This window comes from Pollachius pollachius (genome assembly GCF_949987615.1).
Source record: "Pollachius pollachius genome assembly, chromosome: 13".
Classification (NCBI taxonomy): Eukaryota; Metazoa; Chordata; class Actinopteri; order Gadiformes; family Gadidae; genus Pollachius; species Pollachius pollachius.
Window position 1 is genome coordinate 22,092,555 of NC_136946.1, and position 144,179 is coordinate 22,236,733.

At 44.4% G+C, this 144,179-nt stretch overlaps 6 protein-coding genes across 6 annotated transcripts in view; 1 reads left to right on the top strand and 5 right to left on the bottom strand.

The window, feature by feature from the left end:
• Positions 1 to 11,111, bottom strand: part of LOC307085287 (zinc finger protein 385D-like) — a gene marked incomplete at both ends in the record, with an annotated part of 31,974 nt that extends 20,863 nt beyond the window's left edge. Inside the window, one exon of the mRNA XM_079750008.1 lies at positions 11,001 to 11,111. Coding sequence (XP_079606134.1) covers positions 11,001 to 11,111 — 111 coding nt within the window. The remainder of the gene's footprint in view (positions 1 to 11,000) is intronic.
• Positions 11,112 to 20,939: 9,828 nt separating this feature from the next.
• LOC307085291 (ras-related protein Rab-25-like) lies at positions 20,940 to 25,410 on the bottom strand. The gene is made up of 5 exons (XM_079750012.1): positions 25,141 to 25,410; positions 24,383 to 24,578; positions 21,965 to 22,158; positions 21,586 to 21,666; positions 20,940 to 21,486 (listed from the first exon to the last, which is right to left on the bottom strand). Exons 1-5 carry the CDS (start codon positions 25,175 to 25,177, stop codon positions 21,371 to 21,373), a joined length of 624 nt encoding a protein of 207 aa, XP_079606138.1. The 5' UTR covers positions 25,178 to 25,410; the 3' UTR covers positions 20,940 to 21,370.
• Positions 25,411 to 28,253: 2,843 nt separating this feature from the next.
• ubqln4 (ubiquilin 4) lies at positions 28,254 to 36,810 on the bottom strand. Its single transcript, XM_079750007.1, has 11 exons — positions 36,628 to 36,810; positions 35,421 to 35,572; positions 35,030 to 35,199; positions 34,394 to 34,656; positions 34,149 to 34,307; positions 33,727 to 33,949; positions 33,391 to 33,530; positions 32,828 to 32,911; positions 32,538 to 32,653; positions 32,069 to 32,318; positions 28,254 to 28,934 (listed from the first exon to the last, which is right to left on the bottom strand). The coding sequence occupies exons 1-11, from the start codon at positions 36,769 to 36,771 to the stop codon at positions 28,782 to 28,784; spliced, it is 1,854 nt and encodes a 617-aa protein (XP_079606133.1). The 5' UTR covers positions 36,772 to 36,810; the 3' UTR covers positions 28,254 to 28,781.
• A 2,370-nt stretch (positions 36,811 to 39,180) lies between these two features.
• On the top strand, positions 39,181 to 40,723 carry LOC307085292 (lens fiber membrane intrinsic protein-like; the record flags this gene model as incomplete). Its single annotated transcript, XM_079750013.1, has 4 exons — positions 39,181 to 39,355; positions 39,757 to 39,906; positions 40,174 to 40,308; positions 40,662 to 40,723. The coding sequence occupies 4 exons, from the start codon at positions 39,181 to 39,183 to the stop codon at positions 40,721 to 40,723; spliced, it is 522 nt and encodes a 173-aa protein (XP_079606139.1).
• Positions 40,724 to 42,594: 1,871 nt separating this feature from the next.
• tinagl1 (tubulointerstitial nephritis antigen-like 1) lies at positions 42,595 to 82,631 on the bottom strand. Its single transcript, XM_079750006.1, has 12 exons — positions 82,412 to 82,631; positions 68,820 to 69,133; positions 65,639 to 65,705; positions 62,054 to 62,146; positions 61,859 to 61,973; positions 60,022 to 60,148; positions 59,533 to 59,683; positions 59,080 to 59,266; positions 52,191 to 52,236; positions 50,571 to 50,694; positions 46,091 to 46,136; positions 42,595 to 45,790 (listed from the first exon to the last, which is right to left on the bottom strand). The coding sequence occupies exons 2-12, from the start codon at positions 69,124 to 69,126 to the stop codon at positions 45,629 to 45,631; spliced, it is 1,425 nt and encodes a 474-aa protein (XP_079606132.1). The 5' UTR covers positions 69,127 to 69,133; positions 82,412 to 82,631; the 3' UTR covers positions 42,595 to 45,628.
• Positions 82,632 to 90,100: 7,469 nt separating this feature from the next.
• LOC307085282 (uncharacterized protein) lies at positions 90,101 to 112,151 on the bottom strand. The gene is made up of 9 exons (XM_079750004.1): positions 112,030 to 112,151; positions 110,852 to 111,001; positions 110,621 to 110,692; positions 103,510 to 103,560; positions 103,126 to 103,268; positions 93,809 to 93,909; positions 93,567 to 93,724; positions 92,217 to 92,522; positions 90,101 to 91,829 (listed from the first exon to the last, which is right to left on the bottom strand). Exons 1-9 carry the CDS (start codon positions 112,118 to 112,120, stop codon positions 91,249 to 91,251), a joined length of 1,653 nt encoding a protein of 550 aa, XP_079606130.1. The 5' UTR covers positions 112,121 to 112,151; the 3' UTR covers positions 90,101 to 91,248.
• Between the last annotated feature and the right edge of the window lie 32,028 nt (positions 112,152 to 144,179).

The following is a 144,179-nucleotide window of genomic DNA, read 5'->3' on the forward strand; positions in this document are numbered from 1 at the left end:
TGCGCTGCTGCATACCGAGCTCTTCGCCAGCCAGTTATCTGAAATTAGATTCACAATGAACAGTAACAGCATAAAGAGAGAGTGTGTGTGTGTGTGTGTGTGTGTCTGATGAGTCTAAGTAAGTGTATTCTAGTCTCTTGTTTGCTTGATCATTACTCTACTCTGCAGAGAGATGTACTGTATAGGTCCTTTAGCTATCTCTACTCCTCTGGAGTTTCTAAACCACAATACCGGGTTACGGGGAGAAGTTCCTTATAGCATTATATGAGGGACTGCAAGATATACTGGTAGAGCCAGGGCTATATAAGACACAGACCCTCCACCCCCCACCAGACCAACTTATTCAAGATGCATTTCATTTTTTTTTTTATAAAGAAAATCCTTTTATTTGAAATCATGATAATTAAAACAGTCACGTGAGGATCAGAATAAATCCAGTCTTTGTGGCCCTCCCCCTGGTCTCTTCTTTCACCTCTCCTCCAGTGGACCTCTCTCTCTAGCTCTCCCCGCCAGTCACATACAAAATGTCACACACATGCACACACACACACACACACACCGTCAGGCATCCCGTGTCACCCTCACAACTTCCAATCGCACATTCAAGCACGCCGAGATCGTCCATCTGGTTCTCTCTGAACTCAAAGCATGCCTCAATTCTCTCTCTCTCTCTCTCTCTCTCTCTCTCTCTCTCTCTCTCTCTCTCTCTCTCTCTCTCCTTCTCCAACCCTCTCCCTCCCTCTCGCTCTCTCAACCCTCCCCTCCCTCTCGCTCTTTCAACCCCTTCCCTCCACTGACGGATCAATCTCACCTCCAAACAACCTCAAGGACCAACTGACTTATCTATCTCTCCTTCACTGACTCTGAGCCAATACCACCTGTGGCAAGGTCAAAGGGCCCTGTAAACGCCAATACGCAAATAATTGAGAACTTATAATAAATATTTAGTTCAAATTCATAAAAAAACTGCTAACATTAATTTCACGTTAATTCATAATGTTTAAAACTGTTAAAATGCATAATTTAGAGATGTAAAAAGGGAAAATAAGTAATATGCTTTGTTTTCAGATTTTAACGTTATGACTTCAATGTGTTGGTATTACGGTAATGGATGTAACGTAATTCAGTTTGGAGTCTGACGTTGATGGAAGCTACACAGTTTTTTGCCCGTGCGTTAGACGTACGTAAGACCGTGGATTTTGATGAATTTTGTTTATAACTTTTTGAAGTAAACCATTTAAAACGAAGGAACATTGTCTCGCCTTTTCGCTGTTAGGTGAAAAGACACTGTTAGGTGACTCCAACAAGTGGTACAGAGGACGAACATTGAGATGGTGTGCCAGTACATTTTGTCGAAAAACGTGCTTAACTGATCAATAAGCCAGAAGCCAGGCAGTCTGGGGACTGCAGCTTTCCGCTCAGGTGAAAAAAAAAGAGCGCTCACCTGATGAAGTTGATTCAACAAACTTTTGTATTCTCTAAAAGTCTAAAAGTATTCTCCAAGAAAAGGTCATGTGATCTGTTCATATTATCCTCGTGCGTCACAATAGCTACGGGCTAGTACAAATACTAGAAGGTGGGAACGTGAAACAAGAAGAACCCAGAGTTTCGCTTCCTGAGCCAGTTAATCCAGGTTCTAATGCTCAACCGCAAATTCTGCAATCCCAAGTACCAAAGGTGGCTGACGAACAAGATCATGGTAATGCTCAAGCTAACAGAAGTGAAAAAATACTAAAAGTCAAAATCAGAACGTTATCACTGAGCTACTGGTAAAACAACAAAGGCAATCCCAGCTACCAACAAAGGACATTCATGTCTTCAAGGGTGATGCACTGCACTATAAATCTTTCATCAGGGCATTCGAGCACTCAATTGAACAAAAGACAGACAATGCTAAGGACAAATTGTACTTTTTGGAACAATTTACAGCCGGTGAACCCCAGGAGCTAGTTCGCAGCTGTGCACACATACCAGCTAGCAAAGGCTACTCTAAAGCAAAGAAACTGCTTTAAGAGCACTATGGAGTTGAGCTACAGGTCGCCAGCTCGTAAATTGATAAAGCACTAAAATGGCCGTAGATGAAGTCTGATGACGGAAAATAATTAAATACTTTTGCTATGTTCTTGGTTGGGTGTCGCAACACTATGGAGGACATAGAAGTATCTGGAAGTAACAGACGACCCTGCCAACTATGCCAGTGGTATCAAAACAACTCTTCAAAATGAAAGAACGCTGGGGCGCTGAAGCTTACAACATCAAAGAGCGAGGAGGCGGAAAAGCAAAGTTTGCTGATATGATGAAATGCATAGACCGCCAATTTAAAATAATGTTAGATCCCATCTTCGGTAATATACCAGATAGCCACCCAACCACAATTAGAAAGGTTGAACAAAAAGTAAGGCATACTATTAAGAGAGAAGTCTGTGGAGGCAGCTACGCTACCAACGTTTCCACTGAAGAAAAAATGGCCTCAAGGAACATGTGTGATGCCAAACTCAGGATCGCATTTGAGAAGCCATGTTTTTACTGCAAGCAGTCTCACACTCTAGCTTCATGCAATAAAATAAAGATCAGCCTCACAAAGAAAGCGTGGAATTCCTGGAGTCTAATGGCTTGTGTCTTGGCTGCATAACTCCCGGCAATCTCAGCAAGTTCTGCACAAAAAGGATAGAGTGCAAAGAATGTGCGTCAAGGCTTCCAGACATTCTGCACATAGAAAAAAAGAGAAGTTTCTGTTTACCTGCTTCTTTTCTTACCTGAGAAGAATGAAGGTGCTACCGGAACTGAGCTATCATGTGCTCAAGTTTCTGTCACGCAAGAGTCTTGTGGCCTAACAGGGGCTGGAAAAGCGGAATCTGTGCTGTCAATTGTACCAGTGAAGATTAAATCAAAGAAGAGTGGCGAGTATGTTGAAACTTACACCTTCATGGAATCGGGAAGCACAGCAACGTTCTGCACGGGAGACCAGCCAAATAATCTGCACACAACCAACAAAAATACTTCTCAGAACCATGGGTCAAGACAAACCTGGAGAACAAAAGCTCATAAGCAGCTGCGTGATATTTGATCTGGAAGTGTGCGGACTGGAAGACACAGAGAATATTGAGCTACCAAAGATGGAAAAGAAAACATACCCAGGCAATCACATATTCAACAGGTAGCCTTAGCTCAGCGGAGTGCGTTTGCCAGAACTGGAAGCAGATGTAGGCCTACTTATCCAAAGGCTATGGAGCCATGACAGTCAATAACAGTCAACATGGAGGCCCCTATGCCGTTAAGACTGCCATTGGATGGGTAGTGAATGGGCAAATGAGAAAGGAACTGGAGGATACAGAGAACAAACCCCTTCGATGCTCTGTGAACAGGATCTCATTGAATGAAGTTAAGAAGTTACTTGTTCAACAGTACATTGCTGATTTCCAAGAGTGCAACTATGATGACAAGGAAGAGTTGTAGCAAGAAGATAAATATTTCATGCAGTCTGTGCAGAAAATGGCAACTCTGGAGAATGGGCATTACAGCATTGGATTGCCGCTCAGGAATGAGAAGCTCCAAATGCCTAATGACCATTAGCAGTGCATAGTTTGCACAGAAAACTCAAGAAGAATCCTGTGTTCTTTGAAGAGTAAAAAGCCTTCATGGACAATATCATAAGCAAAGGCTACGCTGTCCAGGTCCCGGCACACCAGCTGAACCTTGATGAAAACAGTGTTCTACATACTGCACCACGGGGTGTATCACCCTAAGAAAAAATAAATATGAGTGGTCTTCGACTGCAAAGCCTTGTTTCAAGGCCGGTCTTTGAATGCTGAATTACTTCAGGGATCCGATCTGACCAACAAGTTGGTTGGTGTCCTTCTAAGATTTTGTGAGGCGCCAATAGCCATGATGGCAGATATCGAGTCAATGTTTTATGAAGTCAGGTGCCAGAAGAAGCCGGAGAAATTGTTTAAAGAGTGTAGCTACAGAAGAAGATGCCGTAACATTGGCAAGTGTCCTCCACACCTTGTGAGCATACTGTGGGATACAGACATGGATGCTTTTACTTACATCATGAAGATGCAAGACAAGCCGATGACAAGGATAGGTATTTTATCCATCACCAACTCTGTCTACAACCCCCTTGGCTTCTTACGCCGGTCGTTCTGCCGGCCAAACTTCTGCTAAAAGAGCTTTGTAAGGAGCAGCATGTTTGGTATGAGAACATTGGCAATAAACATGCTGAAGATTGGAAAAGATGGAAAGAAGATGTTACTCACCTTACTGACTTCGATGTGAGCAGATGTTTAAAACCTCAAGACTTCGGATGCACTGCCACAGCACGGTTATATCATTTCTCTGATGCCTCAAAGTATGCAAACGGCACTGTGACTTATCTGCTGCTAGAGAACAAGCCAGGCAGGGAACATTGTTTGTTCCCGATGGGGAAACCAGTGGCCCCACTCAAGCAGATCACAATTCCCCTGCTTGAGCTGACAGCGGCAGTCCTGGCGGGGTAGATAGACAAGATTTAAAGGAGACATATTATGGTGTTTTCCCAACAAGTAAACATAGTATTTGAGTTCCAGAAAACATGTTTTTGTAGCTGTTTGCTGGAAATAGCTTTTAGGAAAAAAAAATATCGTCTACCGCTATTCCCCTCTGCTTCAGTCCCTTCAGAATGCGCTGTTTCTGTTGTCTGTAGCTTTAATGCAAATGAGCTGCTGCCCATTGACCAATGAGCTGTCAGACTGAACCACAGCATGGAGGAGAAGGGATTGTTGCCGTTTGCTGACTCCTGGAGCTCTATATCTATATAATATAATATAACATGAAAATAATATTATATATGGGTATTTATAAAATATATCTAATATCACGGCCAAAAGCTATGTGCGCCTCGGATGATATTATGAATCATAAAGAATGCGTCTGACGTCTCTGGTACTTCCACAACAAGTAAAGACTCGTAGTGGGGGTTATCTCGGCCATGGTTGAGAAGAATTGGGGGGAAGGAACTTTGGCCTTGACTCTCTGAAGTCCATGAACCGCGACATAAGAAAGAAAGGGATTGTACTCCGGGAGCTGAGCTGCCGGACTGCCTCCGAGCTCCCCGCTCCGGAGCTGCCGGACAGCAGTCCAGCCACCGTCGGAGCCGTCCGGCCGCAGTCCGGCGGTGTACTCCGGGAGCTGAACTGGCACCGAAGCTAGGTGGCAGCTCCGGCGGACTAGCAGCTCCGGCTGGGGGAACTCGGCGTACTCCCGGAGCTTAGCTGCAGGGCTTGCGCCGAGTTCCCCCCGCCGGAGCTGCTCGTCCACTGGTCCAAAAAATCTTAGCGATGCTCTGATTGGAGGGGAGTGGGGAAGTGGGAGGTAATATTCTAATGCCCGAAACTGACTCACTCGTTTGGTAGCTGGAGGCAGGCTGCTTCCAGAAAAGCCTATCTCACTCAAAAAATCATGTACAGACTTTTTTCAAAGTTTGTATGCATGTGGGAGCACCATATACCCACAACAACACCCCAAATCCCAGGAAAAGTGCTGTTTTCATAATATGTCCCCTTTAACTTCAAGAGCTTCAAGATCCCCTTTAACCGTCTACCTTCTGGAAAGACATCACTACCTTACTCAGGTATATCGACAATGAAACAGCTAATTTCAAAACTTTTGTTGTGTACAGAGTTACGCTGATTCGTGAACAGTGTTTGTAATAACGCCGTTTAAAAGAACGGCGTTAGGTAATGCCGTTATTTTTTCAGTAACGGGGTAATCTAATTAATTACTGTTTCCGTTGTTACAACGCCGTTACCGTTACTGTACGTTAAATGCGGTGCGTTACTATGTATTGATTGAATGAATTGAGTAATCTGAACGCACCCCTGGCTCCAAACACAAACTGCTAGTGAGGACGTGGATTAACAACGAGATAAGCGATAATGATTGGCTAAGGCAGAGTCATGTTTCATGGTAGCCAATCGGAGCCAGTGTTTTTACACACAAGCCAGGACACGTGCGCCACACACACACACAGACATGCACACGCACACACCAAACAGATTCGATGAAACAGCAGAAATGGTGAGTCCGGAGCAATCCGATGAAAAGTTGGCATTCTCTGCAGTATTCGGCAGATGTTCTGCCTTTGCTTGGTTGCCTTTGCAACCAAGCAAATTAAAATTCAGTTGGAAGTATATCAGGGCCTTTATATCAGGCAGTTCAACCATTTAACACATTAAGGCCAAGGGAGAACTGCTCAGAAAAATCCAAATTCTTTGACATATAGCAAATTTATTTTTTTACAGTAACGCAAATTGATACTTTCCCTAATTACTTTTATTGTAGAGTAATTCAGTTACTAACTCCGTTACTTTTTGGAACAAGTAGTGAGTAACTATAACTAATTACTTTTTTAAAGTAACGTTCCCAACACTGTTCGTGAAGCCCACCAAACCGTCTGGCTGGAACTACGTCGGAACAGCAGAAAATCCTGCAGATGAAGCCAACAAGTTACTGAAGGCCAAAAGGTTTGATGCAAGAAGGAACATGGATTAATGTACCAAACATCCTGCTGCAAAGTGAACATGATTGTCCCAAACAACCTGTGCAAAGGAAGAAAAGCCTTCAAGACGACCCGGATGTCAAGAACACAGTAACAGTCAACATAGTCATAGTCGAAGATAACGTGGAGCCAATGAACAGGCAAGCCAACTCCAACCCATCCATAAAGCTACCTGGGTGTCTGCTGACCACACCAGAGAAAATCAGATAGACCACATCTGCGTAAGCCAGAAGTTTAGACACTCTCTGCTGGATCTAAGAAGTGGAGCAGACGCAGGATCTGACCACCACCTCTTCACAGCAAAGATCAAGCTGAAGTTAAAATGCATGAAGCACAGGGAAGGACGGGTCTAATTCAACACACAGCAATTTCAGGATGTATATATGTCTCCTCGGATTTTGAAAATAAAAAGCCATTTAATTTTAAGCACTGAATATTTATGCATTGAAGTAACGTATCTGAATTTTTTTACCACTGCATTTAAATGCAGGCACGTGCCGTCCATATGGGCAGGTGGGGCAGCGAACTACTTGCAAAAGCATGCTCCCAAAAAATAGTTCCTCAGTAAATCATGGCTTCAAGTCTTTTTTCAATAATGTGAATTTCAAGTGAACTATCTATAGTTTCTGTAGGCTTTCCGACTATTTTGGTCTGTTGACATCAAATCTTGGATGATGGTGGCGATTCTAGTTGAGTTTAACGTGTCATGCAATGTGGGGCAGGACAACTCAGCGATCGTGCTCCTCCGCATGTTAATCGCATAACCCAGATGCAGATATGGCGAGTGGTGTTGTACCTGTGATTAACAGTGTTGAGTTTCTGTTAAAAAAAACATCTGAGAGGTTAAAATTGCTTAATTAAACATACAACATAACTTTCTTCCGAGCATGGTATGAAAATAAATAATGGCTATGTGGTTGCTCAAAGAGAAACGCTGTATGTAATAATGTATAATATAATATTATATATGTATATAATGTATACATATTACAAAAACAATTGTGGTGTGGTAAAACGCCAGCAGTTTCTGCCCCACTGAAATTTAGGGTCACCACACGCTATTTTTGAAATGTGAACAAATTCAAAATTGAATATTCAACCTTAAAAAATTAGGTATGCAAAATTCTGATGCCAAAAAAATCAACTTACAGTGTAATTCCAGCAAAAATTTAACCCAGGGTCTTTTTCGGCATGAAAACCCATAAAATAAGCCCTTCAGACACTTTTTTTCGTTGATAATAGAATATAGAGCTTGCCCAAAGTTGCCCGGAGCAATGTAAAACCCCAAATGGTTTCCATGTTATTGGCTAGGGGCACAGCGAACGCTTCAAATCATAATTTTTTTAACCACTAATATATCAAAATAGCTTCAAACTTCTGCAGTAGCATGATTTGGGTCGCTACACATAAAATCAAGCATCAACAACTTAGTTAGCGTTCCGGGACCCTGAATGACATCAAGCGTCTGACCCCCAATCATTTCATGCTGCTGAACTCACACACACCATGATTCCGGGCATTTTCAGCAAAAACGACACTGACACAAAAGAACGCTTGAAGCAAGCCCAATATCTAGCGGACTTGTTCTGGACCAGATGGACCCGCGAGTATCTCCCACTCCTCCAAGAATGACAGAAGTGGTCGAGACCATGAAATAACTTGTTAGTGGACAGTTCTTCACCTCGAAACTCCTGGCTCATGAGGAGAGTGGTTGAAACCTTACCGGACTCCAGCAGAACAGTTCCAAGAGTGGAGATAAAGACCAAGACCAGTATCTTGGAAAGACTAGACTAGTTAGAAGAAGCAGTGTCAGGAGAAAAGGTTTGAGAAAAAAAAAGAAGAATCACAAGAAACCAGTTTAAGTCGGACATTTTGACCATGCGTTAGACGTGCATAAGACCGTGGATTTTGATTTGTATTTTGTTTTGAACTTTTTGAAGTAAACCTTTTACCTCAACAAAGGAATGTTGTCTCGTCTTTTGTCCATTGATGAACATTGAGACGGAGTTTCACTACAGGCCCTTTTCCCCTCCTCATCTTCCCCATGTCCCCTTCCTCATTTCCTTCCTCCCTTCCTTCCTACCTACTCATTCAGTCTACGGCCTCCTTCTGAATCTTCTCATGATGTCTTTAGCTCTTTGATCTGTGACAGCCTTTGTGTCGAGAATGGATATCACCTCTTGGTTTAGACACCAGCCTTTTTCTCATATGTGGAGAAGATCAAAAGAAATACGATTATTGGACGAACAACAATGTGTGCGGTTGTGCATGGTATGTATGACATGTTTGCGTAAAGTGTGTGCCTGTCTCATCTCTGTTTTTGTGTGTTTTTTGTGTTTAAGTGCATGTGCTTATGTGTGATATGTGTGCATGCACACGCATGACTAGAATAATGACTGAAGACTGAAGATGTGTGGGAGAGTGTCTACAAGCATTTGTCAGCCGCTTTAAAAGCTTGGTATGTGTGTGTGTGTGTTTGTGTTTGTGATGTTTTCACACGCATGTCGGAGGAACAAAATGAAAATGAGCTGAACTACAGATGAAATCCTCCTTGACACTCTCCAAATAACAGTTTGCTTGCATCCTATGCACACACACACACACACGTGACCAAACTATTTATCTATTTTTTTGAGCCCGCACACACACAGACACAGACAAACAAACACACCAGCACAAACAAGCACATACATTCAACACATGCATTAGTATCCATGGCGATACATATGGGGATGCATATCAGGGTAAGAGCATTAATGGATCAAATGCACACTTATAGCATCGTCATTCGTACACAAATCATTGCTCACTAACGCAGGAACGCCTACGCATTTGAAAAAATAGGAATTTCAAGAGAGCTCAGAGTTAACATGTGTCCGTGCCCACTTACTTACCGCCCGCATCTTCGCTTTATCAGCACCGCTATGCATATTTCCTACTGAGGAGGATTCCCATCGCAAAAATATATTTTATAGAGACTTGTTTTCATTCCCACCATGATGATGATAATGATGATGATGAAGAAGGAAACTCTTTTGGGTGAAAAGACATGTCACCAGGCAGCATAGGTTGTCAAATACGGTCAAATACTAATAAAATATATCTGTGTTTACTGCAAAGGTGTCATAAGAAGATTAAGGTGAGAGGAGAGATAGAGGAAAGGAGGGAGGAGAGGAGGAATGTGTGGTGATGGGGAGCACTGAGACGTAGACATGCACACACACACACACACACACACACACACACAGAGACACATAGTAGAAAGAAAGTCAAGCGTGGAGCATGATTTTTTTCTCTTTTTTTAAGATAGTTTATTAGGTGAGACAGGAAAATGTGAGTTAGACAAAGAGAAAGAGAGAGAGTGTGTGTGGGGAGGAGGGGCTGAAGGGCTTCAGTCAGTTTTCTTCTCCTTCTGGGTTCTTGGGGTGTGACGAGTGAAAAAGGACTGAAAGGTTTTTTGGTAGAAAAGTGGGAAAACTGCAAACAAATGCAGCTGTACTCATTGGCGGTGCTCAGAATAGCCATAGTGTTACTCTGATACTGATACTGAGTATGGAGATACACAAACACACACTCTATAGTTAATTCTGTAATTAGAATTATTAACCATTTAAAAATGAAGAGTGCATTAATGGTCTAGTAATCCTTTACTAATGGTGTTCATGTTTATGTTGTTAATGTTAAATAAGGTAATGGTGTTCAGGTTTACATATGGTGTTCATGTTAAATAAGGAAATGGTGTTTAGGTTTACATATGGTGTTCATGTTAAATAAGGTAATGGTGTTCATGTCAACAGAGGTTTTCATTCATACATTATAACAATAATGCTAAATGTTAATGCTTTATACTGCATTAACTAATATTAATGAATGGTTACTAGACCATTAGTTGGCTGTTAATCAACTTGTAGGTAATTTTTGATGAGCTGATTGCTATTGTTCAATTAATCTAATGTGTTAAGACATTATTTAAATGTGTTGCCTATTTTTTTGCCCAAATACTTTTCATCATTATATTGTTTTTGTGTGATTGTGGTGATTGTGTGTTGTTGTATTAATAACTGCAGGCTACCTGATTCAAAGATTTATGCCAATACACTGCGGCCCCTGACTGGACATCCCCACGGAAACGATGACACATACGTCCTTCACACACGTTGACGACAGGCAAACAAAAACTTTGTTTGCAAAGTTGGCAAACAAAAACTTTGTTTGCCTGTACCCAGAACGCTGCTAAAATAAAAATGTTAGGTTCCCACTGTGATAAAGACACTGTGATTGGCAGCGAGGAGGAGGGAGGGCTGCAGAACCTGGACACAAGCCCCTGTTTCACACAAGCCACACAGGAATAGGAACAAACAGTAGACTTACAGACTCTGCTTCCCCTGAACAAAGCGCTCTGTCTTACTGGTTTGGGGGGAGGGTGATTACCATGGCGATGGCGCCTGGGGATGTCACTCACCTTGCCGAACACAGGCGGGAGCCGCAGGGGGAGGTGATACTTGAGGTCAGGCGAGGGCGGCGACACACCCGGCACGGCACGGGCCAGTGGCGGGAGACTGGCGTGGGACATGTTACCTTGAGAGAGAGTGGTCAGTCAGTGGGTGAGTGGGTGAGTCAGTGGGTGGGTGGGTCAGTCAGTGGGTGAGTCAGTGAGTGGGTCAGTGGGTGAGTGAGTCAGTGAGTCAGTGGGTGAGTCAGTGGGTAAGTAAGTGAGTCAGTGGGTGAGTGAGTGAGTGAGTCAGTGGGTGAGTGAGTGAGTCAGTGGGTGAGTGAGTGAGTCAGTGGGTGAGTGAGTGAGTCAGTGGGTGTGTGAGTGGGTGGGTGAGTGGGTCAGTGGGTGGGTGAGTGGGTCAGTGGGTGAGTGGGTGAGTGAGTGAGTCAGTGAGTGAGTCAGTGAGTGAGTCAGTGAGTGAGTGAGTGAGTGAGTGAGTGGGTCAGTGGGTCAGTGAGTGAGTGAGTGAGTCAGTGGGTGAGTGAGTGAGTGAGTGAGTGAGTGAGTGAGTCAGTGAGTGAGTCAGTGAGTGAGTGAGTGAGTGAGTGAGTGAGTGAGTGGGTCAGTGGGTCAGTGAGTGAGTGAGTGAGTCAGTGGGTGAGTGAGTGAGTGAGTGAGTGAGTGAGTCAGTGGGTGAGTGGGTGAGTGAGTGAGTCAGTGAGTGAGTGAGTGAGTGGGTGAGTGAGTGAGTGAGTGAGTGAGTGAGTGAGTCAGTGGGTGAGTGGGTGAGTGAGTGAGTCAGTGAGTGAGTCAGTGAGTGAGTGAGTGAGTGAGTGAGTGAGTGAGTGAGTCAGTGGGTGAGTGAGTGAGTGAGTGAGTGAGTGAGTCAGTGGGTGAGTGAGTGAGTGAGTGAGTGAGTGAGTGAGTGAGTGAGTCAGTGGGTGAGTGAGTGAGTGAGTGAGTCAGTGGGTGAGTGAGTGAGTGAGTGAGTGAGTGAGTCAGTGGGTGAGTGGGTGAGTCAGTGGGTGAGTGAGTGGGTGGGTGAGTGGGTGAGTGAGTGAGACAGTGAGTGAGTCAGTGAGTGAGTGAGTGAGTGAGTGAGTGAGTGAGTGAGTGAGTGAGTGAGTCAGTGGGTGAGTGAGTGAGTCAGTGGGTGAGTGAGTGGGTGGGTGAGTGGGTGAGTCAGTGGGTGAGTGAGTGAGTGAGTGAGTGAGTGAGTGAGTGAGTGAGTGAGTGAGTCAGTGGGTGAGTGAGTGAGTGAGTCAGTGGGTGAGTGAGTGAGTCAGTGGGTGAGTGAGTGGGTGGGTGAGTGGGTGAGTGAGTGAGACAGTGGGTGAGTGGGTGAGTGGGTGAGTCATTGGGTGGGTGAGTGGGTGAGTCAGTGGCTGAGTGAGTGAGAGAGAGAGAGAGAGAGACAGAGAGAGAGAGAGAGAGAGAGAGACAGAGAGAGAGAGAGAGAGAGAGAGAGAGAGAGAGAGAACAGAGAGAGAAAGAGAGAGAGAGAGAGAGAGAGAGAGTTAAGTGGATACAGAATATAGCATAATGGATTCACAAATACATTCTATACTGCATAATTTGAGTTTAACATTCAAAATAAAACCACACAGTTTGTCAACACATTGCCAGGAAAGAAGAAATGAATCATGTTCACAGCTGTTTTAGTCTATAAATAGTAATGTATTTGTTCAGAGTATATGCCTACTGGTTTGCATGGAAATGTCAACATTTAGCATGAGATGATGATGATGATGATGATGATACTAATACCGGCTTATACTATTATCAATGGTATAGATGTGGAGACAGTAAGCTAGTATAGGTACTTAGGAAAGTCCTGGATCATAAAATGACTTTGATGCCAACACTGCCTCTGTCTGCATAAAGGACAATCCAGAGACTGTTTTTCTTGAGGAAGTTGAGGGGTTTTAACGTTGACAGATCGCTTTTGAAAATACTTTATTCATCTTTTACTGAGTCAATTTTTACTTTTGCAATGATTTGTTGGTTTGTCAACCTCAGCATGGTGAACATAAGTTGCTAAAGGGGACATATTATGGCGTTTCCACAACAAGTAAACATAGTATTTGAGTTCCAGAAAACATGTTTTTGAAGCTGTTTGCTGGAAATAGCTTTTAGGAAAAAAATCGTGCCTACCGCAATTGCCCTCTGTTTCAGTCCCTTCAGAATGAGCTGTTTCTTGTGTCTGTAGCTTTAATGCAAATGAGCTGCTGCCCATTGACCAATGAGCTGTCAGACTGAACCACAACATGGGGGAGAAGGGATTGTTGCCGTTTGCGGACTCCTGGAGCTCTATACCTATATAATATAATATAATATAATATAATATAATATAATATAATATAATAAATGGGTATTTATATAATATTATATCTAATATCAAGGCCAAAATTTATGTGCGCCTTGGATGATATTATGAATTATAAAGACTGCTTCTGACGTCTCTGGCACTTCAACAAGTAAAGACTTGTAGTGGGGGATATCTCGGCCATGGCTGAGAAGAATTGGGAGAAGGGAACTTTGGCCTTGACTCTCTGAAGTCCATGAACCGCAACACATGAACCGTGTACTCCGGCGGTGTACTCCGGGAGCTGAAAAGTCCGGCGAACATTTCAGCTCCCGGAGGACACAAACTTTTTTCAAAGTTTGTGTGCGTGTTGAAGCACCAGAGACCCAAAACAACACCCCAAATCCCAGGAAAAGTGTTGTTTTCATAATATGTCCCCTTTAAACTTTGCCAAAAGACTATTTGCAACAACTTCAATAATCATGGCCATGTTTATCAAGTTAGAGCCACTCAGAGGGCAAGGCCATTCTTGCTGACCCTCAACACCCTCTTCATGCAGTTTCGACTCCTGCCATCAGGGAGGAAGGACACTTTCAAAAGGACTTCAAATCAGATAGACACCTGAGATAATTAGTTCCTTTAGCTGTTGGGTTTTTAAACAAGCTGTAGGTCGAGCTGCTATTTCCCACACAATGTCAGCATGACTTCTACTGTATGTTATATGTATTTATGTTTTTTATTTATTTGATGTTTTGCATTAGCTGTGTTGACTACTTGGCTGTTTGCAAACCAAATTGCCCCTTGGGGACAATAAAGACTACTACTACTACTATGAGGGAGTCAAATGATCAGAATAGATGACATATTCAAAATAATACCGTATAACAACCCAACTCAAGTGCCATCAAGCTCCTCAACCGAAGTTGGAGAACTTTGGGGTCATGTCTGGTTTTTGTCTCCCAACATGATCCCAATGAATGAGAATTAGCGCTCCAGATACTATGATGAGACATGAGCGTCCGAAGACGACTTATCACGACACGTAGCCCACGCACACACACACACACACACACACACACACACACACACACACACACACACACACACACACACACACACACACACACACACACACACACATTCAACACGCGCATAATCAACGTTCGTGCGTGGGCAATCAGAATATGTATAAGTGGTTGGTAATTAGTGCTGATTGTGCTGCGTGGCGTTTTTCCAACTGTGATAACAAAACAAAACATCCGCGCATTTCTTGCCGTTTGATCCCAGTCTATTTATTTTTGATGAAAGACACGTTTAGGATGTCCTTTATATTACTTTATATTATATCCCCAACTCATACGGTCACCAGGCAGCCTACGGTTCTTGACTTGCTCAGGAGGACTGTTTCAAAATAAAATACGAAATAGTGCCACACCAGTTGTTTATGTGCAATGTTCATTCGACAATAATTCCCAGTAAGAATTTGAAATGTTACTACCTGACTATCAGCGAAACAAAGTGCTTACATTCAATACCTAAAATGGCTTAATGAATTGGCCTATATGAGCGCATTACTGCTCGGTACTGACAGACTGTATAACCGTATAAATATACAGTATATGCAGACCGTAACCAGTCAGTCACCATCAGTCTCTGGAGTCCCACAGTTCGTGACTGACTGCACGTCGTTTTTAACAGCAACAAGTGTTTCACACAGGGAGCAGAACTCGGATTAATCACAATATGTTGGCATTTTGTCTTCATTTAACCAGAAAGAGCAGAATTGAATGTACATACCAAAGAACATCGTAGCTCCTTTTTGTTCAGTGAGCAATACTCGAGTGTGTGATAGTAGAAATCTCTCCCATCTCTCAGCAGGGATGCGTCTCCTTCTCTTTCGCGCTGCCGCACCACAATGCTGCTGCTTGTCGGGATCTGAATCCCCTTCAGCACCACTCCTCTCCCTCCCCAACACCACCCCCTCCCCACCTCATCATCAACTCAGCCCTCCAACACCCCCCCACCTCTCTTCCTCCCTCCACCTTATCGTCCACTCAGCCCTCATCTCGCAGCGATCCTGCGCAACACTGAGAACAGTTGATATCGGAGACAATCGGATCAATCACATCAACCCCATTGCTCTTATAATTAACCAAGGCATCAAACGTAAAAAGGTAACATCTGTTTATTTCTGTGTGCACGAGCCTGCGCGCGCGCGTGTGTCTGTGTGTGTGTGTGAGTGTTTACACGTTTTACACGTAAGTTTACATGAGAATTCGTTGGAAGGTTTGAAGCTCAATACAGGCAACTGTTGACCAAAATATACCAAATATATGGGGCATAGGCCTACGATATCCAGGTCCAATTCTAAAAGAAGGATGTGTTGTTTTCAGCCAATCCACTAACAAGCCATTGATCCGTTCAGAAAGCCAGTGAGGCTGTCAAACGGTTAACTCTGCTTTTATTTTGAAGGAAAGGTCAACACATCCTGAGCGACATTCACTCACACCATTTGCCGATCCCGAGATGAACCTCGGTTACTTAGCTGAACGTGAATTGCCCCCTAAAAAGTTACAATCTCTCTGTACCTGGCCCAAGTGATCCTGGGAGGAGGAGACGGGGAGAGCTTTATGACGTCCACAAGGCCTGCGGCCTTTCGCTCATGTTTCTTACACTGACTTAGAGGTTGTTAACCAGTTACTACAGTTAGTCAAAGCCTGCTTTATTACTTTATTACTTTATTACTGCACCCACAATTTCAATGTTTTTAATATGTATTTTTTTTTAGCTACATTGAAACATGCTAACTAAACTAATTATGAGTAAGATTTAAGAATAGGCAAATAGCCTAACGTTACTGTGCGCGTTTTGCAGCAGCATTTATGAATCTGATATAGAAATGAAAGATACTGAATAATTTGAGTTAAAACAACAACAGTTCTAGAATATGACCATGGTGCAGACTAGTTTACGACCATATAGGCGTCTTTTAGCGCGGATTGAAATCCTTATTAAAGCCTGCAGGGTTATGCGATAAACATTGATAGGGACGTGATCGCTGAACTGCCCTGCCCAAACATTGCATGACAATAAACTAAAATCACCAATATCAACAAAAATGATTGTCAACAGACCAAAAATAGTTGGAAAGCCTGAAAAAACTAAAGATAGTTAATGTGACAATGACGTTATTAAAAAATAGACTTGGAGCAATGATTTACTGAGGAAAAAATATTTGGGAGCTTTCTTTTGCAAGTAGTTCGCTGCCCCACCTTCCCATATTGACGGCACGCGCCTGCTCAATTGTTTGAATTCATGTTATCATCTTATAAGCACATGTGGTTTATTGTGTCCGTTTTAAATCAGTTTAATTAATAAGGTGACGAGTTGATTTTAATCACAAGTATGATGATCACGAGTATGATGTTGCTCTACATATGATATTACTGTAATGTTTAAGTTGTAACTTCTTTACACTGTAATGCAATAAGAACTTTATCTTTTAAACCCTGTCCCTCTTGACCTCTCGTATTTTGTAAAAGTATTTAAGCGTTGGTTTTTATCCACAACAGTACAAGAAGATGAAATACCAAAACAACGTCTACCATATCCATCTTGTCTGAAGGAGTGATCTCTTTCTGGTCCAGACTGCAGCAGGAGTCAGCTGGGATCATCTATCGCCCAGGTGGAGTGTCTGTAGGAGCGCCTGAGATCCAGACTACAAACTACACCTTGACCAACACCATGTTTACAACCTCTGGGCAGTGGAGGGCTTAGTAGGGGGTAGTCTGGGAGTGACATAAAATAAAATCTACGAGGGGGGGGATGTATGCCTCGAAAAAAGATACATGGCACATATAGAAACCCTTACAGACCTAAACTATTGAAACCACCCACACCAACACTTCCATTATACATATATATATATCTATATATATATATATATATATATATGGACCTCCTTCGGAAAATTATATATTTTTTTAAATCGATGAAAGACAACGGCTGTTTGCATCATGTTTCATGCTAATATTGACTCATGCGCAAACACTACAGTTCCCATGGCAACGTGGTATTTAATGCTATGTTAAGTGGACTGGAGCTGAGGCTCTGAGTTTGTTGAAGGCAACCTGTAAAATTGGGGGTCAGAAACTGTTGTCCTGACCCCAGATGGATCCAATAGAAGAGCCAAACACAACAAGTAGTGTTATGATATTAGAGGCTTTTAAGGAGTTAATTGCCCAAGCTGTATGGGAAGATAACACACACACACATACAGGGTGTACTAACAGCCCTCCCACATGCACATACACGTTCACCTTTACACAAAAATACTCATTCACAAACATAAACGTTTTTACACTGCAGAATATGCCCTTCTTATGCTACCTTTTTCCGGCATGGTCTGAGGTGATAAACCGGCTTGATCTTGCACCCCAATTTACCCTCTCGGACCCTACGTTGTCTCTACAACAGAGACAACGCAGCGATATCAACATGAGTAGTTCTAATTGAAGAGACGTTGAGATCCGCAAGCTGCTGACCATTATGGGAGAGAAGGTTATGCAGTTGCATTTAACGAAGATGGTGCGATCTACGAGAAAGACGAGGAACTTTCCTTATGTCGGGATAAAAAAACATGTGGTCAGCAAAATAAAGAATATGTTGGTGTTTTTGACCTTGTAAATAGTTAATCGCCTTTGTAGCCTACACTCAGATGTATACGCATTCTTGCACGTGGGTGGCTTGAATAATAAAAAATAAAAACATTCAGAGTATGTAAATTATTCTAAAGAGGTCTACTCTCCGGGCGTAGCCCCGCCTACTCCAATGAACAAAGTAAGCCGGCTCTGTGACGAAGGGGGATTTTACCCTCTCGGTTTTACACAGACAAGACAGTGAAATTGCAGGTCATGCCAAGCCTCGGCTTGGCAGTGTAGAAATGCCTATAGATACACACAGACAAATACATCAAATCACACACACTCACAGAGATACAAACACAGACACACATACAAATATATTCAAACACAGACAAAAACACACAAACAGACTCCTAAATATAGACAAACTACAGTACACGCTCAAGTACAAACACACAAAAACAAGTCAACAAAAAGGTCAAACACTCCCCCAAACCTCCCCTGTTTGAGGATGACCCCTGAAAGAGTACAAGCATGGCTGAACTCCACACTCCCAACAGCTCCTCACCATCCCAACATCTCCCATCTCACCATCTCCTCATCATCACACCATCTCCTCATCATCTCACCATCTCCTCATCATCTCATTATCTCCTCATCATCTCACCATCTCCTCATCATCTCACCATCTCCTCATCATCTCACCATCTCCTCATCATCTCACCATCTCCTCATCATCTCACCATCTCCTCATCATCTCACCATCTCCTCATCATCTCACCATCTCCTCATCATCTCACCATCTCCTCATCATCTCACCATCTCCTCATCATCTCACCATCTCCTCATCATCTCACCATCTCCTCATCATCTCACTATCTCCTCACCCTCTCCCATCTCACTATCTCCTCACCCTCTCCCATCTCACTATCTCCTCACCCTCTACCATCTCACTATCTCCTCACCCTCTCCCATCTCACTATCTCCACACCCTCTCCCATCTCACTATCTCCTCACCCTCTCCCATCTCACTATCTCCTCACCCTCTACCATCTCACCATCCACCATCTCACCATCTTCTCAGCAGAAGCCCCCTCTCAGCTCTCTGCCAGGCATTTTGGAACTCAGGAACAATAGCAGACCACACAACCCCAAAGCACATTTTGTTGGTTGCCATAGCAACATAACCACCCGTAGTAGGCATCCATTTAATTTTTTTTTTTTTTGTGCACTGACAATTGGCATTTTTAATGCCCCCATCTAATCACAGAGGAGAAAGAGTGGCTCGCCCGGTAACTCAGATGTGTTCATGTTCATGTAGGCAGCAATACCCCCATAGTCACAAATACAACCTCACAAAAAACACAACTTCATTTAGGCTTCAACCTCACCTACCAACAAATGACCAACCCAGTCCCAATGGAGTTGGTGTGTATCTGTTGAACTGTGCACCTACGTGTGTGTGTGTGTGTGTGTGTGTGCGGCCATGCTTGGTGTGTGCGTGTGTGTGTGTGTGCATTATCAGTGTAGAGAGGCTCTAGTAAGACTCTTCAGTGCATGCCACAGAGTTCTGAGAAGCCATACAAAACACTAAACGTGACAAATGCATGGAGAGAGAACTGTGTCGTTGTTGCTTAGCTACATTACACTGCCTTTGATGGTGTGTGTGTGTGTGTGCGTGTGCGTGTGTGTGTGCATGTGTACTTGTGTGAGTAGTCAAATTCATTGGAGAGTTGTTTGCAGGCACGCACCAGTCCAGGTGTTGCCTGTTCTCCTCTTGTTCCCAATGTGGTTGGTGACACATGGCACATGGCTAAATACAACATAAGCTCACTTCCACAGAGCGGGATAGAGAAAGAGAGCGATGGAGATAGAAAGAGAGCGGGAGATGGAAAAGAGAGAGAGAAAGAGAGATTGGATTAGAGGGAACTCTGTGTTTGCGGGTGAACCAGAATGTCAAAAGTGAGGACGAGCTCAAAAGATGTATAGAAGATGTTCAAATATCAAAAGATGTTCAAATATCACAGAAACCAATTCAACATTTAGTGATTAATTCATTGTCATACTAATTGCTGGTATTCATCGTACCTAGGCCACATAGGCCCCAAACACAGACACACACACGCAAATACACACTCACTCACCCATACACACATACACACACCTAGATGGACACAGAGACACACACACCTACTGCACATGTGTGAGCCAGACACTGTATCTGTCAGAAAGATGTCGGAAAGGAGTGACATCTGAGATTTAACATTCTCAGACGAGCTGCACGGCGCCATCCATTTAAAACTATCGTCTACAGATCTTCTTTCTGCCCTTGCTGCCGCCATAACACAATGAGGCCCACGAATGAGCCATTGCTTTGCAGTCTCTCATAAATCTTCAAAGGAAGGAGATTTTGGAGACACGTGAACATATTGACGCTTGTCTAACAACAGCACGGCGCGAAGGAATTCAAGAGCATGAAAGCCACCACTAATAAAGATGTCTGCCTGAAAACATTTGTTATTGTGGTACATTTATCCTATATATGAAAACTAAAGACGTTAATAAACGTTAGTCAGCTAACATAGCTAACACCTTATTGGCTACCTACACCTTGCTCTAGTATTTGCTGTTCTCTAAAATGTGTCGCCTGTAGGTTACCTCTGTGACATTTATTCATTTAGTTGGGTGGGGATCGCTCACTTTGTCAAAATAGTGTACGTATAGTGTATGTATTAATTAGTGTTTTCCTGGAGAGTGATTGGCTTTCCAAATGCAGCTTGACATAAGAACTCTTTTTTGATGTAAACCCCGACCCCCTCCTCCTCTGTGTGCTGGGCTCTATAGGTTAATGAAGGTCGTTTAAGGTGTTGGTACGTGTGCGATTCTTTCCAAGACTACACTGACACCTACAGGCCACGGTCAACACTGCAAGGCCCACATTATATCAATCCCACCTCAAATGACTCCATTACTCCAGTGTAGATTCCTGTCGGTATTAGAGATGCACAGAGACCAAAGAAAAAAGAAAATGCTTTTTTTATAAGGTTAAATTTATCCTACTGGATTCAAAACATAAATGTGAATAAAATAACGGAGAGAAAATATTGCGGTGGCATCTTTTAGCATTTACAACCATTCTTTGCAATGGTAAGCACCAGCTTACCACCTCCGTTTAACATTTAGGTCATCCATCCATATATTAAATACATATTCATTTCTGCACTTTAGAGCAACCACATCTTTATCTTTGGGTCCAAATTGTACCGACTATCAGTTTATTTGTGGCAAGCAGTCGGTTGACCTTGACAGCTGAACACGATGATGATAGTGATGATGATGGTGATGATGATGATGATGATGATGATGATGATGATGATGATGATGAGGATGAGGATGAGGATGATGATGATGATGATGACATGTCTGTCACCAGAGACCCTGGGGGTCTTTCAAAGGTTCTTACAGCAGGTTCTCCCCTCATCCTTGGGCTCGATGGGGTTGGACAGGGTCACTGCGGAGATGGAGCCTCGCGTCACCTCTTTGCTGGCCACCTTCTTATGGATAGCTGGAGGGAAACACAGGAATCAGTAGAGGATCCTACACACACACACACCTTTGGCCTTGTAAAATAGGGCTTATAGCTTTTTGCAGGTACAGAGCATACCTTTGAGGACCTCATTGAAAGCAGCCTCGACATTGGTGGAGTCTAAGGCCGACGTCTCCATGAACATGAGCTCTTTCTTGTCTGGTAAAAGAAGATCGGATTAAATATCGCAGTTAACTTACTACGCAAAGCAAAGGATATCTTAGAAACACAGCTCACTGGACGCATGTCGTTTTCACCCCTGTGTTGATCCTCTATTTGCTATACTATACTTCCTAAACAATAACATTTGATAACATGCACACATACATCGGAATAAAACAACAACACAACAGCTCTGCAGAATATTGGAGAGCGCCACTAAAATGCATGTGTATACAATCGGCCTGATAACTATTCAATGAAAAATCAATGAGAGAGATTGACCAGGAGGTCGGACCTGCAAAGTCTTGGGCCTCCTCGGTGGGCACGGTGCGCACGCTATCCAGGTCGCTCTTGTTGCCCACCAGCATGACCACGATGTGGGGGTCCGCGTGGTCGTACAGCTCCTTCAGCCAGCGCTCTGCGCTCTCATAGGTCAGGTGCTTGCTGATGTCATAGACCAGCAGTGCTCCGACGGCCCCCCGGTAATATCTGGCGTAACAGAACAGAAGAAACCGGGGTTACACTTCACCTTACGATGTGCTGTGGGGACGTCATTCCACAAGCAAGACCATTGGGATCAGCAATGTTCTTCATATGTAAAAACATCATTGAACAGCATTCCAAGAGTAACAAACTAACCTCTGCGTGGTCACATGCTATGCCACAACATTATTAATATTAATCACATGCTTTCACAGGTTGTTACCTTAATGCTGTGTAATTACAATGTAATAAGTGTTACCAAAACCACGTCAGCAGCCTGATAATTATGACCTACGTTAACAACATGTGTTTTTCTGTATATGGTGTGTGTGTGTGTGTGTGTGTGTGTGTGTGTGTGTGTGTGTGTGTGTGTTTATATGGGGTGTGTTTGTGTGTGTATCTGAATGTGTATGTATGTGTGTGCGTGCGTGCGTGCTTGCGTGTGTATATACAATATGTACTAAATAAAATATTATCAATTACTTTCTGCCCAAATAAACCTGCTAAATTAACTTTCATAATTTATATTACTTTACAATAATTAGGTCAAAGTTCTAAGTTGCAAACACGATTATTATATGTAAGAATCGTGGAATTTTTGGATTAGAAGATTAATTTAAATTAGGATTTGCTAGAAATGTCTACAAGGTTTTAACACAGTGAACCTTAAGATAAATAGAGCAAGTACATCATTCTTTTCCCAAAACTGTATACATGAGGTACCTCAGGAGTTTGGTCCATTTAAATAGCTTTAACCACTTCCAAACGTGGGAAACTAATGGCTGGGAACTGGAAATAACAAATATAGTCAATTAGGTAAACGTGAACTGCTCCTAGATTAAAATTAGTCCCTTCACACTGGTGGAATCTGAAAGTGAAAGGACACATTTAAATAAGGTCCTACGAATATGTAGAGCAATTGGTAATCTGTAAAAAAAATCTATTCGAACAAGATATTCTAAAATAACCCCTCAAGAGTTCTCCTGATATCAGGGGCCCTCTTCATGAGGCCCCTTCAAGGCAAAACCACGCAAGGGATAGACCAATAGGAAAGGTTAAAATCGGCCAAAGCATTTATGACTGCAGTTCGGTTATCCCGCCAGCAGGTGCCAAATAAAAATGGTATTACGGTGTTGGCACTGAATGGTGTTACCTTTCAGTGGCAGTTTCATTTCTGAAACATATTGAACGGTCTAGTTGATGTACATCTGCAGTTTCTTTAATTTAAAATGATGCAACAGTCATTACGCGCAATTAAACATAACTCTATTCTTGTTAATACCAAAGCTAGGTCTTTGTGAAACGTTAAAGGGCCCCTATTTTATGGCCAGTTGTCATGAAAAAATACCAATGTTGTTCCCTTTTAGTCATATAGGCTTTGTTTTCTATTCCGTGTATTGTCTTGCCACCCTGCTTTTCCTCAGTGTCGTCTAAATGTTTACCTTTGTGCTTGGGTCAGCCACCCCACCTTCCTCAGTGGCATCAAAATGTTAACCCTTTTGCTTGGATAACCACCCTACCTTCCTCAGAGTCAATCGAAATGTTAACCTTCCTACTTGGGTAAACCGGTCACAAGGGAGAAGGCATCCCCTTATGCACTCTTCTGCTTGATGAGAACACAGGCAACTCTGTTTCTTGGGTAAACAGTACCTGATTTGATTATTGACATCTACAAAGTGGGGAGGATGGGAAACTGTATAAATAGCTCTGTCACACTGTATTCTGGACTCACTCTGCTAGAGAGGAGTCTAATGTATGCATGCATTAAACCTAGGTTAAGTGTTTACAACTATTGAGTGCTTTTTGCATTTAGAAATCTCATCTGTTCTAGACGCAATATCTCTTGAAGGAAATTGCCATGACAACGTCCTTGATGGAGGCGCTGAACGAGCCGGTACAGAACGAGGTGACTAAACCTCACCAGGGGTTGGCCAGAGGTGAGTCAATGGGTCTGGATCGTTGGGTCAAGGATATCTTCATTGATGATTAATATTAAATTAAAATAAACGCATATATTTTTAAATCTATGTAATTGAAATCTACAGCGATCACTCATCGAGTTGACAGTTGCAGTAACAGACCGCAGTCACTGTCACGCAAAGTGACCACCTAGGTCTTATTTTGAGCCAGGAAAAACCCTGTATATATCTGTATGGGATTTGTATGGGATTTGCGTGTTTGTGTGTGTGTGTGTGTGTGTGTGTGTGCGTGTGCGTGCGTGTGTACCCACGCGGAGGTGATGGCCCGGTAGCGCTCCAGGCCGGCCGTGTCCCAGATCTGGGCCTTGATGGTGTTGGTGTCCAGCTGAACCGTCCGTGTGCTGAACTCTACCCCGATGGTGGTCCGGCTGTCGTGGTTGAACTCGTTCTTGGTGAAGCGAGACAGCATGTTGCTCTTGCCCACGCCGGACTCACCTATCAGAACCACTGGAGGACAAGAGGAGATTCTGACACTCGAGACGGACCTGTCGGGGCGTGCTGTGGCAAGAAGCAGCCATCCAGCCAGCCAAATCCTCTTAAGTTGTCTATTAACCTGAGAGGGTTTGGCTGTCCTGCCCGGTGTTTGACTTGATGACATCACACAGCTGCAGTATTGCTTCACACGGCCACTCCATTGAACTTCTGATGGAATGTAAGGATCGAACCGAGTTCAACCGAGTCAAGTACTATGAAGTACTGAAGCCAGGAAAAAACTAATCTTTCACAACAATTACACTTCCCCCTATCGACTTGCAACACATCTAGAACTTAAATACTGCATAATCTGGTCAGAAGCCAAATAGTAAATACGTCGTTACTTCCTCCTTTCCAATCCCCTCCCTGTACGCAACCCTTGGCATTTTTTCAGAAATCTCAACAGATCCTTTTGGCTACGACAACGACAATGGAATGTCTTTAGGTCAAAAGCTGGCTCTGTTCTCTTTCAAAAATAACTTGAAACAAAAATAGAAGAGGAAATGATCCATTTAGAATGAAAGATATCACTCACCTTTGAAGACAAAGTTGTAGGAATCATCGGAACCCATGCTGTGTTCAGTGTCTGCAAGGAGTCACCTTACGGTCAATAAGCCCAGCAAACACCATCAGATCCCCAGTGCAGAAGGGAGAAGGGACAGTGTCAGGAGAGAGCAAGCGCAGAACAAAGCCCATATATCGCCAACATACAGTACACAAAGCTCTTTTTCCACTCTCTCGCCTAGAGAACCGAGTGCAGTGGATTCATGAAAATGTAGTAAGGAAGTGAAGGAGGAAAGAAACAGGTTCAGCCTGACCCTCCCTCCTTCCTCCCACCTCCTTCCTTCATTTGCGGATAGGGGCAGTGCCGGAGTGAACAGCGACCAGCCACGGCCGAGCCATGGACAAGAGTTCCTGTTGCATGACAACCAACCAGCGATCAGGTGACAACATGGGGAAGGGAGAGAAGGAGGATGGGTGTAAAACAGGTGTAACAGGTAGAACCACTCACAAACAGACAGACAGGCTCCACCCCACCCTGTTATCCAGCTCTACCGCTCTCCATTTGTCCCACTGAATGACACCCAACACTAGGCGAGGAGAACAAAGAGCACCCATTTGAATGTCACCGGGGGAGCACAGAGGCTAGCAGGGAGCGGTTCAATGCCAATCCCTCTCACAGGCACGTGCCAACCGTGATAGTGTCAATGAGGATCTTTCTGCATTATAACAGAGCGCAATGCTTTATGTTGTCAATGTAAAGAAAAACACTAATGATCACGTCTTCCACCAAGAAGGGTGGGAGTTATACTGGGATATTCAGAGGAGTTTCCAATTTGTCACTTTGTGTGAAAACAGCTTGAAAACCCAGAAGCCTTCAGACAATACAGCACGAGGCAAGGGTGTAGCAATCATTATGGAGGTGTGAGTGTAAATCAATGTAAGCCAACTATGTATACATTTTTTTATCTACCACTTTATAGAACACAATATGAATATGTGATCTACATTCTGACTGTACGCATGCATGTTCATATTCATTTAAAAAATGTGATTTTGGCAACGTTTTCACAAAACTAAATTGTGGGGGCACTTTTTAAAGTGGCGATCCACTGTGCAATACACAATAAAATGATTTAATTTATAGTTTTTGTATTGTTTTTCAAGTTAGCACTGATCTTTTCTTTTACATGTTTGGTCGTAATAGCACTAACACCATTAGGTCTTAATTCTGAGGCTAAAAAAATAGGAATTTAAAAAAATAGCCCCAGATTGAGTCATCTTCATTTAGTATGAGCGTGAAATGTGTGTGTGTGAGAGAGAGGAGGTAATATTCTAATAAAATTGTAAAGTGCAAAGTTTTTCTCTCTGGAATATAAACAGTATTCGATGTAACCTTTGAACATTTTCAAAATGTGCGAGAGTTTCTTACAATGTGAGCCTGGGAACCAGTCATTTAAATCAAGAAGGATCAATCCAAAGACCTACACCTCTGTCACCTTCTCTGGGAGAGTGACATGAAAACTGCAGTAGATGAGGCTCAGGATAAAGATTATAATCCACCATACAGGGTGATTCAATTTGTAATTCACATGTTGTATACAATATGACAAAGAACAAGAAATACTTATTTAAAATGATTGTATATATACTTGAAATTTAAAGTTACATTTAGAAGACCCCTCATTGCGAATTGCCCTCATAACATCTACACTCAATTTTTTTCACCCTATCTCCAAGCAACACACCCCTAAGATGAAGGAATTCAAGTCTCATATAAGGATCTGCAAAGGAAATTAGTTAGAACATGAAATAGACTAGATCAAAAAATAGTGTTGCAAATATGCATCATATACGCTCTAGTTCTGGTGCCAGAAGGTAAAACGTTGCAATACACTGATTTCAAACCCTGCCCAGGATCATTGAGTGTTAATGGTTCAAAGCTTTATTGCAATATTCCAGGAATGAACAGCAATTTTCACGATGATTGAGCCAAATAGGAGCAAACAATGAATCACAATTCTCTAAAGACCCTTGAGCTCAGCCACGGCTGCAGCCATTTAAATGGATCAACTCATCCATGACATGTAGACAGACTTGAACCACCAACAATTACAGTTAAAACAATTAGACGGGGAACCAACTTCTAGAAATATATTATAGTATGCCAAAAAAAAAAGACATATCGTCACTGTCCATTAAATTACACTGCGCCAAAAAGTTTTTTTTTTAGCAAGATTTTTTTTATTATTCTTTTTTAGTACAGTACTGTTAAAAGTTAGTTCCAACATGTTGAATTGGGAGATGTATTTGTATCAGCTGAGGTCAACAGACAAAGCAAAGCTATAGAAGCAGTTGCCAAGGTTACCACAACTACAATGCTGAGATTTCCAAAAGCAAAAAAAAAAAACTAGAAGTTCAATTTACATGACTATATTTCCACCATAATAAAATAATAAGACTTTCCATTATGTCTTTAATCATTTTGATCTCAGATTTATTTATTTTGTTTTAGGTTTGAGACTTGCAATAATTATCTATTGGTACTATCTCCACCTCAAATCATTTTAAATTGGTATGGATAAAATAGAAGGAAAACTGATCTTCCTGGTGTTCCTCTTCAAACGGTTCTCAATAATTCTGGTGAAAAATAAATGACTTCTTTCTGCGTGAAAGCCATTATAGATATTTGGCCGAAAATTCGTGTTTCCGACCAATCCTGGATAATTGGTCGTGCTCAATTGATGTCAGTTAAGAATGCCTTTGAGGGAAGGGAGGGGTAGGGAACGACGAAGGCACAGAGGTAGTGCTTTAAAGGTGGAGAACAGCCATGACCCATGGCTAGAGGGTGGGCAAGCCGTTCTGGAATGACCAATCATAAAATTGAAGTGTGGGAGGTGCACGTCATTAAGAAGCGCTTTATAATTTATTGTGATTTTATATATAACCCGATGGCCTGTTCGTGCAGAAGTTTAAAATAAAGGTGAGTGAGAGTGGGGGGAATAGAGGGGCGGTGTTAAAGATTTTAATGAACAAAACAAAAAAAGGACAATCTCTTGCTTGTTCTTTCGAGACTGTCTAAAAAACGGGAGCTCCACAATATTAAAAAGCGATAACTCAAGATTATGTATATATGTAAATGTGTAGAGCTGAGGACAAAGCCACAATATGTCACTCTGGATTCAAGCTCTATTCTAGGCATGTTTGTCTGCAAACAAGACTCCCCCTGACTACAACCACCCTCGGCCTCACTGAGACAATGGTGGGGAAAAAAAAAAAATTAAATTAAATAACTGGTCGTGATTCGCATTGCTGATGCAACATAACACCCCCCTCAGGTAAGGAAATGGTCAAGTCCGCCACTGCAGCAGTGCACTGCATCAGATCCCTGTGGATGGCACCAACAGGATCGGGGAAGGGGGGAAAAGAAAAAAACAGGAGAAAGAGGAAAAAGAAGGGTGGGGAAAGAATCTGAGACGCAACATGTCCGTGTTTCTTCTGCAAAGGTTGAAACCTCTTCACTGGTATTTCTCTTGGTTCTGCCAGACTTCTGTCAGGGTCTTCACGAAGATGTATGGATGACAGCGAGTGAGTGTGTGGTTTGTTGGTTGGTTGGTTGTGTGGGTGGGACGTGTGCATGTGTGTGAGTATGCACGCTTGTCTGCATGTGTGTCTTTACGAGGGCTGTGAGCCCAGCAGTCTCTCGATGGCCGCGTTGATGTCGCCCCCGGTGGCGATGAGGGCCTGCAGGTTGGCCTCTCGGTTGATGAAGCCCATGGCGCTCAGCTGGTCCAGCTGGGACTGGAACCGGACTTCAGGTGTCTGGGTCTGCGGGGGGGTGGGGGAGGGAATCTTATCAGACATCTGGACAATTGGGGGATTGAATTTTGTAGCTCAGCCCATAGATGAATAAAATCAGTGTTGTAACGTACAGCTGTGTGTTTTGCTTGCTTCTTATGGTACTCAAGTCTATTTTGGATGCAAAAATCTTTGGCGTTATTTCACTTCCATCCCGACACACTTGTGTGCTTTGGGTTGACGGACCCTACCATTCATACTGTCTACATAAGCTTGAATTAGCTGCTAATAGCCTACCAACATCACACCTGGTAAAATAGGGGTGCATACATCTTTTTTATATGTGAAATATACTTACCAAATCAAATATCATATACAGGCTCAAGAAAGTCATGGCGTGACAGTAATGATGTAAGAGACAGTAATTATAACAAGTGGACAAATGCTTCACGAGGAGATTTATCTCATGTAAGATCAAACATGAGAACAAGATTAATAACACATAATCTCAACCTCTATTTAGAAAGGTTCTGGGGTCTCATGTATAATACAGTGGGATCCATACTAAAAGTGTACTTGAATCACAGTCCACCTGGAAATTGCACACATGTATCAGTGTCAACAGCCCCTCTAAACACCCAAATTCAACAGTGAAGGGTCAATGCAAAGCACTTGATGAACGTTGATAAAAATGAGCCTGCAGATCAATGGTACGTTAGGAGGAATCCTGGCCACAAATGTGCAAATGGGTAACGTGGATCTCAGAGAGCACAAGATTTGTGTTGGCTTAGGCTATATCTTTTCAAATTGAAAAAGTGCTTAGGGAATATTGTGGTTTACTACAAGCACTTGTACAAATGTATTTAGTATAGTTTATTCTTTAATCCAGTTCTCCTGTGATGTGATGGTTAAATTTAGCCTTTGGATCTGACGTGCCTGTTTCAACTTGTTTCCTTAACCTGGCCACCGTAATGGACAACTGGAGAATGTATTTTCATTTTAATGTATTCGATTTTTTTCAAACCAAAAATAGATTGACCATGTATTGTCCACTTGGAGTTTTCAGAGACGGATACAGCCCAAGATGTGACAAACAAAAAGTCCACTTTAGTGTTTAAGCATTAAAATGCAGTCCGCTGAATAACCACTCATTGTTTGGTTTGAAGCCACAGGGCAGTTTCCTTCAACGTGGTGCAGCAGGTGCTGCTAGGATTGGTCGGCTCCAGATAAGATAGACGTGATACGTCAATGAGGACACATGTCCAAAGTGCAGCACAAGACCAAGTGCCCCTTTCTCTTTGGCCGGAACTGAATAAATAGGTCACCATTTGACATTGACGGTGTTTAGCAGAGGCTTTTATCCAAAGCCACTTACAGCGGTTCATACACACAGTGACAGCGGAGTCTACTGTGCAGGGCGACAGCCAGCTCGTCAGCAGCAGTTAGGGTGAGGTGCATTGTTCAGGGACACCTCGACACTAGGCTGGGAGGAGCCGGGGATCGAACTAGCAACCTGCCCACCACTTCCATTTTTTCATCCTTGTAATTTCCACCATTTATTTGTGGTCATTGTTTTTGTTTCTAATTACTGGTCAGGAGTGAGTATCAGTTCATATAACACCATTATATCTTTAAAGGTCCCATCGCATGCTACTTTCTGGATGTTTTTATATAGGTGTTAGTGGGCCCCTAATACAGTACTTGAAGACGTTCAACAAATTCAGCCTTGGTGCAGAATTACAGCCACCACGAGCCAGTCCCACAATGAGCCCTCCCCAAACGAGCCGTTCTTAAGAGGCGGGTCAAGGAGGAGGGTGGGGGTGTGGCCCTGAGCAGCATGCGGCCACGGTGCCATTCGCTAGTGTTTACAGTGGATGTATTGCCATGGCTCGGATTCATAATATCATCCGGAGGCGCACACAGCTTTTGGCCGTGTTCTGTAAATATTCTAGAACAATCCGGGTGCACCGGCAGGAGTCCTGAAGCACTATATCTAAATAATATAATATATAGATATCTATATAATATAATATATATTATCATGGCCAAAAGCATTGTTCGCCACCGGATGATATTGTGAAACTCAAACGACTGCGTCGGGTTCTCCGACGTCTCTGGTTCTTCCACGTTAATCTGAAGTACTGACTGAGTGGCGACATGGAGAAGGAGAACGGGATTGTTGCCGTTTGCGGACTCCCGGTACCTCCAATATGAGACTCATAGTGGGGGTTATCTCGGCTGCGGTGGAGCACCACCGCCGACATGGAGGAGAAAGGGACGTTGCGATTTTGGGCCGCGATCGTCTCCCGCCTGAGCCCCGCTGCCGGGCAGCAGAGAACCACCGCCAGGCAACAATCCCTTTCTCCTCCATGTCGCGGTTCAACCTGGACTTCAGAGAGTCAAAGCCAAAGTTCCTTTAACCCCCAATTCTTTCTCAACCATGGCCGAGATGCCACTACGAGTCTCGTTGTGGAAGTACCGGAGACGTCAGAGAACCCGACGCAGTCTAGTCTTTTCACCAAATGGGAGCTTTACGCAAACCTTACCTTATGTTGCGTGTTATGCGCCATAACACCCACAGCAGAACGGTTATCCAAATAACAAAGAAGTGTACAACACTTGCGTTACTGTGTGTGTATATTCACACACACACACGTGGCGCTCATGCGGCCAAAGCTCATCGTCTCATTGGTGGGCCAAATTCTCTGAAAGGGGAGGTAACTTTGCACGACATATTGGAATATTATATTATAACGACATACAAATTCGAAATCGGAGCATCTGAGCTTTCTTTTTTCAAAGGCGAAGCCGGATACCTAGTGCTCGTTTCACACCTAACGCCATTTCTAGCCACTGGAGGACCATAAGCAGGCTAGGGGAACTCATTAATGTTAGAAAACCTCATAAAGTGACATTTTCATGCCATGGGACCTTCAACGTTAACAAAAACGTGTAGCGTGCTATGTAGCTTACCAAAGAATCAATGTTAGTCGAAGGTCTGAAACAGCGCCATAGAGACAGACATACTTTTAGGAGTAAGAAATATGTGCATTCTATTAGGTATATGCAGTGTGTGAGTAGATGAACATTTTTCAAATCAACCATTATTTTTCACCGTACTCTTAAAGTCTCAAAATCGGTGTTTGCATGCGTTTGGTACGTACCGTTGCAGTGCCTCCTCCTCCTCCCAGTCCTCCTCCCAGTCCTCCACCGAGTCCTCCTCCCAGTCCTCCAGCTAATCCTCCCAGTCCTCCTCCTCCCATTCCACCCGCACCTCCGGCAAACATCTGGAGCATCTGCTGCATCAGCTGCTGCTGGGCGGGGTTTGTTCCCGCGCTGGGGGAGGGGGCGGGGCTCTCCGGCACCACACCCCCAGCGGCGGGGGGCATCCCGGGGATTCCACCCGGGACCAGACTTCATGGGAGAAAAACGCAATTAAAGGCTGCAAAAGAATGAACCCGAGCAGGTGTACGATAGCGAGTGCGAGAGTGTGTGTACGGCTGTTTGGGCTCATCGAGATGGGGTGTGTGTGTGTGTGTGTGTGTGTGTGTGTGTGTGTGTGTGTGTGTGTGTGTGTGTGTGTGTGTGTGTGTGTGTGTGTGTGTGTGTGTGTGTGTGTGTGTGTGTGTGTACCTAGGCATAAGTCCCGGTGCTTCCGACTGCAGTGTCTGCAGGCCCTGCTGGATCTGCATGAGGGCCTGCATGGCCCGCGGGTTGGTCATTACCGAGAGCGCCTCTGGGTTCTGCATCTGTCGTCATACACAATGGATCCATCAACAGCCAATCACTATCCAATCCCCCGTTGGCCCACCTGCAAAGACCCTTTGCAACCCATCCTTAAAGCCATCGCAAGCAGTTGTCCATCCATGCACTTGATGCATTGCGTCAATCCGTGTGGGTGTCGCTGCAGTTGTGGATTTTACCTGTTGCAGGAAGACGGGCATATGGGACCTGAACTGTTCCTGCAGTTGCGGATTTCCGGCAAATAAGGGGTTGTTCATCAACACCTGCAAAACAAGTGGCGTTAAGTCATCTTAAAAATCTGTAGTAGAATATACCCAACACATCATTACGTCCTTGGCCATAATAACAATATCTATACACCTTTAGCACCAGTGGCTTACAATCCCATGAGCACATAGATATAGCATGAGAGTTCAGATTCATATTCCCGCCATAGAGCGGTTATTCTGTGCCGAGCACCAATGTCTAAAGAGAGAAGAGTCAGAACCGTTCTCTCCTGATAATTGTTCCTTCAAATCAGATTTGATTTGCTGTCATTTAAGGCGGGCTTATAGAAAAGCTGTGCACGTGTGCTTGCTAATGAGCTGCCACACAGCCAGCCGGTTCAATCCCTCATTAAAACTCAATACAACCTGTGAATAAAGTCCAACATAATCAGAGTCTAATGTGATCCACGATCAGAATATCAATGAGCGGCCCGCTTCCTAGATGCACTCTCTAAAGATGCGTTGTGTGTTCGAACCTGGGACGCCAACTCAGGGTTCTGAGACAGCGACTGCATCATGCTGCGCATGTAGGGCGCAGACAGCATGTTCTGCATCAGCTGCGGGTTCTCGGAGATCTGCTGCATCAAGCTCTGCATACCGGGGCTGTTGAACATGCCTAGAAGACCAAGAGATGAAATGAGATGTGTGACGTTTTGGGGGTCGGGGGGGTGATAAGATATCTTGCTCAAGGTTGCCAACAGGTAGTCTGCGGACAGTGAGGTCAATGATGGGAGTCAAACACCCCTAACCACTAGAACTCCTGTAAAAACAGACTCAAAGAGAAGTGTGATGTACGTGTCTCGTCTCCTTACCGTTCCCCAGACTGCCTGCGTTGACGCCCAGGGGGTTGGTGACGCTGGGAGCGGTCCCAGGGGTGGAGCCTGGGGCGCCTGCCGGGCCCCCGGCACTCTCGGCAGGGTTGGTGGCGCTGGGAGGCCCCCAGGGGTTGGGGAGGGGCTCCCGGTTCTCTGTCCGTGACGGCTGGATGCCAGAGTCGTTGGTCCCCCCCAGGGCTGAGAAGGGGTTGCTGCCAAACTGCGTGGACAGGGATCGTTTTTACTGCATTCGGTCACATAGAATCCAATTTAGCCTTAATGTGACTAAAGTGAGGCTTAGCGTAAAATCATAGGAAACTACAAAAATAAAATGAAGGAAAAAAAGAAAGGTTTCTAATTAAAATTGTGACCATCCATTCCTAATGGATGCTGAACAGGTGAAGGTGTGGTCGGCCCACCTGTTCTCTGGCGGCGCTGAACATTGGCTCCTGGATGTCGGTGTACATGCGGCGGAGGGCATTGTACCCCCCGGGGATGCTCTCCAGGTTGCTTAGCGCCCTGTCCTGGTTACGCATCATCTCCTGCATCATGGCTGGGTTCCTCGCTAGCTCCATGGTCTGAGGAATAAAGAGCGCGAGTTCAGCCCCGATCCTACACTTCCTGAGATACACCTGAGAGGACGTTTGGAGTTGGACTGCCTCACTTGTCTCATGAGCTCTGGGTTGTTGAGCATGTGGGAGATCTCCGGGTTGCGCTCCATCAGCTGCTGCATCTGAGGGTTGGCCACGATCATCTGCCGCATCATGTCCGGGTTGGACATCATGTTCTGCACCAGCGGGTTCTCCATGATCTGGGACAGCATCTCTGGGTTGGACATGAGCTGCCGCTGCATCTGCTGCTGCAGCTCCATGAAGTTACCAGAGCCCATGCCCAGGCCGGCCAGGTTGGACAGGTCGCCGAAGCCAGCTGGGAAAGAAGAGAAGGGAAAAGATAATCCATCAAAGACATCAACGGATGTGTGACTATTACAGGGTATTTTTAACTGAGAAGCAGTGGCTTCGCTCAGTTCCTTCTAGTGTCAAGTGGAGCAGGAAACCTTAAATGCCCTAACACCTCCCGACAAGCTGGCTTTTGCCTGCATGAAAGTGCTTTACAAAAGAAAAGGCTGCAGTAGTTAAGAAGACACTATTAATCAAAAGTGTATTGAGTTATATGTCGTTGTGGAGCGGGTAAAAGTGAATTACCTACAGGTAAGCTGCCGACAACGGGGAACCCTGTACTTTTTGGCTGAGAACAAACGCCCCAGACTGTGGGATAAGACAATGCAGGAGGGACTCACATAGTAGGTTAGGGGTCTGTGTGGGAGGCGGGGCCGTGCCTGCGGGGCCTGCTGCTGCTGTGGTGGTGGCAGTGGAGGTGGTGGGGTTGGCCATCGGACTGGGGGTTGAGGCATTGCCCACTTGGCTGGAAGTAGAGCTTGTGGACGAAGAGCCAGCGCCGTCTCCAGCTCTAGAGACAGAAGGTACAGAACTGAGGATCTGGCATACAGTCTGCAAACAAGCGTTGGTGTGAGTTTGCAGAGATAAGGGTATGGGATGAACAGATAAGGGATTGCGCAGCATTTATCAACAACACAGAAGACCAGTGCCACCGGGGAGTCCTAGATCAGGGAAAAACATTTAGCGACACAGGTTGGGCCGGGAAGGGTTGTCCCTGCTGCATTTCCTTACTTCTGTGCCGTCTTAATTACTAAGTGTACTGTCAGGCCGTCCTTGATGCCGTGCTGGTTGAGGCTGTCGCCATCCTTCAAGATCTTCCCGGCAAATATCAGAACCAACTGATCCTGTTTGGCCTTGAACCGCCGCGAGATCTCCTCCTTAAACTGAAAACAGAGAAGTGCAAAAGAGGAAATAAATAAAGTGACAGCACCAAAGTGACACTGACTGGAGGGGAAAGATGTGAGCAAAATCAAGTATGGTTGTAAAAATAAGGAGGGCTGGAGCAAACCAATGTGGCAAAACTCTGACATACTCTTGTTCACAAGATAATGTGAAACAAAACCATTGATCAGCAATGTTCAATTTGGAAGATTTGTACTTGGATTGAATCTTACATAATAATTGCACAAAAGCTTGACACATAGATAAAGAAATCATGACAAATGGATAAACCTTTTCTGAAGATATTCTACCACTCTATGATAAATTAGCTGTTGCCTGGGTTTCCAATAACCACATTCTCTCACGATAGTTCCCTACCATATACTTTACTGATAAGACTGGAGGTTTCCAAGACATGCCATCCAGCGAATAAGGTAGGAAAACATAAAGACTACACATAATGTCTGAAAGAAACAATGTCTTCATCTTTATTCTAATCAAAAGCAATACAATCGAGGAGATGTATACTCTCTATTCTATCCTGATGTGCAGGACTCAATGAAATATGTGGAAGAATGTTCTAGAGTCCATACCTTCTGAGAGCTCATTTCACCCCACTGCTTGATCAAGCGGGTTGAACAGTAACATAGGCTATGATTATTATAGGTTACATAGATGTTACATTACGTTTAACAAGAGGACAGCCCATCAGCTGACACTTGTTTGGCTAGCTAACATTAGCCCACAGTGGAAGCTCATCCGGCTAGCTGTCGTTAGCTAGCTAGCCGGCAGTCCACCTAACTCATATCGCCACTATTTATCCAGACCGCCTCTCTGAAGAAAACACTCAACAGGTCATATCTTATACTGTCTGATGTACTGAGCCGACAATCGATTGAATAGGCACATCATACCAGTAGGCCAGTAATACGACAAATGCTAGGTTAGCTCGTTAGCTCCAAGCTAGTGTGTGCTAGGCTAAAGTGGGCAGGGTTAGCATGACACCGTAGACCCGCGCTGAGCAACTCGGTCGGCTAACCCTAACCCCGAGACGCACCTGGGTGACGGAGGCGTCTTCACTGATGGCGATCTCCTCTTTATCTTTGGGGGTTTTGACTGTGACCTTGATAATAGTTCCCTCCGGTGCGACGGTTTCATTATTGTTGTTATTTCCAGGATCCGCGGCGCCGTTGTCAGCCATCTTTACTCCTCCGATGGAACAGCTTGGGTTCGTCAGCTTCCGGGTCAGGACAGGTCACGTTTCTTTCCAGAACGAACCATTGGGACGCATGCGCTTCACATCTTTGGTAAAATAATAATAAAAAAAAAAAAAGTATGGATATATATGAGATTATATATTGATTTTTATAAATAATATTATTTTCAATTTCATAATAATGTATGGTCATCTCTGAGAGTTCCCCATTAGACAGACAAATACATAACTAGTGGGTATTTATGGTTCTTTATTATTAACCGATAAGTGTAAATGTGTAAATGTAAATGTAGGTCTGTATGCAAACACATGAAGACTCTTATAGCTGCAGCATGAAATATAAATTCCTCTTCCATTGTTTATATATAATTATGTAGATGAATAAATAAATCTTAACAAATTGAAGTGCTTCTTTCATCAAATTCCCAGCTGTGTTGGAAAAATTGTGGAATAATGGTTCTGTTTCTAGATTAATGGATTATAGGTGGGCCTAGTCGCTAAATCTCATCATCACTAAATGGTCTGTATTTGTAATCTTCTGACATTTAGCTAATTATGACGCTGAATGACGGGTTGAAAAGAATGGCTGATCTGTTCAATGTCTGATTGCTACTTGCTCAACTGACTTGTTGAAATGCATTGTGTAATGAATTGGGGTTAAATTACTCTAAATTGCACTATGTCGTCATTTTCTTGTGATTGGGACTCACTTTCCTATGCATGGCCTGTGGGCTTTTGTGTGTCTGCATGTGCATTTCTATGTTTCTGTTTATGAGTTGTGTGGTGGGGTGAGCACATACTGTATCTATATACACATGTATATAAAAAACATTACTTGAATATGAATATACTACGTATATAAATAAAACAAGTAGAATGTATAAAACATATAACCAAAAATATGGAGATACAGTAATGAGGCATACATCCTATTGCAGTAAACAGAAGGCCTGGTGGTGTGTCTCTGTGTCCACAACCCACGTGATCTCTCAAAGCAAAGTGTCTATTTCAGCATGTTGCATTCACTCCATCAGGAACGCATACCTATGCACATCCCCTGTTCTAGGGCACGCCAACTGCAAACAAACAAAAACAACACAAAATATACAGGGGAGATCCCACCAGCACCCCCCATTCTGGATCCTAAACCAAACACACACACACACACACACACGTGCGCGCACGCACACACACACACGCGCACACACACACACACACACACACACACACACACACACGCACGCACGCACGCACGCACACACACACACACACACACACACACACACACACACACACACACACACGCACGCACGCACGCACACACACACGCACACACACACACACACACACACACACACACACACACACACACACATACATACAGACAAATGAGTACCGGGTTAAAGCCCCCCTCCCTTCAGCATCATGCCATTCAAATGGCATGATGCTATACAGGAACATGGGGCTGGTCACAATAGATTGTGCTTCCATCAACAGAAAACAGAGGGGCTAACTTTTTGGATTGTCGCCCACGGGAACTCTTTCTCTCACTCTGTGTCACCAACATCTGTCCCTCTCTTCTCTTGCCTCGTAGAGGTGGTTTGTCAAGAGGGTCCATTTACTAAACGATAGAAGGTAAGTAGTGCCACCGGGGAGTTTATCTTGCGTGATGCATTTACATTGTCCGTCATAAAACAGTTGGCATTGACAGAATATGACGAAAAAATCTGCCTGGGAAATGGTAGCGAATTCTTGGTGAGGGTGCCTGAGTTATAACTCACATAACCTTGTATCATACTGTATCAATAATTCCTTCTGCTGAAATAAAATTGATTTTTTACTGGTGGTTAACATAGCACAAGGTGAGATCTGAGGGATTGTGTGTATCTAGATCCTTCCATAGGATGAGGAACATGCATGAAGAAAGGTTTGTAATATTTTACTAATACACGGCTGGTAACTTTTGATGGTATTTGATTTGTTTTATTTGTACATTTTTACTTTCCCATGTCTCCTGGTACTTATGTACATTACTTACATACATCATTTTTAAGCTAATTTGATATATACATAGTTTTGTAGATTTATTTTGGCTGATTAACTTGATTGTGTGTTATTTAAGTTAAAGACATTGTTAATAGCGTCATTGTAAAGATCAATCAGTTATCTAATTGCATTTTCATGAATTGGTTTTATGTTATAACTATTATAAGTCCTCTGCTCTGTTTGTTTGATAGTTTGCCAACATTCTATTTAATCCCACCATATTCAATGTGTTTAGCCGTCTGCATGTACCTTCCTGTAACATACCACCCTTCAACCCTAAACTCTGTTCTCTGTGTCCTTCTCCACAGTGATAGGTGCTCTGCAGCAGGCCTACAATCTCAGCTCAGGATGTACAGTTTCATGGGAGGAGGCCTCTTCTGTGCCTTTGTGGGCAACATTCTGCTGGTGGTGTCCACTGCCACAGACTACTGGATGCAGTACCGTCTGTCCGGAAGCTACGCCAACCAAGGCCTATGGCGGTACTGCATGGCCAATAAGTGCTACATGCAGACCGACAGCATAGGTAGGAATTAGGTTTACGTACGTGTGTCTTTTGGTTCAATCTCCCACAGCCCTCTAGCCTAGGCTCGAAACATCGTTTTGAATTGGTTTTAGAAACAATGAAAGCTGGTTAAAAGTTTTGAACCATCAACCAGTTAAATCAGATAGAGCCGCCTAATCAGACCATGTGTTATGAAATTTGTTTGTATAATTTGGATTTATTGAAAAAAAGAAATGAAGCTTATTATTCAGAACTGACTAGTAATATATCCGACTAGTTATATAGTCTGATAAAATAAAATAAAAACCTTTCCATACAAGAAAAGAAATTATCCCAAGCAGGTGGAAAATGGCATCCTTTCACAAGTGCACATAAGAAACAGCGGGACAACCCTAGTAACCCTTTCTCCCTGACCTCTACAGCCTATTGGAATGCAACCCGTGCCTTCATGATCCTGTCGGGGATGGCCTGTTTTGCGGGCATCATCGCCGGCATCATGTCCTTCGCCCACTTCTCCTCCTTTGAGAGATTCAACCGCTCCTTTGTTGCAGGAATCATGTTCTTCGTCTCCAGTGAGTAGGCTGAACCGAGGAAACTCGTTTCCTCTTGATATACACAACTCACACCTGAACACAGATACGCATGCAGTGATTCACCTTAAGACCTAGTTCTTTAAATACACACACACACACGCACACACACACACGCGCACACGCGCAGACACACACACACAACCACACATACACATATAACACACGTCACACACATGCATAACAAACACACACATATAAAATAATCGTTATAATAATATATTTTATTTATCTTTTCGTCCCAAACAGCTTTCTTTGTATTGCTGGCCATGGCGATCTACACCGGTGTGACGGTCAACTTCCTGGGAAGGCGCTTTGGTGACTGGCGCTTTTCCTGGTCCTACATACTCGGCTGGGTGTCTCTCCTCATGACCTTCTTTGCTGGTAATCAGAGACGCAATGAGTATCTTAAAACCTCAGGATGTTACCGATGCATGGTACCTAGTTGTTGTAGTTATTATCGAAATACTGGAGAAAAGCTTTTTTTGTTCACATTTTATAGTTTTATCTGCCTCTTAACACAAAATTTGAAGTCAAGCTCAGAAAAAAGCCACTTGGGCAATGCACTGTGTGATACACAACATTTCTTCTTTAACACCAATGTCTTTATTATGATTGATTATTTGTTTAATACCCTATACTGTATATTATATATAATATATATACACATATATATATATATATATATATATATCATCTACCCTAAGATGATTGAGTATACCTTTTTTGTCTTCCAGGTATTTTTTACATGTGTGCCTACAGAATGCACGAGTGCAGGAGAGGCAACGGCCCACGCTAGAGGGAGACAAAGAGCCAAATGAGTCCGAAGGGGCCTTACCTGGACCACTGATGTCAGAGTACATCAGTGTACACCTTCTACCATAGAGAGGAGTTGTCAGCATCAGGAATTAATAACAATAATCATTACTTGAATTGATATAACTGATTGTCAACCTTGGTCATTTTGGTCTAATTGATGAGATGGAGATATTATTATTGGTGCAATACAATATTTAGCATCATTTCGGAAATGTGTAAAGAAAAAAATATACAAATATCTTTAGTTGATATAAACTAATTAAATATTTCAATAAAGTGCCGCTTCTCATATTTGGTGGATGTTTTATTCCAGTTGTTTTAAGTGCCCCACCAGTCCGATGTACAGTATAGTTGTTGTTCAGAGTAAAGCAAAAAATCAACTACGAGAGTACCGGTTTGGCACTGGAGTTGTAGCATGCAGACTAATATGGTCGTACACTGTAGTGTTCATCTCCATCCGGGAAATCTCACACCAATCATCATCAAGGAAGACCAGCAAAATATGCGTTTTGCTGATCAAAACTAGCATTGTTTCAACACCAACCTATTGTTGATAACAGGGTTTATTTTCTGTTATACTCTACCTCGCTCACTTTAATAGTCTTCATCCACTCTCTGCGGTGTTTGTGTTTATTATTCCTCATTAGCTGGGAAAATAATCCATAGTAATAATGAAAGCTGAACAGTTTGCTTTATCGACACGTTTCCATATATATGTTATATATGTTCCAATATATGTTCTGTGATGAATATATGGATCACTTATTTTAGGTGTTTTACTGGGATTATATCTTGGCCTGTTTACTTATTGATATTTACTTATCGATACTGTACTTTACAAATCATTATCATCATCACAAACTTGCCACATAACACTACACACATTGAAGTCATGAAGACTAGTCATTATTCATGGCTAGTATGACATTTATTTAGGAGAGGCACTGCCAATTTATGATTTTATTATTACATCATAAATTCTGCATTTTTGGCCTTAGCCAATGTGTAAGGAAAAGTCATGAAGAGGTGATGCAGTCCCACAGCTGGTTACATGGGTTGGTAAATGACATCTTCTGTGATTGCAAAGTATGTGACTGGAATGCAGGTTCACCCCATGTAGTAGACAGTAGCCTTCTAATATCCTACTTATTGTTTGTTCAACAGTTTCGTTGTGAAAACCCCCTATGTTCCTTATGTTACAGCTTGTTTCAAACAGGTGAGGATTTTCGAGACACGCAATTATGATTGACTAGACTTTAAGCTCAACAGTCCCCCTCTCTCTCCAGAGGAGCCTCTTAAGCAGATGTTCACATAAAGCCTTGTTCATATGTAGTAAAAAAAACACACACACAGAAATACACAAACTGACGTTGGTTGGGTCCATTGTCATTTTGTTGCTAACTTAAACAAGAAAAACTTTCAATAATAATAATAAACGGTGTTTAGAACTCTGTGTGTGCACTTATGTATGTTAATGATTGACATTTCATACAGGTTAGTTGCCCTGCTTTCCTACTGTCTGGGAGCTCTGCCGGGGTTACTGAAGTGACTAAAGAGGTTCAGCTGACACAGTACAACCTTATTCAAACTGAATTATCCAAACCCGCCTCTCATCCCATAGACTCGGCGGCTGCACATCCTAAACCCAACCATCTACCCTGTCCTGTTTCCCCAGTTCCCCTGGAATGCCTGGCACAAATCCTTGTTGTTTCAGACCTAGTTCCCAGCTTTTCCATGGACAGTGTATGTGCAGCCCTTCCAAGCGATATGGTGGAAAAGAGTCTGGATCAATTTAGTTTACTAATTTAGAGTAAAAAACATATATATTACTATTGCTGTTTATGAAAGCCTTTATTGGGCCACAAAAGTGCGATATTTTGTGGTTTTGCATGAAGTGCACAAGATTCACCAGACAGAGTGATATTAAAACATTGCACAGGAAACAAAGAAGGCTAACGGCATATAAATTAATCTTTTCATAAATGAAGTCTACGAATACAATAATAGAGAACATGGAGTGGTGCCTTTGACTTTAGGTATTTATTAGACTGGAGATGTAGAACGCTGGAGGAAAAGGACAGGGTAAGGTTCCCTTAAAGGGGTCTCTTTGGTTTGTTTTCAGATAGAAGGAAATAATCACAATGCCAAGCCACACCAAACAAAAGATTAGCAGATATGCTCGCTTTTCATAGACTTGGCATCAATGAGATGTGCTAAAATTCGGACTTTTGATCAAATTCAACAAGAATTTCCTCTTTAATGAAATACTAGCCTGGTTGTGTCTCATCTGCAGCTAGCTTATCCTATTACCTATAAAGACAGTGTCTGTTGACTGAGTGCTTGGGAATGGAAGAGCACTCACATCAGGTTGATAACAAGCCTGCCACTCATTAGATGTAAGGGAAAAGTCTGAGGGTTGAAGAATGAAGAAAATACCATGATAATGACTGTTATGGTAGCTTATACTGGTCATTAAGAACTGTTTAACTTTGTTACCACATTTCAAACATCTCCATTGATTACAGTCTAACTGAAATATAAAAACTATTTAAATTGTACTGACATTTTTGAGAGTTTCGAGAAATAGTTTCATATTTCACACTCTCTACAATAACTCTCAATTTAGTCTAACAACTGCGAGGCATTGATAAACACCGAGCTAGTTTGCTTGCTAATGATAGTATAAAGCAGGGGGCCCTCTACCGCATCTCACCGTATTTTAACAACACCGATTCAGCGAGGATTTAGAACATCACCATGTGACCAAACCTCCTTCTTATATCGCTTAACGCTTGACAACTCCACATTGCTCATTTCTTGTCCATCCGACCCTGCTTCACAACCTTTCATGTCTATCTATGGTCCTCATTTAGCACCGCATAGCTAAACTGGAGGGGAAGATGTGATGCATGGGAAAAAAAGAAGATGCTCAGCTAGCTTAAAGGCTAGTAGCTTTGTTTAAAGCTCTTTTGAATGCAGTTAAAGGCATTATAGGTCTAATAACATCACTGTGTAATGTCTTAATCCTAAAATACAGTTGATAAGCTTCAGTTTGAACACAAGAAGCTGACATTTTCTACGGCAAGGAACACACAAGGCTAAAGATAATGGTTTGGGGTTAATATCTACATAGGCAGAAACATGTTTGATATTTTTCTTTTAAAATGGCCTTACATACAATACATTATACTGTTTGATATATGATCATATGATAATATGATCTACAATAAGTCAGTATTAAATACACTTGGCTTAAACCCCCTCCTGCCCTCTGGTGTTTGAAAACAAATGTGATTACCAGTATGTGCATTTTTTGTAGAGTGTGGAATACATGTGAAATAAAGAATGATACATCATTTTCATAATAGGTAATAGAATGCAGAGTACAGTACAACAATGAAAAATTGACATCTTCAGCTCACATTGTAACATAGCGTACACACATAGGACAAATTAAGTCTACATTACACAAAGACTACATTTTTCACAGAATATATTGCTGATTCTTTCAGGCTTTTCATAAACCAATATGTGACCATTGTCGCAATGTTTGGTACGCTACAGGTTGGAAAGATCGGATGAAAGATCGTAGGGTAGAGGCATAAGAAAATGCATTAAGTTGGAGCTCAATGCCCCTTTTTCAGTGTTGTTGAAGCTGTTGTTTGTAGAATTGAGTGGCAAATGGTAGAATGGATTTGGCAGCAATCGGATGTATAATATTTAAAAATGTGTATTAATTAGTGTTTAATTCCATGAAATTAAGACACACACACACACACACACACAGACCATGGCACCAAACTATAAGTTGTGAAGTAGCTTAACCCAACTGAGCAACCAACTGAATATTCAGTTAGTTGCTCTCTGCAACCTTACTGCTAGATGCCACTCAATTCTACACACTTCACCTTTAATGAAAAGTAGTATTCACACCGCAAAATAAAAGCATGGGGAGAAAATGTTTTGCACAAAGGTTTGGGATATAAATATTAAATACTGAAATCTCTCAGGAAAATCACCTTTCTGGTGGTATTGGCCCCAACAATCAAAAGTACTTGCACCCACGTTGTTGTGAACATCTATGCAAGAAAGTGGCCTTAAAAAATAAACTGTTTCTACAATCATTGTGCTTTCTAACACACTCATCGCCCCATCCTCGCCGCCCTGCCTTGGGCATTCTTTTCCACTACTTATTACAGTGTATTAATCTTTTCATTGGAATGTATAGCTATTAACTACTCTTTCTATGCAAATGTACTCTGTCTCTAGTAAATGTAATGAGTCTGCTTTGGGATCTTTCCATATAATTGTGACACCCTTTCTCTATTGAACAATAACTGGGGTGGTACAAGATCTCAAGGTAAGCCCCCTCTCTTCTCCCAAACTGCCCAACATGGCTTTAAATCAAGAAAAATAAAACTACAACTAAAGCTTTTACATGAAACTATATTGTGAACATGTGTATACCAGAAAATGAGGATTCTGGAAAGTGTGGTCTTTGGCATAGTCCTGAGTTGCTTAAACTATTACTTGTACTACTACAACCTACTACCTTAATTACAACTTAGTTAATTCGTACATTAGTGAAGTGGTGTCAAATGTATTTTCATATCCTCATCTCTTTTGTAACTTCTCTAAAGGGGTGCTGGAGACAGCAATGGTTACGGGAATAGTAATGCAGACCCCCATTGTCATAGGGTTTAATGTGAGGGACAATATAGGTGATATGGTTCATCTTGGGTATAAACTGGCCTTTCCCAGTATACCAGGTCAGCTGAAGCTGTTGGAACTACAACTGGTCACTTGTTATCCTCCTGGGCATGGTAGGTTCCAGAACAAAGAAGATGGCCACAGGGTAGCTTTTGTGTGTCTCAGGAAAGGGTCTCTAGTTGCGTCGGTGGCGGTTGGGTTGGTTGTGCATGTCCTCCATCGTGACCCTTCCCCACACGCCGATCACAAAGGTTTCAATCTCGCACTCATTCTCGCCACGAGCGATGCGAAAGTAGCCGTCCTCACCCCAGTTCTTCCCCCAAGAGTTGGCAGCGATCTGACGACAAAGTGAACGAGACATGCAAACGGGAGTTAAAGGACCTTAGAAATAGTGGAAAGAATCGACTAAATACAAAGGAATGTAGTAGACTAACTTTTTACAACCACTGGTTTGAAACAATATAACAACCTTAACAAAACATAGACTAAAATAGTAAGAATAAAAGTATTGTAGGGTAAACTGTATTGTTGTTTGTTGATTGTTGTGTCTGTTTATCAGATAGTCAATAGAGTAGGCAACTGATTGCATTTTAGGATTTAGGATTTCAACAGCTTTTAATAATGAGGTAAAACTTACCCAATATTTCTTTGGGAGTCCATTATAATCTCTCTCCTCTCCCCATCTGTTGTACACAGGAGACACGATTGACAATTATAATCAAATGTAAACAGTTCTAACTTAAATACTAAAATATACCTTCATACAATCTTATGTAATATACAGTAATCTTTGATAATGCGGGACATGCTGAATCAATAATCATTTTCAAAAGGCAACACTCATGGAATGTGTTCAGGTATTTCATTTTTGCTACGGCTGACAATGAAATTGAGGAAGGGCCTGAAGTGTTTCCTACTGATGAAACGTTCTTTAACTTTTCAGACTTTAACATCCTGAAAACATAATTTAGGGTTGTGTACAAAGAATGTTAGTGTAGCTTAACACACACACACACACACGCACCGACGCACACACACATACACACAGGTCTAGATGCTCAGTAAACAGAGTTCCCCTTTTCCACTGACACTTCCTTCCCGGCAGGAAACAGGGAGTTGAGACATGGAGAAGTAGGAAGTGGACACTGCCTTATTCTAATAATTTTGTACACAACACTGAATTGAAACTGAATCCCATCACCATTGTTGCTACACACACACACAGACACACACACACACATACATTGCATGCCAACTTTGATTCAATCTCATAGCCAGGAGGCGTTATTCTGAGAAAGACTTAAGGTTTATTGACATCCCAGATGTCAATTGTATGTGGCCATATTTCCTGTATCAATCCCTGACCAAAACCTTCCCACCAGAGGGCTGGTTCCCATCTTATTTATCCACTCAAGCACTTCCAGTTTCCAAGGAGCCCCCCAGAGAACATTGCTTGTTTTGGTTGTTTTAAAAGGAAATGGAATGCAGAGGGGGACATTTCTGAGCGGATAACACTAGCCTTCACTTGGTCTTTATTGAACATTGAGTCTTCATGAGCTCAATGTTGGTTCTTCAAGGGCCGGCAACTATAAAAAGTTAATGTCAACAAATCAGTTGGCATCTAAAATGTAAAATAGAGGCAATTTTGTGAAATATTTTCCATTAGGTTTTGTGTGTCTGTGTGTGTGTGTGTATATGTGTGTGTCTATGTGTGTGTATGTGGGGGTTTGTGTGTGTGCTTGCTTGTGTGGATGTGCATGTGTTGACTTGGGCGTGGATGTGTCTGTGTGTGTACATGCAATAGCAACAGTCAGAATCAGCCCACAGCTAATAGCTTATCGGTTTGCCCAATCGGCTCTCTTGGTCCCCCTGGGACAATGAAGGCCTGAACCCCCCCACCCCTCCTCCGTGTGCCAGCCCTCTCCACAGCACACCTCGCCCCACACCCCTCACCTGGTCTGGGGCTCCTGATCCCTCCACGTCCTCTGTCCGGTGTGGCCGGGATTAGCGTGTCAGACAATGGGCTTTTCACCACATTGGACCTCAATGCTCTCTCAATAAACTTTCCCAGGCCCCGGGCTTAAAGAAGCGCACCGCGTCGGGATTTGGCCAATGAAAACACACAGATGTGACCCCTGATGGCTGGCTGTCGCAGGCTGCGACCATCTCCTCCTCTTCCCTTCTCTCTTCTAACTCCCCACCCTCCTCTCCCCTCGCTCTCCCCTTCAATCAACCACCTTCATTTAGCCGTTCCTCCCTCTATCCAAATCCTATGTCCCTTTATCTTATCATCTCATCATATCTTATCGATCCATCACAACAAAAATGTGACATCCACGTTTTTAAGAGAACCGGGGGACCCCACCGTTATGTAAGTCTCTTGAACAATGTCCAATCAGATAGAGCTTGATCTAGATAGACCATGATCACAGATATCTAGAGTTTGTTTTGACTAGGCGTGTCTGAAGTGAACACAGGCGGTGTCACAAAAGCATAAGGTGTTGAGAAAAAAGCATAAGAAACATAGGACAAAGGTAGCTGGAGGACGATAAACAGAATGACGGACAGACAGACAGGCAAACTGACTAGCAGAAACACTAATATACAGATGGACTGACTGGCAGAAAAACTAGCAGCAGATGGACACACAAACCACACGCGCGCACGCACGCAGACACACACACACACACACACACACACACACACACACACACACACACGCACGCACGCACGCACGCAGACACACACACACACACACACACACACACACACACACAAGACTCCATCACCAATTCCCAGGCCTTTTCAGGGAATGCTGCTTTTTTCCTCTTTCTAAATACAAAAATATATTTTTTGATGCTTGCGGACTACAATGTTATTGTCAAAGCACACTTAAAAAAGAGCCAGCTGACTAATTCCCAATCACACAGCCAACTATTTACTGAAGGAAAAGTCTGTTGATGGCCCTATATTAGGGGAAACTCCTCCTGACTGAGCAGCACCTTCAAAACACAGGGGGTGGACTTAAGTGGTACTTTTCTACTGCAAGACTAAAGATAACAACACTACTTGGCTTTGACCATGGGGGGGGAGGCTGAGAAGGGTGGCTAGCAGTGTGTTTCTGCGTGTGCTGTGGGGGAATGGATTCTAGTTTGCCAGTTGTATGACGATGGCGCGAGCACAAGCTGAGGAACAGAGGAGGATTAGGGGAGTGGGGTGGAGAAGGGTGGGTGCTTTCGGTGTAGGGGTGGGTGGGGGGTTTTTGTAGACAGGGATGGGCGTGGACAGGTGATCCAGGTGTGTCTGTCGTCTGCCTGGCCACATATTTGCGGTCGCCTTAGTTGGTGGATGGGGGAAAGAGATGGTGGACGGAGGGAGGGAGGGAGGGAGGGAGGGAACTCTTTGTCTGGGCGGACAGAGGATCGGAGCAAACACGCGTCCTGTAATATTGCAGACTGGAAGGGAAGGGCATGGGATTGCGGCTGCACGTGTGCACACACACACACACTGAGAGAATGAGTCACACACATAAGGATTTCTTTGGTAAATAAATGATTAAACAAAATCAAGAATCTCCCATTAGGGGATCAATAAAGTATCGGCCTATAATAAAAAGACACAGGCTCCTTGATATGGCATTCATGTTTGTTTTACTAGTCTTGAAGAAATATTGAAGAATCGATTCCTCTCCATCAGACCCTGTGTTCTGCCAAGGTGTGCAAACAGTCATTTGTTGGGTATGCAGGAAGTTACCCAGACCAGTTGAGAAGGGCTGGGATGCAGGTATAATTATTGTCTCATCGACTCTAAGAGAGTACTGCACTGGTGTGAGATTCAGCTCTGTGCTTCGACGCGAGCCATTGAAAAGAGGAGGAGAGTCACAAGGGTTCCTGCACTTGTTTAATAGTGTCTAACCATCAGGTCGTGATTAAAATGTTAATAGTATTGATTCATCACTTAAACAAAAGAGGGTCAGGTCTGTACTGTAAAGACAGAGGAAAAACACATGACTAGATTCAAAATCTAGTCATGTTCATTCCTAGGTTTGAAGGGGATGTATAAATGCTTGTATAAAAATCATTTAAAAATGTGTATGTATAAAAATATGTATTATATATGTAAGGTTGACAGTCACATAGGCCTTCAGCAGGCACCTCCACACACTGATATTTCACTGTTAACATTTCATACTGACAATTTCAACACAAAGTATGTTTCTAACAGAGGTCAAATGAAACAAGCCTTCCAAGCTAATTCACAGCCCACCCACTGCCTATCCCAGCATCCGCCCTTTTCAAGCGAATCATGGCTGTAGTCATTGCTCATAGACACAACTATGACACAACTTGGCTTCCGGCAGGGGCGGATCTTTGTTATTCACTCAAACGCCCACACACAATCACTCACATGTACGAAAGCACAAACACGCATACTCAGGCATACAGAGAGACACACAAACGATGTACATGTTAAAGGAGGGGTCCTCTATTTTCCTGGTAAGTTTCACAAACCTGTCTGCTTCTGACACAGACGTGCGATGGAAATGGGGCATTAGTGTTTAGCTTTGCATTCCTTCACATTTTTCAAATTTGACCTGTGACCTCATTTTTTGAGCACACACAGTTTATACACACCTTAAGACGTAAAGAGGCCACATTCAATATGTGGCCTCTATGTGCATGGCAAGTTTCTGCTTCCTGTTTGTGATGCTGACTTGTGGTGACGTAATGTTTGTAAATGAGCAAATATTTAATTTGCCATAACTCTGCCTTTTTTTACACAATCTATATCAATTCAAAGATTTGTGTTCACGCAAGTCCATAGATCATGCTCATCCAAACTGTTTGTCATTTGAAGCTATGATTCGGAAGAAGAAAAAAAATAATTATGATTCCCAATGGCAAAAATGTTCAGCATGCAAAATAAGACCTATACACCAAGTTTCAGAATTTGTCATCCATTGGGGCAGCCATGAAAAGCGTTTAGAAAAGACCGGATGTTATAGCAACCCCTGTAGGAATTTCAGCACCAAACCTTTTGGAGACCTGCTGACCGTGGATATGTATGTATAGGCATTAACAATCCGGAATATGTCGCGATGACATACAGTGTCTTACCCGATGATCCTGACAGAGTGTGTGCCATGTCTGCGGCTCTGTGGCGGTTTAGTGAGGCTGACATCTGTGTGTTTGTAGATGCCGCTCTTGTACACAAAGAAGTCCTCATGCACCTCCATAATTGCTGCCAGAACAAACAAAAGCAGGGGGAAAGTGTTAACGGGCGGACGTTGAAGTGCAATAAAACACAGGCATTCCCCGAGTTATTCACAGCCCATGCAACGTCTATCCCAGCGGCCGACCTTTTCAAGCGAATCACGGGTGTACTCATTACTCCCAGACACAAAAATGCTTCCGGCAGGAGGGTCTTTGTTATACACTATCATGCGCAAACACACTCGCACACACGCACACACACACACACACACACACACACACACACACACACACACACACACACATACAAGCAAGCACACTCAGAAGCATGTTCACATGTTAAGAGAGGGGTCCTCTATGTTCCTGGTAAGTTTCATGTTCCTGCCTCCTTGTTTCGCGGACTTGCGATGGGATTGGAACAATATTGCTTAGCTTAGAATTTACATTTTTCAAATAGCTGCTGTGACTTCATTTTTGTTTTCTGTTTCCTTCTGAGGCTGACTTGAGTTTGATAGAATTATGTTCACAAACTAGCAAATGTAAAATTTGCCATAACTGCTGTTTAGCGCGGATATGTATTGATATTTGAAAACTCTTGGCAAGCCCACCATGGAGATATAGGCATTACCAATACAAAATAATAATAGCCAACCACAACATAACAATAGGTATCCACAGATGCACTCTGAATACCTAACAAGACACACAATGGTTACCATTGATAAGAAAGGTGAAACCATTACATTCAAAGGGCGATTCATCTGAAAGTATTTTCTTCCTTTCACACCTGATGGGAACACTCAATGATTATCCATGTGTGTATGCGTTTGTATGTGTGTATCAGTCTGTTTGTGTGTGTGTGTGTGTGTGTGTGTGTTTGTGTGTGTGTGTGTGTGTGTGTGTGTGTGTGAGAGGTTGCATGTCACAACCCAAACACACACACCTCCAAATCCAAAGGCTAACATGACCTGAGGCCAACCAGACTGGCACTCTATCTAATACATGCATTCACATACACACACGCACACACACACAAACACACACACATACACGCACACACACACACACACACACACACACACACACACACACACACACACAAACACACACACATAATTGTCTATTTATAGAAGTACACTTGACAGCGGTCCAGATGGGTGTCAGAGACTGAGCTGCCCAAAAAGCTTATCACAGTTCAGAGCCATTAAGCCCCGGTCTCTAACCAGTGGAGGAGGATACGGTCAGAGGTCAACCCCTAAAGTGAGGTGAAAAGGTCAGACATGAGGTCAAATGAGATCAGATACATGGCTTGATCAATAGAAGCTTGCGCATTTGAGATACCTCTTTGGTTAACTAGCAGACAGAAGGTGATTTATGTTGCTGATGTTTAATGAGTAATGTTTAAGTTAGAAGAACTGAAACACACTTGCACACACACACACGTGGACACACGGAAAACATACCCAGACATCCCCCAACCCCCGACACACACACAAACACACACAAACATATTGATCAAAGTACCTTGCACGGGGCCATTATCCATGATCTCCTTCATGATCTCCTTGTCCTGAAGTGGATGACAGATGTTCATGAGCAACGGTGGAAGATGATACGAGCAGGAAGTAAAACGATTACAGTCAAATGGATGGTCTGAAAACAAGCCGTGTGGCTATGATTCCCCCCCACCCCTTCGCGGCCCTTAATGCCTGGCTTATTGACTTCACAAGCGCAAAAAAAAAAAGGCATCAGCCACCGTTAGAATGATGGATAGGGTTAGGGTTAGAGCTTTGACAACAAAACACATGTTTGCCGCCACCTGGTTTTAAGTACCACAGAGTTGCAAGTGGCAACATGTGGAGAAGGCGTCTGGAGACAATTTTATTGACCGTTACGAGATGCTGTTCACCGGAGACCCGACGCCCCCACTATGACCCCACCCTTTTGACAAGGTCGTTGGCGTCCTATCTGTGGACATTGGCGGAGAAATACAGAGATCAAAAGCTAAAATGTGTTCCTTATGTCTTAGCAATTCAAATCAAGTTTACATTCTCTTGTTTTTTTAATGAACATTGATTTATTTTTAATTGGTTTGTCCTATTCATGATTTTTTCTTTGCTCCTGGTTATAACACCATTCTCTGAATTGAAATAAATCCTGTGTCATATCCTTTGAAGCTGGAAATTGTGTTATTCCTCTGACATAATTATTGTACGGTTGTATAGCTGTATATACGAAGGAGCTCATTCATACATGGTCATGGATTTGTGTTCCAGTCAAATCAGGGTGAGCTAGACGGTGGCTACATAACAACCACTGTAAACGCAAATTATTTATATTATAGATACCATTTCATGAATGAAAATGCATTCAAATATATGTCTTGTCACATACAATTGATTTGACATGATGCAGTTAGTGATATGCAATGCAAAAATCGTTACTTGTCAAACAACCCAGTATCACGCAATTTCATGCTCACGAAAATGGATCTATTGAATCGTGTCCCAGAGCATGATTGTACGATTATTTTTTCATGCTTCACAGAACGAAATGTAAACCAATGCATTTCAAACGGGATGTCTTTTTCGACTTCAGAAGGGGGGGGGGGGTACACCCTCTAGCTATGGATAGATCTAAACAACACTATTTGAACTGATGAAGGCCTTTGTAGGCCAAAACATTATCACCAATTGAAACATTCTTACAATTGGAACTCGAGTGTGTGGCACCTTCTTTTTCCTACGTCGAAACAACAGTCAGATTAATCCCATTTTTGTCCACGTCACGTGACTGTCAAGGTTGCTATGGTGGTTGCTATGGACCCCCCCAGTTATCGTTTATATCCATATGCAGTTGTTTACGACCCATGGCCATTATTTAATTTTCTGTAACATGCACGCAAATATCCTGTATTTAATACATATACATTTTATATGAACCCAATTTTCTGAACAACCCCCGAACATATTGATTCTAGATTCCTGTGATAGTTGTGGGACGCTGTGATGTAACCAAGTGTATGAGCACTTCAGTTATTTACAAATTTAAAGATTAAAGATTCAGAGTGTCTATTCGTACCCTTGGTACTTTTAGCATTGGCCAAACGGTTTGGCTAAAAACACCCTTTGCGGTGCGCATGGGCATCGCGCAAGCGCACGCATTCCCGGCCATTCATGTACTTTATATGAATGGGGTTAATGTAGTTTATATATTCTATATAGCCTATATGTATTGTTAAATGTAATGAAGTCTAATAAGATACTTTATGTACAAAGTTCTCTTTTGTAGCGTAATATAGTTGTAAATGAGTAGAACGGCAAGTAACAGTGTGGCGACAGTGGCCGAAGCGATAGCGACGCTATCTCTGTAATCAAGAGGCTGCTGGAATCGAATTCCCTTATTGTCCGATTATCATGCATTTATGATCGCAACGCCTTTTGTCAGCCAGTCAGCCAACTCCTGTTTCATAAAGTTTAAAATTCAGTGCCTACCTGATATTCTGAAGACAAGCCCTAAGACTAAAACATTACATCTGAATCTAGCAATAAGTCAAAAATTAAAGTATGCTGTTTTACTTGCATGTTCTATTGAGGAAGCTAACAGGGCAAAATAGTGTAGCTATTCCCAATGCTATCCTAGGCAATCATGGGTGTTTACAAATGTATTTGAGGAGTCTGATCACCACACTTCAAAATGTTCGGAGAAGATCTTGTCAGGGTTACCTTGTCTGTAGCAGTTCTTTTTTTATAAAACATTGTGTGATCAATATGCCAGGGTAAATGCACAGGGGTGGAATAGACTCACCCTAAAAAAATCAGATGGCTTTTACTCCAAACAATAGCTTTGGTACAAACCACAGCTCACAAGTGTCGCAGCTGAGCTGCCTTAAATTGTGTTGTTTTTGTCATAAAATAGGTCCCGCTGGCTAGGAAATTAACAGATATTCCAAGGTGCCTTTTGAAGACTACCCAAAGTTAAAACAGTTTAGATGTAATTATTAAGTTACTTTTTCAATCAATAGCTGCTTTCAGACATACGTGTAAGTCCCGATATTCTCCTGATTGGCCATATGTGTGAACAACCTACCCTGACATTCGTACCCGTAAATTCAACTGAAAAAATAATAACCCTTAGGTAATATATTTTCCAGAGGTAATGTAGTTTACCTTGTGTATGAATGAGGCGTAGAAAGTCGGTATTTCTCACACCCCTGAGTTGATGACGCTTCGGCCTGCATTTGCATGTAAATGAGTGGCACCCTAAATGAGAATCAGCCTGTTGCCTTTTGTTCGCTGAATGGTTAAAAAATATATGACAGCTGCACACGAAACAGGTGTACCATCAGAAGTTTCCTTCAAGCCTAGTCCTCCCGATTTTGTGAAGTGAAAGACCACAAATGGTTACATTTAAACAGCCTATATTTTCACTAAGTGTCTAAGATTAAATGATTGTAAATAAAATAATTTAATGAATTGCATGTTATCGTGGATATTTTCTCAACACATTTTTATGCAAATTCGATTCTTCCACATGGAGAACCAGCAGTTGGGTGAGTGGTCTAGCGCTGTGGGTGTCCCGTGTCAGCCTCCTGAGTTTGTCATAAAATTCTTGGCATTGGCTTTTTTTTGTTATTTCCTTTATGTCAGAGAAAGTAGGCCTAACAATTTTCTTTTTATGTAACAAAAAGTATATTTATATTTATTTAACATTTATATAGTATAAACGAATACAGGTTTTCACCTGTATCCATGTTCTTTTTCCATTGCAGAGACGTATGTTGAGATAAATACTATGGTTAGTCAATTTAGAATATGTAAATATAATACATGGCATGAAAAGTTCTTTGATTTCTCCAGTAATCCTTCCTAAATTACTAATTGCATGGGGATTGAACCCCGGACGACCGAGTACAAGTCTGACACGTTATCTCGACACTAGCTAATATTCCATTAAAATATGTTACGCTTAATACTACTTACGCATTCAACCGATCTGTGATTTTTTGCTGTCTGCCTCCCTGTTTTTATTAATGGTCAGGTGTTCCCTTTTTGATTTATTAAATGCCTGTACTCCTCATAGACCTCCACAAGCAGCTTTTGTTCAGCGCTGGAAAAGAAAGCCGGTCGTGCCTTTTCTGACATTTTATCCATGATTGGACATTCAAGGTTCTGGGCTGGTTATATATCTCGTGGGTGAGCGTAAAACACGATAACGTTAGCCTGGTTTGAATCAACCTTAACAAGGCGCGGCTGAATTGTGTTGATGGAATGGCTTTAGCGTCAAGTGGAAGTTGGCAACATTGTATCTAGTAGATACAATGTTGCGCCGCGCAGCAGACGGCACAAATGGGTTAATCAACTAAGCGCGTTAGGGACTTTGATGGAATACCCCTCTGGCCTTCCCAGATCCTTCCCTGCCGTCTATGCAGGTTAAACAGCACAAACGCTCCCTTTATCCGGTAACGCATTCGTTCGCAACGCCTTTCTTCTTCATCGTTTCTTCTATTTGTCTCTAACTAATGCTCCAATCTTTCATCGATGCTTCGGATGTTGTGAATGCAACAGAATTAGTGCTGTCAGTTTAACGCGTTATTAACGGCGTTAACGCAAACCAATTTTAACGGCGTTCAGTTTTTGATCGCGCGATTAACACTCTTTTGGCTTGGCAAACGTTGTAGTTTTTTCAACTGCTGTCTAGCAACAACTAGTCGCGTTAGAAAAACTACAACACCATACCGGATCTAGCTACACCGGAAAAAAAACAACAAGCACGCCGCAAAAACTTGTTGGGGCAAGCAAGGATACGGAGCGGGTGAAAAACCCCTTAAAAGTGTGTGTGTGTGTTTGTGTGTCACTCTGTTCGAGCCTGCACGAGAGTTCAATGTTGTCATTAGCTGTTATGTCTTTCTGACCAATCGCAGTTCACGGCCCACCTGGGCTGTACCACTTCGGGAGGGGCCGCTCAGTAACTCCCCTCTAGACAAAATCGACTTGGTTGCAAGTTGACAGTTTGTTAGTGTTGCGTGTGTTGAGTGAGTGAGAGGTTGCGGGCGCACAGCTCAGGCTGCCGGACGGCGCTGCAAGGAACTTTTATAAACGCAATATTGTTATCCCGCAGTAATCAGCCCGACAGCCCCGAAACGTTAACGGCCCACCGGGAATTCACTCGACTTCACTCGATTCACTCGATTCACTCGACACCGATTACCACTCCGCCACCGTGTGTGTGTGTGTGTGTGTGTGTGTGTGTGTGTGTGTGTGTGTGTGTGTGTGTGTAGGGGGCGTTATTCGATAGCCTGGTAATGTGTATAAGCCTACGTACGGTAGGAATATTCATACTGGTTTAAATAATAAATGTTAGTATTTCCCATCTTTGCTGAGCAAGAGTTTTGTTCGAATGTTCAGTGATTGAAACAAATAAAAGCCTGGGCTATTGAAGTTTTACGGTAGGCCTACCACTGTCATGCACCTACCCGATGTCAAGTGGACCGGGTTCAATTCACTGCGGGTCTCTCTTCTTAAATACATCTTACCAAATATATTTCCTACTGTCCTTGATCTCACTAAAAGGCTAGCAGCACGAAATCTAGGGATATTTAGAATAGAAAAAAATGTGAGATTAATCGCGAGTTAACTATGACATTAATGTGATTAATCGCGATTAAATATTTTAATCGCTTGACAGCACTAAACAGAATATATGATGCATCGTTCCAGCAACATTTAAGATGATTGCGATGAGTTCTGCCTGTTCTGCCTCAATGCTGTCTGGGGTCAAACCAATGCAAACTAAAGTGACAGTGGGCCCACTTTTCCCACCTCTTTCAAACTTAGACCCTACGTCATAACCCGCCCCTTCAAGCCCATCCCCCTAAACCACCCAGAGATTCTACTGATGTCTGAATGACACGATGTCCGCATATAAAGCATCAAGTCTGAATCACCCTCAGGGTGAAATATCCAGATGTAAAAATGCTGAGAAAATGCTGAGGACATGTGACTAGTCGTTGTTTTTTATCACTGTCTGGGGGCTAGTTACGTCAATAACACAGATGCAGACAGATTTGGTAGTGACACATCCAATAACCAATTTCTGAAAGCAAAAGACCAAGCTAATTTATTAAACAAGGCCGCTTTATTTGAAACAATTCATGAATGTGTGAGAGGTCATTCCTTATCCTGAGTGTGTATTGGCTATTTCTGTTGAGGCTGAAGCCCTAAAGGAACATATGCAATGAGTAGGGGACTTCTGAGTCAAGGACTTCAACAAGTAAGCTATAGACCTGGGGTCTCTATTATATCAAAGAGCATAGCAACCACCTTAGCAACCTTGACAGTCACATGACGTGGACGCAGGCCCTGAAAAGAAATAGGCAAAAAAACGTAGGCATGTCCTATGTTCAGAGCCGTTATTGCGAAACTACTATGTTTTCCGCTGTGGACCAACGTAGTTACATTTCATTCTGGTGAGAGAGTTTTTAAGGGACGTGGTTAGTTTCAGTTTTTGAGGAGGTCTACGGCAAAATTCTGAAAAACCTCCTGAATTTAAATGCAATGGTTTAAAAGTCGTTCTGTGTAGCGTAATTTCAGTGCTCCCATTGAAAATGAGTGGGTTTACATTTAGTTTTGTGGAGCACAAAATAGTATGAGAAGCGCTCCCATTGAAAATGCATGGGTTAACATTTCGTTCTGTATTTCAAGAAAAAAATGTCGTACGATCGTGCTCTGGGACACGATTCAATAGATACATTAAATAAAGCATATATAGTTTAAATACCAGTTAAAGCTACTTCCTAGGCTAACATGAACTTACTGTATCTGATCTTCTGAAGGGTACAGATACAGGCCAAGATAAGCCTGCATTCTTTCCACATATACACAGCTACCGACAGACACTTGATCTGATGTAGTCTTCCATTATCATTCACAATGAGGGCGGGTACGCGTGAATGAAGGTATGCAACAACACCGCAAAAGCATAGCAATAGAAAGACCGCCACGTGATAGAGATTACAGTCTACAGCAGCGCCAGGAATTCTCCCCAATGCACAGCAGGCTTAGACACAAGCCCGTGTCTTTACTGTGGATTAAAGGACACTTTTTGCAAGCGGAGCGTTTAAAATCGATGAAGTAATCGTTTTGTGGTGGATGTGGGTGTATGTGTGTGAGCGAGGGTTTTTGGATTTGAGTCTTAGCATGTATATGCAAAGGAACAGAAATATCATTTTTGAATGCATATTCCAGGGAGGCCTGTACTGCATATGGATCTATATGTGGATAGGGTCCCTATGTACGCATTTACTAAGTGTGTTTACTATGGCCCCCATATACCTGTTCACCTGGGTTTTTAGGGTGTTAGAAAGGTTCCCATGGACATATTCCCCCAGGTTTGGCGTCTTTGCCGCTCTTACATTGGAGGAGAGCCTGTATGGTGGCGTGGACTGGAAGATGTCATTGTGGTAGTTGCGTGAGTTGGGGCATCGGTGCGTGGCCTGTCTCTTCCCACGGCCCACCGAGCGGCTCTGCATCATACAGCGGCCCACCTCCGCGGGGGTCTGCTCGGGCTGGATGTAGGGGTAGCAGTCCTCAGTCACCACCCTGGACCAAGGGATGGGCCACAGGTTTAGGGACGTGCAACGGCATAGCAGAGCACAACGGACGGAGCAGGTCTCCATCTTCGGTGAAACTAAAGTCATTAAAGTTACTTTTTTAGTCACTTTAGATACACTTTTATCCAAAGCGACTCATAATGAATTTAAGATACATAGGAGATAGGGAGTCAAACCATTTATCATTACTTGACTATCCTTCCCAACATGTTATGGTGCGTGAAGCACTGGGTTTGCTGCTTGTTCTGCCTTTACCCTCTTCTCCTCATGAACCACCAGGCACCGTCAATGCGGCCCCCAGCACAGCCACCCTGGTTGCGCGTGTCACAGGAAATGAGGTTCTGCGGCGAGAGCTGGGGAGTCATGTGACCCATTGACTGGATGGCTATACGGTCCGAGGCCACCGCTATTCCACCAGGCAGAGAAGTGTCCAAATGAACAGGGATAGAAAGTCAGAGCGTTTGTGCTGATGGTTTTCCCACCGTTAAACATACATTTTTTATTTCTAACATTCAAACTGAGTAAAAAGTTGAGGTTTTAGCTCTTACTTAGAGGGCTAGCTCCAATTTCCTATCAACTTCATTAGCTATTGTTTGACATTTTAAGTACGGTGAAATTTGAAATGGTTGTAAGGTAAGAAGAACTTCCCTTTTTCACTTCCTTCATAATAATGTCATTATATTATCGTTACCATTGATCAGCATCATGTCATTATCCTCATCACATCACTATCATGACACCCACCTGCGGTAGAGAAGGCCCAGGAGGCTGCACAGTTGCCCTGGTCCAGGGGCTGGTGGATCTTCCCCGGCCACTTTTCCACTGCGTTGAAGTATCCAGGAAGGTGCTCGCTCTGGGGGTCCATGTTCATCTGCATGGAGCCCCAGGGGAGACCAGAGTTATTATGTATATTTTAATGTCACTCACTATGATATAATGGAGCACATGCAGTATTTACTATTCAGAAGAAATATCCTCATCACCAAAAATAGATTCTGATAAATCAGGACAGACATATGCTCAGATATATATTAAGGGGTCTCAGATAGTTTGTGGTTTGGCAAGCGGGTAAAGAAGTGCAGTCTCACTATGTGAACCAAATTAAACACAAACACAGGGCTTCCACAGAGGAGCTGCCAGCAGTAAGATGTCTCCTTTGGAGGCAGATTTCATAATTCAGCTCAACAACTGATGATTAGCAGCGTCATGCCCAGTATCATTCTTTCCCACTGTGGAGCATTCCCAAATATCTGATGCCCCCTCCACAACACACAGACAGGCTGTCCACTCTATGAAACCATTTGGCCAGGAGCAGTTTATGGTTACATCAGAAGAGGAGAAGATAATGATACTCTACATGGACACCATAGACTTTGTTTTCACACCACCCAGACAAATGTCCATTTCATGCTGAATATGCAAGTATAATTAGCAATTATTATAAATTCTTCGAAATTTAAGGAATAATAAGTGTTCTTAATTTGAAACAGCTGTGATCGTTCAACTTTTACCACATCATCTCTGTCTTGCTCCTGCTCTTCCAACCCTTCAACAACATTCAATATTATATTCATTAAGTTAATGAGTGCATTGTAAGATAAGTGAATTGTGTAGTTATGTCCATCAAATATCACTGCTTAACATTCCCCCTTGGATTGGCAGCCCATAACTGTCTCATAACTTATCCAAACATCATCACAAGTTTGACTGTATCCCTTCACTCTCAGATGGTTGTGATTGCAAAAGGCACGTGATTCTGCATACCGTCTGACTACTTTCACATGTACATGCTCTCCACTCAGCCAGGGCTGCATTCCTCTCAATTAATCTTTAGCTATTCAATGAGCAGTTACACATCATCACAAGCTGATGTCCAACTAAGGAATGTGCTCCATTCCAGATAAAAGGAAGTCTTGGTTAACGATCAGTCAGAGTCAAACCTCTACAATCACCTGCTCCTTAGGGCGATGCTAACCCTTGACACAGTGTGTCTGATACTGTTAATAAAGACTACTAGTCTAGGCAGAGTGGGGGAATTATGAATGAGACTGTGATCTGGTCCCTGACGCAGGTAAGGACATGCTGATGAAAGGTAGATGGGGGTAGGGTGTGTTTGTGTCTGTGGGGTGGGGGAGTTAGGGGTTTAGTTCAGAGAGAGAGAGAGAGAGAGAGAGAGAGAGAGAGAGAGGAATGTGGGTAGAAGAAGGGAAGAGAGAGATAAAAAAACGGTGTGATTTCACTCCAGGATGCATAGAGGGATGGATGGATAGAATGAGGAGGAGGAGGTGCCAATTTATTCTGTAACAGGGCTGTCTGGTTTCGGTTTGATCTTGTGTAATCTGTTCGCAATCTAAAGACAATCAACACACTCAAGAGAATGAGAAAGAGAGCAAGACCGAGAGATAGATACAATTAAATATATATAGATGACAGAATCATAACCATACAGACATAAAGAGAGACTGATTCATATACAGATGCATAAACAGATAGACACAGACAGACACAGAGACAGACAGACAGACAGACAGACAGACAGACAGACAGACTCATACCCATACAGACAGATGGACAGATGTACCTGGATTTGGTTCATACTCATGATGGTTCTAGACGGCCGCTGGGTGCCTAGTCGGTACCGGATGCCATCTTCCAGACTCATGCCATAGAAATGACTGTAGTTAGAGGCCTTCCATCTGCAAAACAGCACAGAGCACTATGTAGTGTGTGTGTGTGTAGGGCATTGTGTGTGTGTGTGGGGGGGGGGGATCTTTACCCATAGTTCCCTCTGTTGACAGACTGGATCATGTCGTTCTCTATCAGACAGGCATTCTGCTCACACTCCCAGCGTCCCGTGGTCCCACATGTACTGTAGTACAAAGTAGTACACAGAAGTACATTATAGTATATAGTAGATCACAGTAGTACATCAGTTGTCATTTCTAATAATACATTTAACATTAAAACAACAACTAGTAAGCTGTATATTTCTATAAAAAAACATCAATGCAGTTATATGAGAAGAGATGACATAAGAGATTGAGTCTGAGTTTGGAGTTCATCAGGGGAGTCAAGTGGAACTGAATTAGAGAGAAAAAACAGGGAAAATAGGGAGGGGACATTTCTCCTCTAAAAGCCCATTGCCTTTTTTAGTCAGAGCAGCCAGAGCACAGCAGAGGGGAGCAGAGAAGACATCAACTTCTAAAGATGCTGTTAAAGAACAACACAAAACAGAGCTATAGATGCTTCTTACAGTGGTATAGAGGTAGAGAGATGTGTGTGTGTGTGTGTGTGTGTGTGTGTGTGTGTGTATGTGTGTATGTGTGTGTGTGTTTATTACAATGACCATATTGTCAATTGAAATAGATTCAACTACTTTACTTTTATATTTAAATGACATTCAGAATAAAATACACACTCTGAACTCAACGGTTGATTGAGGCTTATGTGTTAAAGCCAAATGAAATTTCCCCTCTCCAAGAACATTCCTTCCTGCTGCGTTTTTAGTAGGTCATCTGTCACCTTCCTCTGGCAGGGGGTAAAACACAGGAATAGCGGGGGGCCCAGATTGGCCCAAAAGGGAGGTTGCCTTTGATTGAAGGAAACAGATAATGGCTTTGTCCTTCTGGAGAGGTACCACCAATAGAGCCGTTAGACCTCACGGGTCCGGACTAAGAGTTGTAGGTGCCTTTTCGGTCATGTGAGAGGTCATACCGATACTTCTTTATTAGAGACAGACTAACCAGCGTCATGGCTTTGGATACAAGGGGCCATTTAACGACTCAATGTTTAATGTTATCTAATAGTAATCATCGTTATCATCGTGAAAGCCAACAGTGAGCTCCATTTAGCAGCCTTGACTAGCGATGCAAAAGTGCTGTTATCAGAAGCATGTTATCTCCAGTATTGCCAGATTCCCCGCCCAATCTGGCCCAATCTAGCAAACCTAGTTATCTCCCTTCTCCTGCAGAATGGGCTGGCCCCAGCAGCTGTCATCTCTTTAAAGACCTGTCTAGAGTCCCAAGGAAATCAAGCTTAGAAGCAAGGTCCCCTGGTATCAAATGAGCCGGATGAAACACTCACTAAACTCAGGCCAAGTCTTAAGAGGCGATAGGAGCTGAGGAGGCGGCTTGCTGCACATCATTACTGAAGGATCGACAAGGATGCTGACATCACCAGAGACCACAGGAACCAGCTGTTAGTGGGATGGGAGCTATGTATCTACACACACACATAAACACACACACACACACACACACACACACACTCTTGCTTCCATGAGGGTGTGGAAGAAGCGGGAGCTGATTTGAACGTGATGACATTTATTGAGGCTGGGCTTTGCAGGATGGCTGGCTGTCAGGGATGCGAGCAGGAAGGGAGGAAGGGAAGGTGGAAGGGGGAGGAAGGGAGGAAGGGAGGAAGGGAGGGAGGATGTGCGATGGGATTACAGCGCATAAGTGTGACTCGTAGGGAGAGGGGATAAGGACGGAAGGACACGAGATTAGGAGGGAGGTGGAAAGTGGGAGTGCGGTGTGAGAGGTGGGAGACCGAGTTGGAAGCGTAAGTGTGTTTGTGTGTGTGTGTCTTTGTGTGTGTGTGTGCATGTGTGGGAGTTCTTCTAATCCTGTGTGTGTCGTTAGTGTGAACGGCCGCAACACTCTTTTGTTTGAGTTTGACACAGTTTGGTTCCCGGCGTCCTCACATCCAGGAAAGCATCCAACTCCTTGATTTTTGACCTGGAGAGTTCGTCTTTGCAAAACGTCATCCAGTAGGCCAGGAGCGCCACTATTCGCCACTATTCCCCGTCCAACACATATCTGGTTGATTTGAATTGAGACGGCCCCCGGATGGATGGAGTGTCAGATTGAGCCAAGGTCTTGGCCAGGTCTGGACAAGCAAAGATAAACACCAATTTAAACTGGCCAGACAAAATAAATATGAATTGGCCGTATGAGATGTTGTTTTGAAGTCAATATTGACTACACATGAGATAAGAGGGTGTTTGTATAATGCTGCATACGTGCAGAACACACGCACCAAACACACACCTATAACCAAACAACCACAAGCAATCTGCACTGCAGTAGATATTGAAAGTATAGGGAAACCAAAAGACACAGGTGAGGAATCCACCTTTCTCTTCTTCTCCTCCTCTCCTTTCCTCTTTCTTTCACTTGACCTCCATAACCCTGCCACAGCCGTCTCTCTCATTTGCAGTGTTGGGAACGTTACTTTTAAAAAGTAATTAGTTATAGTTACTCACTACTTGTTCCAAAAAGTAACTGAATTACTAATTTCACTTGGCCTTTATGTGTTAAATGGTTGAACTGCCCATTCAAGGCCCTGATACGCTTCCAACTGAATTTTAATTTGCTTAGTTGCAAAGGCTGTGGAACATCTGCCGAATACTACAGAAAATGCCAACTTTTCATCGGATTGCTCCGGATTCTCCATTTCTGCTGCTTCATCGAATCTGTTTGGTGTGTGCGTTTGCGTGTGTGTGTGTGGCGTTACCTAACGCCGTTCTTTTAAACGCCGTTATTACCAACACTGCTCATTTATCACTGTCCAACCCCTGCATCCCCCTTACACTCCTCTGTCTAGTGTACCAGGGGCTGCACCTCGTCCATATCAGTGTCTCCTTAAGGGACAACAAACAGCCTGCCATCGCTGTTGTCCCGGAGAACAGAAGATATATTCCCCTTTTCTTTAACATGGAGGCCAATTATAGGGCTCATAAACAAATGGGATATTGGGCAAATCTATCTGCTGGGGCCTCGGGAGGGGGAAGTAACCAGACCTGACATCAATCAGATTCCGATCAATAGCAATCCTAATGGCAATAATGTTTTTCTGAGTTTGGAGAACTCAGGAGAACAGAGATCTGTTTAGATGACTCTTAGTGGGGTTTGGTTTACAGGAAGACGCTTTTGTAATCTAGGTTGGACGGACGGACGGACGGACGGACAGACACACATCCCCTGTGGTGGGATTTGTTATTTTGTCTCTCTATGCTAAAGAGGAGAGGAAGTGAAAGGAGTAAAGGGGTATGAGGAATGTGTGTCTCCGCCACCGTGTGTGTGTGTGTGTGTGTGTGTGTGTGTGTGTGTGTGTGTGTGTGTGTGTGTGTGTGTGTGTGTGTGTTATGGAGTGAGCAATAGAGGGAAGGAGGGAGGGAGAGAGAGAGAGAGAGAGAGAGAGAGAGAGAGAGGGGGGAATGTCTTATGTAATGAACATACAATCCTCAATGCAAGGTTTTTTTAAACTTTTATTAAATAATGTTTAGGAATACATAAGAGGAGAAGAGGAAAAGACAGGTGTACGTCATTCAGCAGTACGGACAGTTCATCAAGATACATACCATAAGTTACAGTTCTCCTTGTAGGTTTGGCCCGATAAGAACTTGTTTCCGTTTTTTACACATTGGCCTAGGGAGGAGGCAAACACAAGCATGTAACACTCGCAGTGATTCAGCAAAAAACACAAAGAAAACGTTTTCACACATTCTTTACTACATTCTTCTTTTCTAAGAAGAATGCCCAATGACCATCTCCCCAAATAAAGATACTGTCAACTGTTTGAAACAAACTATCTATGTGTGCTTGTGTCTTTCTGTGCGTGCTTGTATGTATGTGTGTGTGTGTATGTGTGTATGTTTGTGTTTGTGTGTGTGCTTGTTTCTTATAAGCCAAGTCTAAGTCACTGTGAGCTCCAGTAATACGGTGCAGGAATGCAGCGTTGGCGTCCATCCTGGCTCGCTGGGTTCCCAGGCCCAGCCTTAACCACCTTTAGCACAGTCAGAGTAGGGGTCACCACACTTTTCTTTGGCTCCATTATGGCCCCGGGGAAACTTATCGACTGTTTCTGGTCGGCTTAGCTCAGGAGGTAGAGCAGTTGCCTTGTAACCGAAAGGTTGCTAGTTCGATCCCCAGCTCCTCCTAGCTGATTGTTGATGTGTCCCTGAGCAAGACACTTAACCCTAACTGCCCCTGACGAGCTGGCCGTCGCCTTGCATGGTTGACTCTGCCGTCGGTGTGTCAATGTGTGCATTAACCCATGTAAGTCGCTTTGGATTAAAGCGTCTGCTAAATGCCCTACTTGTAATTCCATTTGTGTGGAGCAATTTTACTCTACGTTGATACTTAAAACTTATATTGTGGTTTTATGATGTCTTGTGTTGAAAGGAATATGTTGGATGAATTCAATGAATAATATCCTTTTATCTAAGGCTCGGCAATTAATCGAATTTTGATCGCGATTTTGGCGTCAAACGATCACACAATTAACATAATCAATTTTTTTTCTTATTTTTTTTTTCTTTATGCTTTACAGAAAGGGCAGAACAGCTTGATACATATCTGTATATCATTATAGATTGGAAGATTTTCTTTTTGACCATTTTGTGTATTTCTTTAAGGCGAAATTTCAAAGTTCTCAGAGAGGATATCAAAATCGGAGAGACATGCTGAATAAATACAACATGTTTCAAACTCAAAAATAATCATTTGAATAATAGCGATTTCAATATTGACCAAAATAATTGTGATTATGATTTTTCCCATAATCGAGCAGCCCTACTATAATCCATGTAATTGTTTCTTCCTTGCCAATGGTGAAGAGACATACACATAGTACATAAAGGTGTTCCTAAGACACCAGCCCCTACAGCTGTTACAGCATTCAACACAGCTCTGTCAAACTGACAAACTGATTATCAAAAATTAAATATTTGCTGCCTGTGTTTGTAGTTTTATAGTATAGTGCAACCTATATTCAAATAGTATTGAAAATCGAATTAAACTCAGTCATTGTGGTATTTTTACTACACACTGTTTGTGTTTTCACGTGCGTATGTGTTATAAGTCAACCCCCAGTGTTTGGTAACATGCCTGCTAGATGAAAATCTGCCTCTTCTGGCATCAAAAGTGGGTGTGTCCACCAAGATGTTTGCTGGATAGATCACTGTACCAGCCTACCGAGTGGACTGTAGCAAATCATACATCTAGATGGACACGCCCACTTGTGATGTCAGAAGAGGCTGATTTTCAAAACAGCTTGTAATGGCTAATCACCCTCACACCTGGTGGTATAATAAGTTACCGTTAAACAGTGCTTTTTTTTCCTATGTTCGAAAGGAAGCACCTTTTCATCTCTAACCCGATGACGTTTTCCAAACAGGTTAAGGACAGGTGGCATAAAGGTTAGGTATGGAAGCATATATGTAGAAAAATTCAAATGGCAATGCAATTTGTAATTTGCAATTCAATAAGTCATTGCATTATGCAATTGAAGATTCATTATGCAATTGAATAATATAATTTGAAAATAATTATTCAAAGTTTCTTTAAATATGCAAAGTGACAATGAAATCCTTAATTCAATTCAATCTACTTTTTTTGAGTGCCTTTATTCAAATGGAACAGCTTTAGCGCCCCTGTGATTGCAATGCACTTCGCCACACCCCGTGTGTTGCAAAATTTAAATGACATTTCAATCCGCAAAACGCTTTGCAAAAGATTGTGTCTTCAACAATGGTGTTGAGGACACAGATGCAGTTGATAGAGTGCTCTGGGAGATAGGATAGATGACAGGAGTACACTACTCCGACTCTTTAATCATTAATCCTGCTTCTTAACTACGGAGACCCCTCGAGGGGGGCAGTTCGCCGTCCGATCGCCCTTATGTGATGGCTACTAACCATGGAAACAGTGTTGTAAATAAACTTGAAAACCTTTTCAAATCTTATTTGGTGTTTTATTGGTCCTTAATGTGCATAGTAAACAAGGTGCAAGTAAATAAGGTGCAAAGTAAATAAGGTGCAAAGTGATTCCGGAAATGATTTTGTTAGGGAACCAATCACAGCCCTTGCCGTCTCCGTCCGTCTCCGTTGCGTCGACGGATGGTTGAAAAATATTGGATGCGTACGTAAGCAACAGAGAGGGTCTCCGACAGGCTCTATGGCTATGGAGAGGGCTCTCCGTGTCTACATACAGCACTTAATAGAGGACTATAAACCAGCCTTGTCCATACTGGTTGGGCTGACGAGGAAGTGATGTAGGTCCCGCCCAGAGGGCCCGTAGGTTCGCTGATACGCTTTGCGGATTGGAATGTAAGTTGATGTTTGCTACACATGGAGTGTGGCGAAGTGCATTGCAATCACGGGGGCGCTATAGCTTTTCCATTTGCAACAAAAAAAATGTGACAAATGTTAATTCTACTTTTATTGTTATAACTTAACTCAAATTGAATTGACAATCTCATTGTCACTTTGCATATTAAAACACACTTTGAATAACATATTTTCAAATTACATTATTTAATTGAATAATGAATTGTCAATTGCATAATGCACTGACTTATTGAATTGCAAATTGCACTGCCATTTGAATTTTGCTGCATATATGCTCCCATAGGTAAGGAGATTTGACTTTCCGAACTGGGCCTCAGTGTTTTTAACTCAATTTGAAATAGCGGAAAAAACCTAAAGAATATATATGTATCAACACAAATATTGAACGGTAGGGTTGTAACAATGAACTCACCGATGAATGGGGGCTCGATGCCCAGGCAATGTCCCCAGAAGTCAGGGCAGCAGTCGGACACGGTGCGGTTGCAGAACAGGTCGCAGTAGCAGATGGTGTCAAGGTAGGGCACGGTGCACAGGTCGTCTCGGCCTGGACAGCAGCCTCCCCTCCTCTGGCAATAGGGGCCCAACGGGTCCCTAATGCCCCCGCGGTGCAGAGGGCTGGTCAGGTCTCTCTTCACCCTCTTGCTGGAGAGGACGCGATCTGCGCTAGCCTCTCCGACCAGCAAGAGCAGCGTGGACACCACCAACAAGATGAGCTTCATGCTTTATCTGTCCAAAGGATTGCAGAAAAAGGTTTCTATGGGTTACTTTTTTGGATAAAAGTCCAGGGATCTATTAGAATACAGTGATGGCTCTAAATGGGCCTCAGTATACCTATGTGGATATCTTGCTACTACAATAGCAGGCCTGTTCGACAAGTTGCTCCTGCGCATGTGCCAAGCAGCCTGCAGCTCACGCAGTCTTACCAGCAGCCGGTGCGGTATGGTGCACTACGGTTAGGTGCGGTTAGGCTGGTCACACAGGAATCCGTGAAATGACCACGGACGCTTAACTCAAAATACCGGGAATCCTCACGGAAACGCGCCAATTTCCGTGATATGGCCACGGATTTTGCTCCAATGCAAGTTATTGACACTCATATTCCGTGGCACACACACAGATCCCCTTCTCAACGACCGAGTCGACCACGGGCGCTTAACTCAAAATCCGTGGTGGCCTCACGGAATCACTTAAATTGTCCGGGATATGCCAACGGAATTGGCTCCAATGCAAGTTAATGGCACTCCTATTCCGTGGCACACACACAGATCTCAGTTTCCACGGCCGAGTCAACCTGGTCTCACAGGGATCCATGAAATGACCATATATATATATATTAGTGCTGTCAAGCAATTAAAATATTTAATCGGAATTAATCACATTAATGTCATTTAATGTCATAAACACATAATGTCATAAATATATATAAACACGTACATATATATATATATACACACATACATACATACATGTTTATATTTATTCATTTATTATATACGGAGACCACCAGACCTCCTCAAACCAACGAAAGTGGTCTATTAAATTCAAGATGGGAGGGCGAGAATAGGGGTATAGTGCCATACCGTCAATATGAATTTCATTCATAGAATTTCCGAGAGGAGGATCAATGGTCAGATACAGATCTCGTTATAACAATAATTTATATCGATGTAACGAGAAAGGATGTAATGATAACGCCAAGAAAATAGAGGCTACATGCTTGTAATAATTTAAATATAATTAACCTATAAAGCGTATAATGAGACAACGAGACGATCTAGTTGTGGGCCAGCAGAGGCTACATTTTAGCCAAATTCAGCCTATAACCTTATAGCCTACACAATAGTCTAACTCGCTACATGGTCTACTTATAAAATTATAACTAAATATTTGTATTTTTCATTGTATAATTATTTCAATATTAAACCAATGCATTTCAATCGGGAGATTATTTTCTTCAGAAGGGGGAACAGGCTGCCAGGATTCGTCAAAACAACAATCCTATGGTGGTTGCCATCGACCGCCCCCTTCCACCCACTTCTTTACGACCTAGGGCAATTATATCATTTTCTGTAACATCCACGCATATATCCTGCATTTAATACATGTTCATGTTATATGCACAATATTCTGAACAAACCCCTGAACATATTGATTCTAGATTCCTGTGATAGGAGCGGGACGCTGTGATGAGGAACATTAATGTACACAATGTATGCACTGTTCACGTTGCAAACGTGCAAAAAAATGTCAACTCAATTTGCATGAGTTCAAACATCTCTGCTCCAAACCACGTTAATGACGTTAAGGGCGGCAACTGAGCTGCAGTCAATTGTGTTGTTATTGTGTAAACTAGGGTCCGCTGGCTAGGAAATAGAAGGACACCTTGGGATATCTGTCAATTTAACGCACTTTAGACTTGTAATTAATAAGTTACTTTTGTATTGAACTTGACTCGTTTCTTATTTAAATCGCTGTCTGGTGTCTAGTTACGTCACTCTGAGAGATGCAAATGGACAGATTTTGTAGTGACACAGCCTAGACCTATAACCTATTAGTGAAAGCAAAACACCAAGCTCATTGATTTAACGAGGCAGGGTTATTTGAAACAATTAATTAAGTCATCATGTGTGAGAGGTCATTCCTCCTCCTGAGTGTGCTTCCTATTTATGTCTAGTGTATGTACCCCTACTGTCCACAAGCACCCCCCCCCCCATATGGATATGGAGAATTGTTGCCAAGTCCCAGTAGTGGTGGTGTCATACATATGAAAGAGGGCATTCAAATATACTACAATGATCAATTAGGAGGCCGAAGACCTAAAGGAAGTGATGCATTAGGTGACTGAGTCGAGGACATTAACAAGTAAGCTATAGACCTGGGATCTCTTTTATATCAAAGAGGGTCTCATAGGATGCATGCGATTATCAACTGGGGGGGCTCCAGCCCTACAGGAAAGGCTCATACAGCATCATCAAATGCTCCATTGAAACGCATTGGCAACAAGCCGTTGCTAGAAATTAATCTGAATTAGTTGACAAGAGATAGAATCTCTGTCCATTAGAACTTCAACTAGGGTTTATCTTGTGATTACTCTGTGAAAATTGTGGGTCTCTGGAAAAAAGCCAGCCCCAACCCTAACCCAAAACCTCGGACCCCCCTTCCCTGCCCTTGGGGTCAGAGAGGGCCAAGCTTCGGTGTGAGTGTCCGAGTTAGGCCCTAGAATAAGGTAGTCAAGTTTCAGGGCGGTAGGACCTTCCTATCTCAAAAACTGTCTTTCCACCACATTCTGATCCACTAGGTCTTCTGAGAGGCTTTGTCCAAAAAAGATTTTGACATCTCTAGCTATCTTGAAAAGACGGGAAAAGGGGCGTGACCTCCAACAGTAAAGTAAATGTGCATAAGACAGGTTTGTTTCTGGTCCCCATTTTTGGTGGGATGGGGGTGTAAATTTGTGCCTTAAAGGGGAACTATGCAACTTTTTTTGTTTAATTTACCTTAATATAACAGGTTAAGAGTCATTGTGATGGTTCTATAACCCTTTATGGGTCGATTGGTCGCTGTTTCGACTCCCCCTAGCGCATCTTGGAGGAAAAAGGGAATATGCAAGTTTCTGCCGGCGACCCGCCGCCCACTCTCGGGGAGTCTCGGGTCTCGCGAAGCACCGAATTGCTTTACGGCACTACAGACCCACGCACACAGAACCGACTCGATATAAACAAAATTACAAAGGGATTGTTACATTCATCATGGATCAGCCGACTAAAAAGAGACAGAGAAACCCAATGTCGGAGAAACAGAAGAAGAGAAAAGGGAGACTGACCAACAGAGAGGCCAGACACGAGTAAACGTTGGGCGAGCTTCTCAGGAATAGCGTGAACTGAAAGAAAAAGAATACTGCAAATCGGATGCCGACTTGCCATGGCCGTGTTGCTCTTGAAATTGTAAGTACCCTTGGGTGAACTTTGTCCTCTTTGTATTGTGGCTTCTTGATGTTGATAGTCTCTGTAAAAATGTGTTTGCTTGACCGTTTGGTTGTGAGCCCTGTATGTTTCTAGCTTGCTTGCTTGCTGGGGTGTTAGCGTACTCGCTACCAAACACGTTTGTTTTCATGGTTCTTTTGCTGGTCGTCTCGTCCCCCAGATACAGGCTAAATCCCCGAATCCAGTTTCTTGTTTATTTAGATCACCTGACCGCTATTCGAATGCCTTATTTTTCTAAGAGTGTATAGCCTATATCATGTGATATGTCCGGCTGGCCATATAATGCAGTACCCTACACGAGAGCTGCTAGTGAGCACATATTCGCTGGTAACAGAACTGTTATGATACGTGAACCTCCAATATAGCTTTAGCCATGTTATACCTTTGGTGTACTTACCCGCGTGTAAACATGTTTGTACAAAGATTGCTTTGCATTTTGTCTTAGTTACAAGCGTTGGCAAACAGCATTGTTATGAGGATTAAGGCTTGATGACCCAAGACGGCTCGGCCTGCCTGCCCCAGTACAGCCACCACCCACATCTGAACCTATGTGGGTACAAGTGTCACAAGGAGATCCAAAGAATCCTCGAGAAGATGTTACCCAATAGCCGTACAGCAAAAAAACAAACCATGAAGAACTGTCACTGGCATTTTTTTCAAGATCCAAAATAAATATTTTTCTAGCCAAAAAGTGTGCATTATTGAACCAATGAAAGAGAGCTGGTGCAAACATCTGTTATTTAAAAAAATGGAAACATTTTAAAACCATATACAATAATATTTATTAACAATGTTTATTTGCAAGCATTTACATGTAGACATAAATGTGTCCCTAATCTTCCAGACACAGCATCTGCCTTTGACAACTCTCCTGCGGGGACTAGCAACAGCATACCATCTCGATCTCTGAATCCATTTCCCTGTAGTTCCATACACAGTGACGTACTTGAGCAGATACATGAATGTACGATTGCTGCACAAATTGTTCATGCTATCGTTATGTTTTATGTTGGCCAACTCTCTTACACTGATCGTTCTGTTCAACAACCAAAGATAAAACAATTCTAATCTAGGATATAACATCTCCCCTTCAACTATAAAAAAGGATGGGTTTATTGTAACACATACACCCTTTCAAAATGTATAACCTTGTCTACTCTTTGTGAACATCTACCTCGGACATGGCTCCACGCATTCGCCGGCTTCTTTGAAAACATGCACATGGCTAGCGTAGAAATGGATAGGGAAGGGTCGTCAACGAGTTGTTACGACAGTGTTGCAAAATATCTCCTCCAAAGCTGTAGGGGGAGCTCAATGCGAGCACAAACCAAGAAAACAGCAAGGAACTGGCCAAAGTCGCATTGTTCCCCTTTAAGGTGTGTAGATACAGCTGGCCTGTGGACACGTTTTTGAACTCTGGGGTCAAAAGGAGCCGGCACCACACCCCTTATGAGATAACAAAAAGTGAATGTGAATTTCTCTCATATTTTTTTTGTCATTATTAAAGAGAGGCCTGATTCTCAGATATGCATGTTGGATGCTTGTGGACAGTAGGGGTACAGTAGATATAAATAGGAAGCTTGCAATTGACATTTCAATAACCAGAAATAGTCAATACACACTCAGGGGGAGGAATGACCTCTCAAACATGGTATCTTAATGAATTATTTCAAATAACCCTAATTAAATGAGCTTGATGTTTTGCTTTCACCAATATGTTATAGGCTGTGTCACTACCAAATATGTCCGTGCGCATCTCTGAGTGATGTAAATAGCCACCAGACAGTGATTAAAAGAAAGTGAAAGTGAGTCACCTTGATTACAAAAGTAACTTATTAATCCCAAGTCTAAACTGGAAAATTGAGAGGTATGGGGGGCAGTCGATGGCAAACACCATACCAACCATAACAGTCACGTGGCGTGGACGCAGGCCCATTGAAAAGAATAGGCCAAAAAAACCATTGGCGTGTCACATGTTTAGAGCGGTTATTGTAATGCTTTTTCCGCTGTGGGCAGTTTTACTACAATCTTGTGTGAGACTGGGTTTAAGGGACGTGGTTAGTTTCAGTTTTTGAGGGGGTCGGCTGAAAAAATTTGATGAATCGGATTGTTGTTTTGACGAATCCTGAGCAGCCCGCCCCCCCCTTCTGAAGTCAAAAATAATCTCCCGATTGAAATGCAATGGTTTAACATTGAATAAATTAAATATTAAAATATGTATTTTATATAAATAAATATATAATTATTTAATTATAATTTTATAAGTAGGCCATGTTATTATTATCGTTACAATGCAGCCTCTGCTGGCTCACAGCTAGATCGTCTCGTTGTCTCGTTATATGCTTTATAAGTTAACTATATTTAAAATTATTATAACCATGTAGCCTTTATTTTCTTGGCGTTATCATTACATCCTTTCTCGTTACATCAATATAAATTATTGTTATAACGAGATCTGTATCTGACCATTGACCATCCTCTCGGAAATTCTAAGAATGAAATTCATATTGACAGTATGGCACTATATCCCTATTCTAGCCCTCCCATCTTGAATTTAATAGACCACTGTCAATGCTTCGAGGAGGTCTGGTGGTCTCCGTAAATAATAAATGAATAAATATAAATATGTATGTATGTATGTGTATATATATATATATATATATATATATATATATATATATATATATTTATTTATTTATTTATTATATACAGACACCACCTCCTCGAATCAACAAAATAAATACATAAATATATAGGCCTATATATGTATAAATATATATGTGTGTATATATATATATATATAAATACACATACATATTTATAGATATTCACTTATTTTGTCATATATATATATATATATATTCATTTATTTATTATATACAGAGACCACCAGACCTCCTCGAAGCAACAAAAATGGTCTATTAAATTCAATATGGGTGCATGCGCGAAAATAGGGATATAGTGCCATACCATCAATATGAATTTCATTCATATATAAATATATATATATATATATATATATATATATATATATATATATGGTCATTTCACGGATCCCTGTGAGAACAGGTTGACTCGGTCGTTGACACGGGGATCTGTGTGTGTGCCATGGAATAAGAGTGTCATTAACTTGAAATGGAGCAAATTCCGTTGGCATATCACTGACAATTGAAGTGATTCCGTGAGGCCACCACGGTTTTTGAGTTAAGCACCCATGGTCGACTTGGTCGTTGAGAAGGGGATCTGTGTGTGCCACGGAATATGAGTGTCATTAACTTGCATTGGAGCAAAATCTGTGGCCATATCACGGATTCCACAGATTTTGAGTTAAGTGTCCGTGGTCATTTCACGGATTCCTGTGAGACAAGGTTGACGCGACACATTAAACAAAGAGCAATAATGGACGGCGTCCAAGAAGGACGGCAAACTTTTGTGCAACATTTTCTTGAATAAAGGAGGCTTCACCATTGTCCAGAGATACCTCGTGGTTACTTTGTTTGTTTTTATCCCCCTGTCACACAAAAGTGACGATTCTGTCGACCAATTAACGAACGGCGTGTGCAGCTCCAGTTTTTCTGCACCCTTTCAGACCGCTTGGTAAACCACCGGAGGAGTACGATATTTATATCGCCCCCTCCCCCCTTCCAACTGTTTTATGGTTGTACGGTTCGGTGCATTTCCACCACCAAAAGTTTGGCAGGGTCAGTCATTAATACCTTGTTGCTAAAATTGTATATTACTCTCTTCTATTGGTGCAACAGTATGAATATTTAACCTCACGGTCATTGTGACCAAAATGATCACGGTTTTCGGTATTATCACTATATTTTTTAAAGTGTGTTCAATATGTTCAGAAAGCACTGATAGGCCTACATAAACTGAAATAGTTTCAAAAGTGTAACAGTGTTTATTATATTTAAAAAATATATCATTATATTATTATCAAAAGCGCAACTTTTAACATCAAAGGACCAGGTGTTCAGCATGTAAACAGCTTATTTGTCAGGAACATTTCCAGTCGTGCAGTTTGAAATTATACAAATCCAAACATTCAAGCTAAGACATAAAGAACGATATGTGATCAAATCAAAGAAACACCAATCATTGTATAATTTTTTTTTTCATCATCAAAATTTAAATGTAAAACTGTTCACATGAACATTTTAAAGTAAACCTTAAAAAATAAGACAAAGTGCATTATGCATTTAAAATAAACAGCTGCTATAAACAAATTACAAGTGTTAATGACATAAAAAATAAAATAAAAAAATAAAAAAATATGTAAACAAATCAACGGAACACAACTGATGTATTCCTATTCTCTCCATCAACAAATAAGATGCTGCTGATCAAGCATCATGTATGTATGCATCTCTATTCACTTGAGTTTAAACTGAAAAAATGTCAACATATTTACTTGGTTTGGTTTAAAGCATTGGTTTTTTAAAGTGCGGCCCGCGGGCCAATGGCGGCCCGCAGAAACATTCCTGGCGGCCCACAATGACATACAGATGTAAGTAAAACAAAATAATAATTTTAAAAAAAGTTTTTTATTTTTATTATTATATCAATATTAATTTCAACAAAAATAAATAAATATAAAGAAAAAAGTTGACTCTCTCTAGCTTTCAATTAAATCCTGTTACATTTATTAGTTTTAATCCGACTGTACATTACTTTGAAAGGATGAACCTCAGTTTTCGTGATTTAGACCTCACTTGACCTCACTCCCAGAGGTCCACGGTGCAAGGTTTCTTTTCACCACTAGGATGCTGACGGCGTATCCCGCCTGATTTTTTTTTCCTTTGGCGGCCCTCAGTCAAATTCTGAGTTCCTAAATTGGCCCTCAGCTGTCAAAACTTTGAGAACCCCTGGTTTAAAGTGTGATCTAAGAGGCGAAACAATGTACCCGCTGGCACTGTATAGTCTCTCAGATGGAACACTGGTTGCTGGGATAGCTTTCTTGCAATCCTGGCAAGATGAGGCAGCTCTTATGCATGGCCCCTCATCCACACCAGTGGAGCTCCCTCAGTTGGAATGGATGGCAGAGAATTGTAGACCTTGACTTCCTCCTTCACTGAATTTTCTGAGGTGGCTGGAACTGAACCCTCTTTGCTGCCTTGTTGGGAAAAAGTGTCCCGATTAATGCCATACTCCGACACTGAACGAAAATGTGGGTTCTAGATGGAATGCTTCTGGTACCATGTTATTCATTTCAGCAAATGTTTACATAGATGAGTCATGAGATTGCTGCCTTTAGCAAAAACTTTTTGCCTGCACGTTCTGCAGACAGGATAACTGTCTTCAATCAACTGTCCCTTGGCATTCTTATAATACCCAAAATATGTCCATACTTCAGACTTAGTCCTTTTAGAGGACTGATTGATGTCCTGAGCGCTGTCGTCTCCTCCTTCTGCCATGAATTAGACTTCAAGAAAGTTTAAACACAGGTTGTAGGCTACACAGTGCGCCTGTCCGGCAACTTCAGCAGACTGACACAAAGCTGTGAATGATTAAACACAGATTCCACACCGTGGTAATACACCGAGATAATACTTTTATTTGAAATTAAAACATTAATTGCTATTGTCAACATTTTTATAGGGGTTTACCATAAACACCGGCAACCGTTACATCCCTACTCTCCTCCTTGAGCCTCCCGAAATGTCTTGCGATATTGATATCCCCCCTTCCCCCTGCTGACTATTTTAGTTACATTTTTCTAATGTTTTGTGGGCCGGCTATTTGTCACTGTAGGCTACTGCTGCCTGTCTTGGCCAGGAAACTTGAAAAGGCGATTTCTTATCTCAAATACGTATTTTTCTGGTAATATATTGAAATAAAAAAACATCTTAAACTCTCACGTCAGGTAGCCTCCTCCTTGAGCCACCTGAAATGTCTTGCGATATTGATATCCCCCCTCCCCCCTGCTGACTGTTTAAGTTATTTTATTTTTCTAATGTTTTGTGGCAGGCTATTTGTCACTGTAGGCTACTGCTGCCTGTCTTGGCCAGGACACTTGAAAAGGAGATTTTTTTAATCTCAATTACGTATTTTTCTGGTTAAATATTCAAATAAAAAACAGCTTAAACTCGTCAGGTAGCCAACGTAAAATCCACAATCATGCCATCTCCCCCCCCCCCTCTCGCTCTCCCCCTCAGAAGCCTCTGCTTTAGTTCAATATAGTCAGGTAGGTTGCTGCCTTAGCTGTTTTTACACTTAGTTTATTTCACTAAGGTACTTCAGTAAATGAACAAAACTTTCAGTTTGAAGCTGTCTGATATTATTTTCAACTAACCAATAGTATTTGCCATGCATTTAAAAAATGTCAATGCACTTTGAGCCCTGAATAACAGTAAAGGCTATTGAATAGTTTATTTGCATGAATAGGATACTACACTTTGGATTGAACAATTATGTTACCCATAAATTGACTAATTTTATAATGTAATCAAATGCTCACTAGGGAGAAAATTATTATGCTTGCTTCATAAAGTAAGGAGAAAATTATTATGCTTGCATTGCTGCGCTTTCATTACTTAATAGGTGAACCAAAATGTTATACGTTGTAACATTATAGGCAAATTGTTATTATATTATGTGCTCAGCAATTTGTTGGTACAGCTAACCACAGATCACTCACACTAACGCTCAACACACTTGGATTGCAGTTTCAAACGAGCTGGCAGAAAGGACCTTACATGAACCATTCACTTTCGGCTTCCTATCTCTTTTAACCAGTTGAAGTAATATAAACTCAACCTCACCTCCCAGATTAACAGAATGGTCAACACAGAGCAGCCCGTCTCGTCTCAGACCTGGATGCGTTTCTGGTTCCATAAAGGGACCACAACAATTGCCATAACTCACCTGACTTCCTGGTTTTGTTTATCGTGTAAAGAATTTGTTTTCATTTGTTTTTAATATTGTTTTATTTAGGATTACATGAACAGTGCGGTATTAGTTCCAATATGATAACCATTGTAATTGAGAGGCCATTATCAAGTGTGCTACATTTTTGTTGATCTAAAAAGGACATGTGTGGCTAGGCTCAACCTTTGGATGACATTATCACACTGGACAAGATGACAATCATGGCTAGAGAAACAAAGAGACTTCCTGCAGTCCCAGCTATTCATACACACGCAGTTGGTTGAGGAAACCCAACCAGCTACCCAGCTCTGCTTCAAACATACGCCACCACCTCTAACCCCACTGGCGGCTTATTGACTTCAGAGATACACAAGTCTTTAACACGCACATGTGTGAGATAATGGATGGAAAGAGAGAAGGAAAGAAAGAAAGAAAGAATTGATCGAACAAACAAACAAACAAACAAACCAAAAAGAGAAGACTCAGGAGATTGGAGATTTAGGGGGGGAACAGAAGCAAATGAGGACAGATAGGAAGGCTACAAACACGCATGCAGTGAGTATGTTTTCGGACAGCTGTATTGACAATGTTTCTATCAACACATACAGCGGTGGGCTGCTTGGCCTTTACGAGCCTGCCCTTAGTAATGGACTGACAAAGGGAAAACAATTACAATATCTTCAACAATCCCATTTTCCATGAAGATAACATTCAATTAATCAGAAATCCAGTCTAGACATTGTTAATGTGGTAAATAACTATTCTAGCTCGAAAGGTGATTTTTAATGGAATATCTACATAGGTGTACAGAGGCCATTTCCAGCCATCACCCCTTGTTCTAATGGTATATTGTTTAGCTAATCGTGTTAAAAGGCTAATTGATGATTAGAAACCCTAATGCAATTATGGTAGCTGAAAACTGTTTCCTGGAAACATGAAATTGTCTGGGTGACCACAAACCTTTGAACGGTAGTGTATATTTAATATATGTAGTATGTAAGACCATAATCATCCAGTAATATATCAGTGACTTTTAACCCAAACTTTTAAACGGTAGTGTGTGTGTATATATATATATATAGAGAGAGAGAGAGAGAGAGAGAGAGAGAGTAGTTGTGGTCTGGACAGAATAGCTTGACCGGCTGCTTCCATGTAATCAGCCTCATCATCAGTCATTCATTATCCAATCAGGGCTCAGAGAACAATTACTATAACACGACTGAAGCTGTGGAAATGCGTGCCTGTGCTTTTCAATTGAAAATAACGCGCACACAGCCTCACAAACACACACACACACACACACACACTGATGGCATATGGTGGAAGGACCAGCCACCACCCCCCTCCCCCTTCATGTTGGACACCAGAGCATGGAGTGTTCTGTTGTGGTCGACTGGGCAGCAGTGCAGTAAAACACCCGGGCTGTTCAATGAGCCGCTGAAGGGCGAGGGGTCCCACCGTTGACCCCCCTAAAGAAACCCTAATAGGTCCTCCTCGAGTATCTGCTCACAATAACCGGCAACATGCAGGCTCTGCCAGCCTCGCTACAGCTTTCCCCTTAGTTCTGCTCCACTTGGGCAACGTCTGGTGTGTGTGAGGCCACAAGGTCTAGGAGGGTCTGTCTCCTTTGCTAAAGTGGAAAGGGATGTTCTAGAAAAATACAATAGCAATCGAATTGGGGATTACACTAATGAAACAAGACAACAAATGAAACAATAATCAATTCTTAATGCATACATAATTGTGTACAGCATTTTTTTTCTCCCGATTAAAATAACACATTTGATTCAAACCCACGGAGCGTTTATTCAACACTGGCAAGTGGTTTTATGTCCTTTAATCGTATGCAAAGGAAACCACACATACGTTATAGAGAGGCAGAGAAACTAGCGCTTATCTGCCTATCTACTGTGCATTTATAGAGGCAGACACCAGACAAGTACACGTTTGGGCGCGATCGCAGGAACGCCGACACAGTCATTCCCCAAAACACCCACACAGACAGACAAAGACCGACAGATGGACAGATGGCCACAAAGACAGAAGGACATACTCCCACATGCAGTTTGACAAATAGCACTCACTTTGTACACAAAACAAGCATAAGACATGACTTCTCCTAAGAATTCCACCTGTTCCAATAATAAAGTCTGATTCAGGCAGGACTGGGTCCCACACATTTGGAGAAGAATCAGCACTCAACTTGTTGTATCTCAGAATAGAGTACTTGAGAATCTACTCTATATGAAGAATGACTCTCTCTGTTTCCCTCTTCATATATAATTCTTTCTCCCTCCTTCTGTCCTTTCCTTTCTCTCTCCTTCTTTCCTTGCCTTTCTCTCTCCCCCAAAACATTCACAGCATTGTAAAGTCCATTAGGCTTACTCACCCAAAGAGCCACAAGAGAATGAACTTTGAATCACTGGTGCAGACGTCAGACACACATTAAAGTCAGTTTATCTGTCTCACAAACCTTTTACTGCTGAGAGAGGGCAGTCCAGAGAGGTAGCTTATCTTACTTCTGATTTTAAAAGAAAATCTACAACCATTTACCAAAAACCTCATACATGAAACCAGACTCATTACCAAAAACAACTCATTGTACCAAACAAGTTTCAGGAAAGCTGTTTTTTAGATCTATTTTTAGCCCTGTAAACATGATCATATACCAAATACCTCCGCTGTTATACCCTCTTCTTCAAAAGCTATAGCTGCTTCCAATTCGTGCCACTCATGGAACTGAGAGCATGCTCCAAGTTTTTAATAAAAGTACACTCATATACAGTCGTCATAATACATAATAGTAGTGAGAAAATAATACCATATTTTCTCACTACTCCCAGTAAGACAATATTTACCAACTTTTTACAGCACTCCAAATTTGAACAATTAGGCAACTGTAGCTTACAGGCAACAGTAAACACAGTTCCAACACTGGATATAGACCAGGTTCATTTGAAGGCAGTTATTCTTGGGAACAGAAATCTGGAATGAAGTATTAGTATGAGCATTAATACTGTAGTACAGTAAGTATTAGTACTGTGATATAGTGACACATAGGTTGCACCTGCCTCCACCCTGCCATAGAGACAGGCAGGCCTAGAGAGTAGGCAGTGATTGAGTGAGTTCTTAAACTCTCAAAGATTCTTACCTTTTCTTTAATTTCAAGCGGAAGAAAACAACTGTGTAGTTTATAATCCCACGGAATCAACACTTCTGTCCCAAATTGACGATTGTTCTGGAACGCTCTCTCTCTCTCTCTCTCTCTCTCTCTCTCTCTCTCTCTCTCTCTCTCTCTCTCTCTCTCTCTCTCTCTCTCTCTCTCTCAAGTATATGTGACAGTAAGTCCGCCCCTTTATTTTCTCTCTCTGTTTAGCTCACCGGCTATGTCCGCTCTCTCCCTGCCTTCTCTCTTTATACACCCAGCAAGACCACTCCCCCACTCTCCCTGTGTTCACTGCCTCACTTTGCCCACTCCTTGCCTCGAATGCCCTCACTCTGAAATGTTCTGTTTACCCCCCCCCCCCTTCTCTCTCCATGCATTTTTTTTAATCCATCTCCATTTTCTATTTTTTTTTCCATTATCCTCTGTTTTAAAAGATTGACCTTCTTTAATTCTGCCTCATCATACCAGTAACAGCACGGAACCCATTGTTTCACGTTTTTTTCAGGTTTTCCTTTTCCATGAGTGGCTAATGGCTATTTTTTAATTAGCTATTAGTATCATATGTGTTATCTTTAATCCGGATAATCTCTCTCTCCTCTCTACTCTGAAGACTGAGGAGCCCAGCCGTCTGCCCTCTAGTGGTCAGAAACAGCATTACACCTTTAGCCCACACTGCAGGGCTTTGAAAATGTTGGACTAGGCTGCAGTAGGGCTGAGCTTTGGTTGCTGTGTTGTTCCCTTGGCTGCAATAGGGCTGATTTGCAAAATGTAAAATAAAACACAACAGAAACTGTATTTCGCTACGATACTTGATTTGAAACATCAACGAACACCACTAACCACTCGGTGAGTTGCACATTTCTGAAAACGATTTATGTTTTTCTAACTCTAGTTCTATGATTGTAGGTGTAGCCGTCTAGGATTCGTCTTCTGGGCCTGTCCCTGAAAATTTCAGCTATGCACCAATCAACGTGGGCACCGCCCACATTCCCCAAGGTTACGTTTATATAAGCCGGCGCCGTTCGTCCTTCATCCTATTCTTTCAGCAATTGGAGGGAAAAGCAGGTGAGAAATTAGACGGCTACGCCTACATCATAGAACTAGAGTTATAATAACATAACTATCGTTCTATTTCATGTAGGCTACGCGGTCTAGGCTTCGCCTTATGGGCTCAGGTGAAGCTTTGAGCGGAGTCCAATCAATGTACTCCTGCTGGACCCCAGTGACAAAGACCTAAGTCACAGGGCACATCAGACTCAAGAACCTGAAATTCTCCTTAGAGCACGCAAAGTGATGATCAAGAGAATAAAGCAAGACTGTAACTTCTGACTCAACCCGTATTTCATATAATCTATAAAAACCGGGCGATGCAGAGCAACAAGGCTTCTCCTGCGTCCGCTGCCACTGGGGGCGGAGCTAGGACAAAATAAAAAGCCGCCAACTGTGGTTAGCAGCAAGGCCCCTCTTTAGTCCGCTCCCAACGAGAGGCGGTAAGAGGAACCGCTGGCAGGGGTAACAATGAACAGAGCATCTTATCTGCTTCGCTGAGCAAGGAAGAAGCTCTGGTTGCCAGTGAATATGTGTAAAACTGGAACAAATATATTGCGACATTGGATTAAAGGTCCACACAAGTAATCATCACTTTCTCATAGCACAAAGCGTATAAGAGACAAGGATAACATTCAATAAAAATGGTCAGAGGCAAGGGCGTAGGAACCGGGGGGGACGGAGGGGACGTGTCCCCCCCGATATCGGAGACAGGCGCATTTGTCCCACCTAAAAATTATACCGGATCTGTCAGGTTTCCGATATGTGTCCCCCCCAATGTTAAACTCATTCCTACGCCCCTGGTCAGAGGACAGGATATTAAAGACGCCGGTTAAGAACTGTAACCAAAGTCAGAATATCCAGTCACTCCTAATACCAGCGTAATGCTGGGACGTCACAATGAGGCGAAGCCAAGACAGTGTAGCCTACATGAAATAAACAGCGACAAAGTGCAGCTAATTCGGCGCATCAAAAAAGCTCTTACTTTACGGAGAACACACCAAGTTTGCGACATGACCGTATGCAACGGTAGACTAAAAGTCTACACAAGCTCACAAAACCTTCTCAATAAACGCAAAGCGTAATAGACATAGAGGTAGCGGATCAATTATAGTATAAATTGGAGGACCGGATATTAAAGACGCTGGTTATGAACCGTGACCAAAGCCAGAATAATCGGTCAATTCTGGCATAATGCTAGGTCACCACAGCGTGACAGCAGAGAGACTTAATCGAGGAGAAATGTTACAGCTCCGAGAGACAAACCTAGCCAAGCCTGGTGCCATGAGGCGCCGCCAGACGGAAAAGCCTACATAAAAATATACAGTGACAAAGAGCAGCTTAATTGGCACAACAACTCGATAAGTAGCTCTAGCTTGCCGGTGTAAAAATCCCAGCGTAATGCTGGGACACCGCTAGGTGACAGCAGAGATAGACTTAATTGAAGTGCAATTTATTACAGCTCCGAGAGACAAGCCTATATCCAAGCCGTGGAAGGGGTCGCCGACTCAAAAACAAATGGGAGCCCCCGGATATGTCTAACATGTAAAAAACAGATAAGGGCAGGACCATGACGCAGCCGCTAAAATGTCCTCCACCGAAACGCGCAGAGGGCGGAAGAGGAAGGCGCTTAGGCACTCTGGATAGTGTTGATAATCACTGCTGGCAGTGTCTGCCCTGCAGGATGAACCAATCCGAAGGGTTGGCAACTTCCAGACATTTACAGGCAACTACCTGTTTACTATGATGCCGTCTGGGTGCCGTTATTAGTATATTAAGACCTGCACCTGCAGACTCCTGAACAGTTTTTAACCCCGAGCTATAAAATAACTAGAATTGTATTTTACGGTAGCTTACCTTCTGAATCCACTTTGCTCATGTTGTCATCTCCGTTGTCGCTGTCCCCACCATTAGTTTCTAGACAAAAAAGGGAGAAATTGGACCCAGGTTTCAAGTTTACCTTGAAATGTTCACCTGTAAATTAATTTAAATTAATAAATTGATACCAACCTGTGCTGTTAATTATGGATGCCAGAGATGTGACAATGGGCTTCTGGCCAAGAATATTATCCATTTCGGTGAAAAAGCTGAACTTGTTTTTTCCAGCGGCACTGCTTGGGGACATCTGTCATTTCTTGCACATGTATTGTTGTTTTAGAGCTTTCCACTTACTCCTCAACACATTCCAGGGCTTGTCGTATCCTTTTGCTCTCTCTTAGGTCCTGATATATAGTGGAATTGCGTTGTTTTCCATCTAAAATAGCTGTAATGTTTTTTTTCTTCAATGAGAGCAAGAAAAAGTTTTACCTCTTCAACCCTCCACACGTATCTATTATCCACGTTGGCCATCTGTTCCATGGACATATTTAAAGGATATATTTAAAGGATATACAAACGCTTAAAAATAGATAGTGATGCTACAAGTTGATGTCGGTGTGGTTGCTATGGACGGTCGTTGTGCAGAAATCGCAAAGACATTGTTAGTCCCATGTGTTCAATGTTCGCTACGTCACAGCTTTTTCAAAGTGTGTTTCCATCTCCCATTTTGTGCTTTTACTCTCTTTCGCATAAGTCAAAAAACACCTCAACCGAGCGTAAAAACTTTCTTGCGAATTAGGATTTTTATGTGAATTTTGGTGTTTCCATCACCGTTCCATCACACGCAGCTACTGACTCACTTATAGGGACACTTCACCCATTTGCATTAAGCTTTGTATCACCGGTACACCGGTGTGAACTTGCGCTACGGTATGGATTTTGATGTTACCGTGTGACTAGTGTGACCGGTAGATCACAAGAGCTCTAAAGAAGCAATAATTTAGTACCAGAGACGCAGTCGTTTATTCATAATATCATCCAGCGCATACAGCTTTTGGCCGTGTTTGTTACGATATTCTAGAAAACTCCGGGAGCTCCGGCGGTAGACCTGGAGCTCTATATCTAAATGATATAATATAATATATAGACATCTATAATATAATATATAATATTATGGGAAAAAGCTGTGTGCGCCTCTGGATGACATTATGAATAAACGACTGGTCGGGTTCTCCAACGTCTCTGGTCCTTCCTCATCAATCTGAAGTCGTGGTACATCTGGACTTCAGAGAATCAAAGCCAATGTTTCTTCCCCCAATTCCTTCTCCACCATGGACGAGAATCAATCCACATGTCTTATTTTGCAAACCCGCACCCGCCCGTACCCACAAATTACATTCCATACCCTACCAGACCTGCTATAAATTGATACCGAATCCCGACCCGCACCCGAAGGAAAACATTAGATGGAACGCCGTGGAATGACACTATCTGATGTTTGGCGTGGTGCTTTAGGCTACGTTTACATGATGACGGTCTGAACAGAAGACGCAAAAGTGGCGTCGCGTCTTCACTTTTTATTCCGCGTTTAGATGAGCGTTTTCGGGAGGAAATCTGCGTGCATACGGTGATGCAAAAGTGTGTGGATTTCGGTTAGGTATGCATGTCAGGCGGCTAGGTGGTGCTGTGATACACCATCGCACAACACCACCATGTCCGAGCGCATGTGTAGAATCTCCCTTGTTCTCTTATCTGCGCTGCGAAAACCAAAACATAATTACAGATCCTTCTCTGTTCAGTAATACTATCTGTACATATCCTGTACATTTCGTGGAAAGACTCCTGTAAGTTTATTAGAGCTGCCAGAGCAGCTTGACGGTCCGACGCATGGAAATAATCCAACATGTTTGTTTATTTCCCTGTACTGGCGCTGTATGTGACGTAAACGCGTACACGACGTGAGCAGATCTGAGCAGAGTTTTGCGTCTTGGCAGTGTAGACTGAGACGCTACGGCAGAGCGGATTCAAGTTTTCCACTCTGCTGGGTGGTTTCAGATTTTTGCGTTTTTAAGCCCCAAAAACGCCGTCACCGTCTAAACGAATGGCACTTCCGATAAAATAAAATAAAAAATATATATATTTGGCCGTTTTTACCCGCAAGCGTCCTCGTGTAAACGGGGCCTTAGATTGCTGTGCAGAAAAAGCACCGGAGAACAGTTTTAGTTGACTCCTCCTGAATAACATATCCAGCACCGGAGAAGTCTCGCTCGCATTCGCAAAACCCGCGTCCGACCCGCGCTGTTCAAGCTTCCGACCCGACCCACACCCGTGTCCCACACAGTATTCTTTTTCACCCGTTCAATCAAAATTGTGCGGGTCACCTGTCGGGTACCCGAACCCGTGCAGGACTCTGGCCGAGATAACCCCCACTACGACTCTTTACTTGTTGTGGAAGTACCAGGGACGTCCGAGGACCTGGCTGTTATGATACGTACCTCAGGGAGTGAACGCTGATTGGCATTGTGGGAGTTTTCGTCTTTAATCCACAAGCGCCAAAAAGTCACTGGCTGCCTTTTCTCGGGCAAGAAGGCACCAAATTAGAAATTTATGTTACTAGTCGACTACATATATGACCCACTTTCAATACAGATTCATGTCTCCACCGGTGAAATTCTCCTTTAAATGTTGCTGCAACGATGCAACATGTAATCCATTGAATCCACAATATCCGAAGCATTATAAAAAAAAACATTTTCCTTATACGCGTGCAGCTGTGAACTTATGTATTGTAATTTATTGTATGATGTGTACTTTAAGGGTTATGATTAGACTTATCATTTAGCTTTCACAACGATTGACCCTGAAAAGCAGTGTCAACATTTAAATACTTTTTAACCATTCAGCAAACATAAAGTCATCAACACGACCACTCAAAAGGTGGAAATGCCAACTTTCTTCTTCTCATTCACATATAAGCTAAATAACATTTCCGCCGGCGAAAATGCTACCTCAGGGGTAGTATTTTTTTACTTGTTTGTGAGAAAGCCGCTATGGTTACACACAGAAGACAAAAGAGGACACATTCAATAACAACTAGAAGTCAGCATAGGGAACTCGTAACCATGGAAATTAAAAACATTGACATTTTAACGAATCTGCCTCTAATTCTTTCATTTTGGATGAAAAGCATTTAAGGTAAAACATTCTTTCAGTTTCAACTTTCCTGCAACATATTCCATGTCTTGGGTGCAGAATAAACAAATGCCCTTTTTCGATATTCCTTATGGACATTCGGGACCAACCGTATAACAAAGTTGTGAGCGCAAAGCATTCTTTCTGTCACTTTTCTGCGTGAAAAGGATACATAAGTAGTATGGGATATTGGGTTATTCGATGACCTGAAGAAACTGTCCTCATTCCTGTTTAGTATTGTTTTAAAAATAACAGAAGACACAAAACCGTTTATCAGCCCTATCATATAACATTAAGTCTGTATTATTGTATGGTGGGGCAAAAAAGGCTGTTTTCCAGCGACTTGCCAAAGCGGGTATCTCTACAGTACACTCCAATGCAGTTGCCAAACAGCAAACCCACTACGGCATGCTTCCAGTGATGTCCTTAAAACGGGACTTGGAGTCATTCTTGAATCAGCCAAGCACAGATGAAGATTATTCAAAGAATGCTTGAAAATCTGTCCTTATCAAGTGAGTTTGTTTTACATAACCGTTAGGTAAACAATGGAGGGATGCATTTTTTTAACTACTATAATGACTGACTTGATTTATTTGTTCACAACCACAGAGACCACTGTCCAACCAAGCAAGGAGGTGGATACCGCTGGTGTCTTCACATTCAGTACACTGTCAGACTTAGACATGACCGGTTTGGGTGTTGCTCCATTGTCTGCCTCAGCACTTCCAACTCCATCTGCTCCTCAAACATATTTGATCATATTCGTCAACCTGGACTTTAACATTCGGACACATCAGTCTACCAGCCAAATCAACAAGTCAATACACTGGATCCACCATATGTGTGTCATCAACAGAGTCGACTCACTACACCTTGACAAGTTGAAACCGGCAAATTCGTTGATCGACTATGATCTGGGGAATTCACTTCCTGAACCATAGAAATGCGTCGGGAATTCGTTGTTTTGGGGAGCCGAATCCTGACGACTTATTTTGAATCATTCAAGATCCTCTCCAGTGTGGTTGTTCACCACATTCCTCACCAGTTCTCTGAAAAAATGGCCCAGACACTCATGTAAGTTTCATGTCCTTAAAATATCAAATAAAACAAATCATTTTGAAATTTCACAGTGCAATTTGCTGATATAATGCACTTATTCACATGCTTTAAAGTGATTCACAAACTGACACATAATTGTAATACTACACTTTTGTCGTACCCTCTTGGACTTCAATTGGAAATCAATAATTGCTTTTGTACCCTGGGATAGTTTCGCAGACATGGATTAAACTTATCCATTGACTGAAAGCGCTAGTGAAAATCAATCTTTTAGTCTGGGCATTAACTACATACACCCTGATACACTAAAGATCCAGGGCTATAGCCTCGAATGCCCAGGTTTAACGATGTGCCTGGAGAATAATATCAGAGAAAACATTTGTTGTTCTATTTTTAATTTCTGATTAACATATTATTATTCTTAAGGCACTTATGGAAGCATTATTCACTAATAAAACTAGAAATCATCGGCTGAACATTCAGTTGGATCCACTGAGTTGTTTATTACAATTATGCTTCATTAACAAATAAGACAGAAAAATAGTCCCTTACATGTACACAATAAACAGGAGGACTAAAACAATAGAAGCAGCAGGCTTTACAAATCATCAACAGGTGTGCACCTATCTTTAATAACTGAGCATGTTCTGCGGCCGCTTAGTTCCCAACATAACACAAAAAATCAAGATTCAGTTTAAAGTAATTTACAACATGCAACATTATCCCATAGACCTCTTGGTTATTATGAATAAAATACAAAATCTGCTTTAAATCAGGTTGTAAATCAGGGTTATAAAAAAAATGATGATATCAGAGCCCTTAAGACCAAAACTGGTGATGACTGAAAATATACAAACAATTACCATCAATAGGTATTTTATATACATTTCAAATAATAAATGTGCTTCTCTAACCATGGTAGATCTTAAAAGTCTTTTCATGGTTTATCATGCTATACTTTCTAGAAGAGGGAGAGAGGGGAAGAAAAAGAGAGAGGGAGAGAGAGAGAGAGAGAGAGAGAGAGGGAGAGAGAGAGATACAGGGAGAGAGAGAGGGAGAGACAGGGAGAGAGAGAGAGGGAGAGAGAGAGAGAGAGAGAGAGAGAGAGAGAGAGAGGGAGAGACAGTGAGAGAGAGAGGGAGAGAGAGAGAGAGAGAAACAAAGAGAGACAGATAGCAGGAAAGAGAGAGAGAGAGAAACAAAGAGAGACAGATAGCGGGAGACAGGGAGAGAGAGGGAGACAGGGAGAGAGAGAGAGAGAGAGAGAGAGAGAGAGAGAGAGAGAGAGAGAGAGAGAGAGAGAGACGGGGATAGAGAGAGAGAGATAGAGAGAGAAACAAAGAGAGGCAGATAGCGGGAAAGAGAAAGAGAGAGAGGGAGAGAGAGACTATAACTGCCACTGAGACACTGAGTCATCAGTCCTCTCAGGCCTCCAAAGCGCTTTCATCAAAAGCCTCTCGTCCTCTAACTAGTGTGTGTGTGTGTTTGTGTGCTGTGTGTCTGTGTATGTCTTTGTGTGTGTATGTCTGTGTGTGTGTGTAAGATTTGTGTGTGTATATGTGTGTGTTTGTGTATGTGTGTGTCTGCTGTGTGTGTATATGTGTGTGTGTGTGTGTGTGTGTGTAAGGTTTGTGTGTGTGTGTGTCTGTGTGTGTGTGTGTGTGTTTGTGAACGTGCTCCTCCCCTCCTGCGCCGTTTTTTTTTTTCTACAACCGACACAGAGTCGCTGAGCCCCCCTTCCACTCTCCCCCTGGGGTCTCCCACCACCCTACCCCGACCCCAGGGAGGAGGTCCTCCTGGGTGAAGGAGGACCAGAAGGTGTGGAGGTGTGTCAGTGTGTCTGAGGACCCTCCTCCACCTGGGAACACGCTGTAGAAGGACAGAGAGCCAGCAGGCCGGTCCAGATACACTCCTACTCTGGTGGAGCCAGCGGGGGGGAGAGGGAGGGCTGTATCTACTCTACCGTTGTGCCAGGCAGAGTAACGACCATCATAACAATCAAGACCCCAGGACTTGTTGTTCGCTCCAAGCTCGCTGTCATCACCCCCTCCTCTCCTTTTGATTCCTCTGTATGTTACTCCTATACCAACAGGTCCTTCCCACTCTACCTCCCAGTAACAGCGGCCAGTCAGAGCCTCTCTACCCAACACCTGGAGCCGGGAGTCAAATCTCTCTGGGTGATCCGGATACGACTGGTCCTCTCCAACCAGCGTCACCTTTCTGTTGTCCTCAGACAGAGAGAGGAGTCTGTGGGCCGTGTTGGGGTCCAGTGTGAGTTCACAGGCATCTGAGGAAGAACCAGACATGATGAGCTGCTGAACCGCTCTTCATCCTCATCATCATCATCATCATCATCATCATCATCATCAGTACTGTTCTCCTGCGCTCTATGTACATATACATATGTACACATACATAGATACACACACCTCAACAATTACGTTATGAATACATCAACAACAATATTATGAATACATCAACAACAGTGTTATGAATACATCAACAACAGTGTTATGAATACATCAACAACAGTGTTTTGAATACATCAACAACAGTGCTATGAATACATCATCAACAGTGTTATGAATACATCAACAACAGTGTTATGAATACATCAACAACAGTGTTATGAATACATCATCAACAAACATCTCTTCTTGGATCCAGGACTTACCAAAGACAAGCAGCTGAGCGCTGTGATTGGCCGTGCCAGCGCTGTTGCTCGCCATGCAGCAGACCGTGTTCACGCCATACCCCACCCCTCTGACGAAGAGGAAGCCCCTCTCCACCCAGGCCTCTGATTGGTCGTCTGTGCCGTCCCTCTCCAGGGGCCTGCCGTTGTGGAGCCACTCTACTGTGGGCTCCGGCGTGCCGCCGGCGTGGCAGGTATAGCGGGCCGTTTGGCCCACGGGCAACACGTGGGTAGAGGAGTGGAACTCTGTGATGCTGGGGGCCTCCTCCTCCGTGGGCATCACTGAACCTGAAGAAAGCAGGAGGAGAGGAGTGAACGTTTACAACACGGATCTAGAGATGCAGCGTCAGACACTCCCTTCACTCTGTCCTAACACCTGTCCACTAGAGGGCGACCCAGGGGATTCACCCCCAGTATTCTCGCCTGCCTCTTCATACATGATTGAATATCACAGCAGTGTCTACAAAGATCTCCCAGGGAGGGGAAGTCACTCCAGCGCAGAGATTAACGAGGCGGGGGCGGAGCTTGTAGAGAAGAACGCAAAACCGTTCAGCAGCTCAAATAGAAACTAGTGCAAGTGAACCCAGAAAGGGTTGACCCTTCTGACCTGACCTGAGGAAACCACAATAGAAACCTGACCTTAGTAGACCATAATAGAAACCTGACCTTAGTAGACCACATTAGAAACATGACCTTAGTAGACCACAATACAAACCTGACCTGAGTAGACCACAATAGAAACCTGACCTCAATAGACCAACATATAAACCTGACCTTAGTAGACCACATTAGAAACATGACCTCAATAGACCACAATAGAAACCTGACCTTAGTAGACCACAATATAAACCTGACCTGAGTAGACCACAATAGAAACCTGACCTTAGTAGACCACAATAGAAACCTGACCTCAATAGACCACAATAGAAACCTGACCTTAGTAGACCACAATAGAAACCTGACCTCAATAGACCACGATAGAATCATGACCTCAATAGACCACAATAGAAACATGACCTCAATAGACCACAATAGAAACCTGACCTTGGTAGACCACAATAGAAACCTGACCTTGGTAGACCACAATAGAAACATGACCTCAATAGACCACAATAGAAACCTTACCTCAGTAGACCACAATAGAAACATGACCTCAGTAGACCACAATGAAAACATGATCTGATTAGACCACAATAGAAACCTTGCCTTAGTAGACCTAAACACATCCAACAACCTTTCAACTCTTAAAGAGAGTATTTACTGTATCTACGGCACAGAGAACAGAAAGGGGGAACCGTTCTACACTCATGAACACAAACAAAGTCTGCGGACCCTCTTTGTTCCGCTCAGCCTCCAGATGATCCAGATCTACGCTCTTCTCACAGATCCAGTGGTGCAGTCTGTAACACGGTTCTTCAGACCAGCCGTCCTCCCCTGCCACGACACAGTCTCTTGCTCCGCCGTCATCGCGTGGTTTGACGTGTCTCCAACTGAGAACCACGAGGAGGAGACAGAGGAGGTCACTCTGTCACTCTCAGAGAAGAGATGCTGCTGAATAGAGTCTTCAGCCTTACCTTGAGGTCATGGGGGTACCATCCACCCACTTGAAGGTCCCCTCTGTCTCTCGATCACTCAGTCCAATCCAGGAAGGACCCATCAATCTGCTGACAAACACCTGTTTCCAAAGGTAATAGCATCTGTTGTCATGACCACAAAGTACACACACACACACACACATACACACACACGCACACACCAGACACACACACACACAATCTCTCTCTCTCTCTCTCTCTCTCTCTCTTTCTCTTACTTACTCACTCACACAAACAATATGTCTCTCCCACACACACACACACACTCACATACGCACACACACACACAGACCAGATAAACACACACACACACACACACACACAATCTCTCTCTCTCTTACTTACTCTCTCACACAAACAATATGTCTCTCCCACACACACACACACACACACACACACACACACACACACACACACACACACACACACACACACACACACACACACACACACACATATACACTTGGGTGCATCAAATTTGAATGGGAAATTTTACTTTCAAAATATCAATTTGGCTGGCATTGCATTTTGTTCCAATTAACATAAAAATGACTTTTGCAAAGTTTTGAGGAATTCTATTGAGATTTAGGGGTTCCACCTAACACATGAACTTTGGCAAAATTTCGAAAAATGTGCAATTTTTTGTCTAATTGCCAAAAGGTTGACATGGAAATGTTGAGTACAGTGAAATTTTATACAGTAACATGTTCTATAGGGTTATCAAAGTAAAAGTTGTTTGTTTGCCCTCTGGGTAACTTGGGCATTTCTCAGAGTTCAACTTTCAAGATTCTTCATTCATTTGTTCTATAGACAAAATTAATGGAGGTCAATGGGACATGTTCACGTGGCCTTACCCTGAATTTTGTGCAGCAGTGATGGATGTTGGACACATATAAAGTTTAATTGACTTTATTGTTAAACACAAGGGGCGATACTGACACACTTAAAAGAACAAACCCTCTCTAGTGGCTAACTCACTGGCAACTAACAGGGCCTAATGGTAAGAGCTGACACTAACTAAACTTCAAACTTAATTGCTCAGTCTGTGCCAGAGTCTGCTCCACTGAGCAACATCACCAGGGAGAAAGAGAGAGGAAATGGAACCTGAACCTAGCCAGTGCGTCTCCCCCCAGATATGTCTCCCCATCCGCCACCCAAGAGTAACGGTCCTATTCAGGGATTAGCTTGCGTTTGCAGCGACGAAGGTTTGGCTGTTGGTTGCGGTCATGTTCAACTGCCTGCAGCACATTCTGCAGGTGCTGCTCCTTCCTTGCCACTGCGACGAAGTTGGATGTGAGCTTGACGCCACGCTCGGCACAGCCATTGACCACGTTCATTGCACGTACATTGACCTCACTTTTTTTGAATGCAGCATTGGTCGCCCATTCCTTCACATCAAGATACATGAATTCTTGATCAATGTGCAGCTGGTGCATCCCAAACCAGCAATCCTTATTGACAAGGTCAGCCAAGCTGGTGGTTGGCACGAGGGTGGGGAACTTTGGCTTGCCAAAGCCAGTGCCAAAGCGCTGCTCAGGGATGTGCATGGGGAGATCAGCGGGCTTGTGCTCCAAGATCGCTCTAGCAAGTGCACGCTTGTCATCATTAGGCACCTTGCTGCTGAAGAGAGCCAGGGGTAGCATCTCACCTGTCAGGTACCAGCGATGCCTCTCCAGCGCCTTGATCGCTGATGCTGCAATGCCCTCATCTACAGCCTTGTATGCCTGCAGGTGGTGGTAGAGTGTCAGGTCATTCCAGGCAGCATCTACAGCTTTCTCGCAGGTCAACCACCACTTTGCATAGATGTGTGTAATGAAAATGGCAAATGCCCGAATCTTCAGCACCTGCTGCCGTGTGGTGATTGTGCCCTGGGGAAGCAACGCGATGTGCTGCTCCATCAAAGCCAGCTTGAGAGTATAGAGCAGCTTGGCCATCCATCGTGCCTTGTGGAGCGCTCCCGGTCGTTGGAAGGTCACTGCAGTCTGCTCTTCACCATCTGCATCCAGAAACACAAGACACAGCTGCACAAACTCATGGTAGTCACCTCGCTTGTGGTCTGTGACTTCTTTTGTGCACCTGACAAGTTCAGCACGTAAATTGCCCAGGATTGATTGCTCAGTGTTGCCAGGAATGTAGCGGGACCATTGGCTGCTGGATTCTTGTGGTAACAGGTTCCATTTCTATCTCAGATGTGTGAACAAGGTAACCTCTGGCGAGTATGATGTCTCCACCTTCAGGTCTGTGAAAACCTGATTCAGGAGGACCTCACCAATGTGGTGCCGGCACCCAGACCAAAGCAGTGGTCGGCCCAGTGGTCGCTGTATGGCAGGCTGCTGTGAGATGGCTGGTTGTGGGGGGACGTGCGACGTCTGGCCTGCAGGGGGAGTATGGACAGGTTGGGAGCGCACGGGATTGGCCGGGGGGGGGGATTGAACCTGGTGGTGAGCAGGTGTCTGCACTCAGGTCAATCAGGGAGGCTGTACTTATGTGCCTGCTTTCTGTTATAGTGGGAACGAGACCCAGGAGCGAACGGACCACGGAGGTCCGGAGCGAGCGAGTGAAACTGACCGAGATCCACCGCGAGACGGCTCTAAATGGACCCTTTTGTTACATTTTAGATATTTCTGTTCCGTTTGAAAAGCCAATAAACCGATCTCCTGCGGAGAGAACGACAACCCCGCCTGCTCTCATTCCTCGAACCTGTTACACTGGAGCCCAAAGCGGGGGCCGAGAGCAGATAAATGGACCAGTCCCCGTTGGGAAACGTACTCGGGCACCTGGCCCAGATGGCCGAGAGGCAAGGCCAGCTCCACCAGGCACAGAACGAGGTGCTCACGGAGCTGGCCCAGTCTTTTGCCGCCGATCGGGCCATGCTCCATGAGCTCCTCGCCTCCGGCGGACGCGGCGGAGGACCCCGAGGGCCGGGACCCGCAGCCCAGATTCACGTCCCGAAGATGGGGGAGGCCGACGACGCGGAAGCGTTCCTTGAGACCTTCCAGGGGGTGGCCGAGGTCTCGGGGTGGCCTCGACCGGAGTGGGCGCACCGGCTCCTACCGCTCCTGACCGGAGAGGCGCAGCTCGCGGCCCACAGCCTGCCAGCCGGGGCCCAGCGGGACTACGATGCGATCACCAGGGCCATCCGGGACCGGCTGGGTCTCTACCCCGAGGAACATCGGCGGCGGTTCCGGGCGCTGGCCTTCAGCGAGGGGGACCGACCCTTTGCCTTCGCCCAGCAGCTGAGGGACCAGGCCAGGAGGTGGCTGGTCCCAGACCGGAACACGGCGGAGGACGTGGTCGAGCAGGTGGCCCTGGAAAGATTCGTGGAGGGGCTGCCAGCTCGGACCTCCGCCTGGGTCCGGTACCACCGGCCCGAGAGCCTCGCTGCTGCGGTCGACCTGGCGGAGAGCCACCTGCAGCCACCACCGGCGAGCCAGCGACTGCCGACACCGGGCCCACGTACCGGGGCGGCTGCCCCACGGCGGGAGAGGCCAACACCGGCGCCGAGGGCGAGATGGGGGGGGGGCGGTCCAAAGCGGGCACATGAGTCGCCTTCCACCCACCTTCCACAGACGGGCGCTCAGGCGGCAGGGGAGGGGTGTTGGCGGTGTGGGCGGCCTGGCCACTTCCGGCGGGAGTACCCCATGATGGAGGTGGGTCAGGTCGTCTGCGTCACCGGGGCCCCGTCTCCTCCCCACGGTCCCGGCGAGGAGTACCGTATCCCGGTGAGGATACAGCGGGGGACGCACCAGGCGCTGTTGGACTCGGGCTGCATGCAGACCATGATCCACCAGCGCCTGGTGCGGTCCGAGGCATTGGTGGAGGCGTCGAGCGTTTCGGTGAGGTGTATACACGGGGATGTGCACGAGTATCCTTTGGTCCCCATCGAAATTCGTTGTGGGGGTAGAAAATATAGGGTGAAGGCGGCGGTTAGTTCGAGCCTCTCGCATCCCCTGATTCTTGGGTTGGATTGGGCGGGGTTCCCACAGGCAGTTAGGGGGACTACGGGGATGCGGACACAACAGGTAGGGACATGTAAGTCATGTGCGGTATTCTGCGCCGAGGCGGGGGCGTCCGACGCTGCTCAGGGATCGGGGAAAGCGGGGGGTCCTCACCCCGAGGTCCCAGCGCCGAGATTCCCACCGGTGGAGGATTTCCCCCTCGAGCAGTCTCGTGACGCCACATTGAGCTCAGCCTACGACCAGGTGATAAGTATTGATGGGAGTCGGGTCCGGCCAGATGCGGCACTGACTTACCCACACTTTATGATGGTTAGGGACAGGCTATATCGGGTGAGTCTTGACACCCAGAGTGAGGAGGTGATCACCCAGTTGCTGGTGCCAAGGAGCCGCCGGGAAATGGTCTTCCAGGCGGCGCATTACAACCCAATGGCGGGCCATTTGGGGTACGAGAAAACACTCAACCGGATAATGGCCCGGTTCTATTGGCCGGGGATTCGGGCGGAAGTGCGCAGGTGGTGCGCATCCTGCCCCGAATGCCAGCTGGTGAATCCCCCGGCCGTCCCCAGGGCTCCCTTACGGCCCCTTCCCCTGGTGGAAGCCCCCTTCGACCGCGTTGGCATAGACATTATCGGGCCATTAGAACGTTCCGCACAAGGGTATCGATTTGTGTTAGTCCTGATCGACTACGCAACCCGATACCCGGAAGCAATTCCGTTGCGCAACATCTCCGCGAAGAGTGTTGCGCAGGCGTTGTTTCATGTCGTATCGCGGGTGGGAATCCCGAAAGAGATTCTCACTGACCAGGGCACCAATTTCCTGTCACGCACGATTAGAGAACTTTACGGGTTGTTGAAGGTCAAGGCCGTTCGCACAAGCGTCTATCACCCAGCCACGGACGACTTGTGTGAGAGGTTTAACCGGACGTTAAAGTCCATGATCCACAAGTTCGTACATGAAGATGCTCGAAATTGGCATCAATGGCTAGACCCTCTGTTGTTTGCAGTGCGGGAAGTACCCCAGGCTTCCACGGGGTTTTCCCCATTTGAGTTACTCTATGGGCGCAAGTCCAGGGGCGTCCTGGACCTCATTAAAGAAAACTGGGAGGAGGGGTCCACTGACAGCAAAAACGAAATCCAGTACGTCATGGACCTGCGTGCAAAGCTTCACTCACTAGGGGTATTGTCACGTGAGCATTTGCACCGCGCCCAGGAGAGTCAGAGACGCCTGTACGACAGAGGGACTAGATTACACGATCTCACCCCGGGGGACAAGGTCCTGGTACTGCTGCCCACCTCTAACACCAAATTACTCGCGAGGTGGCAAGGGCCCTTCGTGGTCACGCGGCGAGTCGGGGTAGCGCGTTCGGACAGGGGCGAAAACAAACAGGTGTACCACATCAACCTCCTGAAGAGGTGGAACGACGTGGTCCCTGTCGCGTTTGCGTCGACGCTGCCGGAGGAAGAAGAGCTCGGGCCGGAAGTCCCGGGCCCAGGTCCCACCCCTCCAGTAGGTCGGGGCGAGGACCTCTCGCGGAGTCAGGCGCGGGACGTTGCCGGCCTGCAACTCCAGTTCGCTGACGTCTTTTCGCCCCTGCCCGGTCGCACCCCACTAATTACTCACGACATCGAGACGCAGCCCGGGTTAACGCTGTGGACACGCCCCTATAGGCTGCCCGTCCACAAACAAGATGTGGTACGGCGCGAATTAGCAACCATGTTAGAGTTGGGCATGGTCGAGGAGTCCCACAGCGACTGGTGCAGTCCCGTCGTGCTTGTGGGGAAGCCGGACGGGTCGGTCCGATTCTGTGTGGACTATCGTAGGGTGAACGCGGTCTCAAAGTTCGACGCCTACCCCATGACTCGGATTGACGAGCTCGTGGACCGGCTTGGCATGGCCACCTATTATACGACTCTGGACTGCACGAAGGGCTACTGGCAGATTCCGCTGTCTCCAGCAGCCCGGGAAAAAACGGCGTTCTCCACTCCGCTCGGTTTATACCAGTTCAAGGTGCTTCCGTTCGGGTTGCTCGGGGCCCCGGCCACGTTTCAGCGACTGATGGACCGGGTGTTACGGCCACACGCCGCGTATGCTGCTGCCTACATTGATGACGTGGTCATCTATAGTGGAACGTGGGAGCAGCATGTGCGGCAGGTGGCGGCCGTCCTTCAGTCGCTGAGACCAGCGGGGCTCACGGCCAACCCGAAGAAGTGCGTGATCGGGCGGAGGGAGATCCAGTATCTGGGGTACCACCTGGGGGGGGGGAGGTCCGGCCACAGGTCGCTAAGACCACGGCGGTGGCCACCTCCGCTCGGCCCAGAACCAAGAAGGAGGTGAGGCGGTTCTTGGGGCTGGCAGGGTACTACCAGCAGTTCGTGCCGCACTTCTCGGACCTGGCCAGCCCCTTGACCGACCTCACCTGTAAGAGGGCCCCAGATACAGTCCAGTGGTCGGAGCCATGCCAGGTGTCAGTTGAGGCTATTGAAACAGCCCTCTGTGGAGAGTCGGTCCTATGCGCTCCTAACTTTGATCTCCCTTTCTCCCTGCAGACGGACGCGTCGGATAGGGGGCTGGGCGCGGTCCTGACCCAGCAGGTGGAGGGGGTCGACCGCCCGGTGCTGTACCTGAGCCGGAAACTATCGGACCGGGAGGGTCGGTACAGCACGGTGGAGAAGGAGTGTCTCGCCATCCGGTGGGCGGTCGGCGCCCTTCGCTTCTACTTGTTGGGGCGCGCATTCACCCTCTACTCCGACCACGCCCCCCTTCAGTGGCTCCACCACATGAAGGACGCCAACGCGAGGATCACCCGGTGGTACCTCGCGTTGCAGCCCTTTAACTTTCGGGTCGTGCACAGGCCTGGGGCACAAATGGCCGTGGCAGACTTCCTCTCCCGCTCCGGGGGGGGGGAGTGAGTCGGCGGCCGGATGTGACCCCGGCCGGTGTCGGGCGGTGGGGGCGTGTGGGGGGACGTGCGACGTCTGGCCTGCAGGGGGAGTATGGACAGGTTGGGAGCGCACGGGATTGGCCGGGGGGGGGATTGAACCTTGTGGTGAGCAGGTGTCTGCACACAGGTCAATCAGGGAGGCTGTACTTATGTGCCTGCTTTCTGTTATAGTGGGAACGAGACCCAGGAGCGAACGGACCACGGAGGTCCGGAGCGAGCGAGTGAAACTGACCGAGATCCACCGCGAGACGGCTCTAAATGGACCCTTTTGTTACATTTTAGATATTTCTGTTCCGTTTGAAAAGCCAATAAACCGATCTCCTGCGGAGAGAACGACAACCCCGCCTGCTCTCATTCCTCGAACCTGTTACACCGGTGTTTGACGCAGTGGTGTCAAATGCCATGTTGACAACCTGGTCAGCGCAGCACCAGTCCTGCAGCAACTTGCATGTCAACCGGGCAATGATCACTCCACATGCCTCATTAGTCTGCTTCTTATACGCCGGGACACCAAGCAGTTTCAGCCGCTCTGCATCTCCATCGACCACTGTAAGCCGCTCCTCCAACTAACGCACATTGCTGAGCATCGGTGTTAACTTGCTGTCCCAGTGTAGGGTGCACAATGGAGGTGGTGTCCACTGCTTGTGCTGTTCCTCACTGATTGTCTCCAGCACTTTGCGTCTTGCCCGGTCAGCTGTTGCGTAAGATGCAGAGAGATGTGTACATTCACCACCTGACTCTGCAACAAGGCCACGCGTGAAGGCAGCCTGTCGCATTGGTGACATCTTCAACCTTGTAGCCAGTGACACGACACTTGGTCAGCTAAGGATGTCATGTGGAATGAAGACGTTTGTTCCACTCTTATGCTTGTGGGATGGTTCGCCCTCAGATGGTGGATAGACTGTGTTAGTATCCTCCTCTGACTCCTCATCACTCTCCGACTCCAAGATGGACATTGCCGTCATCTCCTCCAGCTCCTTTTCACAGCGGGACTGCCTGGCTGCTGCTGCAGCTGGACGCTCCTCTCGCCGCTTCACCTTGGGCTGCAGCTTTTTGTCCAGTACACCAAATGTGGCCACTCTGTCAATCTTCATGCTGGCCAAGAAAGCTAGGTCTTCTTGGATATCAATTAGCTTTTCAATATTTGGAGGCCACAGCGGAAATGTGGCATCAAGTCTGCACTCCATTTTCTCCAATTGTTTCGCTGTATTCTCATTGGAGCGCTTGGCCTGGGAGATTTTCCGCAGCTTGTTGTTAGCATTGACTAAGTCTACCATCTTGTGGCACGCACGCTTATCGCTCACCATTGAGATGTTGGCTTTCTTGTAAAATGGCCGCACCTGCTCCAGGACAACCTTGGCTGCCTCGAACTGCGACAACGCTCCATTTGCACCAGGTTTCTTGGCAAGCATGCAGCGTAAGATCTGACGACCAGTTGGCAGTTTGGCACTGGTGATGATGCTATCCCCACTGGTGATGCTGGGGCCCAGACCAAAGACCAGGCTGCGACTGCTAGTCTGGCAGGGACCAGTTGGTGAGAGCAGCATCTTAGGAGAGCTGGATCCTGGGGTGGATTGTGTTGTACAGTGCCTGAGAATGAAAAGGATACAAGCTCAAGGACAGTGTTTAAAATCATATCTTACCATACTTAATATCACACAATTATGATAAACCATTCTTGAATAAGCCTCAAATTTTTCTGTACATAGTCTAACTTCATCATAACTTACTGTTACATCACTACCAGAGTAGCTAGCTGTGCTTGCAAATATACTTGTATTTAAAATGTTAATTTACTGTAACAACTACAATGCTACTCTCAATAAACATGAGACATCTGTATTCATAATATGACATCGTCCACTCTAGAATTCTGTTGATGTTAAGCTTAATAGCCTAGCTAACATAGATAGCAAACTGTTGCTAGCTAACGTTACCTAGATGTAATGAGCACCAAATCCTATAGACATGGCTTAAATGACTTATGATTAAATAACTATACAAAGACACAACTACAGATATGATAGGAATATGTAATAATACATACCCAACACAGAAAGATCACCTCAAACAGAAAGATCACCTCAGTTTTCTTGAGCTGTAGTATTGTTTACCTCAGATCTCCATGGCAACCATTGAGCCCTGTTAACCACTTTATCCAACAAAAACAGATGTGCGGTGGCGCCCCTAAATCATCATGTACTGGAAAAATATTTTGCATGTGTTGTTTCTACATATATTGGAACACTTTTAGCACCCAGCCATATAAAAATTCAAGAATTCTGTTTTTTGATGCACCCTAATATACACACACACACACACACACACACACACACACACACACACACACACACACACACACACACACACACACACACACACACACACACACACACCAGTTCTTCTCTGCTGTTGATGACCACCAGGTCTGCCTTCCTCTGCAGACAGTCTTCTCTACTGGCCCTCCAGCCCTTCTTAGTAGTAGAAATAAGGTAGAAACTCTTCTCGTAAAGCATCCAGCCCTGAAGTGTCAATTCATCTGTTAAATGTAAAAGAAAATCCTGAACAAACAGAGAACTGCTTATCTTACGGTCTTCATTACGGACACACAACCCTGAGACCTGACCTTAACAGACCACATAGAAGCATGACCTTAATAGACGACAATAGAAACCTGACCTTAGTAGACCACAATATGAATCACAAAAGCAGAGGGTGTTTTTGAACACGAATGAATGTTAATGACTCGATTGATTTAATAACTTGGATAAAACCCTCACCGAGTTCACCCAGTAAGTGCTCTCTCCCCTCCATCCAGGGTGACGGTGAGTCTAGGACAGGACAGAGGAATACAGGAGATATGAGCTCTAAAACAGAACGACATCGTCTCTAAACATCACAGGACCCACAGCCAACCAAACACAAAGTCCATAATATTAATACTAATTCAAATAGCAATAACTACAGTTATCAATATCATTATCGTTGCTATCGTTTTTATATTAATATTATTCATATTAGTAACACAAATTCTAACAAAAACAATAATGATCATTATCATTGCTGTTATTACAACTAGAGGTTGAGCGCGCGCAGTGCACGCTCAACCTCTAGTTGTAATTAAACCCATAGCTATAATGTGGAAACCCCAGTCGATATTGTGTTTCATTTCTGAGTGCATAATATAACAACATTTTGCCTATAATGTTACAACGTATAACTTTTCGGTTCAACTATTACGTAACGAAGCAAGCCTAATAATTGTCTCTTTTAGTTATGAAGTAAGTGTGGAGTGCGGTAAATGACTAGACAAGAGACGGAGATGGGTCGAGCCGGCTTTACTCTCCACTTCAAAACTAAACAAGTCACTCCAGCATGAGTTCAAAACGAGTTCCAACAGGGAACCTACAGAGAACGTCGGACACCCACTAGTGTTAAACAAAACATACTAGCACATAACAGTCCCCAGAAAAATCAACGCCTAGGGGGGCGGACCAGGCGGCCCGAACGGCTGCGCCTGGAGAAGGGCAAAAGGCAGGAGCAGGTGCCGAGGCCGCCGCAGGGCCAGGTGCTGAGGCTGCCGCAGGCGGGCGCCCCCGCCACGGGGGCTGAGCCAGCTGGAGCGGTTCGCCAATATCCACATGAGCAGGCTTGAGCCGGTCTATAGCCACCCGCTCAGGCCTGCCCCCCATATCCACAACAAAGTTCTTAGGTCCACCCTCCAAGACGCGGAAGGGGCCATCGTAGGGGGGCCGCAGCGGGGTACGGTGGCCATCGTGGCAGACGAAAACGTACTTGGCTGACGGTAAATCCCTGGGAACGTAGGACCGGGGGAGACCATGGTGAGACGTTGGAATGGGAACGAAAGCGTCCGCAATGTCCCGGGACGCAGCACGATGGGAGGCAGCCGACCACGGGGCCGTGGCGTCCGGAAGAAACTCCCCAGGGACGCGCAGGGGCTGGCCGTACACCAGCTCTGCCGACGAGGCCTGAAGATCGTCCTTGGGGGCGGAGCGAAGGCCCAGCATAACCCATGGGAGGCGGTCAGCCCAGTCGCTGCCCGTAAGGCTGGCCCTGAGCGCGGCCTTCATGTCCCGATGAAACCGCTCGCAAAGCCCATTGCTCTGTGGGTTATAGGCTGTGGTACGGTGGACCTTCACCCCCAGGGCCTCGGCGACCGCAGTCCAAAGCTCCGACGTGAACTGCGGCCCCCGGTCTGAGTAAAGGTCGGACGGTGTGCCGAAATGGGCCACCCAAGCCATAATGAACGCCCGGGCCACCTCAGCTGCTGTATTGGAAGACAGGGGAACCACTTCTGGCCACCTGGTGGTCCTGTCCACCATGGTGAGGAGGTAGGTGTAACCACGGGAGGGTGAAAGCGGCCCCACCAGGTCCACATTCACATGGTCGAAACGCCTCTCCGGCACTTTGAAGAGAGCCAAGGGGGCTTTGGTATGCCGACTCAACTTTGCACGCTGGCACGCCACACAGACAGCGGCCCAGGCCCTGACGTCCTTCCGCAGGCCCGGCCAGACGAACTTGGCCCCCACCAGCTTGGCAGAGGCCTTCACCCCCGGGTGGGAAAGGCCATGGATTGTTTCAAAGACCTTACGCCTCCAGCCAGCAGGCACCATGGGGCACGGTTGGCCAGTGGAGACGTCGCAAAGGAGCATAGCGTTGGCCATGCCAAATACCACATCCTCCATGAGGAGCGCCTTGGGGGTCGCCCTGTAGGCCTGTACCTCAGAGTCCGTAGCCTGATCCCCAAACATAGCTGCGTAGTCGAGGCCCAAGTGGACGGAACCAATAACCACCTGAGAGAGGCAGTCGGCCACAAAATTGTCCTTGCCGGCCACATGCTGAATGTCTGTGGTGTACTCAGAGATGGTGGAGAGCTGACGCTGCTGCCGACCAGACCATGGCTCCGAAGACTTGGCCATGGCGAACGTCAGCGGCTTATGGTCAACGAAAGCCGTGAACCGACGGCCCTCCAACAGGAAACGGAAATGACGGGTGGCGAGGAAAAGAGCCAGGAGCTCCCTGTCGAAGGCGCTGTATTTCCTCTCAGTGTCACGGAGCTTCCTACTGAAAAATGCCAGCGGCTGCCAGGCTCCGCCCACCCACTGCTCACACACAGCCCCTACGGCGTAATCAGAGGCATCCGTAGTAAGAGCAACAGGGGCGGTCGGAGACGGGTGCACCAGCAGAGCAGCTTTGGCCAACGCGGTCTTGGCAGCATCGAAGGCAGCCGTCATCTCTGTGGACCAATCCAACACGTCTGCCGGCCTCCTGCCCCGCAAGGCGTTGTACAAGGGTTGCATGAGCTGGGCCACATGGGGGAGGAAACGGTTGTAGAAGTTCACCATGCCCAGCAACTCCTGCAGGAACTTCACAGTGCGCGGGCATGGGAAACTGGTGATGGCGTCCACCTTGGCCGGGAGGGAACCCCCCCCTGCGGGGTGATGTGGTGGCCGAGGAAAGTGATGGATGACTGGCAAAACTCGCACTTGGCCGGGTTGACAATGAGACCATGCTCACTGAGCCGACCGAACAGCTGCCGTAGATGCGTCAGGTGGTCGTCTGCAGACGCACTGGCAACGAGAATGTCGTCCAAGTAGACGAACAGGAATGGCATGTTTCGCAGCACAGAGTCCATGAGGCGCTGAAACATCTGTCCTGCGCCCTTAAGGCCGAAAGGCATCCTCAGAAATTTAAAAAGTCCAAAGGGCGTGATGACCGCCGTCTTGGGGACATCCTGCGGGCGGACGGGCACCTGATGGTAACTGCGTACCAGTTCCACCTTTGAAAAGATGGCGGCGCCGGCCAGGTGGGCGGAGAAGTCCTGAATGTGCGGTACCGGGTACCGGTCGGGGGTAATGGCATTGTTCAGGCGACGGAAATCACCACAGGGACGCCAACCGCCATCAGCCTTGGTCACCATGTGCAGGGGGAGGCCCACGGACTGTTGGAACGGCATACGATGCCGAGGCGCTCCATGGTGGCGAACTCCTCCCTGGCGATCGCGAGCTTGGCAGAGTCGAGGCGCCGGGCCCGTGCATAGACCGGGGGGCCAACCGTGGCGATGTAGTGCTCCACACCATGCTTAGCCACAGCCGATGAAAACGTGGGCGTGGTGAATTCGGGAAACTCAGCCAGCAGGCGTTTATACAGGTCCCCGGTGGCGAACGTGTTCACAAGACAAAGCCCCCCCACCCCCCCCAGCGTGCAGGGGTACAAAGCAAAAGAGAGGGCGTCGATCAGGCGGCAGTTCATTACATCCACCAGCAGCCTGTAGGCGCAGAGGAAATCCGCTCCCAGGAGTGGCGTAGACACGGCAGCCATGACGAAATCCCAGCCGAAACGCTGGCCGCCGAAACATACCTCCACATACCTCGTGCCATAGGTACGAATGGGTGTGCCGTTGGCGGCGTCCATCGGGGGGCCATGGCCGCCAGCCACAGTGTCTACAGGCGTCGCCGGCAGGATGCTGCGCTGAGCCCCAGAATCGACCAGCAGCCGCCGGCCGGACAAGGCGTCAGTGACGAACAACAGCTTGCAGTCCCGACCAGCGCTCACAGCTGTTAACGAGCACTGGCCCAGGCTTTTCCCGGAGCCACAAAACTGCAAGGCTGGCGACACTGCTTGGCCCCAAACCTGGCATGGTAGTAACAACACCCGTCGTCACGCTGAAGGCGGGCTGTCACAGCGGCTGCGGTGTCCGGGTCGTACCCCGGGGGCGGAAGCGGGGCCGACGTGTGCTGGGGGGGCAGCAGCGCATGGACAAACTGCTTCCTGTTGGCGAGGAAAATCCTGTCGGCCTCCACAGCCACCGCCCGGTAGTCCTTGGAGGCAAAGAGGGGGGAGCTGGCCAGTGCGGTGCGCACGGTTGCTGGAAGCTGCCGCAGGAAGATGTGGGCGAAAAGGAAGGAGGGATCCGCCGAGCCCAGCACGGCCAGCATCCTCTCCATCAACTCGGACGGCTTGCCGTCACCCAGGCCGTTCAGGGAAGCAGGCGGTCCGCCTTCTCCAGCTCCGACAGTTCAAAAAGGTCCACGAGGAACGTCTTGAGTGCGTCGTACTTGCCAACGGCTGGAGGAGCCTCCAGCCGCGCCATAGACACTGGCCGTCGTCGCGGCATCTAAGGCTGCTACCACGTGGAAATATTTCGTGACGTCCTGCGTTATTCCTCTCAGCTGGAACTGGGCTTCGATGTGTTGGAACCACGACTGTGGGTTGTGCTGCCAAAAGTCCGGTAACTTGACGGTGGCAGCATAGATAGCGCCGACGTTAGCCGCGTCGTTAGCCGCGCCGCCAGCGGCAGCGGGCGCGTTGTTATCACCGTCGATGTGCAACATAATCCAGCCGTATCCAGCTCGCGTCGGGGGTCACCAATAATTGTGGAGTGCGGTAAATGACTAGACAAGAGACGGAGATGGTCGAGTCAGCTTTACTCTCTACTTCAAATCAAACAAATTACTCCAGCATGAGTTCAAATCGTAACTGCCGTAAACCGGAACACCCGTAAACCCGAACTGTCGTAAACCGGAACTGTTACCCCAAAACCCTTTTCCTTAAAGGAACAGTCCCTTGGTGAATGTCTTTATTATTGTTGTTGTGGGTTACCACACAAGCATCCTTTGCCGCCAACGGAGCTTCATGCCAATTCATTGCCCCCCACGGCCGATAACCACCGCTGTGTCTTCACCTGTTGTGGAAGAGGGAGAGACTTGGAGAACCCGACGCAGCCGGTTCATTATATTGTAATGACCACGGAAGAGGCAGTGGATGAAGTATTGATTAGACAGAGATTTATTAGATACCACCGCGAATAAACCATTGGAACACACAAGACCGGTAACCATAGCAACGGCGGTAAACAAACCCCTCGAAGCCCAATCCCCACACGCTACGGCCATCCGGAGGCTCACACAGCTTTTGGCCGTGATATTATATATTAAATTATATAATATTATATACTATTATATATAGAGCTCCGGGAGTGCAAACAGCAACAATCCCTTTCTCCTCCATGCTGCGCTTCAACCCAGACTGCACTGCAGGGAACGGTTGGCCGGTTGAACGCTGATTGGCTGTTACGTTACGTCCCTCAGTGGCCACGCTATTGAACGCTGATTGGCTGTTGTGTTGCGTCACTCAGTGGCCACGTTGTTGAACGCTGATTGGCTGTCTTTGCTGGCGGCAAAGTTGAAATATTTCAACTCGAGCGAAAGTGTCGCGTTGCAAAACCACGTCAACGCGCTTGCCCGTGCCGGGCGAAAGTGTCGCGCTTTAAATCAAATCTTTTCGCGGGTTTTCGAAAAAGCGAAATATTTGCCCGATTCCCGTCTCTCGGAAGAGACGGGAATCGTTGTACGGAACCGTGTCGCCCCTTCGCGTTTGGTGTGAACGCACAGGTCATGTCGCCCCTTCGCGTTAGGTGTGAACGCTCCTTCACTTGTGCGACAGGCCTGCTATTATTTAGCAGGGAGATGTTTAAAAACAAAACGTCTTACCTGGGCGAGTGTCGATGGCGGAGCCATTATGTTTGAAGACATAACCTCTTACCTGGGCGAGTGTGTCGCTGCCTTTGTCTTGATGTGCGGTGTGTGCACGTGTGTGTGTCTGTGCTTCCGTGTATGTTTGTGCGCATGTGCGGTGTTACCATGGTACCGTGGCCGCAAGTTGGTCAGGGCCACACCCCGACCCTCCTCCTTGACCCGCCTCTCTCCTCCTCATTTGCATTAAAGCTGCAGACACCGAAATGGCGCGTTTGGGGAAAGCTCAATGTGCAACTGGCTCGTAGTGGCTGTAATTCTGCACCACGGCTGAATTTCGGGAACGTGTTTAAATACTGTGTTTGGGGCCTACTAATATCTATATTAAAGCATCCACAAAGTTGCATGCCATGGGACCTTTAATTTCCCATAGCACAAACACAGGGACAAAAGCAGTTGATTTCTTGTTTAAACAGGGTGAGAAAACAAGGATTGGAAGGACGGCACCATATAATGTTCAGTTAACTGTTGGGTTACAGGGCTAATTGTTTAATGGAAAGTGTAGTATACTATGCATACGAATCAATCATTCAATATCTTTTACTGTTATTCAGGGTTCAAAGTGCATTGATACTTAAAAAATGCACGGCAACTACTATTGATTAGTTGAAAATAATAATAACAAACAGCTGAAAATTGAGTTCAAGTAACAACAGCTAAGGCAGCAACCTCCCTAACTATAGTGAACTAAAGCACAGGCTTGTGTGTGGGGGGGGGGGGGTTGAGGGCAAGATTGCAGATTGTACATTGGCTACCTGACGTGGGGGATGTGTTGTTTTTTTTGCTAACAGAAGAATGCATCATTGAGATTAAACATCTCTTCAAGTGATCTGGCCAAGACAGGCGGCAGTAGCCTACAGTCACACATAGCCTACACATGAAACATAAGAAAAATAAAACAACTAAAACAGTCGGCAGGGGGGAGGGGGGATTTCTATATCGCAAGACATTTCGGGAGGCTCAGGAGGTGGATAATGTTTAAAGAAAAATAATGTTTTGCTAAAAAGTGTCTATGATAGACATAAGGCTCAGGTGGGAGAGTGTGTCGACGGCGGGGCTGTTATCTCAATCTTGCCGTTGTCTTGAAACGTCTGCATCAGCGCGCCCGTGTGTGCAGTGTGTGTGTGTGCGTTTGTGTTCGTGCACGTGCGTGTGGATTGTGTGCGTGTGTGTATGCAGTGTTTATATGTGTGCGTGCGGTGTATGTGTGCTAACCCTATTATTATCACTGAATCTAACAAAAACAATATGTATCATTATCATTGCTGTTATTACAGTCATTAATATGATTATACTGTATTGTAATTCTATTCAGGATGATATGATTTAGACTCACTGAAGCGCAGGGAGATGAGGAGAATACTCAGCAGTCCGATGCTCACAATGACAATGATGTGAAACCATAGAGCTGTTTAGGAGTAGGACACACACACACACACACGGTCACTTTGGCTAAAAAAGTTTTCTAAAGATAAATATTAAATGCATTTGGAGGAAAACATAATTTTTGGGATCATTGTTTTGGACTGGATTATTTCTTTTAAATTCTCTATAAAGGACCACCTACCAAATCTTCTCTTACTGGTCTCCTTCCGGTCCAAAGACGTGTCCTCAGGTTCCTCAGAGAGTCCAGGGTCCGGTTCAGAGATGGTGACCATTGCTGCTCTCTGACGTCTTCCACGGCTTCTGAACTTACCCTTCTTTTTTGCTCTACCAGCTGGAAAAACAACGTCACTTGTTTTCATTCTGACCAATTATCAGCTTGCGATCTGATACCATCAGTGTAAGGAAATGTTTTTCTTCCACTACACACAGACTCACAGACTCACTCAAGCACACACACACGGACACACAGAGTAATGTACACACAGATATATTCATACTGCGTGGCTGTCATTCACAGTCCAGACTCCCTACGGTCTGCAGAATCCCTCCCCGTCTTGAAGAAACACCTGAAGACCTCTACTGAGAACACCTCAGTAAGTGATGACTGGTACTGTCGTTCTCGTGTTAAGAACACACTTAAGCAGAGCAAGTACAGGTCTCTACCATACATGTTATTATTCCCTCATTATTGACATATACGCACACATAGTTTACAGTAATACACACAGAAATACATATGTATACACACAGTAATCGAGGGGGGACCACATGTGGCCTGCGTGTCACCACGGTCTTTCACATCGGTCCACGCAGAAAATATGAGGACATGTATTGTGGGATAATTTGAGATATGTTTATATTAATGACAAACGTTATAGAATTATGTTAAATTCATAAGTAATCCTGATATCACTTCAGTTAAATGAGCAGCCGTAATTAAAAGACATAATTGTTGATTAAATAAACCATTGTCACTCTAATGTCACGTTGCAAAGACCATTAATAATACGTCATGAAAAAACTAAACTTGTGTTCTGCTCCCTAAAGTTACTCTGCACTCTGTTCCACGTATATAACAAACATATATCATGAAACACACAACTACTTGAGATGCCTACCAATAGTCCATAACTCATGGGTGTAATCACAAGTCAAGTAAGGTTAATGTGAGCTTTTTGCACAGGTCACACACACATGTCATTATTTAGGAGAATAAATCTGTCTATACGGTCGCTGGTTCATCAGGTCGGTCCCTTTGGCTAAAAACGTTTTCTAAAATTACATTTTAAATGTATGCAGATGAAAACACGTTTTTTTTACTGGATTATTTATTTTAAATCCTCTCAAAAGGGCACCTACCAAATCTTCTCTTCCTGCGCTTCCTCCGGTCCACAGACGTGTCCTCAGGTTCCTCAGAGATTCCAGGGTCCGGTTCAGAGATGGTAACCATGGTTCCTCCCTGACAGCTTCCAATACGTCTGCTCTCAGGAGTCAGCTCTGCTATATCAGCTGGAAAAACCACATCACATGTTTTAATTCTGACCAATCATCAGCCTGCAATCTGATATCATCAGTGTCAGGAAGTGACAGTGTTTTTCTTCTACTCTTATCAGATGTCTTCAGTTGACACACAGACTCACGGACGCATGCAAACACAAACAAACACACACACAAGATTATTTTTCATTGAATATAGCGATACAACATACATAGGTATAATATAGCAGATAGCGTAGTGGACATGTCTAGGAGTCCACTACAGATTTTTATTCAAATTTGAATACAACTTAACTCACCACATTATGGGAGCGGCAGAATCAGTTTGTTTTGCTGACGTTGTGTGTGTGTGTGTGTGTGTGTGTGTGTGTGTGTGTGTGTGTGTGTGTGTGTGTGTGTGGGAGAGACATATTGTGTGAGTGAGTGAGTGAGTGAGAGAGAGAGAGAGAGAGAGAGAGAGAGAGAGAGAGAGAGAGAGAGATATTGTGTGTTTGAGTGAGAGAGAGAGAGAGAGAGAGAGACATTGTGTGTGTGTGTGTGTGTGTGTGTGTGCGTGCGTGAGAGAGAGAGAGAGAGAGAGAGAGAGAGAGGGAGACATTGTGTGTGTGTGTGTGAGTGAGTGTGTGAGTGTGAAAGAGAGCGAGAGAGAGAGAGAGAGAGGGAGACATTGTGTGTGTGTGTGTGAGTGAGTGTGTGAGTGAGAGAGTGAGAGAGAGAGAGAGAGAGAGAGAGAGAGAGAGAGAGAGAGAGTCTAAAAGCATTTAGGGTTGTTCCAGTAGTTGATGTTACGGTAACACTTTACAATAAGGTACATAAATGTGGGTAGTTACTGAGGAACGAATGAGTAACGAATGATCAACAACTGGGGCCCTAACTGGGGCCCTAACGGAGGCCCTGGTTGTTACTCATTCGTTACTCATTTGTTGAGTAGGACACACCTGTTGCTCGTTGACCAATCAGTGGTCAGCAGGTTAACGTACGCTCACTCTGATCCACAGTGTCGTCCAATCATAGGGAGAGGGTTGGGCTCATAGAGGGAATATTGCATTGGGAATCGAGAATTGGGAAGAGTGTGTGTAAGGTGTGCGAGAGAAAGAGTGTGTGTGAGCGTGTTTGTCTGTGTGCGATGAGCATGTGAGTGAGTGAGTGAGTGAGTGAGTGAGTGAGTGAGTGAGTCTGTGAGTGAGCGAGCGAGCGATGGATCCATTTAGAGGTCTTTTGTGTTGAATATTTTTAAGTAAATATATTTTGAGTCAAAGGCTAAAAGTATGAGTTATGAATTATAAAGTGTATGAAATATTAATCTAATTTTCATTCATATGTATATTTATCCATTTTGTCATGATGTGGTGATTAGTCCTTTGCGTCACCTGGGGAAATAGGTGTGTCACGATCTACCTGGAACCTATTGGAGGCCCTCATATAGGGCAGGCTAACTACTATTGTTCAGGTTTGGAAGGCAGGGAGCCAACAGTTTTCTGACCGCATTATTTCACATTATTGGAAACAATATTAGACGCATTATTGGACACAATATTGGACGCATTATTTGACACATTATTTTACATGGAAAAGTCCCTTTTTGTACAATACTAAGAACCTTGTTTTGGCCGCAAAAACAGTTACATTGTTTGGAGTCTTTATGTTTCGTTATTTCCTGGAAAGTCAACCAGAGTTAATGCTTAATAAATGAATCAACACAAAGTTAAACACTCTCTGTGCGTGCTTCCCAAGAAAAGTGTGTCGGACTATCTCTGCCTCAGGAACAAATATGGCGAAAAAAGGGTTCGCCACTTCAGGTGGCGTGATTGAGAGGAGGGATATGGCTGTTTTAGTGATGTAGTTGACATGGTGTGAATTATTGCAACTGTTTGTTCGTCTGAATTCTGCATTCTCCGTTCATAAACCACATGAACAATTTTTACTTTTGTAAAATGATGCATTTTTACTCGGAAAAGTGACTTTTGTGCCTGGACAAGTGAAAGGTAAATGTACTTATCCGAGGGACAAGGCCTCATGAAAAAGTTAATGTTGACACACACACGCACACACACACACACACACACACACACACACACACACACACACACACACACACACACACACACACACACACCTTTGCTGTTGTGCAAGCTGTGATGGACACTTGTAGACCAACACTATTCTCATTTCAATCCAAACTAATTTTATTTAAAGTAAAATATTTACAAGCCAGGGCAACATGTTTGTGTTCGGCTGTATGGCTCTGTTGGGGGAAACTGGAATAGATCTCACCGAACCAGATAATCTGAACCAGATCTATTCAATAAGCTATTTTGTTTTTGGGAGCATATCGTCAAACTATCATCATTACCCTTTATAATAAGACTGATATAGTTATTGGAATGAAGGATGATAAAAAATCAAGCTGTTGAGAACTCTTTTATTAAACCTTCATTAACCTTTATTATAAGGCTTATATAGTAATAGTAATGAAGAAACTTATTTATCTTCAGATCTTCATTTCCTTCTTTGCACCGCTGTGTCTCCAGATACCTAGAGCTACAGGACGCTACACCCTGAGTCTTGTTATCTGTGGTCTGTGTGTGGGTGTGTGGGTGTACTTGGTGGGGACTTGAACCTGATTGCACACCAAACCCGTGGGGACCTCGTGTGCGGTGAGGACCTGAGTCCAGGTCCCCAGAGGCACAAGCATTGCAAATGATAGAAAACACAATTTTAACATGCTTGGCAATGTACCCCTCAAAATCCATATAGGTCCTCCTCAGGTAGGTTTCACCGGATTTAAAGGGTGTGTGTGTGTGTGTGTGTGTATCTGCGTATTTTTCGGAGTGCACCCCTACTGGTCAGTTCTAGAATAACTGTGTGTGAACCGTGTGTTCACCTGACATATCAGGTCCCCACCACACCCACTGCGCCCTCACCTCCAAGAGATCATAGAAGACCTGATGAACTTACTGGAGGTTTTAAGAACAGTGTGTTCACCTGACATATCAGGTCCCCACCACATCAACCCCTCCCCCAACTCCAAGAGATCATAGAAGACCTGATGAACTTACTGGAGGAATTTCTTACATTATCGACTGGGGTTTCCACAATATTGCTATGGGTTTGACCACAACTAGAGGTTGAAAACTCTAGTCTTTATTAAAATATGACAATGAACCCATCTGTGCCCGGTTAATTTAACAACTAATTGTGATATCCCAGGAAAATACAGTTGCTTTCATAATAAATTGATCAGTTTGCTAATTCACAGAATGATTAATTTGTACAGTATTCCCTAGTCTGTTTAATAGTAACTCCTCAGTAGTTACTGAATAACTGTCACTTAGGGCCCCAGTTAGGGCCCCAGTTGTTAATCATTTGTTACTCATTTGCTCCTCAGTAACTACCCACGTTTTTGCATACCTTATTGTAAAGTGTTACCGAAACATTTCTATGTTGACATAGTTTGGATGTATTTGATGACTCCATCATGAGTCTGATAAACAGCTTTGTTGTGTTGCGCTAAAGCCCAGAGCAGGAGGAGAGAGCAGACTTCCCTGGACCCAGCTGTGTCTCCATGAAGAGGGACTGGTCTATGGGAGATCCTGGACAGTTTAAAGATGGAAATCAGTCTATTGAGAAGAAGTGAGGATTAAAACAGTTATTGCTCAGAGGTGGTGTGAATGAGAGGAGGGTTATGGCTGTTTTAGTGATGTGGTTGACATGGTGTGAATGATTGCAACTGTTTGTTCGTCTGAATTCTACATTCTCCATTCACAAACAACATGAACAATTATGACTATTGTAAAATGACAATTTTTTACTCAGAAAAGTCACTTTTCTGCCTGGATAAGTGAGAGGTAAATGTATTTATCCGAGGGACCAGGCCTCATAATAAAGTTGATGTTGACACACACACACACACACACACACACACACACACACACACACAAACACACACACACACACACACACACACACACACACACACACACACACACACACACACACAAACACACACACACACACACACACACACACAAACACCTTTGCTGTTGTGCAAGCGGTATTGGACACTTGCAGACCAACACTATTCTCAATTCAGTCCATGCTAATTTTATTTAAAGTAAAATATTTACAAGCCAGGGCAACATGTTTGTGTTCGGCTGTATGGCTCTGTTGGGGGAAACTAGAATAGGTCTCACCGAACCAGATAATCTGAACCAGATCTATTCAACGAGCCATTTTGTTTTGCAGGAGAATATCATAAAACTATCATCATTACCCTTTATAATAAGACTCATATAGTTATAGGAATGAAGGATAATAGAAAATCAAGCTGTTGAGAACTCTTTTATTAAACCTTCATTAACCTTTATTATAAGGCTTATATAGTAATAGTAATGAAGAAACTTATTTATCTTCAGATCTTCATTTCCTCCTTTGCACCGCTGCGTCTCCAGATACCTAGAGCTACAGGACGCTACACCCTGAGTCTTGTTATCTGTGGTCTGTGTGTGGGTGTGTGGGTGTACTTGGTGGGGACTTGAACCTGATTGCACACCAAACCCGTGGGGACCTCGTGTGCGGTGAGGACCTGAGTCCAGGTCCCCAGAGGCACAAGCATTGCCAAAGATAGAAAACACAATTTGAAAATGCTTGGCAATGTACCCCTCAAAATCCATATAGGTCCTCCTCAGGTAGGTTTCACCGGATTTAAAGGGTGTGTGTGTGTGTGTGTAGCTGTGTATTTTTCGGAGTGCACCCCTACTGGTCAGTTCTAGAATAACTGTGTGTGAACCGTGTGTTCACCTGACATATCAGGTCCCCACCACACCCACTGCACCCCCACCCAAGCCCAACCCTAACCCGGCTCCACAAGATCATCGAAGACCTGATGAACTTACTGGAGGTTTTAAGAACAGTGTGTGCAGCTGACATATCAGGTCCCCACCACATCAACCCCTCCCCCAACTCCAAGAGATCATAGAAGACCTGATGAACTTACTGGAGGAATTTCTTACATTATCGACTGGGGTTTCCACAATATTGCTATGGGTTTGACTACAACTAGAGGCTGAAAACTCTAGTCTTTATTAAAATATGACAATGAACCCATCTGTGCCCTGTTAATTTAACAAATAATTGTGATATCCCAGGAAAATACAGTTGCTTTCATAATAAATTCATCAGTCTGCTAATTCAAAGAATTATTTAATTTAATTAATTAATACATTAATAATTAATTAATTAATACTGGATTAATTAATACAGTATTCCGTAGTCTGTTTAATAGTAACTCCTCAGTAGTTACTGAATAGCTGTCACTTAGGGCCCCAGTTAGGGCCCCAGTTGTTAATCATTCGTTACTCATTTGTTCCTCAGTAACTACCCGTGTTTTTGCGTACCTTATTGTAAAGTGTTACCGAAACATTTCTATGTTGACATAGTTTGGATGTATTTGATGACTCCATCATGAGTCTGATAAACAGCTGTGTTGTGTTGCGTTAAAGCCCAGAGCAGGAGGAGAGAGCAGACTCCCCTGGACCCAGCTGTGTCTCCATGAAGAGGGACTGGTCTATGGGAGATCCTGGACAGTTTAAAGATGGAAATCAGTCTATTGAGAAGAAGTGAGGATTAAAACAGTTATTGCTCAGAGTTGGTGTGAATGAGAGGAGGGTTATGGTTGTTTTAGTGATGTGGTTGACATGATGTGAATGATTGCAACTGTTTGTTCGTCTGGATTCTACATTCTCCATTCACAAACAACATGAACAATTATGACTATTGTAAAATGACAATTTTTTACTCAGAAAAGTCACTTTTCTGCCTGGATAAGTGAAAGGTAAATGTATTTATCCGAGGGACCAGGCCTCATAATAAAGTTGATGTTGACACACACACACACACACACACACACACACACACACACACACACACACAAACACACACACACACACACACACACACACACACACACACACACACACACACACAAACACACACACACACACACACACACACACACAAACACCTTTGCTGTTGTGCAAGCGGTATTGGACACTTGCAGACCAACACTATTCTCAATTCAGTCCATGCTAATTTTATTTAAAGTAAAATATTTACAAGCCAGGGCAACATGTTTGTGTTTGGCTGTATGGCTCTGTTGGGGGAAACTAGAATAGGTCTCACCGAACCAGATAATCTGAACCAGATCTATTCAACAAGCCATTTTGTTTTGCAGGAGAATATCATCAAACTATCATCATTACCCTTTATAATAAGACTCATATAGTTATAGGAATGAAGGATAATAGAAAATCAAGCTGTTGAGAACTCTTTTATTAAACCTTCATTAACCTTTATTATAAGGCTTATATAGTAATAGTAATGAAGAAACTTATTTATCTTCAGATCTTCATTTCCTTCTTTGCACCGCTGCGTCTCCAGATACCTAGAGCTACAGGACGCTACACCCTGAGTCTTGTTATCTGTGGTCTGTGTGTGGGTGTGTGGGTGTACTTGGTGGGGACTTGAACCTGATTGCACACCAAACCCGTGGGGACCTCGTGTGCGGTGAGGACCTGAGTCCAGGTCCCCAGAGGCACAAGCATTGCAAATGAAAGAAAACACAATTTGAACATGCTTGGCAATGTACCCCTCAAAATCCATATAGGTCCTCCTCAGGTAGGTTTCACCGGATTTAAAGGGTGTGTGTGTGTGTGTAGCTGTGTACTTTTCGGAGTGCACCCCTACTGGTCAGTTCTAGAATAACTGTGTGTGAACCGTGTGTTCACCTGACATATCAGGTCCCCACCACACCCACTGCACCCCCACCCAAGCCCAACCCTAACCCGGCTCCACGAGATCATCGAAGGCCTGATGAACTTACTGGAGGTTTTAAGAACAGTGTGTTCACCTGACATATCAGGTCCCCACCAAACCAACCCCTCCCCCAACTCCAAGAGATCATAGAAGACCTGATGAACTTACTGGAGGAATTTCTTACATTATCGACTGGGGTTTCCATAATATTGCTATGGGTTTAACTACAACTAGAGGTTGAAAACTCTAGTCTTTATTAAAATATGACAATGAACCCATCTGTGCCCTGTTAATTTAACAACTAATTGTGATATCCCAGGAAAATACAGTTGCTTTCATAATAAATTCATCAGTCTGCTAATTCAAAGAATTATTTAATTTAATTAATTAATACATTAATAATTAATTAATTAATACTGGATTAATTAATACAGTATTCCCTAGTCTGTTTAATAGTAACTCCTCAGTAGTTACTGAATAGCTGTCACTTAGGGCCCCAGTTAGGGCCCCAGTTGTTAATCATTCGTTACTCATTTGTTCCTCAGTAACTACCCGTGTTTTTGCGTACCTTATTGTAAAGTGTTACCGAAACATTTCTATGTTGACACTGTTTGGATGTATTTCATGACTCCATCATTAGTCTGATAAACAGCTTTGTTGTGTTGTGTTGAAGCCCAGAGCAGGAGGAGAGAGCAGACACACACACACACACACACACACACACACACCTTTGCTGTTGTGCAAGCTGTGATGGACACTTGCAGACCAACACTATTCTCAATTCAGTCCATGCTAATTTTATTTAAAGTAAAATATTTACAAGCCAGGGCAACATGTTTGTGTTCGGCTGTGTGGCTCTGTTGGGGGAAACTAGAATAGATCTCACCGAACCAGATACTCTGAACCACATCTATTCAACGAGCCATTTTGTTTTGCAAGAGAATATCGTCAAACTATGATCATTACCCTTTATAATAAGGCTAATATAGTTATTGGAATGAAGGATAATAAAAAATCAAGCTGTTGAGGATTATTTTATTAAACCTTTATTATAAGGCTTACATACTAATAGTAATGAAGGAATGCATTTATCTTCAGATCTTCATTTCTTGCTTTGCACCGCTGCATCTGCAGATACGTAGAGCTAAAGGATGCTACACCCTGAGTCTTGTTATCTGTGGTCTGTGTGTGTGTGTGTGTGTGTGTGTGTGTGTGTGTGTGTGTGTGTGTGTGTGTGTGTGCGTGCGTAGTCTTGTGTTTTTTTCCATGTCATCATAATAATTATTGAGTGTATTTATATTCTCAGCCAGGGCAACATGTCTTTATTTGGCGGGATGGCTCTGTGGGGGAAACTCCCCGGCCGTCCGAGCAGCCTTGAAACACCACATCCCCATCAGGTCAAACAGTTTAGAACGCCCTGGACCAGAGATCCGAAGGGCTTCGCAGGCCGCTTCTTAAAGGAAGCTCCCTGACGCTAGCCCCCCAAAGGGCAGGGAAAGCCCCCCTAATATCAGGGACCCTGGAGAAGGAACCCTGAAGAGGGATCCCTCTCCAGGGATGGTAGGAGTGCAATAGGAGCCAGAATAATGTGTAGACGTGATGGTAGCATAACAACTGCTATCTGAGAGATATCCTCTATCCATCGCTAGCTCTTGTCTTTATAGTACAACACTTAAAAGCGGTTGCTTTAGTTATTTCATGATTTTTTTTATATGTACTTAAATGATTCTTTAAGTACACAGAGAGAGAGAGAGAGAGAGAGAGAGAGAGAGAGAGAGAGAGAGAGAGAGATTAAATTGGTTTAAATATCAGAACCAGTGAATGAATAATCATCCTGTGGATTAATTGTTCGAGTTTGAGATTGTACACAAACGCAGTTTCACATCAAAAGGAAAGATAGCGAAACTAAGCACTGCTTCCGGACCACTGCAGTTCTAGTTCCGGTTCTATATTTAGTTCGGACCGAGACGCTCTGAAGGGTCCTTCCCTCAGACCCCCCGGAGAGGAGCCCCAGCAGCAGCTGTCCCAACGCCCCCATGCTGAGTGTGGAGGATGGTCGTCTGGTCTCCTGAAGGTCTGAACCGGCGGGACTCGAGGGGAGGGAGGAGGAGGACCCGCTCGACCAATGGGAATTCAGAAAGGCGGTCGCGTCATTAGTTACCAGGTGGAAGACAACAGTTGAAGTGGAAATAAGTGAAGCAACCGAACGGACGGAAGAGCACCAGAGAGGCTTGGTAGACCTCGGTGTTCAACAGATTAAACACAGACACGCAAACACACACACGAAATAAAAATATAAAATATATACATATATTTGTAGGCCTTTATATAAATGTAAATACAGAGTATTTCCGTGGACATATAGGTTGACTCCATGTGTTCTGGTCTACTGTTGTGACAGCGTCGTGGTGCTGAGGAGATCAGCAGCGCCCCCGTGTGGCCGCCCGGTGAACCGCGGGTCGCTGACCGCAACCGCCTTTGGGGGAATTATGAATATGATAGGAAAACAACGCCCTCACAAGTAAATGGCGTTTTATGGCTTTATAAAGGATTAAATAGCTATGAGCAACTAAAGACACAAGTCATTATCGTTATTAAAGTAATGAAACAGAACTCAGTATCTCTGGTGGCGTGCTCGGGGTGTGGGTGTGTCCGTAGCGCTGCGGGGCGGGGGGCCTTATCAACACGGTGAGAGCCGACTGTTCTGGGAGCCGTTGAATGAACCCGAAAAACTCAAAGAGAGAGTAACCGAGTGACGCAGTAAACCCGCTCAGACCCGCTCCGCTCCTGGTTCTCGCTCAGACCCGCTCCGCTCCTGGTTCACACTCAGACCCGCTCCGCTCCTGGTTCACACTCAGACCCGCTCCGCTTCTGGTTCACACTCAGACCCGCTCCGCTCCTGGTTCACACTCAGACCCGCTCCGCTCCTGGTTCACACTCAGACCCGCTCCGCTTCTGGTTCTCGCTCAGACCCGCTCCGCTCCTGGTTCTCGCTCAGACCCGCTCCGCTCCTGGTTCTCACTCAGACCCGCTCCGCTCCTGGTTCTCGCTCAGACCCGCTCCGCTCCTGGTTCTCGCTCAGACCCGCTCCGCTCCTGGTCCCGGGTGAGGTCATCCGTCGGAGGCTGACACGATGCTGAGCAGCGCGGCGGTGCGTCCTGCACACAGCGGGGGGGGCTTCTGCTTCGAGAACACTCGCAGGTCAGGGTCAGGGTCAGGGTCAGGGTTAGGGTCAGGGTCAGGGTCAGGGTCAGGGTCAGGGTCAGGGTCAGGGTCAGGGTTAGGGTCAGGGTCAGGGTCAGGGTCAGGGTTAGGGTCAGGGTCAGGGTCAGGGTCAGGGTCAGGGTTAGGGTCAGGGTCAGGGTCAGGGTCAGGGTCAGGGTTAGGGTCAGGGTCAGGGTCAGGGTCAGGGTCAGGGTCAGGGTTAGGACGCTAAGGACGGTCAGTGGGACCCGACACACGTCAACTCGTCTCCGAGTCGAGAGGTGGTTTGATGCCTTTGTGCTGACTTTCCTGCAAAAGTCATATTCGTGTGTGTGTGTGTGTTTGTGTGTGTCTGCGAAAGGGTGTGTGTTAATGTCTGTGTGTGTGTGCTTGTGTTTGTGTTAAATGTCTATATGTCTGTGGTGATGTCTGTGTATGTGTTTGCTTGTGTGTGTGTGTGTGTGTGTGTGTGTGTGTGTTAATGTCTGTGTTTGTGTGTGTGTGCGTGTAGGAATGTAGATCTGGAGGCTAGTCTGGCTCCGCGTGGCTTCAGGGCTCCGACCGCAAGAAAGACGGGAACCACCATCGCTGGGGTGGTCTTCAAGGTCAGGACCCCCTAACACATACACACACACACACACACACACACACACACAAACACAGACATTAACACACGCACACACACGGGGGAAATTAAGTTTTGAAATCAGTTATATTCATAACCGGTTATTCTACCATAGATTTATCTCCCTCTACGTTTATAAATATATCTATTTTAATGATCACATTTGTAGTCATATTGTTATCGGTAACATGGTCATTTCTGTCGGGTTTCTGTATCAGACGCTTGGGATTATTTCTGTACAAACTCAATCTCTGTCACTATATATGGTGTTGATGTGTGTGAATTGGTCCTTAACTGTAAACAAACAGGGTCATGGGTCAGCATAGATGGTGTACTACATGTGTTGAGGCCTTCACTATTCAACCCAACATGTACATAAACTAATTAGATCTTCTCTGATAACTTTGTATAAGATGTGATTCTTCTCTAATAAAATGTAAAATGGTTCGGCTACAACCATGTACGACCACCAGAGGGCAGTGTTTCTCGTTTCTTCATCTCGACAAAAGTGGGAAGTTTGTTAGGGTGAACACATGACTCCGTTTGCAGGTCAGCAGCACATTGTTGAAGGGTAAGAACCACCTTAGAACCACCTGGCGTTCACAGGGGAACCGACTTCTACGAGATCCAAACCATGTGGTCTTCGGTCTGAGTGAAGTTCTCCAATGGAGGGGCGTGTGACTTCAACGCTCAGAAAGCATAACCACCCAGGGCCTCATCCCACCACCCTCAGCATCTCGGTGATGTGTGTGTGTGTGTGTGTGTGTGTGTGTGTGTGTGTATGTGTGTGTGTGTATGTGTGTGTGTGTGTATGTGTGTGTGTGTGTGTGTGTGTGCGTGTCTATCTCCCAACCTACTTCCTCTCATTCATGCTATATTGGTTACAAGTCCGCCTCCAGCTAGCAGTGAGTGTAATCCTCACTCTGCATATTAAACCGTATTAGTCCAGGCCCTCTGTTCCCATCGTCCGCTAGAACCACGGTTCTCTGACTCACCCAAACCACGGCTCGGCTCGACGGCCGTGTTGTTAGTGGAGTCCTGAAGGGGTTCCCCAGTGTCTCCTAGAACCCAGCACCCTGTTCCCTAGTGTCTCCTAGAACCCATCACCCAGTGGCGGACTCAGACTGTTTGAAAGGCAGGGGCGAAAAAATTAAAAGGGCACATTCTGCCCAACATGGGCCCCCACCAGCGTGCAAAAGCTATGATGCATCATGTATGATGAAATGGTCCTCATCCTTGATTAAGATAAGCATTACATTATAAGGAGATCTAGATAAAAGTAATTAATGATGTGGTACTGACAATTACAACTATAACCACACCTCTATGATAAAACCACACAGGAAACTATAAAACATTTACAATATTTATTCAACAAACAAAGCAAAACACAGAGGGAACTATAAACATGTGTTTCACAAACAGATGTGATAATGACGTGATAATGAAGCTATGATTTGGGAGCTTATTTGTCAGGGGACGGAGATGGTGGGTGGTGGAGTCATAGGAGAATTCTTCTTTTGGCCGTGTGTTTGTAGATGTCAATGACCTTGTTATAGTCAATTGGAATATCCCTTTCGATGGAAAGCAGCAGAAGATCCGAGAGCCTACTTTCCCCACATCGGTTTCTGAGCTGGGTTTATATTAGCTTCAGTTTAGAGAATGATCGCTCTACTGAAGCAGTTGTCACCGGGATTGTTGCATACGTTTTCAGTAGCAAAGTCAGACCAGGGAAAACTGATTGCACATCATTGCCTTTCAGGCACTTTTACACAGCTTTCACATTGCTGGGGGGAAGAGCATATGATGAGTGGAACACCTTGAGCTCGTTGACAACATTTTCTTCCTCTGCATCATAAAATCTGCATACATCTTTGACAGATCGAGCAACTCTGTCATTTGTCATGCCTTTCCAGTGACTTGGGATGGTAAGGCAGTGAAGGCCTGAAATAATTAACCCATTTGGTGTCTCATCCTTCCCCTTGAACCTCCGGTGTAGCTCCTGGGAGAGTGTATCAAGGAAGGTAAAGAAAACCTTTCCTCGGTAGTGCTCCTCCAGGTCTTGGGCTTGGTAGTCCTCCGTAGCAGATTTGGTGCTGTATTTGCACTTTTGGGGTACCTTTCTGCGTCTGGCTTGTCCAGGAATTTCATCTGGAACCTCAATTCCTGCTGCCTCTGAGTTCCCTTTTGCTTTTGAAAAAAGGACCTTGAACTCCTCATCCTTCCTCATTGCTTTTACTCTCTGTATAACTCCCTCCACAATGGTGTATGATGTTGTCAAGTCAAGGTCTTTCTTCTGCAGTGAAGCAGATGCGATAGCGGTCTCATTGAAAATGGGTGTGGTAATCTCCATGCATAGAATGAACTCAAAATCTATACTACGCAGGAGCATCCTGGCATCACCTGCTGCAGCGTCTGGTGGATCACTGTCAGCCATGTTCTGAAGCAGCTTAATGACGGCAGAAAGAACCTTCTTCAGGGACCTCAGAGCGTCTTCTCTGCATGCCCACCTTGTGTCAGACAGCCTCTTCAATTCACAGACCCTTTGGTCAGGGTACATGGACTGTTGCATTTTAACAAGCGTAGCATGGCGTTTTGTAGATCGGGCAAAAAATGTGTATAGACTTTCCACTAAATTGAAAAACCTAACAAAATGCTGGTTTGATTTGGCACTCTCAACCAAGACCAGGTTCAGACAGTGGGCATGGCAGTGCACGCATAAAGCTTTGTCATTATGGCTCTGAATTCGCGACTGCAGACCCTTGTAGCTTCCACTCATATTTGCAGCTCCATCGTAGCCTTGGCCCCTGACATCTTCCAATTTCAGTCCATTCTCTTCAAGGAGTGTCATTACAACATTCTCCAATTCCTTTCCTGTTGTTCCTGTCGCATCGCAAACTTGTAAGAATCTCTCCTTGATTTCAATCTGATGGACAAAGCGAACACTGAAGGACACTTGTTTGACATGAAAAACATCAGTGGTCTCATCCAAGAGAATGGAGAATAACTTTGACTCATCTATTTCTTTGAGAATTACTCTTCTGACATAGGTGGCAAGGGCCTTGATAATGTCATTCTGTGTCTTATAGGACAACAGCGACATCTGTGTTTTTTTCTGTTCAGACTGGATATGGTTTATGTTATCAAGGTGCCTTTTGAGGGTGGAATCATATTTTGCAAGTAGCTGAACAAGTTGAACAAATTTCCTTTGTTCAAAGTTGTTCTACTTTCATCATGACCCCTGAAAGCCCCATCTTGCCGTGCAAGATACAGTGTGATGTCTACCAGCCTTGTCATTAATTCCCTGTTTTGTTGTCGCTCCTGTTCTTTTTTGGCTTTTTCTTCTATGTCTGCCCTCCTGAAAGCTTCTTCCAGTGGTCTTTGTCTGAAGTTGCTCCACCTTACCATGCTTACCATATGTGCTTCTGTTTGTTTATGTTACTTTATTTTTTCTGTTCCTTTTTTCCAATTGTTAACTCCTACAGTTCTCCAGTTTGTTTTATTCTCATACTTTTCCTCTTTCAAGAAAAGGCGGCAACTAAAACAAAACATAGAATCATTTTCCACAGAATATTCTAGCCAGGGATTATCTTGATACCACTCCCTGTGGAATGAACGGCCATCTGTCTTTGGGTAATTTACAGCTGGTTGACAAGGTCCAATAGAGCAACAGAACTCAACAAATCTCCAAGAGTGGGGGTCTATGCTGTGCTTTTGAACATGAGCTGGATCAGTGGGAAATTGTAAGGACGACAGAAGAGCAGTATTCATGTTATTTGATGCTGTGTCCATTGAATCATGTCCCTCCCTTTCATCATTTTCATCCTTGCTTGGCTTTACTTCTTCATCATTTTCGTCGTCATCATCTCTCTCCCTGGTATCATCTTCATAATTTCCCTCTCTAATATCTTCATCTTCGTGATCCTCTATCTGCCTTGCATCTCCTGGCTCTCTGATATCTCTGTTTTTACTGTCTGTGCTGTCACCATCATCATCATCTTCTTCATTTCTCTCCCTAGCGTCACCTGCATCCACTCTGTCCTTAATATCTTCATCATCTTCATCATCATAATCATCATCTTCATCAAGTCTCTCTCTTATATCTTCATCTTCATTATCATCTATCTGCCTTGCATCTCCTGCCTCTCTGATATCTCTGCCTTCATTGTCGGTGCTTTCTTTATCTAAGGTGGAGCAAATAAACAATATTTGTATTATTATAATTGAATATAATTGAACTATATGTACTGTATATTATAATTGTATAACAAAAGAGTCAGCCTGCACTACCACTAGCCCTCTTGCCTTGATTGGAATTGACCCCCCTCAGTGTCATGCAAAAACTCAATGGTTAGTCAATTTAAATGTTTAAGTCAAATGTTTTTGGTGCAAAATTAGCGTTCTTGACAATGTTACAGATAAGCTTAAATCTGCAACAGACTCTGTTATAATCCAACATATGGCTCTGTGTGACAAGCCTTTACATGCATTGTCTTCTTAAAGTTGTGAGACCCCTTCACTTCAGACTCGATTGAAACATTTATTAAATTCATGTTTTTAAAGGTCTCTGATTTGCATATAAATTAATTGGTGCTGAATTGGTAGTGACATTCTAATATGTAGTGTGTAATTGATCCTTTGCTAATCTGAGAAATATAAATTCCAAAATTATTCAATTTAGTATAAATGCCTGTTTTTTTAATCCAGATTAATTCTGACTTTATTTAACCGTAGGGAGAGCATCACAACACAATTTTAGGAAAAGTCAAAGAGTGGGGGGGCTTAATATTTTCAAAAAGTATAGTTATTGGCAAATTAAAAACTGCCACGGGCGGTTCTAGTGTTGAATTGAGTCCATACAAAAACGGAATGCACTATAGCTAGCAATGAGATGACTTGGCATACCTTTCTCATTATCTCCTCCCTGGCTGTTGCAGCTCTGGATGATCCAGAGCTGCTTTGAATGGATGGATCCAGATTGGATCCATCCTTTCAAAGAAGAGCTACCTCTTGCAGCATTTTTCAACTCCTTCTTTATGTCTTTCAGCTTTCTTTCTCTCCTTGGCATTCTGTAATAATAGGGGTAGCCCAATGCTAACCCCACTCTTAAGTTAGCTAGTTCCTTTGCTAGGAATCCAGGCAATGTATACAGCTATCCTATAAAAGCACTTGCAGTGTACATTAGTATTTAGTGATGAATCATTGGTGTAGATCAATCTTTACAACTTTAAAGAAAACTTGCTGTATCACCTGCCTCACACACTGTAAGATGCCAGAGAGTAGCAACTCTGTCTGTATTCAGCATAGATATTAAGCCCCCTCTGTGACCTGACATTCTAAATGGGGTGTGGCTAAATCTAAAAAGGTAAATGAAGGGAATAGATCTTTTTTAACAATGGAAATTAGCAGTTTATTGTACTTTATTGTGTCATTGTTGGCAACCATTTGCGTTGTCGTTTACTAACGTAACATAATCTAGCCAAAAGGGTGCATTGGAAAAACAGGGACAGTGCATATGAGATTACTTTATCGTGTTTCAAACTTGGCATCTAATTGTGCTTTTCCACTACGGGCCATGGTACAGGCATTGGTACATTATTTATTTAAAAGATTTTTTTTGGCATTTATATGCTTTATTGATAGTGTAGAGACAGAGTTGAAATGGGGCAGAGAGGGGAGTGACATGCAGAGAACGACCGCGGGCTGGACTCGAACCCGGGTCCGCTGCTGGCCGAGGCCCATGGGGGGGACACCCTACCAACTGAGCTAAGGACGCCCACTTAATATTCTTTTTGCTTCGTTATCCAATGCAGATTTCAGGACCACTCGATGTTACAGTTCGTCATAGCGACGCACGTCACATGAAAGCAACGCCTCTTTCTCATTCCCCTTTCGTCAGCTACCAAAGAGTGGAACGTCTGCACCTCATTATCTTACCACAACATGTTTTTTCGGTTTGCCATATTCTTGCTCTAGAGGGCACATCATCATAATTAATTGTATGAAGGCGCACCATAGAGGGCACCCAATACTTTTTGTCCTAATAAAAGGGTAGCCAATAAGGCACTTTCTCTCGTATTCACAACTCTAGAGGGCATTTTTACAACCATGTAGGCACTATAAGGGCATTAGAAGGGCACTCATTGAGCATGTTATCGGATTTTCTTGTTCTAGATCGGATTTTCTCTCGTAATTCGCCACTCTTGAGGGCACTTTAGCGCGCTTTTTCAACCAAGGCGCTTTTTCAACCCAGCACCCTGTTCCCCAGTGTCTCCTAGGACCCAGCACCCTGTTCCCTAGAGGAGTCTCCTAGTACCCAGCACCCTGATCCCTAGAGGTGTCTCCTAGGACCCCAGCACCCTATTCCCCAGTGTCTCCCAGGACCCAGCACCCTGTTCCCCAGTGTCTCCTAGGACCCAGCACCCTGTTCCCCAGTGTCTCCTAGGACCCAGCACCCTGTTCCCCAGTGTCTCCTAGAACCCAGCACCCTGTTCCCTAGAGGAGTCTCCTAGTACCCAGCACCCTGATCCCTAGAGGTGTCTCCTAGGACCCCAGCACCCTGTTCCCTAGTGTCTCCTAGAACCCAGCACCCTGTTCCCTAGAGGAGTCTCCTAGGACCCCAGCACCCTGTTCCCTAGAGGTGTCTCCTTGGACCCCAGCATCCTGTTTCCTCGATCCACCTTCCTACAGGGAGCTGAAGAAGACCTCCTCTGACCTCTGACCCTGAGCTCTGACCCTGACCTCTGACCCCTGGGGCTGTGAAGGCAACGGGAGCAGGAGAGGAGGAGGAGGAGGCATGAAGAAGTCTGGAATGATGAAGGTGAGTTAGGTCTGGAGTGATGAAGGTGAGTTAGGTCTGGAGTGATGAAGGTGAGTTAGGTCTGGAGTGATGAAGGTGAGTTAGGTCTGGAGTGATGAAGGTGAGTTAGGTCTGGAGTGATGAAGGTGAGGTAGGTCTGGAGTGATGAAGGTGAGTTAGGTCTGGAGTGATGAAGGTGAGTTAGGTCTGGATTGATGAAGGTGAGTTAGGTCTGGAGTGATGAAGGTGAGTTAGGTCTGGAGTGATGAAGGTGAGTTAGGTCTGGAGTGATGAAGGTGAGTTAGGTCTGGAGTGATGAAGGTGAGGTAGGTCTGGAGTGATGAAGGTGAGTTAGGTCTGGAGTGATGAAGGTGAGTTAGGTCTGGATTGATGAAGGTGAGTTAGGTCTGGAGTGATGAAGGTGAGTTAGGTCTGGAGTGATGAAGGTGAGTTAGGTCTGGAGTGATGAAGGTGAGTTAGGTCTGGAGTGATGAAGGTGAGTTAGGTCTGGAGTGATGAAGGTGAGTTAGGTCTGGAGTGATGAAGGTGAGTTAGGTCTGGAGTGATGAAGGTGAGGTAGGTCTGGAGTGATGAAGGTGAGTTAGGTCTGGAGTGATGAAGGTGAGTTAGGTCTGGATTGATGAAGGTGAGTTAGGTCTGGAGTGATGAAGGTGAGTTAGGTCTGGAGTGATGAAGGTGAGTTAGGTCTGGAGTGATGAAGGTGAGTTAGGTCTGGAGTGATGAAGGTGAGGAGGTTTGGAGTGATGAAGGTGAGGAGGTTTTGCCGCCCGCTGTGTGTGTCAGCAGCTCTGATCCTGGGAGTTGGTGTACAGGACATCTTAATGGACATATGGCGTGTTTCCACCAGAGGGGGCGGGTCGGTTCTGTTCGCTAAGGTGCGGCACGGGTCGCGGTTCCACCACCAAAAGTGGGCGGACGCATGCAGTGTGACGCCTTGTTCACACTGCATGCGTCCATCGACGGATGACCGAGGGCGTGTCTGACGTATAGGGGACTGGTCTTTGCAGACGCATACAGCAGCCAATCAAATCGCTTCCCGCTACAAAGCCGACGTGCTGATATAATTTTTCCTGCTTCTTCCTGCTTGTTATTGCAAAATGTGTCCAGTAGACGCGTGTAGTGTATTTTCATAAGCGTGATCTGATTGGCCGACGGATCCGGCGCTGCCTCAAACGTTGAACATTTCTCAACTTTTTGATGTAGGCCACGGAGCCAAATGGACGGACAGACCCACAATGCATTTCGCGAGCGCCCCATGCAAAGTCAATGAGATCCATCGATGGATGGAGGTAGTGTGAACAAGCCCTGAACAAGCCCTGAACAAGCCCTGAACAAGCCCTGAACAAGCCCTGAACAAGCCCTGAACAAGGCGCGACAGCGCAGCAGACTGCGTTCTGGCGTGACCCACGGAGAAGCTGGGGTGCGTTGGAAATACGCAGTGGGGTAAAAAAGGACTTCAAAGTCCGACTTGAGTAGAATTTCAGATATCTTAGTTGTAATTACGATTTAAAAGTTATTCATAAGTAAAAACAGTCGGTCAGATACAAGGTACTAATGACGGTATCAAAGTATTTATCTGGGTAAAAATGTACTTGGAAACTACTGTTAAAAAGTAACATATTGGATACATTTATGGTGACCAGAGGGTCTCTGCTCCTTGGGACTGATTACTGGCACACTTTCTCTTTGTTTACATTGCGTCTTTGTTTACATTGTATTTCTGGAACTTACCCCCTTTATAATTTGCAATTTACACTTTTATCATTTATAATTTATATTGTTTAAACAGTCTGTTTTGTTTGCCCTGTATTGTTGTTTGGTCTGTTTGTCTTGTCCCTACATCAGCATTTCGTTTAGCATTTATCTGAGTGTCTATTTTTGTTGCATTAGTACTTTGTATTCTTATTTTATTGTGTTGTATTTTTATCCCGTGTTTTTCCACTGCTACTAAGGCTACATTTACATGATGCCGGTCTGAACAGAAGACGCAAAAGTGGCGTTGCGTCTTCACTTTTTATTCCGCGTTTAGACGAGCGTTTTCGGGAGGAAATCTGCGTGCAGACAGTGACGCAAAAGTGTGTATTTCGATTGGGAATACATGCCAGGCGGCAAGATGGTGCTGTGATACACTATCACACAACACCGCCATGTCTGAGCGCATGCGTAGAATCTTTCTTCTTCTCTTATCTGTGCTGCGAAAACCAAAACATAATTACAGATCCTTCTCTGTTCAGTAATACTATCCGTACATAGCCTCTACATTTCGTGGAAAGACTCCTGTAAGTTTATTAGAGCTGCCAAAGCAGCTTGACAGTCCAACGCATGGAAATAATCCAACATGTTTGTTTATTTCCCTGTACTGGGGCATGTATGTGACGACAACGTGTACGCGACGTGAGCAGATCTGAGCAGAGTTTTGCGTCTTGGCAGTGTAGACGGAAACGCTTTATTACAGCAGGAAGAAGACTAAGGTACGGTCGTCAACACTGATCTGTGATATAATAATCATATGTACTGTGTATATTATCATTGTATATCATTATATATCAGTTGGTTGATCTATCTACTGTAACGCATAGGATAAAGATGTTATTTAATATGGGATTACAATTGTGAACGACCTTGAAGCCTACCAGTGTAAGTTTGTAAGTTAGCCGGTCTCACTGCTGGAGCTCAACGTTTTTCTCTTTTAATATTTACCATTCAGCAGATGCTTTTATTGATGTGACCTAAGGTAAAGTTTGACGTCATTAAGATGTAAAAACATGTATTGTTCACCTGATTTAAGTGTTCTTGTGTCACTTTAAGGGTACTTATTGTAGAAAGTAGGCACGTTGTTTTTATTCTTGATGTTCATTATTGATTATTATTATTGGTCCGGATGTTGGCCATATTGGTTAGTGAAGGTTTTAAACGTATATTATTACATATTTAAGACGGTCTTGTTCTATGGGCCTGTCCTCACAGATCTGGTTGTGATGTCATACGTCACGAGGAAGTCCATGTATGGTCAGGCTTTCAGAGCGGTTAAAGCAAGAACGATAAGAAGAGGAGGGATTTCTTGATCTTCAGGTTCCTCTGCAGACGTACCCAGGGAGGTCTTCATCAGTAGAGGGGGACCAAGGTGTGGAAGGTTCAGCTCCACAGCATTACTGATTGACAGCTTATGGAGGAGGCTCTGTGATTGGCTGGCCTCCCGACGGGGAGCGTGTTATGGAGGTCAGAACCAGAGGTAAAGCCTCCTGGAACAGGACAGTATGTTGAGGAACTGGCTCTGAGTGGCCCATCAGGTTTCCCCTCATCTGAAGGAGAGGGTCTATAATCTGCGTCTAGGAAAGACCACCCTGCCTCTCGTCCAAAGAGACAACAGCCCCCTGAGACCGGCAATATGCAGCTCATATTAAAGCAGAGAATAAACCGATGCTGAACGGCCGTAAAAACAATATGGAGTTGGGTAGGGGCCCCTATGAGTCTGTGTATTAATGGCTAACTCTTCAGGGGGTTCAGTAGGGGCCCCTATGAGTATGAATTGGGGGCCCAATCAGTCCTTAATAGCACTTCCTGCTCTGAGTGGGAGGGGCCAGTCTGTGCGCTGTGACCAATGGACCAGATGTTGTTGAGGGTCCCAGTGTAAGCCTTCCTCCCAGTCTGCTGTGGTGCTCTCCCAGTGTAAGCCTTCCTCCCAGTTTGCTGTGGTGCTCTCCCAGTGTAAGCCTTCCTCCCAGTCTGCTGTGGTGCTCTCCCAGTGTAAGCCTTCCTCCCAGTCTGCTGTGGTGCTCTCCCAGTGTAAGCCTTCCTCCCAGTCTGCTGTGGTGCTCTCCCAGTGTAAGCCTTCCTCCCAGTCTGCTGTGGTGCTCTCCCAGTGTAAGCCTTCCTCCCAGTCTGCTGTGGTGCTCTCCCAGTGTAAGCCTTCCTCCCAGTCTGCTGTGGTGCTCTCCCAGTGTAAGCCTTCCTCCCAGTCTGCTGTGGTGCTCTCCCAGTGTAAGCCTTCCTCCCAGTCTGCTGTGGTGCTCTCCCAGTGTAAGCCTTCCTCCCAGTCTGCTGTGGTGCTCTGTGCTGGTGCTCTGCTGACACACACTCTCCCAACAGCTGCACGACGCCGCAAACGCCAACCAGAAGGAGAACTATGAAGCGGACCTCAAGAAGGAGATCAAGAAACTACAGGTGTGTTTGTGTGTGTGTGTGTGTGTGTGTGGTTAGCCAGCTCATCATAAATGTCATGTCATGTAGCCAGGATTGCAACAGTCTTTTAATCTAAAGACTCCATATGCAGAGATGGTTGCTATGATACGTGCAGGTATGACAAAATGTTTGCCAAAAAAGTGACAAATTAATTACTCAATGCCGAGTGTCATTTTTCACGAAACACCCAGCTTGGATTCAAGACCAACTGGTTCTGAACCACGGCGATGTCAACACCCCAGTCGTTGTTGCCAGACTGTACTAGTAGTTGTAACCTTGTACATCATCTTCTTGCTGTTCTAGAAGAGTACAGCAGCAGAGAGCAGACTCCTCTGCACCCAGCTGTGTCTCCATGAAAAGTGGCCAATCTATGGATCCACCTCTCTATTTTAAAGATGGAAATCAGTCTATTGAGCAAAGGTAAGAATTGGTAGGAGATAAGAGATTAAAAATACAACTACATGAATAACTACATAAATCCTGGTTCTTGACGCCCCTCCAGAGAGGAGAGGTAGGAGTTTAAAACAGACGATGAAAGCAGACCAATTGGTTGTACTCTACTGGTACTGATGTCTACCAGTCAGGAGAGATACACTAGAGCAGCGTTACTCATTGCGCGGCTCGCAAGCCACATGCGGCTCGCCAAGCCTCTATTTGCGGCTCGCATGGCGGTAAAAATATACAGTGATATGATCATGCAGTGAATACAGATATTTAAAAAAACAATACAAACAATTATTTAAAATATAAATCAACAGCGGCATTAAAAGGTGGAAATATAGCCTTGTCTAGAAAATATTTTTAAACTTGCTCGGCTCTACGCTGACAGCGGGGTTGCCAGATTGGCGGTTTTCCTGCATAACAAGAGAGAATGTGCTCTTTGGATGGACTTATTCTTATTAACTTATTCTTCAATAGCTTCCATGTTATGTGACCCAGTGTCTCCACATTATTCCAGAAAATAGCACACAGTCACACAAGTCTTAATTTTCCTCTCAAAGTGCACCAGATTGATGCATTCCAGGTTAAAAGGTACCAAATTTTCTTCCGGGGGAGCATGCCCCCGGACCCCGCTAAGGACCGGGTTCCCTCCACAGTTTCACAAAATTCTGTGGGAAACACTGCTTCAGGGAGGACATATTATTAAGCAGGCATACTTATTTATGACTGGATTTATAGCTTTTGATACTTTGCGGTAAAAATGTCTCTCCTGTTGATGTTGTCCTGTCAGTGCGGCTCTCCTGAAAAAAATAGTGAATACCACTGCCCTAGAGTGTGTATATCTGTGTGTGTTCTTCAAAGACACCAGCAGAGGTCAAAGGTCGCCAGTGCTCAGTATGTTCAGCAGCTTCAAACCGAGCTGATCAAGATGTGTAAATGTCCACCAAGACGTTTGACTTTAGCTCTACAGGAACATTAGAGAGCATCTCTTATAGTGGTGCTAATAGTCTCCAGGCTTCCCTCTTCAGATCAACAATGCTTCTGCTGTCCTCAGTAAGTTCAGAGTGAAGTTCTCCTTGATGTTTGTTCTGTTCCAGAGAGCTGAGGACAACGCACACGCTTTCCTATACAAGGAGCTGAAGAAGCTCTGGAGGGATCTCTTCTCAGATTACCCACAATGCACAGAGAGCCCGAGGGAGGAGGAGGGGGAGGAGGAGGATGGTAAGGAAGAGGAGCAGAGGAGGCGCGCCATAGAGGGAGTGGTGGACATCACAAAGCTCTGCCTGATGGAGATGAACCAGGAGGAACTGGCCGACACACTGGGGGGCGGTAAGAGACACTTATTCTTAAAAACATTTAAGACGGCGTCTCCTATTTTTGAGGGTTAAGACAATTGCATTTTTTTTTAATTACACCATGGGATTTCTAAATGTCTAACCTTTCTATTTGGAAATATCTTTCCTCTTGCAGTTTTATCGGTTTGAGCCAGATGTGTGGGGTTAGTGGAGGTATCAGGTTAATGGTATGATCCGGATACATCGGGTTAGTGGGGGTATCAGGTAATGGTATGATCCAGATACATAGGGGTTATGAGTACAAGTTCATACACGCCCCCCCCCCCCCCCCCCACAAACAAACACACACACACACACACACACACACACACACACACACACACACACACAATGCAAAGGAATTGGCTCCTACAGTCATAGATATTAGTTATTCATTAACTTGTCTTACAACTGGGCTCAATAGTCAGTGAAATTAGTTAATAATTTACTTTAGACTATCTTATAACAGGGTAAAATTGTCAGAGATATTCGTTATTCATTAACTTACTGTTATGGGGTTGTTGAACAGCTACGGCCTTTAGTAAAGACTGGAACCACAAAGAGGAGACATAATGTGAAGAACAAAGAGGGAAATTTAGTGTTAAAGTTCAACCTTAAAGCTTCTCCACACAGAGCAGCTGCTGGAGCACAAGGTGAATCAGTCTCTAAAGCGCCACCCAGTGGACAAAGATGGGACTAGTGATGATAGGACACATGAATACCAAACTTACTTTAGACACACAGATTGAGACTCCACTGTTGTGTGAGTGGTAATATCCTCCCTCCACACACTGATGAAGAGGTGATGGAGACTCCACTGTTGTGTGTGTGGTAATATTCTCCCTCCACACACTGATGAAGAGGTGATGGAGACTCCACTGTTGTGTGTGGTAATATTCTCCCTCCACACACTGATGAAGAGGTGATGGAGACTCCACTGTTGTGTGTTGTGACGTGTTGGAGGAAATGTCTCCAGAGGTCGGAGCTTATTGTACCCCAAGCCACCAGTGAGTTAAGGAAGAGCCAGCGGGGGACTGAAGACTGGGTCCAGGTCAGGGGTCAGGACCCCTTAGAGACCTTGGACTGAACACTGGGTCCAGGTCAGGACCCCTTAGAGACCTGGGACTGAAGACTGGGTCCAGGTCAGGACCCCTCAGAGACCTGGGACTGGAGACTGGGTCCAGGTCAGGGTCCAGGACCCCTTAGAGACCTGGGACTGAAGACTGGGTCCAGGTCAGGACCCCTTAGAGACCTGGGACTGAAGACTGGGTCCAGGTCAGGGTCCAGGACCCCTTAGAGAGCTGCTGGGACCCAATGGGCTGGAGGGACATTCCAGATGTGCTGCTAGGATAACCAACAGAAAGCTCTGGAGAAACATCTGCTCAGCTTGAAAGAGTTAAACTGAAGAAAGGGGAAGAATCATCGGCTGAACACACGAGAACCTTCAGTTGGATCCACTGAGTTGTTTATTACAATTATGCTTCATTAACAAATATAACAGAAAAATAGTCCCTTACATGTACTCAATAAATAGAAGGACTAAAATCATAGAAGAAGCAGGCATTACAAATTATAAACACGCACGTATCTTTAATAACTGAACATATTCTGCTGCCGTTTGCTTCCCAAGAGAACACAAGGAACCAAGATTCAGTTTAAAGTCCTTAACAACATGCAACATTATCCCATAGACCTCTTGTTCTTTCTTGTTCTTCAAAACTGTTTACGTCCAAAAAAAAGGCAAATATTGTAGTATAAAAAACATGTGATTTACCATCAGTTGATATTTAATATACATTTAAAAAAACTAAAACCTCCTCAGCTATCACTATGGAAGATCTTAAAATTCTCTTCCTTTCATGGTTTATAATGCCTGAAAGAGAGAGAGAGAGAGAGAGAGAGAGAGAGAGAGAGAGAGAGAGAGAGAAAGAGATACTATAACTGCCACAGAGACACTGAGTTATCAGTCATTGTTGACATTTAATGGTGTTTAAAGAGAGTTGTTTCTTACCTAATGTTATGGTCTTAACTGTGAAATTTGCGTATTGAGTATTCTTGATTGCACTGAGAATATATTTTATTTTTTCCTGCAAAGTTGAACACAGCCAATTTAAAAGTAACCTGTGGCTCCAGATAATCATTGAGTGGTACTTTATTCTTTCCCTCCATACAAACCTAGTCACTAGTCCATATCTGAGTACTCTACTGCCCTAGAAGGTTACACACACACACACACACACACACACACACACACACACACACACACACACACACACACACTCTCCGAATACAGTGAGGAAGAGTACAAACACTCAATAAGTGCCTACATTAAGATCCAGGACGCACAACATACAATAAGTGCGTACAACATACATCAAGTGTGTGGCAGTCTACCATTATTATATAAGTAGTATCAGTGTCGATACCGATCTATGAATCTGTTCTTCAATGTACAAACATGCTCACAAACGTCCCTCCGAGCCCACCGCCCTTCCGTGCGAGTCCACCTCCGCCCCGGATGCGGAGATCCACTGGATCCTCCCTGGGCGTCACATCGTCAGCCACGCGGCGAACACCTCCAGGGGGTTTCTGTTCTCCAACGGCTCTCTGGGAGTACCGCAGGGTCTGCTGTCGGACAGCGGCTATTACAAAATGTGTCGCTGTAACCGACACGGCGTGGACACGCTCGCCATGGAGGTCAACGTGACCAGACACCCAGGCCGGGACGAGGAGAACGACGCAGAGGAAGTCGGCAAAGTCGCCGCAGTCGGCGTCCGGACTCCGCACGAGAATTAAGGTGCGGAACGAGGAGTCCGTGGACGGATCCGGGGACGATCAAGGCGGGAAGACGATCAAACCGGACCTCAGTAGATGCAGGGGTCCTATCCCGGGGAGGAGGGCGGGACATCCGTTCAGGACGTCGCGGGAACCCGTCCAGTCTCGCGTCGACGCCAGAAAGCCCGCGGGGGACGCGCGCCGGAGGGTCAATTTCGCGAGCAACAAGATCGACCTGCGGAAGTGGGCGGGCATCCTGACCAAGGTTCGCGATAAAACCAGTCAGAACGGCGCCACGACGGCAAACACGGTCCGACAGACGCAAACGTCGGAGAAGGGTCTGACGTTTATCAGAAAGACCGCGATATCGAAGGGGAACGTGGAGGGTTCCGGAGAGGGCGGGGCAATGCAGGAGGAGAAGAAGGACATCCTCCACATAACCACTACAACAACAACTACAACAACACCGACCCCGACGCACATCACAAGCACTGCGGACTACAAACCAAGCACGCCGAGCGCGACCGAGAGCAGACGCACAACCCACGTGACCTCAGACACGCGCACAATGCCACAAATGACCCGCATCCCCCCCCCAACAGAGCACCACATCTGGACCACAGAGCCGTCTGACTCGCTGGCAGACGAACACAAACAGAGCCCACAACGAACGAACGACGAACACAAAATTAAATTATTATATAATATAATAATTTATAATTTCTGATTAATATATTATCATTCTTAAGGCACTTATGGAAGCATTATTTACTATTAAAACACAAAATCATTGGCTGAACAAACGAGAACATTCAGTTGGTTCCACTGAGTTGTTTATTGCAATTATGCTTCATTAACAAATACAACAGAAAAATAGTCCCTGACATGTACAAAATAAACACAAGGACTAAAACAATAGAAGCAGCAGACTTTACAAATTATCAACAGGTGTGCACATATCTTTAATAACTGAACATGTTCTGCGGCCGCTTAGTTCCCAACAGAACACGAAAAATCAGGATTCAGTCTTAAGTCATTTACAACATGCAACATTATCCCATAGATCTCTTGGTTATTATGAATAAAATATAAAATCTGCTTTAAATCAGGTCGTGAATCAGGATTATGTGACTTTATGGGGAATTAATGGGAGTCAATGCAGGCTGAGGGAGGAACGTCCTACCTGAAGTACTGTCAATAGGCGATAGGGGGTGCTAATGTCCCTTTACAGAAAAATAGTCCCTTACATGTACACAAAAAACACAAGGACTAAAACAATAGAAGCAGCAATATATTTGCTGCAATAGAAGCAGCAAATCAGGTTGTAAATCAGGATTATGACAAAAATGATGATATCAGATCCCTTAAGACGAAAACTGGTGAAGTCTGAAAACATACAAAGATTTACAATCAATAAGTTGTTTTATATACATTACAAATTATAAATGTGCTTATCCAACTGTGGGAGATCTTGAAAGTCTTTTCTTGGTTTATCATGCTATACTATGCAAAAGAGAGAGATAGGGAAAGAAAAAGAGAGAGAGAGAGAGAGACAGAGAGAGAGAGAGAGAGAGAGAGAGAGAGAGAGAGAGAGAGAGAGAGAGAGAGAGAGACTATAACTGCCACAGAGACAGAGTCATCAGTCCTCTCAGTGTGTGTGTGTGTGTGTGTGTGTGTGTGTTTTTGTGAGTGTGTGTGTGTGTAAGTGCGTGTGTGTGTGTATGTGTAGGTGTGTGTGTCTTTGTGTACGTGTATGATTGTTTATGTGTGTGTGTGTATGTGTGTGTTTGTGTATGTGTATGTATGTATGTCTGTGTGTCTTTATGTCTGTTTGTGTGTGTGGGTGTGTGTCTATGTGTGTGTGTGTGTGTGTGTTTGTGTGTGTGTGTGTGTGCGTGTGTTTGTGTATCTGCATGTTTGTGTATGTCTGTGTGTGTTAGTGTGTATGTGTATGTGTGTGTGTGTGTGTCTGTGTGTATGCGTATGTGTATGTTTGTGTGTGTGTGTGAGTGTGTGTGTGTGTGTGTGTGTGTGTGTGTGTGTGTGTGTGTGTGTGCGGTCCTCCTCCCCCACACTTTTTATTTTTTTCAACTACAGAGGGCAGAGACGCTGAGGACCCCCCCTACCGCTGAGGGATCACAGAGACGCTGAGGACCCCCACCCTACCCAGACCCCAGGGAGGAGGTCCTCCTGGGTGAAGGAGGACCAGAATGTGTGGAGGTGTATCAGTGTGTCTGAGGACCCTCCTCCACCTGGGGACACTCTGTAGAAGGACAGAGAGCCAGCAGGCCGGTCCAGATACACTCCTACTCTGGTGGAACCAGCGGGGGGGAGAGGGAGGGCTGTTCTCCTACCGTTGTACTGGGCAGAGTAACCATCATCATCACAATGAAGACACCAGGACTTGTTGTTCCGTCCAAGCCTGCTGTCAGGACCCCCTCCTCTCCTTGTGATTCCTCTGTATGTCACTCCTATATCAACAGCTCCTCCCCTCTCTACCTCCCAGTAACAGCGGCCAGTCAGAGCCTCTCTACCCAACACCTGGAGCTGGGAGTCAAATCTCTCTGGGTGATCCGGATACGACTGGTCCTCTCCAACCCGCGTCACCTTCCTGTTGTCCTCAGACAGAGAGAGGTCTCTGTAGGCCGTGTTGGGGTCCAGTGTGAGTTCACAGGCATCTGAGGGAGAACCAGACATGATGAGCTGCTGAACCGCTCTTCATCCTCATCATCATCATCATCATCATCATCATCATCATCATCATCACTAGTACTGTTCTCATGCGCTCTTCTTTTCTTTATTCTCTTTCAGACTCTTTTTGTGATCGCTGTCTCTTCTTTAAACATTAACATAGAAAGATATATATACATAGAAAGATGTATATTTTCTTAGCAATAGGACACATTGTGTTTAAGATAATTGAAGTTAAAGTTGATTGGAAATCCCATGTGTGTGTCAGTGGCTGTCTCAATCAAAACATTGAAACGAGGACAAATGTATAAAGTGCATTTACTCCCTCAGAATTTAATACTTTACATTAACATATCATACATCAAAATGTTCGGTATGATGAGCTTATTACACCCACGAAATATCTAAACAATATTTGTAATATCTTCCAAGATATTCCACTTTTGGATTTCCCAATACACATACATGTCACTCAACCTTCAAAGGGACACCTGTGTAAAGAACAGACTGAAGGAGCTGAGCTCACATACAGGATGGAGATGGACTGATGAACCATAGAACTGGTTCATTTATTATAGACATGTACTCAGACATACACCTGCTCACTTACACATATATATACACATCACTGGGGGAACATGGCTAGGATTCATATCTATATCATCATACACACACAGACAGGCTGGAGATGGACTGATGAACCATAGAACTGGTTCATACATCAGACATGTATTTATTCATGTGTACATAAGTACACATACACATGCATACATAGTATAAATACACACTATATATATACAGTATAGTTTGTATCTGCGTGTGTGTGTGTGTTTGTGTTTGTCTGACTGTGTGTGTGTGTGTTTGTATATGTGTGTGTTTGTGTGTGTGCTTGTGTGTGTGTGTGTGTGTGTGTGTGTGTGTGTGTGTGTGTGTGTGTGTGTGTGTGTGTGTGTGTGTGTGTGCGTGTGTGCGTGCGTGCGTGGGTGTGTGCGTGGGTGTGTGCGTGCGTGCGTGCATGTGTTTGACTGTGTCGGCGTGTGTTTGTTTGTGTGTATATATTATGTTATGTATGGGTGTATGTGTCTGACTGTGTGTGTGTGTGTGTGTGTGTTTGTTTCTGTGTGTGTGTGTGTGTGGGTGTGTGTGTGTGTGTGTGTGTGTGTGTGTGTGTGTGTTTGACTTGATCTATACATGAAGTCCCTCAATCTTAATTGGCTTAACACCATGACCAACATTCTGAAACATCCATTAACATCCACATCAGCCTCAAACAATGTTAGGCAATGTTAGCCCATGTAAATAGTTGTGAAATATTGTTCTTGTTCTTTTAATTGTTTGTTACTCTGACCGTTCTGTTTGATATTGTGGAAAGGATGTTAGTGAATGATTCAGAGGATGATGCATTTTAAATGCCATCACTTTTGGTCTTGTATCTTCATTTTTCTTAAAACAATTGCAGCTGAAAATAAACATTGCAAAATTACGACCAATAGTTTCAGTCATTGCGGGCAAAAATATGCCCAATGATAGGCCCAGATTTTTTTATTTACTTTAACAAATCAAGAGTAGGCCTGATTTGACCAATTGGCTTTGCATCCTTTCCTTCTGCCCTTGTAGTCCAACACATGCTGCCCACCAGTCCAAGTACAATGCTGCCACTGGTGGACTTGTATCCATTTTATTGACATAATTATCCCTCCCTGCTATTTTTTAGTTCACCAAAACACCCTGAAACAACTTGAGTCTCACATACTTATGCCACCATACGCCACTAACAGTGCAAGCAGGCCAATGGCAACCAAGCGTGCAGTCCTTCCTCCCTCACTTTAAAAACCACCAGCCGCCACTGGTACACATACGTAAACATACGTATAAATATGTGCACATACCTAAACATACATACACATTAGGGTGGAGCTTAAACAAATATATTTTTTTTCCTTTTTTTTTTTAAGTCTTACCCCCCTAATCTGTGCGGCATAATAAAAAAACACTCTATGCAAAGTTTGAACAATAAATTCTTATGTTTAGGGGTAGCTCAAGTGCCTCAAAGATTACGAAATTTATAAAAATGCAACGAATTACACAACTTCTACAAATTTATTTTAAACCACACTATTTATTTTGAACACAGTAATAGTGAATTCTTGTTCAGTTTCTGACAACTAATATCAGTGTCCAGCAAACTCTAGATTTATTGTTTTCATGGCAGCCCGGACAGAGTCTGTTTCCTGCTATCAGGATACAATCTGCGATGGTCCTCAACAACTTGCAGCAGGAATTGCAGCTGCGTTTCATCACAGGTTAGTAATCCACTGTACTCCTGAATGAGTGCCACTCCACGTTCAGCTTGGTCATTGACAACATTAAGAGACTTGACTGCTTCTGTAGCCTGCTTGTAATCATCTCTGTCCTGCCACAAGTCCGGATCAACCGCGAGAAATCCATCTGGAAGTTCCATGATTCTGATCAGTTTCATTGACTTTGCTGTGACAAAGTCTTCTAAGTTCTTGTCATTGAATGAATCCAGATGAACAGTGATTGGCTTGGAATGATCGTGCTCTTGGTTTTCTTCATTCTGCATGGCACTAACCATCCGTCTCTTGGTTGACGAACTGACCCGACTGTCGAAGAAAGCCAAGCCAACAAGTTCCTGTGACAAGTACCATAAGTGTTTGGAAAACTTGCGTGACGTTGACTTTGAAATGGCTGAATGGATTGATGAGTATTCAAGCAGTGACTTAAGTAGCAGCAGGTCATTGGAAGGAGCTTCTGATGCCTGAGGAGCAGAGATCCAGGCTTTCAGGTAGACACGTACTGCGAACACACACACATCACGTAACCCTCTCTCTTCTGCGGGAGTCAGTTTGAACTGAGCCTTGAACATCCAGATCTTGAGACAGTATAGAACTTTGGACATCCAACGGGCGTGGTGCATTGCACCAGGTGACATGAATCGCACTCCTCGTGCAGGAGCAGCACCGAGAAACACAACCACGAGTTCCAAGAATTCTTTATAGTCATCTCTTGGTAGACTCTGTTCAAGATGCTTGTTGGCGTAATCAATGGTGCTTTGCTTAATGTCTTCCACAAGATCTGCCACATCATCGGCTGCAATCCCTGGTTC

Coding starts and splice junctions, on each gene's coding strand:
- LOC307085282 (XM_079750004.1), bottom strand. CDS start 112,120: ATGGTTACCATCTCTGAACCGGACCCTGGAATCTCTGAGGAACCTGAG. Junction 110,693..110,851: donor GACCAGTAAGAGAAGATTTG/GTAGGTGGTCCT, acceptor ACTCCTAAACAG/CTCTATGGTTTCACATCATT. Junction 92,523..93,566: donor GGCTGAGCGGAACAAAGAGG/GTCCGCAGACTT, acceptor TGCTTTCTTCAG/GTTCAGTGATGCCCACGGAG.
- tinagl1 (XM_079750006.1), bottom strand. CDS start 69,126: ATGAAGCTCATCTTGTTGGTGGTGTCCACGCTGCTCTTGCTGGTCGGA. Junction 52,237..59,079: donor CATACAGGCTCTCCTCCAAT/GTAAGAGCGGCA, acceptor CATCCACTTCAG/GACAAGGAGATCATGAAGGA. Junction 45,791..46,090: donor GACTCCCAAAGAAATATTGG/GTAAGTTTTACC, acceptor CTTTGTCGTCAG/ATCGCTGCCAACTCTTGGGG.
- ubqln4 (XM_079750007.1), bottom strand. CDS start 36,771: ATGGCTGACAACGGCGCCGCGGATCCTGGAAATAACAACAATAATGAA. Junction 33,531..33,726: donor CGCAGGCAGTCTGGGGAACG/GTAAGGAGACGA, acceptor TTGGTCTTCTAG/GCATGTTCAACAGCCCCGGT. Junction 32,319..32,537: donor GCACCGGGACTTATGCCTAG/GTACACACACAC, acceptor TCTCCCATGAAG/TCTGGTCCCGGGTGGAATCC.
- LOC307085291 (XM_079750012.1), bottom strand. CDS start 25,177: ATGGGTTCCGATGATTCCTACAACTTTGTCTTCAAAG. Junction 24,579..25,140: donor CTACAACTTTGTCTTCAAAG/GTGAGTGATATC, acceptor CTTGTCCTCCAG/TGGTTCTGATAGGTGAGTCC. Junction 22,159..24,382: donor TACCGGGCCATCACCTCCGC/GTGGGTACACAC, acceptor CTGTTACGCCAG/ATATTACCGGGGGGCCGTCG.